The sequence below is a fragment of the Mytilus californianus genome, unplaced genomic scaffold, assembly GCF_021869535.1.
Source record: "Mytilus californianus isolate M0D057914Y unplaced genomic scaffold, xbMytCali1.0.p SCAF_25, whole genome shotgun sequence".
NCBI classification, from domain to species: domain Eukaryota; kingdom Metazoa; phylum Mollusca; class Bivalvia; order Mytilida; family Mytilidae; genus Mytilus; species Mytilus californianus.
This window is the reverse complement of record NW_026262674.1, coordinates 1,657,887-1,794,121: the sequence shown is the minus strand read 5'-3', so window position 1 is coordinate 1,794,121 and position 136,235 is coordinate 1,657,887. Positions and strand designations below refer to the sequence as shown.

At 33.4% G+C, this 136,235-nt stretch overlaps 3 protein-coding genes across 7 annotated transcripts; 1 reads left to right on the top strand and 2 right to left on the bottom strand.

The window, feature by feature from the left end:
* Positions 1-18,825: 18,825 nt before the first annotated feature.
* On the bottom strand, positions 18,826-99,308 carry LOC127732499 (aminopeptidase N-like). Of its 5 annotated transcripts, XM_052241532.1 has the most exons (25): positions 99,216-99,308; positions 98,494-98,553; positions 67,121-67,220; positions 66,063-66,137; positions 63,657-63,692; positions 62,244-62,736; positions 60,530-60,685; positions 56,463-56,580; positions 52,995-53,115; positions 49,982-50,136; positions 48,711-48,824; positions 46,892-47,026; positions 45,085-45,150; positions 43,341-43,406; positions 37,360-37,547; positions 36,213-36,313; positions 34,023-34,153; positions 31,288-31,343; positions 30,667-30,814; positions 27,707-27,783; positions 26,263-26,376; positions 23,669-23,836; positions 22,264-22,401; positions 20,615-20,684; positions 18,826-19,019 (listed from the first exon to the last, which is right to left on the bottom strand). In XM_052241532.1, exons 3-25 carry the CDS (start codon positions 67,170-67,172, stop codon positions 18,876-18,878), a joined length of 2,922 nt encoding a protein of 973 aa, XP_052097492.1. In that variant the 5' UTR covers positions 67,173-67,220; positions 98,494-98,553; positions 99,216-99,308; the 3' UTR covers positions 18,826-18,875. The 5 variants fall into 5 exon arrangements, with proteins under 5 accessions (XP_052097492.1, XP_052097494.1, XP_052097493.1 ...); XM_052241534.1 differs by lacking the exon at positions 99,216-99,308 and having other exon boundaries at positions 98,494-98,574; XM_052241533.1 differs by lacking the exons at positions 98,494-98,553; positions 99,216-99,308 and adding an exon at positions 90,437-90,569.
* A 21,638-nt stretch (positions 99,309-120,946) lies between these two features.
* Positions 120,947-122,636, bottom strand: LOC127732506 (zinc finger protein OZF-like). Its single transcript, XM_052241543.1, has one exon. It carries the CDS (start codon positions 122,617-122,619, stop codon positions 121,279-121,281), a length of 1,341 nt encoding a protein of 446 aa, XP_052097503.1. The 5' UTR covers positions 122,620-122,636; the 3' UTR covers positions 120,947-121,278.
* A 4,269-nt stretch (positions 122,637-126,905) lies between these two features.
* On the top strand, positions 126,906-136,173 carry LOC127732504 (zinc finger protein 62 homolog). The gene is made up of 2 exons (XM_052241541.1): positions 126,906-126,986; positions 131,947-136,173. The coding sequence occupies exon 2, from the start codon at positions 132,390-132,392 to the stop codon at positions 133,926-133,928; it is 1,539 nt and encodes a 512-aa protein (XP_052097501.1). The 5' UTR covers positions 126,906-126,986; positions 131,947-132,389; the 3' UTR covers positions 133,929-136,173.
* Positions 136,174-136,235: the final 62 nt, after the last annotated feature.

The following is a 136,235-nucleotide window of genomic DNA, read 5'->3' as shown; positions in this document are numbered from 1 at the left end:
TTGTTCGTAAGCTTGATCAATCTTATTGGTTGGTCACTAGCTTGAGTCTGATCCGTACCGTATGCATATCGATTATACAGATATGGCATCAACAAAAATCGACACCACAAAAAGTCCAATACCCTATTGGTCAATTGGTCAACAATGAATATATGAGAAGTCGGACCAAACGACAAGTCGGACCAATTTTAAGAAACCTCGGATCAATTCTTTATCACATACTTATGTTGTAAAGTTGGGCTGCATGGACTAAAATTTAATTTTTAATACAGACACCGGTCCTGGAAAATCTTAAAAATTGTTGGGAAAATGACGTTAAGTATTGGCTCCATGTAAGAAGATCGCAATAGTTTGGGAAGCTTTTATATCATTTGGCACATAACGCAGCTGGGGGATAAAAACAGAAATGACAATACTATCTACCTGAATAATAAGAAACTTAAGTTGTAGATCATATAGGTTTAAATTGTAAAATTCTCATATCCGTCTGTCCTGATTTATTTTATTTCTCATTTATCACATGTTATCAAATGTTTGTCTCCGTCAACACATACACAAGGGAAAACAAATGCCTGTCTTCTTTAATACATATACAAGGAAAAACAAATGTTTGTTGCCGTTAACATATACACAAGGAAAAACAAAAGTTTGACGTATATCAGATTGTGCAAATTATTAGGTACGCTACCAAAATTACTACGAATAATTGCTGATGTATTTACCTGCTTTACCTGATGTGCCACCTGCAACAAAAATAAGAAACCCAACAGGTATGGAAGATGTCCTATGACTAATTACCACGCTGGTTCCCCTATGGCAACAGGTATGGAAGATGTCCTATGACTAATTACCACGCTGGTTCCCCTATGGCAACAGGTATGGAAGATGTCCTATGACTAATTACCACGCTAGTTCCCCTATGGCAACGGGTATGGAAGATGTCCTATGACTAATTACCACGCTGGTTCCCCTATGGAAAGGGTACATTTGGACTTTATGGGACCACTACCCAAAACAAAGAATGGATACGAGAGCATCTTGATGCTGGTTGACCAATTTACAAAATGGACGGAGTGTATACCTTTGCCTTTCCAAACAGCAGAAGTTACAGCACAGGCAGCTATCAACGAATTTTTCTCAATATTTGGATATTCGTTTGAAATTTTCTCAGACCAAAGTCAAAATTTTCCTATTTAAAGCAGTTTGTGACCTCCTACAACTACATAAAGCCAGGACCAACCCTTATAGACCCTCAGCTAATGGTCAGGTAGAACGACAAAACCGTAGCTTAATGGATGCTGTGAGTTGTGGATCAACAACAGGAGACCTGGGATAAACACTTAGCACAGTTAGCAGGGTCGTCGAGATCTAGTGTTAACAGGAGTACGGGTTACACCCCGAACAAGTTAATGTTGGGCCGGAAGATTAATCAACCTGCAGATTTAATGTTTGGTAATACAGAGGAACCCAAGTATACTGGGACTGAGGAGTACATTATTGGCCCTGAGAAAGCTCTCAAGGGTGCTCATGAAATAGCCAGAAATACCTTGAAAACCAGCCAACCTAAGAAGAAGAAGGATTATGACCTTCGGGTATTGGAACGGTAATACGCGGCCGGTGACTTCGTGCATGTTTTGGATACAGCCTAGGTAAAGGGTAAGAGCAAAATATTGAGTTCTCCTTGGAAGGGGCTTGATATGATAATAGGTAAAAATTACCCCCTATGTGTACAAGGTCAAACTTTAGAGAGTTGTGTTCAACACAAATCATGACAGGCTGAAGTTATGCAAAGACAGGAATATCCCTACATGGCTGCAGACCTGCTATGAGCAGTTTACCCAAGGTATAGATGTTTTGCCCCAAAGGTAAAAAATAAGGCAGAGCAATATTGTTTGTGCAGTGGCCCTGATACAGGTGAAACAATTGTGCAATGTGACCAATGTAAAGAATGGTTTCACCATACCTATGTATGATTATCTGTTCAGAAGGCAGAACAAATAGAACAGTACATCTGTCCAAATTGCAAACTTATTAATAGGCCATTTCCTCCCACAGTTAGTGGGAGAGGTAAACGTACAATAGACCAACCACTAATAACCTTCTCCTTTTATCTTTTAAGTATGTCTGACAGAAAAAAACCTACTGATACAGAGTCTGACTCTGACCAGGCCAGAAGGTGGCCCATAGAAGGAGAGGGAATAAAAGTAATGGTGGACACCAATGACAACAAGAGGAGGGTAGTCCTGGACCAACCCATGCTGGGTAGAGGTATATAGAGGTATCACTCTGGAAAGAGGAGCAGATACTTATTGTTACCAGTCAGGAATCGGACTGGAATCCGGATTTGTCCTAGTGTCCTACTTGGAGAAAGAGCAGGTGATGAGGAAGTTCCTCAGTCAGACCCACAGGATAAGGCAATAGTACCTCCTGAAGCCAAGCCGGCAGAAATACCTTCACTTGATGTCAAATTAACAGAACATGAAGCCACAGAGACAAAGAAAGTCTCACCCCAATCTGGGGAGGGAGCCAAGCCATCTTGTTACATCCGTCCAAGGAGCCGTACTCCAGAGCGAACATGGCTTACAAGTCAAAGAGACCAGCACTGTCCCGCGAGGGGGTGCCCAGTGGTGGCACGCAATGTGCGTCGTCACGTGTTCGGTGAACACCTCACCTTCATGTCCGAAGCCAGGCAGGAAGGGAATCTGAAGAGGCATCGGGGTTTTCATCAATAAAGAGCCCAAATGGTAATAGTATTGGCACAGTGTCTAACTCGCTGAGAAGACGCCACCTATGAAGACTTGCTCCATCTACTAAGGAGGTAGGCTAGAGTCCCGAGTGGATATCCCCAAGCTAGGGAAGACATGTCAGTTTTTAGAACCCTCTGCAGGGAGATGGCCTACAGCAGCCTGGTTCTGGATACAGCCTGTGGCTAGCATCACCAGCCCAGTCTGTATTTTGCATTGGAGGGTGATGGCATTTTTAATATATCTGTTGCCACCATCGCAACAAGACCTGCTTGCCACTGAAAAGTATAATCAAAATGGCAGAGGCGTAGATGTGGAGGACCTGAATGCCATGAACAAGAGGTTTTACCAGCCCCCTAGCACAGTGTTAAACAGATTAATCCCAGCAGCAGCGGAAGGCGGGAGCTGTGGTCCTCAACAGAAAGTCAATAAAACAGAAGAACCCTGTTCAGCAGTCTTGGCAGAAAAGGAGGTTGGCCTGCTACAGGAGGAACTTAACAGCTCCATGTTCTCGTGTCAGGAAGTGCCACTAGAGGAAAGGCACATCGTAATCTTCCAGAGTGGGGAAGAGCGACGAATGATCCTTACTCACTCATTACGGGAGCTCCGTATGGATGCTGAAGAGCGATTCCTTGGCCGAGGAGAGGCCATCCTATATTATCAGGGTATGGTACTTGACCCCTTAATAACCTTGAAAGATATAGTTTGGATGGATCCCAGACCAACCACTGAGGTCTTTTTTTGTAGAATCCACTCACCTCTGAGCAATAACAAGAACAGTTCTGTGAGAAGATTAGATACCTAGTATGGGTTTGCTTTAAAGATATAGTATGTTTCGAAATAAAATCATTTACAATGTACCAAAAAGATTTAGCATTCGTAATTTAGACCAATTTGTAGGAAAATGTTTCTTCTTTATATTATTCATCATACTTCCGACCGAATCAGACATGGATTATCGCTCCACGGAAGTCCCGATTGATCTCGAACCGCGTTCCCATTCCTTTTAAATATATAAATCCTTTGCTATTAACGTTCAAATACTTGCTATTAATTAACTATTTTTACCGAAGGCTAACTGCCGTTATGTAATAAAAGCTATGTGTATTTGAAAACACTAAAAGAAATTTCGGTTTACTTTGTTTATGTTTTATCATGTTTTAAGTTACTCTCCTTAAAATAATGTAAATTGATAAAAGAACATAAATGAAATACAAATTGATCAAAGAATCATATAAGGATGGTAATTTAACGATTTTAAATGTCTTAGGACAAATAAGAAAATAATATTTTGAAAATTATTTTAGAGAACTATACTTCTTCATGTTCTTTTCAAAGCTTAAGTTGAAATTTATAACTTATGTAATTGATTTTTAACAATGTTTCAGATGTGAGTGTTAATGCAAATCTGGCTAAATCAACATATGCTAGAAAATGGAACAACTCTTTAAATTACATCAACTATTAGTGGATTTTGGAACTGAGGCACACTAAGATAGATGACAAAGATCAGTAAAGGAAAATATTCACATACAAGTAGTATAGCTTAGTGTTGACATATGTTTCACATGGTAACAATACAAAGAGAATACATTAATAGTAATACTGTTATCTTAAAAAGGGGAAATATGTAGCTTTATCATCAAAATGAAATCTGAAAACGTCGATGAATATGTCGATAAAAAATCTCCAGTTATGAGGCCCAAACTCCAGCTGAAAATGTTCAAATCTCCAGTTGTGACTTGACAACTCTGTCACATGTATGAAATTTGAGCTATCACTTTTATTTCGAAATATGTTATCTGTTCACTCTGTTGACCCTGTCCATTTTTATTTGATAGTCTATGTTAAACTACATGAGTTTGGACACCGGCTTGTAGATTGTTAGTCTATGTTAAACTACATGAGTTTGGTCACCGGCTTGTTGATTGATTCATAGATATAACATTGTTGACGATATTGGGGCTGAAATGAATAAATATCAAACTGCCATTATTTATTTTTATTTACATTTTTAACATTTTTTTTGTTATGAAAACTGCTGAAAAACCTTTCAAAATACTTTCAGCATTTTACTTCAGGTATATGTTTATTCATAGATGTGATGTACCAACTTTGGTGACCGTTACTATGGAAACGAATCTGAAGAGATGATGTTTTCAACTCAAACTTTTCAAGCGGCCATTGCGTACTATATATATATGTTACAGGCATTTTCTTAATTTAGGCATTTTGTAAAATGCCTGAAAACTTTAGACATTTTCTAAAATGCCTGTAAGATACTATAAGATTTAAACAATTTATATTTTGACTATTTTTTTCAGGAATTTTACATAAAATTGAAAGGCATTTAACAAACTGAAAAATTGTCCTATCGACCCTTTCTTAACATATAACATCACCTGTTAATATAACCCTTCCTATAGGCACCAAAGAAAGTGTCGCTATCGACCATTTCTTTACTTAAAACATCATCTGCTGATATGACCTCTCCCAATAGGCCACATAGAAAGTGTCTTTTCTTATAACATCACCTGCTGATATGACCCCTCACCATAGGCACCAAATAAAATGTCGCTATCGACCCTTTCTTTGTACATAATATCACCTGCTGATATAACCCTTTCTATAGGCACCATAGAAAGTGTCTCTATCGACCTTTTTTAAACTGATAACATACCCTGCTGATATAACCCCTCCCTATAGGCACCAAAGAAAATGTCGCTATCGACCCTTTCTTTACTTATAACATCACCTGCTGATATGACCCCTCCCATTAGGCACCATATAAAATGTCTCTATCGACCCTTTCTTTACTTATAACATCACCTGTTGATATGACCCCTCCCATTAGGCACCATATAAAATGTCTCTATCGACCCTTTCTTTACTTATAACAACACCTGCTGATATGACCCCTCCGTATAGGCACCATAGAAAATGTCTCTATCGACCCTATCCTTACTTATAACATCTCCTGCTGTTATGACCCCTACCTATACGCACCAAACAAATTGTCTCTATTGACCCTTTCTTTACTTATAACATCACCTGCTGATATGACCCCTCCGTATAGGCACCATAGAAAGTGTCTTTATTGACCCTTTCCTTACTTATAACATCACCTGCTGATATGACCCTTCCCTATAGGCACCATAGAAAGTGTCTCTATTGACCATTTCTTTACTTATAATATCACCTGCTGATATGACCCTTCCCTAAAGGCAGCAAAGAAAGTGTTGCTATCGACCATTTCTATACTTATAGCATCACCTTGTTCTGATATTGTAACTATCATATTTATTCAGTTGGCCTAATTTGTTTTGTGTGGCCTAAGCATGTTTACATGATATATATTTACATTGTGTACACAATAGTATTCATTGTATTACAACTATGCAGTTTAGAAATCACTGGAACAATCATTGATACTCATGGAATGATTAAAACTTTCTATTTTACTTACATAACGTTTCCAGAATGATCATAACAAAAGATGCGCAGTTTAAACATCTCCAGTTATCTAGAACTTTACGTTACAAGTATTTAAATGCAGACCCTTAAGTTGGACACAGACATAGATATAGACTTAGACATCGATAGACATCAACATTCTCAGCAGTTGGATTGACACTTTTTATTTACAAACTACATCATACTAGATTGTGACCTATTGGAAGTAATATTCTGTAGATTCACGAGAAGATTTCTGGATAAAGAAAAGATAAAAGATTGGACTCATATTTTGACAGTTAAGTTGACATTACTATTTGTGTAGTACTTCTTGTAAACTTGTGTATAATAAATCTTGTTAAATCTTATTATTGATTTGTGTCTTTTATTGGCTACAATTAAATGTCGATTTTTCTGTTCGTAACAGAAATTGGGGGCTCGTGTTCGGGATAACGTAAATAAATTGTTCAGTATTTTTATTAGAACTAGCCAACAAAATTCTACAAAATGGCATTTGATGCCGGTAAATTTTTTAAAACGTTAAACCTGGAGGGGTTTGATAGTTTAAAGAAATAAGAATTAGTGTTGCTTGCTAAACATCTGAAATTAGATTTTAGAGTATCTATGAGAAAATAAATTATAAAAAATTTGGTAATAGACAAAAATGTTGACGAAGAAATTTTAGGTGAAAAGGCTCATGAACTTAAGGTCGAAACTGTTGATGCTATCAAGTTAAAACAGCTTGAATAAGAACAGGAATTTAAATTAAAACAATTGAAAAAATAATTAGAAAACGAAGTTAAATTAAAACAATTGGAAAAAGAAGAAAGACAGGCAGAACTTGAAATGAAGGAAAGGTGAGAGATGGAGAAAATAAAAGAAAAAGAAGATGAATTTAAATTAAAACAGGCAGAATTTGAAATGAGGGAAAGGTTAGAGATGAAGAAAATGAAAATTGAAATGGTCAAAGAAGAAAGCAACACTAAACTCCAGTCGAAATCAGAACAGCAAAAAATATACTTTTGGTTCCCAGATTTTGTACAAAAACAGTCGATAAATATTTTCCACAGTCTGAGAAAATTGCTCATAATTTGAAATGGCCAAAGCCTTATTGGACTACGATGCTGCAAAGTGTTTTTGAGGGCAATGCCGCTGAAATTTACTCAGCACTTTCATCCGAACGAAGTTCTGATTATGACACGGTAAAACAGGAAGTTTAGAAAAGCTTATGAGCTAGTACCAGAAGCATATAGACAGAAATTTAAATCTTATAAAAAGTTTGATTCACAAACCTATGTTGAATTTGCTAGGGAAAAATGAACTATTTGATAAATGGCTTACATCAAAGAAAACAGATAACAATTTTTATAACTTAAGACAACTTATGTTATTAGAAGAGTTCAAACAATGTGTTCATTTAGACAGTGCTTGTAAGACACTCCGTGTTACCAATACGTTGGAATGTCCTGCGAGTCAGGCTTTTAAGTCCAGTTTTTGTGATTACATGGAGGATTATAAACCTTTTATGTCTGATGGGTTTGTTTCTATTGTTGATAATACTACTCCTCAGCCTATTAAGATTTTACGGGACACTGGAGCGTCTCAGACTTTATTGTTAGAAGGTGTGTTGCCTTTGTCCGAGGAAACTTCTGTTGGTGCCTCCGTTTTGTTACAAGGTGTGGAGTTAGGTTGTATAGATGTTCCCCTCCATCGTATTTATCTGAAGTCAGTAACTGACTTGATAACTGGACCAGTTGTGTGGGTGTTCGTCCTAATCTCCCTGTTGAGGGTGTTTCATTATTGAATGAATAGGGAATGATCTAGCTAGGAACAAAGTGGTTGCTGAACCAATTGTTACCAGTGAACCGGTGGTGGATGTTAAATCACCTGAAGATGATGCCTAACTGTATGCAGCTTGTGTTGTTACTAGGGCTATGTAACAACAAAATGAGGATTTGTAAGAAGACCAGTTTGATAACATGGACCTTTCGGACACTTTCCTAGCCGACATTGAAGGTCCTGGTAGCTCAGAAAAGGCCCCAATAAAACCACCTAGTATTAATACGAATGTTATTATGCCATGGCCAGACGTAACCAGCCATTCATTAGATCGAAGGAAATATGTCGAAGAACAAAATAAAGACCCTGATGAGGGCTCAACCACAGGAGGAAGCAGACAAAGTGGCCGAATGCTATTACCATCAAGACGGCATTTTAATGAGGAAGATGCCCCCCTGATGCTACCCCAGAGATGGAATTGAGAGTGGTATACCATATGGTGGTGCCTAATGTTTATAGGCAAGAAATTATTAGTATTGCCCATGACACCCCTTGGCTGGACACTTAGGTATAAATAAGACTTGCCTTAAGATTTTGCAGCATTTCTACTGGCCAAAACTTAGAAATGATGTCGCAGAATACTGTAAATCATGCCATATATGCCGGGTTGTTGGTAAGCCTAACCATAAAATACCACCAGCACCACTTCTGTCTATTCCAGCCTTTGAAGAACCTTTCAGCAAAGTACTTATTGACTGCCTTGGACCTTTACCAAAGACCAAGACTGGAAATGCGTATTTATTGACGATCATGTGTACATCCACTCGCTTTCCTGAGGCTATTCCGCTAAGGAATATCAAGACACCGACTATTGCCAAAGCTCTTATCAATTTTTTCACGTTAGTAGGACTTCCTAAGTCTATACAGTCCGACCAGGGTTCAAACTTCATGTCAGGTTTATCTCAGCTAGTCGTGTACCAGTTAGGGATTGCTCAGTATAGATCAAGTGCTTATCATCCAGAATCTCAAGGTGCCTTAGAACGTTTTCATCAAACATTGAAGAACATGATTAGAACTTTTTGTCTTCAATTTGACAGAGACTGGGATGATGGAGTTCACTTTCCACTTTTTGCGGTCCGAGAGGCTGTTCGAGAATCTCTTGGTTTTAATCTCTTTGAGTTGATATTTGGCCATACCGTAAGGGGACCGCTAAAATTGATTAAGGAAAAGTGGCTTGCTGAACACACTGACTTGAATCTTTTAGACTATGTATCTAGATTTAAAGAAAAATTGTATATTGCTTGTAAAATTGCTCAGAAAAACTTAAACATGTACAGAACAAGATGAAATTATGGTATGATAAAGATGCCAGGAACAGATTTTTTGAACCGGTTGATAACGTACTTGTATTTTCGCCAGTCCCTGGACATCCTTTACAGGCTAAATATTGTGGTCCTTATACAATAAAGAGAAAAATCAATGATTTGAATTATATTGTAAAAACTCTAGGTCGGCGCAAACAAAATAGAGTGTGTCATATTAATATGTTAAAACCATATTTTGAGCGTACTAAAATGAGAGTAAACCAGTTGCCACTTTAGCTATGGTCAAATTGGAGAACAATCATGACAAACCAGATGTAATTGAACCACCTTTTAGTTCTAATCTATGGAAGAGACAGTTAGATTGAACAATTCAGAAATTTTGTCAAATTTAGATTCAAAACTTGCACATCTGTCTTTTGATCGTAGAGAAAAAATAAAAGTTTGGTATTTTCTTTTAAAAATCTTTTTCCAGATGTGCCAAACAATACCACTGCTGTTTGTCATGATGTTGATGTAGGCGATGCTTCTCCGATAAAGCAACATCCTTACTGGCTCAATCCGCTCAAAATTGAATTTATGAGACAAGAAATTAAATATATGCTTGACAATGATATTATTGAGCCGAGGAACAGTGATTGGAGCTCTCCTTGTCTCCTTGTGCCCAAACCAGATAAAACCTTTCGTTTCGTAACTGAATTCAGAAAAGTAAATTCAGTTTCACAATCTGATTCCTATCCGATTCCAAGGATAGACGATTGTAACGACAACATTGTGAGCAAATTTGATTTATTGAAAGGTTACTGGCAAGTACCATTGACACAGAGAGCTCGTGAAATATCAGCTGTTGTAACACCAAATGGCTTATTTCAGTATACTGTCATGCCTTGGTTTGAAAAGTGCTCCAGCTACATTTCAAAGAATGATCAATAATGTTATAAAAGATTTAGACTGTTTTTATGCTTATATTGATGATCTCATTGTATGTAGTGATAGCTGGGAACAGCATTTAACACATTTATATGATACTTTTGATAGATTGTCACAATCAAATTGGACCGTTAATCGTGGTAAAAGTGAATTTTGTCAGGCCACAGTTGGCCAAGGTCAGGTGAAACCTATTACGGCTAAAGTGGATGCAATTACCAAATTTCCTCCTCCTACAAATAAAAAACAACTTATTAGATATTTAGGCATGATTGGATTTTACAGGAAATTCTGTTCAAATTTTGCTACTGTTGTTTAACCATTAACTCATCTTTTACGGAAAGATTCTAAATTTATCTGGAGTGAAAATTGTCAAATCGCTTTTGAAAATAGCAAATCAATTTTAATTAATAATGTTAATAGTCCAGTTCTGATCACTCCAGACTTTAAACAACAATTCAAACTTGCCGTTGACGCAGGTGATGTAGGAGTTGAAGCTGTTTTATATCAAGAAACAGATGATAATGTTGAGAAACCTATATCATATTTTTCTAAGAAATTAGATAAACATCAGAAAAATTATTCAACTATTGAAAAAGAGTGTTTTGCACTGTTGTCTGCACTTCAACATTTTGATGTATATTCAAATCCCACTATGCATCCTATTCTTGTATATACTGATTATAATCCTCTTACCTTCATACATGAAAATGAGAAATAAGAACCAGAGGTTGACTAGGTGGAGTTTATTGATACGGGAATATGATGTTATTGTAAAACATATTAAAGGTAAAAATAATGTAATAGCAGATGCTTTATCTAGATCTTATTAAAACACTGTATACATAATTATGTATTATATATTTTTGTATAAATTTTTCATGAAAGTTCTCGTTACACTCAAACTTTTTTTAAGGGGGAGGTGTTATGATATTGTAACTATCATGTTTTAATTAGTCGGCCTAATTTGTTTTGTGTGGCCTTATAGTTGTTTACAAAATAATATTGTAACTGTGCAGTTTAGAAGTCACTGGAACAATCATAGAGACTGATGGAATGATTAAAACTTTCTATTTGATTTACATAACGATTCCAGAATGATCATAATACAAAAATGCGTAATTTAAACTTCTTATATTGTTCTAGAAGTTTCAGTTCTACAGTTTTCTAGGAGTTTCCTTTCAACAATGTTCTAGAAGATTCCGTGACAACTATATATACAGATATCAAAATTACAGATCAGACATTATTATACGAATATCAAAAATATTCACACATTTATTTAAATAGGAATCAAGGGACATTTTGTCAGATTTCTCCCGTTTACACCACTTTTTACAATAGGATAAAAAAGCATCTTTAATAACCTGACGACTCTCTTCCAAATTATTTTCGACGGTGGACGATATTTTGGTCCTTTTTTCAGAAAGTTTACCCCTCGGTATTGAACGATGTTGAGGTCCCCTGTAAGTACGTGGCCATAGGGATCATAGCTAAACTTCGATGTTTCACAGTCTCATATCGAAGGAGCATTATTTTCTATACTGACGTCCTGGTTGTTTCAGGATGATTTGAAGTGGTTGGAATTTTATAAATTTAATATTGCGTTAACTTTGTGTTTTTCCAAATGTTGGTAATCTTAACTTTTTAATTCCTTCTGAGGTCTGCGGAAGCGGTATAGATGTTCTTGTGTTCGTTTGAAAATTCACGTCCAGTTTGCTCTACATATTGAATACTACATTTCTTAATGTTACAAGATATATGAGGTTTTGGGTGTTTCAAGTAATGTCACATGAAGAGGAGAGAGAAAAAGTTCTTCCGTTCACTGATGGCTGAACAGTATTATATGAAGATAATCTGGAGCAGGTGTGTCATTTTGTGGCATTGCACGGGAATATTTGTTGATATCCACGTGCGTTTTTGTTGAACAATCTAGCTGCAGAGACGTCCATCCGTCTTTCCGTCCTTCTGTCCGTCCGTCCCATTATGGGTATATAGCTATTCCACATAACTTCTCCTACAGTTTGAATGCTAGGAAGTTTTCACTTTGCCGGCTGTTTGTACATGTATTGAAGGTGTGCATGTGGTCAGGGTTTTGATTTTTATTGATATTTGCTCTTTTTGGAGATAGTTGAACTTTGTCATTTTTGGAGTATATATTTGCATAAGAGGTGCATAGCGTTTCCGGATAACTCCTCCTACAGTGAACCATAGACTTGTGTACTCCCATGCTCAACTTTGTGTGTCTTAAAATAGCAGTATGCATCTGCGGGGTCATCATTTGTGTCTCCTAGACACAATAATATCTCAAAGAAAGTCCTACATTGACTTTGTTATGATACAGTTACTTCAGAGTGGAGTGCAGGGCATCACTTTTTCTAGTTTATTTTTATTCTATTTTCTTAAAATCATGATATAATATAGTTTAAAAGTAGATAAGTAAAAGAGGCTGAAAGTCAAAGCTTTGAATTTGGATCACAATTACGGGATGAGTAGTAGGTATTGCAGTCGAAAAATTCTACAAAAAATATTGGAGTTAACTGGCGCAAGACCACAGTTATTTCGTTTTGCATTTTAGCACCCCAGTTTTTTTCTATTCTTTAAATTTTAGCATCCCATTATTCTCAATTTTTATCATATTATTTTCTATTCATTTTTTTTTTGTCCATTCCGTAGTCTTTGTTCATTATTCTCTGTTATATCAACACACCATCCAGACCTTCATTCATGTATATGGCATGGCAGGCATCAGTATTTGTCTAGTTATATAAAAATATTTAGAACGAAATATACATTTTAGTCTTTTAGCTTGTAGTTTACATAATATTCTTTATTTTTATCCTATTATTTTTATTCCTTTTTTGTGTCCAGTCTGTAGTCTTCATCCATTATTCTCTTTCATATAAACACCCCATCCAGACCTTCATTCATGCATATGGCATGGAAGGCATAATTATTTGTCTAGTTATATAAAAATATTTAGAACGAAATTTACATTTTATTCTTTTAGCTTATAGTTTACATAGTATTTAAATCTAAAAGAGATACTACAAAACCAATGAAAAATGCTTACTTTTTCAAAATATTAATTCAAATAAATCCTGACAAAAATTTAAACTAGGTTAATGACGAGAAGAGAAGAGTTGTATACTAGATCTTTTTGTGAAAAATACATTGGTGGATGTATGTGTAATTTAAAAATGGTTGTTGAAGCGCACATCTCAATGTTTCTTTTTAGCAATCCCATATTTTAATTTTTCTCTGAAAACTGAAGATTCTGTGCAAAGGGAGGCAAATCAAATTTACCAAAAAGGTGCCACATCGCCAGCTGATGGTGCTATATAAGCAGGTGTTCTATCAGCAGGTGAGTGATCTAGACCTAACTGGGCAATTTGTTGAAATCTGTTTAAAAATTCCAAAATGACTAGGTATTTTTAGTCATTTTATATAATGCCCGCCAAGGTTAGGCATTTTGTCAAGTGCCTGAAAATTCAGTCATTTTACCAAATGCCTAAATTAAGAAAATGCCTGTAACATATACAAATTTTAAGAAAAATTCAATGGTGAAAAAAGTTGCTATATCAGTAGAGATCCACCTTAATATCGTAAAAACAATCATATACAGAGAGAAACTTTATTCAGCAAAAATTATCAGCAAGACAAGTTCTACAAATAAGTCAGCATGGTTGAAATCGTCAGATGATCTTGACCCAATCTAATACTTCATGGATAGGACCAGGCGTATTACAATCCACGTGAACAAATATCAGCTGCGCTGAACAAGACTGAATTAATGTGCAAGTGCGTGTTCTATAAAGTTATGAGACATGTTGATGGCATGGCAACGTTAACATCTTTCCGTTTTACGAACAGATAGATAAGATTGCGTCTTTAAAAATCTGTATTTTAGCATATTTATTAGTTAAAAACTAGCTTTGAGTACATGTTAGTATTTTTAGAACTGCTCTTTGTGTTTTTTGTCTTATGTCAGCTTGTTCTTTTATATTACTTTGTGCTGATCGTATCGGACAAGCCCCTTTCAGCTGATGTTTACAGTTTTGTCTTGCGTTGTGCTGTTTCAGTATTGTCCACTGTAAGGTGAAGTCGAGCGCTAACAAGCAATTAAATTCTATACAGCTGTCCATTATCAAAAGCCTTCAATGAAGTGATTGTCGTTGGTTGCTATCTACAAATGTTTTTTGTTTATGTGAGTAAGGTGATTTTGTGTTATTAATTGGTACACTTTTTTCATTTCTGAAAGGAGCTTCTAATGAAAAAAAATTAAAAAGCAGGTATTTACCCTAACTTGTAATGTAAAATGAATTTTAGTCTATAACGGCATTTTTTTTCCTAACTTTAGCCGACAAGTCAAAAATTAAAAACGTCTCGTTGATTGTTTACGTTATTTTTTGTTATTTTTGTTATTGTAAATGCAGTACTGTTCAAAAATAGTAAAAAAAAAAAAAAAATACCGAACTCCAAGGAAAATTCAAAACGGAAAGTCCTTTACCAAATCGAACAATGTTCTTGCAGTCAAATTAAGAATACCAAAATAATTGAAAACTAAGAAACACAAACTTAGATATGTTCCTCAGGACGTAACCACATGATTTAAATCGAGTAACACGAGTAACGCGACTGGTGTAATTAGTCATGTCAGTAGAACAGTAACTGCCTACCCGATTTAATTGGAAAGCAAGTCCTTGGAAACGTCCGTTGTCGTCAAGCTCTATCAGCAACAATAGCAGGGGGAATTAATTAGGTGGCGCTACAGTCGTTGTTGACGTTAAAAAGTCCACGAAATCTACGGTTGTTAATGCTCAATCTTTAGTGTTCTTTGAAGTGTTCTGTTGACTTTTGTCTTAGGTTGGTCCCCTTCCTTGACAACATACGGGTATCTCAGATACCTTTGTTGTTATATCTGTCAGAGCCAAATAGGTAAAGGAAGGGGAACCAGTCTAGCTTTGGTCTGTCATTTCATCGTTTTCCCTTTAGACCAAGGTGTTTTATGTTCGTATTGGACTTAAAACTTTTTTTTTCTTCTTGATTTTTTTTCTCTCAATTTTGTGTGTGTAAAAGTGCATTATGGTGACGAATAACTTCTTATCAAGGGAGGTGAATAGCTACATGTTATTACATGTCTTCAATATAAAGATATGAGCCAAGGTCTGACTTCCAAACAGTATTTGAATCATCTTGTTAATAATCAAGGATGAAGGTACCAAAGAGTCAATTCGAGTATATATCTCCCAATTGATACGATATTACAGGGCTTGTATTTCCTATCATGATTTCCTTGATAGAGGATTGCTGCTCACAAGGAAGCTATTAAACCAAGAGTTCCAAATGGTGAAGTTGAAATCATCCTTTTGTAAATTTTACGGACGCCATTACGAGTTGGTTGACCGTTATGGAATAACCGTTTCACAGATGATATCGGATATGTTCCTTATGTCGTAACTACAATCCCGTTCCTTTTGACGAATGTGACCTACCGAATTAGACTATTTACCGGATTTGTAATAACATAAGCAACACGACGGGTGCCACATGTAAAGCAGGATCTGCTTACCCTTCCGGAGCACCTGAGATCACCTCCAGTTTTTGGTGGGGTTCGTGTTGCTTAGTCTTTAGTTTTCTATGTTGTGTCATCTGTACTATTATTTGTCTATTTGTCTTTTAATTTTTAGCCATGGCGTTGTCAGTTTGTTTTCGATCTGTGAGTTTGATTGTCCCTCTGGTATCTTTCGTCCCTCTTTCAAAATCAGAAGCGAAGACCAACAGAAAATACTACACACAAGAAGAAAAACAACAAAAACACAATCAACAATCTAAAAACACTAAAATGGAAATTGATGACTGAGCAACACTAACGCAACAAAACCAGGAATTGTAAGTGCTTCGGGACAGTAAGCAGAATCAGCTCCATTAGTCGTGGTGAATTTTATGTAAGTCATGTTTAACAAAGTTTATTATATAATTCTAATACCTATTTATATTTTTAAAGTACGTTTTGGATTTTCAATTATTTTGGCCTCGAGCATCACAAAAGAGACATTATTTGTCAAAATGTGCATCTTGTGCAGAAACATTGATACCCTTAATGTTATTACTACCACTAGTTCGATACGTCTGCTGGTGGACTGTTAGTCCTCGAGGGTATCACTAGTCCAGTAGCCAGTGTTTCAGTACTGGCACGAAAGTACAGATGTTGTGTTATTAAAATTTGCTGTTACAAATTTTGGAAATCATTTTGAATTAAGGAATATATCTCCCTAATGCAAAGCTATAATTCCTTGCCCGGCTGTCGCTATACGTTTGTCCTTTTTTGGTGTGTAAGCTCTTCAGTTTATGCCCCCGCCGGCACCGGAGGTGGCATTCAGTGTTACCCTTGTTCGTCCGTTCTTTTGTTTGTCCGTCCATACGTGAGTTACAAATCAAGTCTGAGTTTTACACTGTGGCTGGTAGGGGACCTTTTAATGTGGCTATTGCCTAAAAATACACTCAGAATGCTTATCATAAATGAAATATTTTGTTCAACGAATATTTGACAATACATATGTATTTGATTGTTTATGTCCATGAACCCTTTACAGGTAGTAAAACAGCCGGGAAGGTTTCATATCCTAAAAACAGCACAACACTCAGCAAATGAACCAACCAGTGCACGTGACAGTCAAAATGTAAACTTTTCTGTTGTCCCGATCTTTCCTGTAACAAAACTTTTGCTAGAGCAACACATCTGGAAAAGCATATTCTAGTTGGAAATCATTCATATAGAAAAAAAAATCTGGATTAGATACTGCAGTTGAAGTATATGCTTGTATGTCTGTTTCTGTTCAGGATACACAAATAAATTTGATTCAAACAGTGAGTGCAGCTTCGCAGTCAGATACAAGAAGTAATATAAAGAATAAGGGATAGGCTCTAAAAGGCAAAAGCACAAATATTCGCTTTTCACCAAAAGTTAAAACATATTAAGATGAAATATGTTTAATTGTGAGAAAACTGGGAAACGCCCAAATTATTTTTGCGCTGTCAGATGAACTGAGAAAATCATGCGATGAAAATGGAGAAAGAATGTTTAAGATGGAGGAATGGCTGAATCCTACTCAAATTAAAAGTTACTTCGCACCACTAGTGACTAGACTAAAATCAGGATCTATAAGTTCAAATTCTATTACTGATAATAGTGCTGGTGTTCCGTCTATTGAATTGAGAGGAATTGAAGAAAATGTGGAACAAGATGAAAAACTTTATGAAGCTGTTGCAATTATAGAAGCAAATGTATATAATGTCACATAGGTTTTAACTTCATCTGACTAAAAGCAATATAAAGTTATCATTATAATATAGTCACTTTATAATACCTTACACAAGAATTTGAATGGGTAAAAAGTTTTTGACCCGTTCGTCCGTCAGTCTGTCTGTCAGTCCTGTTCTTGTTATCACAATTCCTCTGACAACACACAACAGAACTTCATAGATGATAGTACACACTACAAGTTATTATGATTCAATGTTTTTTCTAGGAGTTATGCCCCTTTGAACTTAGAAATTTGGCCATTATACACTACTGCAACATTTTATCAGCGCAACTCCTGTGAAACCACACAACAGAATTTCATTTAACTTTGTAGATAATTAGATAATAAGGACATATACAATGTAGATATGCATATTGATAGGAAATTAGGATTAAAATTTTTTTGCTTGGAGTTGCCCTTTTAAATTTATGGCCATGATATACTACTGCAACAGTTTGACATCGTGACAGAATTTCATGAAATTTTTGAGAACATATTATGAAGATGTGCATACCCACACCAATATGTTATTTGTTGTCTTTTGTAGGAGTTATCAGTCTTTTAACTTCGGAATTTGGTCAGATTTTGTTTGCCCCGTGACAAATTGACAATGTGGGGGCGTGGGGGTATTTGAGCTTGAGTAAAAATTTGTCAGTTTCTATTATAATATCAATTTCAATGCTATATAAACTACATGTATATACACAGGAAAATAAACTTGTTAGATTAATTATAGATCCTTTAATATGTGAGAAATAACTACGATAGAGTAAGTTGTCACAAAATACCGCATACAAAATATTTTTGTAATTTTGGTGTTTTGAGTAAAGCTTGTTAACAGTACACCATTTCTTTGATTTAAGCATTATATTAAGGTCCCTTTTTATTAAATTATCCTTTTTTTAAAAAGACTTTCATACATTTCAGTACCATTATGTGACGTCTTACATTTTAAAGACGAGACTCTCCCTTTCTTTGTATATTTTTTTTCATGGACACATTCTCCATTTATTTTTAATAAGTTGTGGATTTTCAAATATTTTGGCCTCGAGCATCACTGAAGAGACTTTCACATATGTCGAAATGCGCATCTTGTGCAGAAACATTGGTACCATTAATGCTATTATACTTTACTTTCCTATTGTCAAATTCCCATTTCTCAGCAATATTATACCATCTTACCACACATATGGTGTTTACGTATCTCATTTCATATGTTACGCTCGTTCACTATTGTTTTTCATTTAAAATATTCAAAATAAATGAAGAATTTAAAGAAAAAATCAAATAACAAATATTGACAGTGAATTTAATTGAAAAATGCAACTACATTGTTTTTCCAACTATTTTAGACTCTGTAACCAATCCTTTATAATTTGGAAGTTACTCTCCATCCACTTGATGTTAGCTCTTGTTGTTTCAATTGCTCTATCGAATGCTGCTGCTGCATTGCCTAAATTTGGCAGACTATCCTTAAAGGTCTGAATCTGTCAAAAGATTGATACGGGTATGTTAAATGTAGGTGGAAAATTATGACAGGAAATGTATTTCTTGGAATATTGTATCAAATGAGAAACATATACTCAAAATGCAGGTTCTGTTGGAATGTTTGTTAGTTTGTTACCATGGTAAACATTGAAATAACGTTGAAAATAAACTGTTGCTGCAATTCATTTAATTTTTCAAAAAGTAAATACATAATTTCTTGTATGTCTATTTTCGTCACTCATAAAAAGTTTAGTTCTAGACAAAACTGAATACAAAGAGTGCCATCTGGCATATTTTAACAAAATGCAGTCTCTAGACGATTGCGTTTTTAAAATGAGAAAATTCACAAAAGTTTAAAAATTTACCTTAAAATTTTATGTTTTTGTTTTAAATCTCCCGGAAGTATGTCACATTTTACATATAAATTTATGTGGTTGTGAAATTACTATAAATACAAAATAAGTATTTTTGACACATTATAAATAAGTTATCAACCTTTAATCATGCAATATTTGTGATGTTAAGTCTGTTTGAGTAAAATGCTTCCTTATCTATATTTTTATTAGCACACTTCACTTTGGATGCATCCTCTGAATCTGAAAATAGCTGTGTGCAGATAATCAATATTTACTTTTCAGATCATTTTGGATCGTAGGTTGAAGTCAACGAGTTCTCCGAAAAATGCACCAAATAATCGTGTTTTGACAAACATTTCTAAAATATGCTGACTTTAGAGAATGTACTGTTATGAAACGACTTTTTCATTTAGCACTAACTAAATGTGTTTGAAATAGATCCATTTAAGAACAAAAATGTTGCCTTTTTGTATTCTATGATAAAGTTAATACTAGTATTCAATGCCACATTTTGACAAAAGTGAATCTCATCCTTTTACAGAGTCCAAGATCTGCTATTATCACCGAATTCCCTAGATGGCAAGTAATTACGGAATTAGTTGTCATGAAATAACAACCACACAAATTATAAACCATATTTCATATTTGGATATAATCTGTATTTTACCATGTCGAAAGAATGAACAATACATTAATTTGCGGTTGCATGTATGTCTTGTTCGATATTTAAATTCTTTGATCTTTGATTTTTAACATATTATTAAATAAAAATAGAAAATTGAAGGACCAATGTTTTTTCTACCCTTTTGATAAAACTAGCTGAGTTAAAGTATGGCTATAGACTTGGGAGATTTAAGCAGATCCAATACTTCCCGGTCTTAATTTTGCTTTAAAGATGTTTCACAGGATAACCTGTTTGTTTTCTACGCTTCAATTTTTTTGTCATAATGTGAATGGATATTTTTTCCATTTTTAGACCAAAATATGCTGATTTATTTTTTGCTAGTGTTACTGAAAATATTAACTTTGAAGAGCATTAAATCTAAAACGAAAGCAGTTTTTGAAAACCTGAGCCTCAACTTAAAACTAAGCTTATTTTGCATCCTGCGTGTAAGAAATATCATATCGCAAGTATCACTATGATGAAATATAATGTTCCACTACAAGCGGCCGAGACAAAAAAAGATATGTACAATTTATATGTATTAATGCACATTTTTCCCCCTATATCATCTTACCGACTGTAGATCAAATTCAGTATTAAACTTGGCTGTAACCCCTCCTAAGAGAAATGAAGCTGATCCAAAACTGAAAGGAAACAAATGACATTTTGAAAATAACAAAATTGCACCTCTCAGCTGCTAACATTTACATTTATGGAAATCCAGATGCCATTGTTTAGTTAAAAAAAATATTATGTACTGCAAGCGCAAACTCAATGCACTCTGACCAAGCCACCATGTTTATATACTCGGACAACACATGTATCTGTCAAGCGACAAATCCCTAGGATCCTGGACAAGTCGGATGAACGTATCTGATGATTACCGACCAACTTTTATCTCCATTCGACACAATTATCTGTTTAGCGCCCAACAGTAATGAAACAACATTTTCATAGTTTCAAATAAACGTTCTCCCGCTGACAATGTTAAATGAAATTATTGCAGAATTGAAACATCTGAGACATTTTAAATCTTTCTCTCGATTTGTTGCCCTTAGGGTGATTAATAAAAAAAAATTTAAACAATTCCTGAAGTTTTTATTCAATATAAACTTTTCCCGCTCGAAACGTTGTTGTTTTGATATAATGACATTAAAGATAATGATCAGCAGAGGGATAAAAAAAACATAAGTCAAATTAAAAAAGAACAGCATGGCAAAAAAAAATGAGGGAAAAAAACAACAAATTACTACAAAAAAAAACAGTACTAACACAAACCCCACCACAAACCGGAATTACACTCCGCAAGAGCAAGCAGTTCCTACTCTAATAATGACATATTTTCCATTGCAAGTATACATTCGGAATGCTTTAATCAAGGAAACAAAGGACGAGATTGGGGTTGTAGCTAAGAGATTTTGAACTGGTACCGGTAATCTGTTGCCCAGATGTCTAGTAACAGCCAACCAAATAATCAGGACTTCAAGTCAAAATTTTAGAGGTTACTTTAAAGTACACGCTACAAAAAAAAGGTGAAATCATATGGGATGAAGACAACGGAAATTTGTTTCTCTATTTACTGACGACTTTACCTGCCTGAAAGACAACCAGAACACTTTAAAAAGTACAATTATGTGTGAAGTAAGAAATCAATGTTATTTTTAATTTGGAATGCCGTGCTTAGAAAAAAAATTGTTTATATTGAATGAGAAATGCGATGGCCAACATTTTCAGTGTGAAGAAATCCAAGGTCCAACATGACAAGATTAATTGATTGATTTTTGGTGTTTAACGTCACTCTTAGCACTATTGGATTTATCATGGCGGTCAATTTTCATAATTGGAGGAAGCCATGTTCCCCGGAGAGAACCACCGACCTTCGGCAGGAAAACTGGGAGTCCTAGTCAATTAAGATTGATGTCGAACTAACTGCCACGTGCGGGGTTCGAACTCACAAACTAAGTGTTGATATGCTTATAACATTATACGGTAGATAAACTACTTGAACCACTCGACCATCAAGGCCCAAAGAGAATTCTATAGCCAAAATAATAATGACAATGTATCAATTTGCAATTTCTCAGTCATTTTTTTTTAAATACATATTTTATTGAAAAAGTGGCAATACCGAGATCACACACAAGCCTATCTGCACTTGAGACGAGGACAATGTATATGACGTCACAAAGGTCAAACACTAGGTAACTGAATATTTTTACTTACCGATTTGATATATCATTCCAATTTCCTCTTAAGAAATCCCACACTAGAGATCTACCAATTGGATTTCTTGCAATAAGACGAAAGGCATTGAAACCATCCTGTCTTCGAATGTCGTCTGTTAAGGTATATTGTAGGAACCTATAAAGGAAGAACAGTTTTATTATTGTTCTGTGTATTTTCATGGTTAAAATATTGTCAAATCCATATCATGTTCATATCAACAAAAACTGAAGTCAGAATACGTTGATCTCCGACTAGGTATATCCTCCAAGTGGATCAAAAACTGCTTCTGCAGCATCGGAGTTTCCCCCTCTCCTATTTGCTGGGTTCGTGTCGCTCAATCTTTGTGTGGACTTACTTGTATTTTTGTCGTTATTTTTTTGCAGTGGTATGTCTGTTTTCTATCGACCTAATACGGTTTAGTTATTACACATTTGGTAATTCTCCTTTTCCTAATACTGTTTATTAACGTCCTTTACTATCTAAATAAGGTTTTACACAGACAGATAGCGGTCTTTAGGCTATTTTTTGTGTTCCTTTGTCGATGTCCTTTACGTTTAGTGACCATGTTGATGTACTCCACTAGAAAGAATCGATGATAAATCGAAGGTAACTAATGGAAGCCGGGAATAACCATTTGTTTAACAACCTGGATACAGAGCCCTCCGATTTCTTAGTTAAAGAGTGCATGCACATGCGACCAGCGCAAAACAACAACTAGGATGTTACTGTGCGGTCTTGAATGTTGTAATCACATGCAAGCACGTGATCACATGTTTAGATAACCAGAAGACATCTAATAGGAGGCTGATAATCTAGATCTGTTCAATTGTAAGGACTGAGACTTGACTGGATCATATCTATATGTTTTACACCCATTATAATAACATCCGCAAGTTTTTATTATTTGACTTTTATTTTAGTTGTCGTATAGTAACCAACAAGCATAATATTTCAAATAGTAATCAACCTTTTTGTCGTCAAGTATTCAACTTAATTCTGCGTAAAGCAAGGAACTGTCGTGGAGGTTATTGTTACCATTATACTGTAGAGTGACGGGGTAGCTTTGTTAGTTGTAGAAAACTTATATAGCAATCAGAATCAAAAATGATCAAGTATTCCTATTCCTTTATATATCGTCTTATCATATTTTGACATGCAAGTACATACCCGATGGTCTAATTCGGTAGGTCACATTCAAGGAAATAATTTAAAACAACCTTCGATTTTTATTTTGTCAAGAAGTGGCATAAAGGCCCCATACGTCTTTCACTTTATCAAATAGCACTTTGAATAACGTCAGAAAAATGTTCTTCTTATTTTGGTTTTGATGTACATACCATCTTGAATAACATCGGGGATTTTCGCGACTATACTGTTAAACAAAAGATCATTTATTACAAACCTGCTTAAAATCCAGACTTCTCTGCTATGAGACAAGGCAACTAACGATGTCAGCTTTTCCGATGCAACATTAGATGTTTTGTATCTGTTATAAACAAAGTCCCACTCCTTCACACCTCCATATTTTATTGCTGTATCGTACACGTTTTGTCTCGAATCAACATCAATTCTGAAAAAAAACACTATTCTATTAATACATTGTGTACGATGATTCAAGACAAATGCTTTGTGGAATGTGTTCTTGTGTTAAAACACCACTGTCCCAGATAGGTGGAGGATTGAGCGCTCACATAAAAGTTTAACTTCACTGCATCCTACATGTACCTGACATGAGCCTGTAATTTTGTGGTGTCGTTGGTTGCTTATGTCACATTTATTTTTTGTTTATTGTTTAAGCACAGATAAGGCCATTTGAATTCTTGATTGAATTGGTTGACATTTTGAATTCTCGTTTGAATTGGTTGACATTTTGTAATGTCGTAGACTTTTAAAGCTGAACAAACATTATGTGTTTTACTCATTGCCGCACGGTGTCTATAGTTTCTAATATCCACGTCATTTGAATTCTGGTGAATAGTTTTCTCATTGACAATCATTCCACATCTCAATATTTTTTATGTAAAATTTTCATACTGAATATCACCGGTATTTGCAAGCACAGGAGCACTACACACTTACCTTTTCTGTTGTGTACACTGGCGTCGCCTACTCTTTAGAACAAAGATGATTAGGCACTGACAGAGATACATTACGTTTCTAGTTCAAGAATTCAACAATTAGTAACCTTACCATATAATAGACAGCAACTTGCAACAATGCTTGGCACTAGTCAGAATTGTGTGTCATGGTTGGCAACATGTTAACTTTTGAACTAGCACGATAAAATTCGACTCAGCGAATCGGCCGAGTACAAAGGAGGGTTCATAGTTATACCGAATTAACATATTCTCTTCCTTGTATGCATGTAAATTTACCACTAGACGTTATACACCTAATCATCATGATCATCATAATGCGACGGGTAGGACTAATTGGAAGAACAATTCTAGATTGAGCTTGAATATTGAATATGAACATATGTATAATACACTTTTCATTGATTAATCATTGCCTCTGGTAAATATTGACTCAGTTAAAATATCTGTCCATAATATGCGACTGTCATACAACTGAGAGGTTGAGCTAGCTATAAACCAGGTTAAATTCACAATATTTTACATAAGGAAATGCCTGTACCAAGTCAGGAATACGACAGTTGTTTTCCATTCGTTTGAGGTGTTTGAGCTTTTGATTTTGCCATTTGTTAAGGGACTTTCCGTTTCCTTTTGAATTTTCCTTAGAGTTCGGTACTTTTGTTATTTTACTTTTTACTGCAAACAGTTTGAATGTTTTGTACACATTGATACGACATAATATCCAAAATAATAGCAGTAAAAAGAGGAACTGACGTGATATATCAAATTATAATGTATTTCGATTAAATAGAAACTGATTGCTTGCCAAAATATTTGATTTACACAGCGTCAGGCCTTCAGTATAAATTCTGTTAAAGTTTACCATATATTCTTTTATCACTAATGTTAAAATTGCTGTTCTGGATCAATTGATACAATTTTGAAATATCATTCATGAACTATTTTTGTTACCACGTTTAAATGATATATTCACATTTGGTAAGACGATTAAACATTTTAACCGGTCTTTTTTTATTTGTAATTTGGAATAAACTAATAAGATCTGTACTTTTAAAACATGGTGGGAAATATAATAAATTGAATCATTGCAACTCGTAACAACCAATGTTCTCAAGAATCATGATATGGTGCACACATTTTCATGAGACAACGTCTGCCGTCAATTACACGGTTAAACATTGGTGTCATTTACAACACTACTGTGATATTGCACAGGGTATTTTAAGGATATTTAAATGTTTTATTTTGAACATTTTCACAAGTATTGCATTAGATGAGAAATACCACTACTGTATATGCAGAATTGGTACGGTCATTTGATGATTTTTCAATGAACATTCTTCAAAACAAGTACTCTTATTCCTTAGATATCAAAATAAACTTTTTATGATAGAAAACATGTATAAGTTATAACATATTTATTTTTCGTCTATTGTTTTGTACAGTTTGTTCTTGTATTGTTATGTTGGGCACCGCTAACATGTTTAACCCAGGCACATTCTGTATATGCCTGTCCAAAGTCAGGATCCTGTAATCAAGTATGATGTTTGTTGCTAGTATATATCAAATTTGTTTTTTCGTTTTTGTTTGTATTCTATCCCGATTGTTAGTTTTTTGAATGAATTTGTTTTACATTTGTCATTTCGTGGCCTTTTATAGCTTGCAATGTGGTATTTATTTATTGTGTTTGTTTATTGTTGAAGGCCGTACAATGACCTATAGCTGTTAAGTTTAAGTCACTTGGTCTCTTGTGGAGAGCTGTCTGATTGGCAATCATACCACATCTTCATATATTCAAATACATTTTGGACTTTTCTTGTAACACTTGCACTCATTGTTTGCAAGGAATGATATTCGTTTGATGTGCTGACCTTGTAATGAGTTCTATTTTTAAACTTACGGATTGATGGGACCAGTACCCTGCATCAGATTTTGGAACGAATTGATGGCATTATTTATACAATCTTCATTTCCATAATCGCATGCCCCTTCTACAACTAATCTTCTTAACAATCTACAGTATATTAACATTATCTTCTGATTAAATTATAACTAAAATAACAATATTCAGTTTAAGAATTTCTTTTTACCATTAAATATCCTGTTAATGTGTTCAGTGAAAAGGGATCATTATAGTTATGAAAGGAAACTTCTGCCTTCCAAATGTATCAAAAATGATTATAAGAAGCCACTTGCAATGTGAGTTAAATGTTTATCCTATCTGAAAGAAATAAGTTAGCGTTAACAATTTATATAATGTATTAGTCAATACCCCAATTCACAATATAATATCATTGAAAATCTGGATATTTATCAATATAAATAAATATGTAACTTAATTCTAGAATTTGTTGAAAGATTAAAATATCTTGCTTAAATGTGTTACTATTCAATTTGAGTATTGAGTCCAATCTATGTTTACATATTATTGTCTTAAGCAATAGATACATGGAATGATATGTTGTCCATTCTGAAGTGCAGAAATATATACTTAAGCGTCTCTCTTACCGGTATAGTCTTTTTTCGCTGAAGTGACGTAAGTCGTCAATTCTCAATCAACAAATGTACATCATATCAAACTCGCTTCATCACCACGGTCGGTATTTACCGTTAGTCAAGTTAAAATTTCGTAAAAAAGATTCGATGTAATATTTACATGACCAATCACTTTTATTAATATGATGCGAAAGATACTAAAGGGACATTCAAACTCATAAATAGAAAATAAACTGACAACACCATGGCTAGAAAATAAACTGACAACACCATGGCTAGAAAATAAACTGACAACACCATGGCTAGAAAATAAACTGACAACACCATGGCTAGAAAATAAACTGACAACACCATGGCTAGAAAATAAACTGACAACATCATGGCTAGAAAATAAACTGACAACGCCATGGCTAGAAAATAAACTGACAACGCCATGGCTAGAAAATAAACTGACAACACCATGGCTAGAAAATAAACTGACAACACCATGGCTAGAAAATAAACTGACAACACCATGGCTAGAAAATAAACTGACAACACCATGGCTAGAAAATAAACTGACAACACCATGGCTAGAAAATAAACTGACAACACCATGGCTAGAAAATAAACTGACAACGCCATGGCTAGAAAATAAACTGACAACACCATGGCTAGAAAATAAACTGACAACACCATGGCTAGAAAATAAACTGACAACACCATGGCTAGAAAGAAACATACACAAAACAGAATATACAAAACTAAAGACTGAGCAACATGAACCCCACCAAAAACTGGGGGTGATCTCAGGTGCAACGGAAGGATAAGGAGTTTTTGAATTACGAGATGATAAAGTTGTTTCTTACATTTCTAAATGTCCAGATCCAGTATTGTTGTAACCAAGCTCATTCAGTGGTATTGAAAATGCTTTCTTCATGAATGCCTGCAGAAAAAAGCAAAACAGATATTAGACACATGTTACAAGAAATGCAAATATTTCATTTATTCATAGTGACAAGAGAAAATGTTTGTCAGTTAAAAGATAAACAATTAATCAAGAAATAAAATAAAGCAATGCACCAAGTCAGGAATATGACAGTTGTTTTCCATTCGTTTTATGTGTTTAAGCTTTTGATTTTGCCATTTGAAAAAGGACTTTCCCGTTTTGAATTTTCCCTGGAGTTCGGTATTTTTGCTATTTTACTTTTTTTTTCAATAGTTAAACATTAGTGTCCCTTTTTATGTTAAGTAACCATCTGATAATAACATGCATTTGATAACATAAACAAAGAAAGGATGATGGAACAATTCTGCAATAATCATTAGGCAACATATTCAATAAGGAATTAACATTTTGTAGGTTTTGTGCCTCCGAAGCGCTCTTCTGGATTTACAAGCATGAAGCATGATCAAGCGTAACAATATGAAATCCATGGAGATATAGAAAGTATAAACATATGGAGCTGTATGACCAAAAGATGTATTAAGCGTAGCATGCTCTAGCGTAACAATATGAAGTCCATGGAGATATAGAAAGTATAAACATAAGGAGATTTATGACCAAAAAATGTATTAAGCGTAGCATGCTCAAGCGTAACAATATGAAATCCATGGAGATATAAAAAGTATAAACACAAGGAGCTTTATGACCAAAAGATGTATTAAGCGTAGCCAATTCATCGTAGGTAAACTTTGCCTGCGGGAATTATAGTTTAAAGATTATTGCGTCCGTCAATTTTTCGACAAGGTCGCCTAAAATGTTGCAAAGGCATTATGAATCTTCGATGGTACAAGAGGATTTCCGTTTAGGGTTTCCACTGGAGTTCGGTATTTTTGTTATTTTACTTTTTCTTGGGAAAATTTTTCAATCATTTTTATTTTTGTTTTTTTCTTAATTCTGAAATTGTTGCGAATGGCGACTAAGTATTTTTTTTAAATTCTGAAATTGTCTCGAATGACTACGAATATGTTCCAGTTACAATAGACACATTCCCTTACCTTTTCCTCCACTGTGACATCACTGAATACCACGTATTGTCATGCAATCTTAGCAAAACGACGGTAACAGCTGTTATAACAGGAACCGCTTACGTTTCAGAGCACCAGTTTCAGATTGTTTAGGAGGTTTGTGTTTTATCACTTTCAAGGTTTTATGTAGAGTTATGTGAACTGATGTTTGTATTGTCTGATTTCTTCGACAACTGGTTTTTATTTCTATCTTCTCCCTTTGTTTGAAACACTGTTTTATATGATACGTGTGTGAATGTGCCAAATTCAACAGGACAATGCGACTGACTTCTCCTTCTTAAAAACAGATCTTCATAAAAATGCTAATTAACTATTTTGAAACATGTTGTGTTGCAAAAAAATGAAATAATGGGTGTCGTCGCGAAAGTCATGAAAGTTAGCCTCAACATTAACATTATTTTTGTAAACTGCTTTGATCCTTTCTGTACCTGAAATTTTCAGTAATTGTTGATTATGTTAAAGCTGTATAAATGTAATATAAAATGTATTTCCTTGTATATGTATTCATATAACATTTTTAGACTTATCGTTAAAATGTTTCTCGTGTATTAAATATAACCATGAGTTGTAACTACAAATTCAAAAGCATTTAAGCATTTAAAAAGTAGACCCTTAATAAAGGAAACAGTTACTAAAAAAAAGGTCAAATTTGATCCATATATAGAAAATTTTCAGAGACATTAATAATCATATTTCACACAGTAATTTAAAATTGTATGAATACGAAGAATGCATATAATTGCTTGAATAGAAAATTCAAAAACGTTGCAAAACTATTTAAAGTTACTTAATATCAAGATAATTAATTAGAGCTTGATATACATGAATGATAATAAAAATTAGATTTCGCTTAAAAGTGATGATTTTTGTTTTGTTAATTTCCCATTGTAGCATAGTTTTATATCTGTTGACCTATATGAAACGAAAATGATACAAATGCCAAATATAAAATTTATTTAAAAAAAAACATTTTGATGTGTCGCCAATTTCAGACATATTTGCTCTATCATGGCGACCAATTTGTTTTTGTAGGAGAAATCCATAGTACTGAAAGAAGAAGAAAACACCGACCTTCGGCAGGTAGACTGGCATGCCTTGTCAATTAAATTGCAGTGGACCGCATCTATTCACGAGCGGGATTAGAACTATTGACAGGTCAATGATCCCTATAGATGAACTACGTAGACTCGGCCACCGACATGATAGATACCTCTAGTTGCAGTGGACCGCACCTAGCCACGATCAGGATTAACTATTGACAGGTAAATGATCCCTGTAGATGAACTACGTAGACTTGGCCACCGACATGATAGATTGAGTATAACTTATGTTGTTATAGACAATATGGTTAAGGTACCGAACATTCATATTTGTTTTATGTTTTAGGGAATGGTTTTTCATCATTATTCTTAATTTCTTGAACAAAATAGCTAGTTTCTCTTTAAAATTTGGGGGAAAATAAATACACTTTTGAGTATAAAAAAAAAATGTTCTGTAAATCTATATTATTGAAAAAATATGTTTTGATTAACAAAAATGTGTTTGTCCCAAGAAAAAACCCATGCCCGCCACATACAAAAAAATTAATGGTAGGTGAAAAAAGCAGAACAAGAAAATTGTCAAGGACAAACACGAAAAGTTATAAAAATCAGAAACAGACGAAAATACAAGAACTAAGGTTCAAAGAATTTACAACCTACAACTAAAAAACAAATGAATAACGAACTATCTGTTTTATTGTAAGATAAATAATTTTTCTTTAAACAAACAGCACCAATAAAAGAATAGAAAGTCTTACCGAAAAATCACCATATAGCTCAGTTCTTTCTAGCATGTTTCCGACATATACAAGTTCATTATTGGCAGCAAAAAAAGGAAAATAGCTGTCTTCTCTTGACAAATATTCAACTGTTTTCAGGGCTGTATTCATGCTAAGGTCACCAGATCTAAAGAGGAAAATACTGTTGTAGTTACATAGTGATACATCACGTGACGAGAGTAGTGAACATCAGAGTGATACATCACGTGACGAGAGTAGTGAACATCTACCAACTATTGTTGTTATTTATTTTTCCAGTTTCATGTAATGATCCAACTGCTAGTTGACGTTTTGTCCCGAAGGATATCATTAGCCCAGCAGTCAGCAATCCTCAGGAAATATCATTGATACAGGTAATTGTGTAAATTTACAGTTCATCAAACTAAAAGTATCATTCGAAACCTTAAAGATTTATCTACCCCCCAGTCCTCAATTGTTTTGTCTTCCAACCGATTTCTTTCAAGCGATAATGATGAATCTTGTAAATCTGAATCTTGAGTCTGGCATACTTAATTAAATGCCTGATATCTTTAATGATTTGTTATATGAATATTGAAGTATGTGTTTACGATACAGGTAAGTGGTTTATTGTTTACTTACTTTGCTAAGTTCCATGCATCATTAATTATCTGAGCCCTATTTACAGGATGAATCATCTATAATAGAAAGAAATATGAGTTTTTCAAGAAAGACATGTGTTACCGGTCCTTTCCAAATAAAATAGGCACATTGATGATTTTTAGGTTTTGGTATTACAATCCGCTATTATGACTCGTATCATGAAATAGCAATTGCAAATTCGTCAGTCCTGCAGATGATTCTGTGTGGTACTATTCGTATGAGCCGTCATGCAAGGATTGTTGCGGAGAAACTTCTATTTTAAAAGTTTTCAATTTGTTCCAATGAAACCTTTAGTATTACTAGTATTATATTTCCGAGTTTTACCATTTTCCTTATTTACTTCATTTTTTTTTCAGAATAGTTATATGAGTTTTTAAAGAAAGCACAAATTATACTTTGTAATCAAAAGTATACAAAATTGGAATAGGATAAAAAAATAGAAAATGAAAGGATATGGAGTAAATGTACATGGGACAAAATCGGACACAATACATAGAAAAAATAAAAAAATATCAATGAACAGGGCTTTTATTCCTGTTCTTCATCTTGACAGCTGATGTAGGGTCTTCAACAATGAACGATTCAACTTAATAAGTCTGCTGTTGTATCAAATACATTTTAGTAATAATATCAATTTAACAATAAACAATGAAAATAATAGTTTTAGATATATAATGTTGACCGGGTATCTCCGACGTAAAGGTTTAATCACTCGTTCTCATGAGGGACTTCGAAGGAAGTTTATTAAGTATCAAATACACAAACCATTCTTTCGAAGGGAAGCAAATGAATCCATTTGGTTTCGAGTGTGCCACGCTCATTTAACGAACACACTTTATTGAACTTGTTCGATGAGGAATTCAATTGAGGCGATTGCGTGTGCCAATTTTCATACATTAACAACTCTATATTTTATTTGGCAATCACAATGTCTCCCCTTTGTGTGTTCTGATTCATGTTCATTACCTCAATAACAGGTTTGTTTTTATATAGCGCGAACATAGCCAAATAATGATCAACCAAATGTATTTTCAAGTGTTCAGAGGACAAGATGCGTTATAACATGAAGCACGGGGTGTAATGAGTCTATGAAAAATTAATGATGAACAATTTATTAATGTGTTGTAGTATATAAAAAATTGAAAGCAATACGTTAAATAGTATCATGCGTCCGAAGCGCTTTTATAAACGTGAATCTTACCAAATTGGTAGCTTTTTAGACTTGTTTTCAAATTAATTATACAGAAATCATTGGACGAGCAAAATGTGAATACGTTTATTTATTTTCATTTTAATAGATATTTTAATCCTCACTTTCAATTTCTTATTTTATTTTACCTTTTTAACTTTTATTATTCAAGGGTAAAAAAAGAGGGGCGAAAGACACCAGAGGGACAGTCAAACTTATAGATCGAAAATAAACTGACAACGCCATGGCCAAAAATAAAAAGACAAACAGACAAATAATAGTACACAAGATACAACATAGAAAACTAAAGACTAAGCAACACAAACCCCACAAAAAACTGGGGGTGATCTCAGGTGTTCCGGAAGGGTAAGCAGATCCTGCTCCACATGTGGCACCCGTCGTGTTGCTCATGTTATTACAAATCCGGTAAATCGTCTAATTCGGTAGGTCATATTCGTGGTGAAAAAGGAAGTGGATTGTAATTACGGCATAAGGAACATATCCGATATCATCTGTGAAACGGTTATTCCATAACGGTCAAACAACTCGTGATGGCGTCCGTAAAATTTATGAAGGGCTGATTTCAACTTCACCATTTGGAACTCTTGGTTAAATAGCTTCCTTGTGAGCAGCAATCTTCTATCAAGGAAATCATGATAGGAAATACAAGCCCGGGAATATCTTATCAATTAACTGATAAGTCGTTTGTAGACGAAACGCGCGTCTTGCATACACAATTCTAATCCTTGTATCTATGACGAGTTTAATGAACTATATTTAAAGCCATGCATTCATTGTTTTTAAGACCCCACTGGTTGACTTTGATTTAGAATATTGTCAAATTTATATCAGCAATTAACCAAGATGGGTTTTCGTTGTTTTCGTGTTAGCCATTATTGACTGCATATTTTTATTAGCCCTTTGGTATATTCTCTCTCTTTTCTTTAAAGAGAAGGAAAGGTATTAAGAAGTAAAATTATAAAAAATACAGAACTCCAAGGAAAATTCAAAATTGAAAGTCCCTTAACAAATGGCAATATCAAAAGTTCAAACTCATCAAACGAACGGAAAACAACTGTCATATTCCTAACTTCATGAGCTTGATACATGCATTTCCTTATGTAGGAAATGGTGGATTAAACCTGGTTTTATAGCTAGCTTAATCTCTCACTTGTATGACAGTCGCATAAAATTCCATTATACTGACAACAATGTGTGAGCAAAACAAACAGACATAATAAGTAAAAAAGTAAAAATTGGGTTCCAGCAGTAAACATTGTGTTGTAATCTTTATCACTACAAAAACAAACAACTATGCCAACAAAGAAAAACAAAATGGCATGTAGACACTATATAGACAAAGCACATATTAAGCAAAAATGAAAGTCAAGAATACAAAAAATGACCATAGCACAGTAACACAATGGCGGGGTGAATAAATACCGAGCCACGCCAAAAAAATATTAGTATACCTTGTGAACTACAATATTGTTTAAAAAAGGTTAAACAAAAGACAGATAATTACCGTATGATCCATCTTTAGTTGATCTATAAGTTTTTCCCAATTGTCTTTTGGGTAATTTACTCTATAGAATCCATACTGTTTTATATTACCTATAAACCAGTCATTACCACTTATGTTTCCTGATAGTAAAACTGAAAGTAAAATTATTTGATCAATCGATAAACACGATTTTTATCTACCTCAAATTTACAAAAGAAAGGACTTTCTCTAATTTTCATGATTTTTTTTTACATTTCTCGATCGGTGTGAGTAAAATATTTCTCATCTCTAGAGAAAATTTTGTTCTCGGCAAATGATTGGTCGAAATTTAATTATGACGTAAAATTTTCTTGGTTTCTTCTGAATTTCCTATTGTGACGTCATGAAAAATGGCGACCATGCCTGATGACGATACATAAAAACAATAAACTGTCTGCAAATCTTTGAAAAGGCAGGATAAACTTTGTTTAGATATCGTCTGAAAATCATTAGAGAAACAGATTCCAGCACTATAACTCTTGTATAACGATATTTCTCCACTCTTAACAGTTAAATTTTAATTATTTCAAAAACTCGGCAAACCTCACGCTTTAAACATTAAAATTTAACTGTCTCCAGTTGAGAAATATCGTAACACACCTGATGTTGTGGTGGAATCTATATTTATCGTTAACTTTCAAACATAAATATGGAGCTAACACATTGACAACACAGCTAACAAGTACATCAAAATATCATATATCTAGGGATCACATACGGTATACCATTATTGGATCACATACGGTATACCCTTATTGGATCACATACGGTATACCATTATTGGATCACATACGGTATACCATTATTGCAAAACACAGTTAACATAGACATCTACGGATCACACACGGTATACCATTATTGGAAAACACAGTAAATATAGACATCTACGGATCACACACGGTATACAATTATTGGAAAACACAGTTAACATAGACATAACGGATCACACACGATATCCCATAATTGGAAAACACAGTTAACAAAGACATCTAGGAATCACATAGTATACCATTATTGGATCACATACGGTATACCATTATTGGAAAATCAAATTAGATGATGTTTGATATTGTAAAATTTAGAATGGAAATGGGGAATGTGTCAAAGAGACAACAACTCGATCAAAGAGCAGAAAACAGCCCAAGGCCACCAGTGGGTCTTCAACACAGTGAGAAAATCCCGCACTCGGAAGCGGTCTTCAGCTGGCCCCTAACATTAATGTATACTAGTTCAGCGAAAATGGACGTCACACTTGACTCCGAGACATGAACCAAAAGTTGAAAAAAACATACAAGACTAACAATGGCCAGAGGTTCCTGACTTGGGACAGGCACAAAAATCCGGCGGGGTTAAACATTTTTTGTGAGATCTCAATCCTCCCCCTATAATTCTAGCAAATCTGTAATAGACAAACACACAGCAATATGCACCATAAAACTCAGTTTAAAAGAAGTCCGAGTCCGCTGTTAGAAAAGGTAACAGAAGTAACTAAGCAAAATGACAATGATCAACATAAATAAAGGAAATATTGTTATTGATTGATTGATTGATTGATTGGTGTTTATCGCCACTTTCCACACTTTTGTGCTATTGTGCTATTTTGTGGCGGTCAGTTTTTATTTGTGGAAGAAGTAGGAGTATTTAGAGAGAACTACCGACCTTCGTTAGGAGAACTGACGATCCTAGTCAATTACGGTTGGAGTCGACTGCACCTGCCACGTGCGGGATTCGAACTCACAACTTCAATGTTGATAAGCTAGTGATACAATAGTTCGACTACTTAGAACACTCGGCCACCGATGCCCCGGATGTATTTTTAGAAAGTGTCAATGACAGATATGTAATATTATAGAGACAAATCCAGAGGTCATCACACGGTCGAATAATTCTTTCTATAAATAAAAAAACTATTCGTCTTTACAGATTTTCAAATGCAATTTGTGATAGACTACTTATCATTGTCTTAGGTAAATCTGTTCATTGAACACAGAAATACAAAAGCCAATTAAATATTTGTCATTTTATGTGCTTTGATCTTAGAGGATTTGTTGAATCCACATTACATGAAAAGACACCATCTATGGTATTTATGACAAGAATAACTTAGACTATTGATATATGATTTTGAATTTCGTTTCTGACGTAATATGCAAATACATCTGTTATACTTACTGTCTGTTCCTTCTTTTCCCATCCAGATTATGTCAGCATCGTTCTGGTTAAAATCTTTATTAGTTTGGGTTGTAAATGTGAAAGGTATTTCCCATTTATATCTGGAAAAGTATTATACCGATATATTTTAAAATTATTGTGGTTGACATAAAGCAGGAATTAGTAGAAGGAAAAGTGGAGTCAATATCAATTGAGTCTTAACTCAACTGTTACATTACAAGTTAACAGAAATATAATTCAAAAACATAGAAAATTAATCTAGATGAAACCGATTTGGAAAGGTACCCGCATTATGGATGACAAGATTAACTGTAAAACCATTTTTATTGCCATTTGAAAACAAGGAAATATATAAAAAAAATATAGGGTTACAGTTGACCACCTTCATCCTTCGGAGAAGTTGCAGCTCGTGTAGACAAAAATACTTGCAATCGGGATTGATAAAAAAACAGTATTTTACTGCGTATTCATCCAACCTTAGAATGTACAAGGACGTTCCTCTGTCGAATGGTTGTCATCCGCATATCTATATGTCCGTTGCAAGAAAATGTTGTAGCTTATTGATAAGAAATACTAACGTTCATAGACATATAAATGTTTATCAGATTAAACACTAAATAAGTCCCGTTCTCTTTTCCTCGAATGTGACTTTATCGAGTTTGTACTTACATGAGCATCAAAACGGGTAAAACACGTGGCGCAGTATCAACTTTCCCCTCTGGAACACCTGCGACTAATCCCGCTCTTGTTGGTGTTCGTTTTGCTCAGTCATTACTTTTTCTTTTCGTCAGTTTTCGTTATTTGACATGGCGTTGAAAAAATTGTCTTCCACTCATGATTTTGAGCGTGCCTTTGGTATCTTCTACCTCTCGGCTAGTTGTTATGTATTGTATTGTATTTTGTTTTTATTTCTTGTTTATTGTTTTGTACACAAAATGACGGTTGGTTTCCGTGTTTGAATTAACTTTAAGTTAGATGTTGGAACCCTTTTATCTTATTATACGATATGGGTTTTTCTCTTTGTTGAATGGCATACGTTGACCTATAGTTGCTACCATCTACGTCATTAAGTCTTTGATTGTTAAATGTCTAATTGACAGCCATACCACATCTTCTAATTTTTCATTACTAAATAAATGAAACTTACCCGAAAGATGAGTTATATGTTCCAGGATCAGTAGCATTTTTATCCCGAAGATATCTTGATTGACTCAGTTTTATGTCATTTCCCATTCTTTCCATGAAAACTGTTGGGTAGTTCATTTGCAACGTCCAGGTGTCCATTATTCTTTTAACATCATGAACCTTTTGTGGCTTACCATCTATTATACTTTGCTAAATGGAAATATAAACCTATTTGTTATTAGCTCTTCATCTACATGTATATATTAAATGCTAATTCAAATCAAAAGAATTTAGAATATTTTGTTTGCAGTTTTGATTTTGTAAATTCGATAGAGTGATTTCCGGACCGACGTTGATATTTCGATAGATTGATTGTCGGATCGACGTTGGTCTTTCCGATAGATTGATTGTCGGACCAAACGATACCTGCTGTACTTCAAATGATACCACTTTTTAGACAGAATCAAATGATACTACAAGCATTACAAGCAGAATCAAATGATACCACAACCATTACAAACAGAATTAAATGATACCACAAGCATTAAAAATAGAATCAATGTTAACTGATTCTAAACTTGACCCTTTGTTGACATAGGTACCAACTGTGCTTCAAATGATATCAGCTGTACTTCAAATGATACCACTTTCTTAAAAGAATCAAATGATACCACAACCATTACAAACAGAATCAAATGATACCACAAGCATTACAAACACAATCAAATGATTCCAAAGGCATTACAAACAGAATCAAATGATACCACAAGCATTACAAACAGAATTAAAGGATACCACAGGCATTACAAACAGAATCAAATGATTCCACAAGCATTACAAACAGAGTCAAATGATACCACAAGCATAACAAGCAGAATCAAATGATACAACAAGCATTACACTCAGAATCAAATGATACCACAACCATTATAAACAGAGTCAGATGATACCACAACCATTACAAACAGAATTAAATGATACCACAAGCATTACAAACAGAATCAAATGATACAACAAGCATTACAAACAGAGTCAAATGATACCACAAGCATTACAAACAGAATCAAATGATACCACAAGCATTACAAACAGAATCAAATTATACCACAGGCATTACACTCAAAATCAAATGATACCACAACCATTACAAACAGAGTCAGATGATACCACAAGCATTACAAGCAGAATCAAATGATACCACAAGCATTACAAACAGAGTCAAATGATACCACAAGCATAACAAGCAGAATCAAATGATACAACAAGCATTACACTCAGAATCAAATGATACCACAACCATTATAAACAGAGTCAGATGATGCCACAACCATTACAAACAGAATTAAATGATACCACAAGCATTACAAACAGAATCAAATGATACAACAAGCATTACAAACAGAATCAAATTATACCACAGGCATTACACTCAAAATCAAATGATACCACAACCATTACAAACAGAGTCAGATGATACCACAAGCATAACAAGCAGAATCAAATGATACAACAAGCATTACACTCAGAATCAAATGATACCACAACCATTATAAACAGAGTCAGATGATACCACAACCATTACAAACAGAATTAAATGATACCACAAGCATTACAAACAGAATCAAATGATACAACAAGCATTACAAACAGAGTCAAATGATACCACAAGCATTACAAACAGAATTAAATGATACCACTAGCATTACAAAGAGAATCAAATGATACCACAAGCATTACACTCAGAATCAAATGATACCACAACCATTATAAACAGAGTCAAATGATACCACAAGCATAACAAGCAGAATCAAATGATACAACAAGCATTACACTCAGAATCAAATGATACCACAACCATTATAAACAGAGTCAGATGATACCACAACCATTACAAACAGAATTAAATGATACCACAAGCATTACAAACAGAATCAAATGATACAACAAGCATTACAAACAGAGTCAAATGATACCACAAGCATAACAAGCAGAATCAAATGATACAACAAGCATTACACTCAGAATCAAATGATACCACAACCATTATAAACAGAGTCAGATGATACCACAACCATTACAAACAGAATTAAATGATACCACAAGCATTACAAACAGAATCAAATGATACAACAAGCATTACAAACAGAGTCAAATGATACCACAAGCATTACAAACAGAATTAAATGATACCACAAGCATTACAAACAGAATTAAATGATACCACTAGCATTACAAAGAGAATCAAATGATACCACAAGCATTACAAACACAATCAAACGATACCACAAACATTACAAATAGAATCAAATGAGACCACAAGCATTAAATATAGAATCAATGTAAACTAATTCTAAACTTGACATAGGTACCAATTGTGCTTCAAATGATACAAATTTCTTAAAAGAATCAAATGATACCACAAGCATTACAAACAAAATCAAATGATACCACAAGCATTACAAACAGAATCAAATTATACCACAGGCATTACACTCAAAATCAAATGATACCACAACCATTACAAACAGAGTCAGATGATACCACAAGCATTACAAGCAGAATCAAATGATACCACAAGCATTACAAACAGAGTCAAATGATACCACAAGCATAACAAGCAGAATCAAATGATACAACAAGCATTACACTCAGAATCAAATGATACCACAACCATTATAAACAGAGTCAGATGATGCCACAACCATTACAAACAGAATTAAATGATACCACAAGCATTACAAACAGAATCAAATGATACAACAAGCATTACAAACAGAGTCAAATGATACCACAAGCATTACAAACAGAATCAAATGATACCACAAGCATTACAAACAGAATCAAATGATACCACAACCATTACAAACAGAATTAAATGATACCACAACCATTACAAACAGAATCAAATGAGACCACAAGCATAACAAGCAGAATTAAATGATACCACAAGCATTACAAACAGGGTCAAATAATACCACAGGCATTACAAGCAGAATCAAATGATACCACAAGCATTACAAACAGGGTCAAATAATACCACAGGCATTACAAACAGAATCAAATGATACCACAAGCATTACAAACAGAATCAAATGATACCACAAGCATTACAAACAGAATCAAATGATTCCACAGGCATTACAAGCAGAATCAAATGATACCACAAGCATTACAAACAGAGTCAAATTATACCACAAGCATTACAAACAGAATCAAATCATACCACAAGCATTACAAGCAGAATCAAATGATACCACAACCATTACAAACAGAGTCAAATTATACCACAAGCATTACAAACAGAGTCAAATAATACCACAAGCATAACAAGCAGAATCAAATGATACCAGAAGCATTACAAGCAGAATCAAATGATACCACAGGCATAACAAACAGAATCAAATGATACCACAAGCATTACAAACAGAATCAAATGATACCACAAGCATTACAAACAGAATCAAATGATACCACAACCATTACAAATAGAAGCTTATGATACCACAACCATTACAAACAGAATCAAATGATACCACAACCATTACAAACAGAATTAAATGATACCACAACCATTACAAATAGAAGCTTATGATACCACAACCATTACAAACAGAATCAAATGATGCCACAACCATTACAAAAAGAAGCTTATGATACCACAACCATTATAAACAGAATCAAATGATACCACAAGCATTACAAGCAGAATCAAATGATACCACAAGCATTACAAATAGAAGCTTATGATACCACAACCATTACAAACAGAATCAAATGATGCCACAACCATTACAAAAAGAAGCTTATGATACCACAACCATTACAAACAGATTCAAATGATACCACAACCATTACAAAAAGAAGCTTATGATACCACAACCATTACAAACAGAATTAAATGATGCCACAACCATTACAAACAGAATCAAATGATTCCACAGGCATTACAAAAAGAAGCTTATGATACCACAATCATTACAAACAGAATTAAATGATACCACATCCATTACAAATAGAAGCTTATGATACCACAACCATTACAAACAGAATCAAATGATACCACAGGCATTACAAATAGAAGCTTATAATACCACAACCATTACAAACAGAATCAAATGATACCACAGGCATTACAAACAGAATCAAATGATACCACAACCATTATAAACAGAATCAAATGATACCACAACCATTACAAGCAGAATTAAATGATACCTTGATCATTACAAACAGAGTCAAATTATACCACAACCATTACAAACAGAATCAAAGGATACCACAACCATTACAAACAGAATCAAATGATACCACAGGCATTACAAGCAGAATCAAATGATACCAGAAGCATTACAAGCAGAATTAAATGATATCACAACCATTACAAACAGAATTAAATGATACCACAGGCATTACAAGCAGAATCAAATGATACCACTAGCATTACAATGAGAATCAAATGATACCACAAGCATTACAAGCAGAATCAAATGATACCAGAAGCATTACAAGCAGAATCAAATGATATCACAACCATTACAAACAGAATTAAATGATACCACAGGCATTACAAGCAGAATCAAATGATACCACAACCATTACACACAGAATCAAATGATACCACATCCATTACAAATAGAAGCTTATGATACCACAACCATTACAAACAGAATCAAATGATACCACAGGCATTACAAATAGAAGCTTATAATACCACAACCATTACAAACAGAATCAAATGATACCACAGGCATTACAAACAGAATCAAATGATACCACAACCATTATAAACAGAATCAAATGATACCACAACCATTACAAGCAGAATTAAATGATACCTTGATCATTACAAACAGAGTCAAATTATACCACAACCATTACAAACAGAATCAAAGGATACCACAACCATTACAAATAGAATCAAATGATACCACAGGCATTACAAGCAGAATCAAATGATACCAGAAGCATTACAAGCAGAATTAAATGATATCACAACCATTACAAACAGAATTAAATGATACCACAGGCATTACAAGCAGAATCAAATGATACCACTAGCATTACAACGAGAATCAAATGATACCACAAGCATTACAAGCAGAATCAAATGATACCAGAAGCATTACAAGCAGAATCAAATGATATCACAACCATTACAAACAGAATTAAATGATACCACAGGCATTACAAGCAGAATCAAATGATACCACAACCATTACACACAGAATCAAATGATACCACAACCATTACAAACAGAATCAAATGATACAACAAGCATTACATGCAGAGTCAAATGATAGCACAACCATTACAAACAGAATCAAATGATACCACAACCATTACAAACAGAGTCAAATGATACCACAACCATTACAAAAAGAATTAAATGATACCACAACCATTACAAACAGAATCAAATGATACCACAACCATTACAAACAGAATCAAATGATACCACAACCATTACAAACAGAGTCAAATGATACCACAGACATTACAAACAGAATCAAATGATACAACAAGCATTACATGCAGAGTCAAATGATACCACAAGCATTACAAGCAGAATCAAATGATACCACAACCATTACAAACAGAGTCAAATGATACCTCGATCATAACAAACAGAATCAAATGATAACTGATTCTTAGTTTGACCCTTTGTTCTCATAACACTGACTTAACCGACTAGTAATGAAGGTAGAGCAGCATATGCTGCCTTTCCATATCACTTGTGATCCTGGGACTTAGTTGTGCCTTTATTTGCCCCATTACATCCCACCTCTTTACCGACCTTTTTGGTATGCCTCATCATGAATTGTTATCGGCGACATAATGTATAACTTGGCATTCTCTATTATATGTGTAATGATATCGACTGCTGATGTTTGGGCTAATAGATAATAATTGAATGTTTTTAAGTAAGATGAAAGTATTCTAACGATGTTTTGAAGTATCGTGAACAGTGAATGGATGTTTTTCGTAAGCAAAGTTATCACTTACTCTTCCTAAAGCATCCCACAGATCATCACGTGATGCTACACCGTATGCTCTTTCTGTAATATATAGCTAAAAAGGAAAACCAAACACATGTGTTATGCACATTGAATTATGGGATGGTTGGAGGGGAATCTCCTACAGACATGACATTTATCTGTGAGACTTTTCAGTTAGTACAAAAATGTGTTCTATATAAATATTTTATGGAAACATTCTTTTTGACAATAAAAGAAAACATGTTTTCATGGATTCAGTTTAAAAAAAATATATATCAGGAAGGATAACTGAAATAATCAAGGTTTATAAAGGACATGAAATTTATCTACTGAGTTAAAAAATAAATTTTCTGAAAGCACATTATGCTATCTTCGCATACATAGTTTTAAATTCCATCATTTAGTGTTCTTTCTTTTCACATATCAGTGCTTTTCCTATGTTTACTTCCTAACAAATCTGACGGTTTTGAACAACCTGTAGATTAAAGAAAGCTTGTTCATGTCGTTGACCCATACAAATTAATAACGCTTTTGAAAATAGCACGATTGCATGCATTGCATTTTTACAAAGTATGAAAACAATTTTATCGTTCTTAATTTGAACCAGCAAACCTCATCTATCTTTAAGTTTTGATATGCTAACTACTATTTATATGTTTATTTGTTAGATTTAATTCAATGAAAGATAGAAGATTCTATTTAATTAATAAAATGGGTTTTTAAATATACAGATTTAACACCTACTGTAATCATTTTTTTATACTGTATATTGCTTTTGTTCTCTAATGAGAATTATCCATCAGAAACAACTAAATATTTATACTGTAAGAACCAAGTCCAATGACTCTGCAACAGTCATAAAACAAAATAACGATATACATAAATAAACTGCACAAAGTGACGATTTGTCCTATAAAGAAGATAAGGTTTTGGACAACCGTTGTAAATATGTGTTACGGACAGACTGACGAAGACTGACTCTTTAATCTCCATTGTGTCCGAAGCGCTTCGTGGAAATATCGTCATCAAGAAATCTCTAACCTGAACATGTGAAATTTGGGGATGCACAATTCGCATGTAATTCATCCTTTAATTGTTTCGTTTTACAAAATCTATGGTAATTAGATAACAACAAACAAAGTTAATATTTCGAAAATGATTTGAAAAATAACTTTACATCGATAAGTTTGAAATGTTGTTTTGTTTGATTATATACAAGGTAAGAAGATTGTAAGAACTTGATTAAGAACACATGCCACGCCTACTGAACTCGATATCATTATCTTACTACTACTTTAAAAGAGAGGCGAAAGATACCAGAGGGACATTCAAACTCATAAGGCGAAAATAAACTGACAACGCCATGGCTAAAAAAGAAAAATACCAACAGACAAACAATTGTACACAAAACACAACATAGAAAATTAAAGACTGAGCAACACGAACCCCACCAAAAACTGTTGGTTTAAGCTGGTTCTCTAGTCATTTTCATAAATCTTTCTAAATGCATTTCTGTGGAATTAGAATAAAACTGAGGTTTTAATTAAACCAAAGCTGTTTCGGTTCAAATGCGATCAAATTATTAATGAAGAAGGCTTGCAGATAATTTGTCCCCAGCGTACATGATTGACATTATTTCGTTAACATATATCGTGCAATCGGCATACCTCGGATGAATCAGGTGCCATCTTTCTACCGTATCGACCGAAGCACTGAAATCGATGTTTACATTAGAGATTAATTATGCTCACCTGTAGACCTCTTTTGAATGTTTCGTCTCCCAAAAAAAATTGCATCATTCTTATAACAGATCCACCCTAAAAAGCCATTTATTAATATAATTCGTCTCAAACAAGAAATTATGATATTATATTGTATTATTTATTTTTATATTGCATATATATAAACCAAAAAAAGTAAATGTACTTAAAGTCTGAAAAAGACATTACAGATAGGTTTTAGATTTGTATATCCCACTTTGACTTAAAATCATTTCATAACAAATAAAATTTTTAATGCAACTAATTTGTATCGATTAATCTGATTGCACAACGGACCAGTGTAGAATTTTCAAAATAGCACCTGTCTGGAACTGAGAAACGCCAACATTTTGAATTCTTGAATTTATCAATATTTAATTTCTTTTATTGTTAAACAAATTTCGTTTGCAATTTAAACATCTTCGTTCATTTTGGAACTCTTATTCGTGTAAGGTTGAGTTTTCGAAATAAATTGTCATTTACTTTACCTAACTTTTGTCATTGAAGAGTAATTCAATCGTTTCTAAACAATTTAGGAGGTTTTATTCCTTCCGCATTAACTACTCCAGTAAACGAGAGGCAATAGATGATGATGATGGATGGCTGTTTAACGTCCAGCGGAACAAAATGCATATACAGGACGAGAACATGTAAATGTAATATGAATATTTACCCTGCTTTGTACTAGACCGACACGCCGAGCTACATTTTAAACGTGCAAGTTCAGAAGGTAACAGTCTGCGGGAAGAAACTTCAACCTACCCGGAAAAAACTATTCTGACTTCGAGCCGACCAGTCTTTACTCTTACTCCTTAATGCCGCGTTCTAAGCGTAGAAGCAATCACCAATTTTAAAGACTTTAGTTGGCCTCGGACAGGGTTCTAACCAACGAAACTTCCGCAATCGGGACGAACCCGCTACCACGAGACCACTGAGGCGGTTAAGAGGCGAAAGATACCAAAGGTACATTCAAACTCATTAATCAAAAATTGAAAACTGACAATGCCATGGCAAAGGACGAAATACAACCGAAAGACAAACACCAACAACAACCGCTTTTTATGTTTTCTGCAGTATATGTACAGATTTTGTGTCATGAATGGATACCCCATATCCTTTCTTTTCTACTAAACAACAGTATTCACGAACCTCACCAAAATGCAGGGGTGATCTAAGGTGCTCTTGAAGATTATGCAGATCCCGCAAGGATCAGAAAAGAAACGAAAACGTCACTTCAAAAGTTGTTCGGTTGTCAACCTAAATCAATTCGGATTCTCAGCCGACTTGTCTGTAGTTCATTTACAGTGATTACTAGCTTGTCAAGATTGTGTAGGTTGTGAGTTCGAACCCTACTGGTCGAAGGTGTCTTCGACTCTGATATTAATTGACTAGGATTGCCAGTTTCCTGCCGATTGTTGTATCTGGCTTCTTCCAACAATGAAAAACTGGCCGCTTTATGAAACAATAAAAAGTGACGAAAATTGCATTAAACACTGTCAATCAATCAATTGAACTTAATCGATTGATCGTTTCAAAGTCTCAGTTTCTAATCAAGGGATTGTGTAACTGTGCCATTGAAAAATTATTACCAAATATATCAATATGACATTGATGATGGTTTTTGCCATGTTCCCGATTTTAACTATTACAATTACATGTGACTTTTGAATAGAATTACGGTTGATGAACGGATATCAAAACATACGTATACATATCATTAGTATAAAACCTTTATATCCCAAAATAGTGAAGTATCTTTAATCTCAGAGATGGTTACATTTATATTTTTTATACGTACCTTTTCGTAGGAAATACTGTCAAATAGTTGGAAAATTTCATCTGTATTAGAAACAGGAACATATATAGGATGTGAGGAAATTACTCCATCAAAGCTTAAAGCATTATGAACACTTGAGACCACAAAATTGTCGAGCTACAAAATAGATATATAGATATACTTAAACCGATTCTGATTTTCAATTAATCCAAATATTCAATCTGTGATTTAACCAAATTGTTAAAACAACTTTTACACATTGCAAAAGTCATATTTCGAAAAAATATGGACGAAAACCTGATTTTAAACTTTAAATATTTTGTTGTCTGTAAAAAATGCCTTTTATTAATCATTAACATATTAAGGGGTCTATATTATTTTTTGATTGAAATATGTATTATATGTTTGAGACGTTCATTCGAATGGAAACAAATATTGCTTTATCTTTTGGTACATCATTTTTTACATAAAAATTTCTAACATCGATTTCACATCTTCAAACTTTGTATTTCAAGGGGTGATATCTCACTTTTTTTATACAGGCAATAACGGTTAGTTTTTGTGTTTGTTGTGCAGGAAGACGTCGAATCCAATTTTTCATTTTATTCTTTTCTGAAAGCACGTGTTACGAGCTATTTTCTTATATTCATTTTTTTTTATTTATGTATTATCCTTACAAAATCTGACAACTTTGCATAACGTACGGCTTGAAAAAAGTTCTGTGACCCATATTTTTAATTATGTTTTTGAAAACAACATGATATAAACTACATTTTCGCAAAAAATGAATAAATTTAGATGGTATTTAATGAAACCTTTGAGATCTGCCTTAAGCTAAGGACCCTTCATTTTCAAAGTTTCTACGAACGTAAAGTGCTATTTTCTTTTCTAGCAATTGATTATTAATACAGTTGATTGTATCCTCTCAAGACCAATTAAGTTAAAGATTGTCAGGTTAACGATCGATACTCATAAGAGCCTCTTAAACTATATTCTCATCGTTACTTTTTAATACGAAGTAATAGAAAAATAAAATATTATGTCATGAAATAATATTTACAAAGCAAAACCGACTTTGCTGAATTAACTTTCATAACAGACGAATTTGGAATGCCATAGAAAAGTCTTTTTAAGACGTAAGAAGTAATCAAACAATTAAAGCAAACAAGGACCAAAAATAAAAGGGGATTATGAACATTGTCATTAGTTGTCCTTAGCTTTATCGGAATGTTACTACACTCTTTGGTGGCAGTTCTCTGGAACTTGTCTTCATTCGGACTGATCTGTATCTTTACATATGAGATAGACATCTGTCCATTAATTGATGATGTCTGCAAGCTAGACTTAAGTCATTCTTTTTTTTTCATTTTTCGTTGACGCTTACTCGGTTATTTTATTCACTTGTGGCAACTAATGAAATTATTAAATTTGAAGTCTCTATTAAAAGCCATCCAAACTTACACTAACAACATACAACAATAACACCCAAAAACAAGAAAAGACTTGAAATATGATATAGAAACCTGTCTATGTTGAAGTCGAAAATGTGTCCTCTAAATGTCTGTCGGGCTTCTGTGTACTTGCTGAAGTAGTAGCTAGTCGTGGATTGAATTATGTATTGTGTTCAAATAAAAATAACATTTTAATATTCCACGAGTTTTTCTTTGGTCATTTTCAACTACAAAATCCAAAACAGTTCACAAATCGTACAATTCTGCAACAAATTAACTTTGTTTTCGACGTAACCTACATATACTACATATGTACCTACTACATATGTACCTGCATATGTGATAGTAATGATATCATTTGTAATATTACGTTGAAATGTAATATTTACCACCAGCCAGTCTTTTTGTATGAAATCCATTCCAACAAATGCTATATAGTTGGCAAATCCTTCATTTAGCCATATATCGTCCCACCATGAGGGTGTCACTAAGTTCCCAAACCACTACAAAATAAAAATCTAAGTTGTGAATATATGAACAAAAAAAAATGTGGATATTCAGTGGATCGTACAATCAATGAGTGGTTACATATGATTAAACTAAAAACCTGTACGAATGCATGTTTAAAAAAGGAATATGCATATCATTATACATGCAATATTGATGTTTTTATTTAAGATAGCATTATTCGTGTCATTTGTTTATTGTAAGTCCAATGATACAAATCCTATTTCATTATAAGTCAAGTGAGACAAATACTATTTCATTGTAAGTCCAATCAGACAAATACTATGTCATTAAAAGTCAAATGAGACAAATCTTATTTCATTGTAAGTTCAATGAGACAAATCCTATTTCATTGTAAGAAAACATAGGTTATTTGGAAACATTATTTTATTTTTTTTCTGTGTATTAATCATTTGCTAATGGATTATATAGAACACATTAGGATATATTTGTTTTATCAAATCGGTGCAAAACGGTGGTTTTTAATTAAGGGGTCAGTAGTTTACCGATGTTCAAATCAGATGTTCAAATTTCGTAGATCGATTAAAAAGATATAAAGTAAAAATAATGTACAAAAACGGAGGGAATTTCATGCACTCAAAAAGGAGCGAGTCCGGGTGAGTTGGGTTATAATATAAACATGTGGAATAGTTTAACAAGTGTTATAAGATCTCAAAATTAAAAACATTAAATGTGAAAACTAGTTCATTCATTCATAAATTTATGTATTCAAACAAATAAAACAAATCTTAAATGTAGACTTCAACGATAGACGTATCCTTTCGAAACATTTCGAGAAATGAATATAATATGTGATTTATATTGAAAATGATATGAATTGACGGTAGACAACAAAACGAGAGTTAAAAAAAACATGCTTAATTAATTAAATAAAGTGCCTGTCCCAAGTCATGTGTTATCATGAGTTTTAACATTAGTTTTAAGTTTTATCATGATGTATTTGTCCTTTGGCAAATTAGTGCTGATAATAAAAAAAAAATCGAAATTCAAAATAACCGTTAAACAATACACGTTAAATGATGACCAGTTGGAAAATTAAGCTCCTTAGTGTGAAAGCAGACAACGATTGGAATAAGAGATGGTTTGCCATGTTTTAAAAAAGAAAGAATATCAAGATTTATTTTTTACTGACATTGTGTGCCAATTCATGCGAGGTAACCATTGTAACAAACTGTTTAAAATTCTCTGCTGTATCTAGAGGATCGTACAACATGAACGTCTCTCTATAGACTATCAGTCCCCAGTTTTCCATTGCACCAAAAGCAAATGCTGGAACTGCTATCATATCTTGAAAAGAAAAAATCTTAAATAGCAAACACTTATGCAAACGATATAAAACACGTGCCAAAAAAGGTTTCGTTTGAGAAGGGGCAGTAGATTTGCAAACATGAATCCCGTTGCTTACATGTAATATACGTTACTTATTAGAAATACAAAATAAATATCAATTAGTAAAGTTGAATGAAAGTGATATTTTCATGTGTTACATTTCATAATTTTGCAAATAAATTGATAGAAGAAACTGTGTCTCTCCATAATTTGATAAGTTATTTATTATGTTGTATTGTTTTGTTAAAGTATCTACACACATTTCTTTTTGTTTCATTTTGATTGCTAAGCACCCTACAGTATAAACGTTATCCAATTTCACTGAAAAAAAAGTAATATATTATGTACCACAGTTTTTACTAGACGCTATTTTCTAGGGTCAAGGTCTACAAGAAATCCAGTCTACGAGACACAAAAGTTTGTTTTTTAGTCGACCCTTTCTCATGCTCCTAAATGCTTTTTGCTTAGCAAACAAGCAACAAATATTAATTAAAGAATGGAAAAATATATCAGACCATACGTATTACAACAATGGTAAGTGTATTACATTAATATATGTCTAACATATCCTGATCTCAATTCTAATTTTAAAAAAATAAACAAAAGTATTCCAAAGTTTGTAGAATTAGAACTAATGTTTAATGAACTAAATGTGTGTAAGTGTTTCGTTTGGTATTATAGTATGTTGATTAATTAACATGAACGGATATGCATATGTACCTAACCTTATTTAGGAAGCGGACATGGATTCGTATACATATACCTCTTACCTTATTTAGGAAGCGGACATGGATTCGTATACATATACCTCTTACCTTATTTAGGAAGCGGACATGGATTCGTATACATATACCTCTTACCTTATTTAGGAAGCGAAAATGGATTCGTATACATATACCTCTTACCTTATTTAGGAAGCGGACATGGATTCGTATACATATACCTCTTACCTTATTTAGGAAGCGAAAATGGATTCGTATACATGTACCTCTTACCTTATTTAGGAAGCGGACATGGATTCGTATACATATACCTCTTACCTTATTTAGGAAGCGGACATGGATTCGTATACATATACCTCTTACCTTATTTAGGAAGCGGACATGGATTCGTATACATATACCTCTTACCTTATTTAGGAAGCGGACATGGATTCGTATACATATACCTCTTACCTTATTTAGGAAGCGAAAATGGATTCGTATACATATACCTCTTACCTTATTTAGGAAGCGAAAATGGATTCGTATACATATACCTCTTACCTTATTTAGGAAGCGGACATGGATTCGTATACATATACCTCTTACCTTATTTAGGAAGCGGACATGGATTCGTATACATATACCTCTTACCTTATTTAGGAAGCGAAAATGGATTCGTATACATATACCTCTTACCTTATTTAGGAAGCGGACATGGATTCGTATACATATACCTCTTACCTTATTTAGGAAGCGGACATGGATTCGTATACATATACCTCTTACCTTATTTAGGAAGCGGACATGGATTCGTATACATATACCTCTTACCTTATTTAGGAAGCGGACATGGATTCGTATACATATACCTCTTACCTTATTTAGGAAGCGAAAATGGATTCGTATACATATACCTCTTACCTTATTTAGGAAGCGAAAATGGATTCGTATACATATACCTCTTACCTTATTTAGGAAGCGGACATGGATTCGTATACATATACCTCTTACCTTATTTAGGAAGCGGACATGGATTCGTATACATATACCTCTTACCTTATTTAGGAAGCGAAAATGGATTCGTATACATGTACCTCTTACCTTATTTAGGAAGCGGACATGGATTCGTATACATATACCTCTTACCTTATTTAGGAAGCGGACATGGATTCGTATACATATACCTCTTACCTTATTTAGGAAGCGGACATGGATTCGTATACATATACCTCTTACCTTATTTAGGAAGCGGACATGGATTCGTATACATATACCTCTTACCTTATTTAGGAAGCGAAAATGGATTCGTATACATATACCTCTTACCTTATTTAGGAAGCGGACATGGATTCGTATACATATACCTCTTACCTTATTTAGGAAGCGAAAATGGATTCGTATACATATACCTCTTACCTTATTTAGGAAGCGGACATGGATTCGTATACATATACCTCTTACCTTATTTAGGAAGCGAAAATGGATTCGTATACATATACCTCTTACCTTATTTAGGAAGCGGACATGGATTCGTATACATATACCTCTTACCTTATTTAGGAAGCGAAAATGGATTCGTATACATATACCTCTTACCTTATTTAGGAAGCGAAAATGGATTCGTATACATATACCTCTTACCTTATTTAGGAAGCGAAAATGGATTCGTATACATATACCTCTTACCTTGTTTAGGAAGCGAAAATGGATTCGTATACAAATACTAGTTACCTTGTTTAGGAAGCGGACATGGATTCGTATACATTGCCTCTTACCTTATTTAGGAAGCGGTATACCTCTTACCTTGTTTAGGAAGCGAAAATGGATTCGTATACAAATACTAGTTACCTTGTTTAGGAAGCGGACATGGATTCGTATACATATACCTCTTACCTTGTTTAGGAAGCGGTATACCTCTTACCTTATTTAGGAAGCGGTATACCTCTTACCTTGTTTAGGAAGCGGTATACCTCTTACCTTGTTGAAGAAGCGTAAATGGATTCATATACATATACCTCTTACCTTATTTACGAAGCGAAAATTGATTCGTATAAATACACCTCTTACCTTGTTAAGGAAGCGGAAATGGATTTTTATACATATACCTCTTACCTTGTTTCGGAAGCGGAAATGGTGTAGCAAAGTATTCCTCAAAGAAAGTCAGAATTCTGACACCAACGTCTAAAGCGTATGTTGTTTGATCGATTGCTTCTGGACGAGTCCACGCTTTGTACTGATAAAAAAAGACAATTCGATTTGAATGTCATGTGCTATATATAAATAAGATATGTGTATGATTGTCAGTGAGACATCTATCAACCAAGAAAAAAGATTTTACGAACTACATTCCGCATATTATTCATTATATATGCAAAATAAGATACAATTCGAAAGGGACAACTAAGACACTGCTTCAAAAGGGAGTTGAAAGATAGCAAAGGGATATTTAAACTCATAAGTCAAAAACTGACAATGCCATGGCAAAAAAAAAAACGAAAAACGATCAAAAGACAAACAAGAGTATAAAAACACAACAAAGAAATCAAAAGTCTTAGTAACATGAACCGAACCAAATACCGGGGGTGATATCTGGTTTTCCTGAAGTGTAGACAGATCCTGTTCCACATCAAAGCTATAAATAGCACACTAAAAAACCATTCAAACCAACTGCGATAATTGCTCTTATGTCATCATGCAATATAGAACGTATGATCTTGATGATGAGGAATTATATCTATTTTAGTATCTATATTTTCATATATGTCCTACATATTTGCCAACGGTCTTCAAATTTCTTGCATTTAATTCAAAATTGCAAAAAATAACAAAAACCGTATCATCATGAGTTTTAATCACGTATATTGAGATATAAGTAAAAGCTTTACCCAAAAATGGTTTTTGCACAAAATGTCTCAAAACATATATTTGGTATTGATGACTATAGATTGCTGTTCAACGTCTAATGCAAATCAATTGTTTCGTCAGGCCGACAACAAGCTAATGTATATTGCTATTTGAATATGAACCCTGCTAATCGCTTACAATGGGAAATCTAGTGAAAAAGAAAAAAAAATGACCTCTTCTTATGATAAAGTTGAGAAAATCAATAATAAAACAATGCCGGTGACGACACTGATCAAAAGTTATTTCTAAATAACAATTGTACATTTTAAATAAATATTTGTTAAACTGTGTTATTAGAAATATACATGCAAATACACGATGTTTTAAGTTCAGTATTTCTCGATATAATTGCATTGTGAAACTGTAATCTAAAAAATGACAATCTTTGCTGCATATTGATAAAAAAAAAATTAGAAAAAGTCATGTACCTACAAAATCTAAAGATCTTTCGGGTCACCAATTTTTTGAGTGTTTCACAAAGTCCTCAGCATGTTACAATTTCCCAAAATATACTTATTTTTCACATTCTAAGTTTTCGAGAACACCGGTCTGTTCATGTTGCATAAAAATTCAATATAGAAATATTGTCTTTTCATGAATATAACAATATAAAAGTCTGTTTGTGCAGGTTAAAAAAATTAAAGATAAATATTCTTATAAAGAAGCCATCTTATTACTATTTTTTATATAATTTTAAGAAAAGGTCGTCTCGATTTTCGTACATGCATTTGCCATCTTCTCGATCTATTCACATTCAATGTTTACATCGGGATAAGGTCAAAAGTGCCAATCTTTGCTGCATATCAATCCATTCCTTTGGAATTTTTTCCCTGACTTTCTCTGATCTAGCTGCATATATATACGGATAATTAGCATGTTCAAGAGAGGTATACATCCAGTAGAAAAATGAATTGAAGTTGGTACTCCAGGAATTTATTCGCATAGCAACATTTTAAACCAATTTTACACCAAACTCCTTTAGTCTGCTGTACTCGTCGTTTTCTATTTAAGGAGGGAAATGATAACATTAAATGGAAGTTTTGTTTTTATTTCAGCTTATTTCTATTTTTATTATTTACCAGAACGTTTTCCCGTGAATTTTATAATTGATAGCGTCCATGCTAAATTGGGAGAAACATTGAAAAGATCTAGTTTTCAGTGTTTACAGGGGAGGTAATATTTTGTCACTATATTTCCCACACAATTCTAAAAGTGCTATTTTCATTTACTAGCATAACCCGAATAATTCAGTCGTTATATTCCACTGCTCTACGTTGGCTACATAAACGCCTGAAGGCCTTGTCAATAAACAATCGTCAAATAATCATTCGGAACTAGCTCGGGATTTACCCATCTCGATAACATTGAGCTATTAGCTGATTGGCTCTCTCTCACAGAGAGCACCAATCAAAATCCTGGATTCGTGACGCGTTTTTATTGTATAAAGAATTCAGGCCCTCGCGAGTGGGAGAGTCGATCACGGGGAGGGACTGAATTATTCGGGTTATTACTAGCACTAAAATGATACCACCGCTTAGGGATTGTTAGACCCCGAGCGCACATGTATCATTTGCTCAGTATTAAGTGCTTTGAACTCGGTAATGACATGACATCATTTATAACATACGAACATTCATCTTTCGTATATTTAAAATTATTACTAATGTTTAAACATGAGCAGAAATTCAGAAATAAGCATTAGATTTCGCATATTAAATACGGAAATAGATATTGAACAAAAATACGCAGTTCAAAAGTCATTTATGGTTTAAGAACGTTAGATCTTTATCGGACATGGTGTAACTCTCAAATCACAAAAATGTGAGAAGGGACAACGCTAACGAAATCTATCTGAAGATTCCACACCGTTTCTACTTCTATTTCGCTCCGGTTTTTTTTTGCATTTTATGCAGTGTTATGTAGTGGTTTATTTTTTAGAACAGGATCTTCTTACCCTTCCGGAGAACCTGATATCACCCTCGGGTTTAGTTGAGGTTTATATTGCTCAGTCTAAAGATTTATATGTAGTCTTTTGTAGACTGTTGTTTGTGATATATTGATTTTTCGTTTGTTGACATAATTTTGTTGTTCTCTTTTTGACTTAAAAGTTTTAATTTTCCCTTGGATATCTCTGCTTCTTAAAAAAACACATTTAGCAACCTTTAGAGCTAATGTTAAATCAAATCCATCTATCTGTTATATCAACGTTTTCATTTGAATATGTCCACATATAAAATACAATACTTTTTATATATTCAAATTAATGGTTTATTATATATGTCTGTATCTTGGATAAGTTTTGTATAATTTGTTGAAAACAGCTGTTATTAAAACTGAATAATTAAACAAAAATGTCATTTCATGTATTGTTTTTTATATTTCCACTAAACGATGACCGTAAAGCTCAATCTGAGTAGCATTGTCGTAAAATATAACATTTCAATCCATTTTGTAGAGAACATAGCCGTTTACTTGTCGTCTTATAATGTATACACTTTTTTGTTGAAAATCATGGACTAAAGTTCTGGAATTGTTAAAGATAAAGTTAAGCGGATCGAAAACTACCTTAAGTTGTTCCATACATTCTAATTAACCTATTCTCGCAGTTATTTAGTACCATTCGCACTAACAAACGGAAGAACGAATTGATTATTGAACTTTTACAGATATACTTACTAATACATTATTGTCAGTTGTTTCTTCTTTGAATGTAAAATCACAAACAACGAAAGCTAATAAGTAAGTTGACATCAACGGTGTAACTGCATAATGATCTGCCACCCAGTTGTTGTCTCTAAAATAAAAACAGAGCGGATTTGATAAAAAAAAATGTTTTAAACTTATTTATTAAAATATATCAGAATTATTTCTTTAGATCATAGTTATGCCAAGTATGTGTTTTCTTTCATTCCTTTCCAGCTTTTTTTTTCATTGTCGTGTCTTTCCTGTTCCATAAATGTAATATTAAGAATATTTTTAACACGGACAGCCACTTTTAGTTATAATTACTATGATTTTGATACATAGTTCCATAACTCATAATTACTTTGCCTAAAATGTTATATCTTTCAAAATCATTCCTATTTGAAAAATAAAGAAATGTAAACGATATGTGAAAAAAAAAATGTAAACGAAGCTTTTAATAATCTTATCATAATTACCAGGACTGAAATATTGTACGCCAGTCGTGCATTTCGTCTTCAAAGGACTTATCAGTGACGCACGAGTAAAAAAGTGAAAAAGGCCAAATAAAGTACGAAGTTAAAAAACACTGAGGACTCATCAATGATACACAAACTGCATTATAAAAACATAAAAAATATTAAAACAAATACTAAAGAGAGGTAAAAGATACCAAAGGCATATTCAAACAAATACTAAAGAGAGGCGGAAGATACCAAAGGCATATTCGAACACATAGTACTGAAGAGAGGCGGAAGATACCAAAGGCATATTCAAACAAATAGTACTAAAGAGAGGCGGAAGATACCAAAGGCATATTCAAACAAATAATAAAGAGAGGCGGAAGATACCAAAGGCATATTTAAAAAATACAAAAGAGAGGCGGCATAAACCAGAGGGATATTCAAACAAATAATAAAAAGAGGCGGAAGATACCAAAGGGATAGTCAAACAAATACGAAAGAGAGGTTGAAGATACCAAAGGGCTACTCCAACAAATACTAAAGAGAGGCGGAAAATATCAAAGGGATACTCCAACAAATACTAAAGAGAGGAGGAAGATACCAAAGGGTTACTCCAACAAATACTAAAGAGAGGCGGAAGATACCAAAGGGATACTCCAACAAATACTAAAGAGAGGCGGAAGATACCAGAGGGATATTCAAACAAATACGAAAGAGAGGCGGAAGATACCAAAGGGATATTAAAACAAATACTAAAGAGAGGCGGAAGATACCAAAGGGTTACTCCAACAAATACTAAAGAGAGGCGGAAGATACCAAAGGGTTACTCCAACAAATACTAAAGAGAGGCGGAAGATACCAAAGGGATACTCCAACAAATACTAAAGAGAGGCGGTAGACACCAAAGAGATTCAAACTCACAAAAAAAACCGAAAAAGACTAAAAGATACACAACAATTTGCAAAACACAACATAGAATACTAATGAATTAGCAACACGAACCCTTAAAACCCGGCAGGTGATATCAGGTGCTCCGGAAGGGTACGCAGATCCTGCTCCACATGCCCCCCTCCCGCCATTTTGCTCATGTGAGTACGACTTCGGTTATGAGTCTACTTCGGTGATGTCAAATTCAAGTTAAAAGAGGACGGTATTGTGGTTACGACAATTATAAGATATCCGTCGTAATCTGTTAAACAGATATTCAATAACGGCAAACCAACTCGTGATGGCGTCCGTAAATTTTTCAAAGGGATGACTCCAACTTCACCACTTGAAACTTTTGGTTATGTAGCTTCCATGTATGCAGCAACCCACTATCACGGATATCATATAGGAAATGCAAGTTGTTCAATATTTCTCTGAAATTACAGAGCCAGCTGCGACTTAAAGATGTTGATAACGAGAACTTCACAAGACATTAAAATAGCCAGTAAAGCCACGGACCTACTTCTTACATTTTATTCAGCTTTCAGACAGGTTATATTATGTGAATTTCAATCCTGAATTACACTCATATTACGAATAACCCCTGCATTCATGTATTTTCAGTACCAGATACTTGTTGAACAATCACCATGCAGTACAGATTTTTTAGCCTTTTTTCTGTAGTTTTTCTCTCTTATTTTACATGTTTTTTTTATTTATATTTTTTTCGCCTTTTTTAATGACTAATGTCTATTAAGAGCTTGAACTATTGTTGCAAAATCAAGTAAACGTAGTTTAGTCTTACACGTCCATTTTGATCTTAACAGTATCTGAAAAGTCTGAACAATAAATTATCAAATTATGTGCAGTCTTTCAGTCAATTTTCAGACTTATCCCCTGCGATAATTTAGACATTCGCGTGAAGTCAATACAATTCGGTCTTGATGTGCACAGGTAAATAACAACTGCTGAATAGTCTGAACATAGACTGAACAGATCTGAATTGACTGAAGGCAAACTGTCTAAACAGTACTGAATTAACCGACGTTGAGTCTGAAATTAACTGATAGACTGAACACTTTATTGTTCAGTATTTAAAGAGCTATCCTTATTAGAACATGTAGAATGACCGTTTCAGTTCAAAATTGGTTTAGAAGTGTAAGCGAATAAATTCAACGATTGCCTATCCGATTTCTCATTTCTGCCATCCGACTTGCAGTTACATAAAAGGGCAGTTGCTGATGACCTGTAGACATTCCTTCAGGTCCATTTAAAGAGATGGACGATATATTGATAGTTACTTTTAAAACTTGATATCCTCTAGATCTAAGATGGACGATATATTGATAGTTACTTTTAAAACGTGATATCCTCTAGGTCTAAGATGGACGATATATTGATAGTTACTTTTAAAACTTGATATCCTCTAGGTCTAAGATGGACGATATATTGATAGTTACTTTTAAAACTTGATATCCTCTAGGTCTAAGATGAACGATATATTGATAGTTACTTTTAAAACTTGATATCCTCTAGGTCTTAGATGGACGATATATTGATAGTTACTTTTAAAACTTGATATCCTCTAGATCTAAGATGGACGATATATTGATAGTTACTTTTAAAACTTGATATCCTCTAGGTCTAAGATGAACGGTATATTGATAGTTACTTTTAAAACTTGATATCCTCTAGGTCTAAGATGGACGATATATTGATAGTTACTTTTAAAACTTGATATCCTCTAGATCTTAGATGGACGATATATTGATAGTTACTTTTAAAACTTGATATCCTCTAGGTCTAAGATGAACGATATATTGATAGTTACTTTTAAAACTTGATATCCTCTAGGTCTAAGATGGACGATATATTGATAGTTACTTTTAAAACTTGATTTCCTTTGGGAAAAGCTTACGAATGCAAAAAAGTTCAGAAATAAATTTCCATTCGTAAAGAGAAAATGATCTGTTTCATAAAAACAAAAAAAGGCGGAAGATACCTGAAAGAGTCAAAACTAAGAAGTTGAATACAAACGGAGGAAGAGACCAAGCATACATTCAAACGTCTATAAGACACTCCATACATAACACAACCAAATGACTGAGCAACACGAACCCCACCAAAAACTGAGGTCGATTAATCTATCGTATATGTATCACGTGATATATATGAATCGACATTATCTATATTTAGAGGTTAAAAATGTTCGCTACTTTGTTTCAAAATAATAAGCTTTTTCAATAACTGTTATAAACTGATAGTATATAAATAAAGGAACTAAAAAAGCAGAAAAAAATAAAGGGTCCGTGTGCTTGTTTTCGAGATATAAGCCATTGAAAAATTGGCGGGAAATGATTATCTCCTGATTTTTTTATACTTTTAACGTTGGCACCTTTTTTCTTTCAAAAACAATGAAAAAATAACAAGGATTCTATAAGATTTTCAAATATAGTTTTTTAAACTATGTAATGAAATTATGAAAAGAAAAGTACGGGTTAGTGGACAAAATTATGTAATGGCCAAACATCGATAAAACCAGAGGATTCCGAAAATCTGGCAAAAATTCAAAAACAAGAGGAGCGAACATCCTTAACAATGCTGTTGTTCGGCTACATTGAAGATTATTATACCTCTTTCTTTTAAAAATATAAAGAAATCAAATCTTACAAGATCTTGGATCGGATTTGGTTCATATTCGACAAGGAAATCAAGTGTTTTTTTCTGATAAGAGTCACACTAAATCTCGCTTTTACAGCTGGTTCATCGAAACACGGGAATGCTTTTCTTGCATCGGTTGGCGCCATCTGTGTTGAGGCAATATAACTGTTGAATACATAATGAACAAATATATAATTATTGACAATACAAGAACATTATTATTTTGATTGGTTCACAGCATACATATAAACCTTTAAACAGACTTATTCAGAAAAGATATAGTTACGATACTGTTGTCAGGTCATTAAAGATGGCATATTTTGGTATTAATATTGATTCACTCATAGGGTCTTTGCATCGGAAACAAAACACATTTCTTCTAAAACCAGTTGTTGATATGATACGGGTTATGTTCTTCTCATATATTTTATGATGGTATGATACTAAACCCCTAACGGGAGGGATTGTACTTGATTTTCATATGATGAAGACATAATCTTTCAATCAGTTTAATTGAGCTCAGGAGTTGGCATGTCAGTAACTGCTAGTAGTCCCTTGTTAATTTATGTATCATTGTCATTTTGCTTAGTTTCTTTTGTTATCTATTCTGACATCGGACTCGGACTTCTTTTAAACTGAGTTTTACTGTGCGTTTTGCTGTGTGTTTGTGTATTCTACATTGGCTAGAGGTATAGGGGGAGGGTTGAGATCTCACAAAACATGTTTAACCCCGCCACATGTATGCGCCTGTCCCAAGTCAGGAGCCTCTGGCCTTTGTTAATCGTGTATGTTTTTTTTAAATTTTAGTTCATTTATATGTTTTGGAGTTTAGTGTGACTTTTACATATAAACTGTACATTTGTAAAAATGTATATCAACTGTATATCTGTAAAGATGTATATACACAGTTAAAATATATCTTTAAAGATGAACATAGTATACTCTTATTCACAGATCCACCGTTTGTTTAAATGCATCTTAACAGATACGCATTTTATATGCTTCTCAAGAGATGTACAATCTACATGCATCTCAAAATATGTACAGGGTATAGAGAATAGTGAATGGAAACGGGGAATCTGTCAAAGAGACAACAGTCCGACCAAAGAGCAGAAAACAGCTGAAAGCCACCATGGGTCTTTATTGCAGCAAAAAAATCACTCATCCGGAGTTGTGCTTCAGCCGGCCGCTGAACAATAATGCCTATTAGTTCAACACACTAACCCCTGAAACAAATGAACCAAAATTTTAAAACCAAACAAGATTAACAAAGGCTAGGGGTACCTGAATTGGGACAGGCGCAAAAATGCGACATAGTTAAACGTGTTTTTCGGGACTCAACCCTTTCCCTTTACTTGTGGAATATACAACCACACAGCAAAACGTACAGTGAAACTCGGTTTAAAAGAAGTCCGAGTCAGATGTTAGAATAGGTAACAGACGAAACTAAACAAAAAGACAATGACCAACATAAATAAACAAAGGACTACAAGCAGTTACTGATGTGCCAGCTCCAGACTTCAATCATACTGATTGAACGATTATGTCTCCATCATATGAAAATCACGCACAAACCCTCCCGTAAGGGGTTAAGTATCATGCCATCATAAATTGTAAGAGAAGAACATATTAGAAGGGTATATGAATCTTTACAGATAAACAAAAAAGATTGCTTGTACTGATGTAGCTGTGTATACTGTTCAAACTTCTAAGTTTTACTTACATTGTATCATTTCCACGTTGGTATGAACTTTGATAAAACCCAGGCGGTCTAGAAAGTAAAGGTCCACGAAACTCAATGTAAACAGAATAGTTCGATCCGCTCACTAACTGTGTATTTGTTTTCAAAATCAGGAAGTGATTGACAGTATCAAATTCTATTGTAGGAATAATTGGATTTTGTCCAGGTGCCATTGGTTCTATTCTGACAGAACTTGTCGTAATGTTAAGCTGATTGCTGTGTAGAACGATTTCGTTTGTTGACTGTCTGCATTCCATTTCAATCGTAACTTTTCCAATAAAATAGAAGTCTGTTGGATTTGTTTCATATATAAAAGGTTGTAGTTCAAGTTCGTATAAAACTGGATACAGATTGAGCGGCAAACGAACATCTCTGCCACCAGGTGGCGTTGTAATTACAGGTGGAGTTGTAGTTGTAGATGGCGGCAGAGTAGGTTTCCTTGGTCCGTACCTATAGTATTGTGTCGGTTTGCTACCTGAAAGTAATTCTATGCTTAGCGATATTATATGTACATATGTTAAATATTTGAAATTGACGAATTGATTAAACATTTGACATGTTGTTTGGACTTGTTTGTCTTTTTGTTGTTTTTTTCTTACTCTTTGCTATGGTATTTTTTATTTATTTTCAAATTATTAGCTTTAAATATCCCCTTGGTAACTTCCGCCTCTTTTTTAAATATATGATATTGTAAATTTTAAAATGTTGAAAGCAGAATAAAATTCGAAAAGAATTTTCAATGACGAAAAGTTAATAAAAAAAACATAAGAATTGCTTAATTTATCGAATAACAAAATTCTTATGTTGTTCTCCAACAAACAACATTTAGACCTGAATACATTTTATTTTAATATAAAAACTGGCTTGTTATTAATATGAAATTTTGGTCGGAGTACAACAAAACCTCTATAGCAATGTTCTTATGGTTCCGAAAGCTGAATCCTACTTGTTAACCATATAGAACTAAAGTATCTGACGATTTATGTTTTTCTTAATTCAAGTTAATCCTTCAAATATAAAGTGAACATGGATGGAGACCCCATATCCTTTGTTTTTCTATTATTGATATTTTTCTGTCGATTCAATAATAAGCACGTAAACACATACATCCGTACTGAGATAACAGTAAGCAAACGCCGCAAAATAAGAAACAAAATGTCCCGATAATAGAGAAATGAAAAGAAATGGCAAAAAAAAAAAAAAAACAATAAAGAGGGACGGCATCCAACTAAAACAGTGGACAATCTCACAGACACAAAAACATGTTTGTGAAAGTCCCCTTTACCTGAGCATGCTGGGTTTGGGCGGCTTTGTAATTGCTCGTATGATAACTAGAGCGTCATATCTCTTTATTTTATCCATATAGTGTTAAAACAAATCATTGCTGTCCCTTACCTCTGTATCGATTTGAATGCCTCCAAGATCGTACTCCTGAAATGTAATAAGGCCTATGACAGTCAGGAATATGACAGTTGTTTTTCCATTCGTTTGATGTGTTAAATCTTTTGATTTTTTCATTAAAAAGGGACTTTCAGTTTTGAATTTTCCTTGGAGTTCGGTATTTTTGTTTTGTTCTTTTACATTTTTTTTATATATAGTACTGAAATAAGTGTAAAAAACTTAAACAATTTGTGAGTGAAGCAATGGTTAATTTATCATTTAAAATGGTCAAACATCAGCTTTCTGTTAAGAAAAATCTTAATTATAGTGATAAAAGAGATGCGAAATATACCAAAGGAATAACCATGGCAATGTCATGGCAACTAAATGAAAAACGATCAAATGACAAACAATAGTATTCAAAACACAACATAGAAAACTAAATACTGTAAACAGGGAAATTTTCACGGCAGTTTTATTTTTGCTATTTTCGAGGTAAGAGTTAAAGCGAGAAAATAAAACGACCACGAATATTTCAAAGAAAACCGAACACAAAGATGAAGACCATACATGACCTTGTATCAATAGGATATGTAGTTGACCAATTTAAAACATTTTTTACTGACTACAAAACATAACTGTATTTCTTAATGAAGGTCAATGTTAGAGATCAAAACTTTAATACATTATAGTCTAATCAACATGGATGACATCTCAAGCAAGTGAACACAACGGATATTGCTAAATAAACAACTATCGTTACTGTTATGTAAATGACACCTGTCAATAAGGTTTAAAATGATTACCTCATTGTATCTGCTACACAGATCGATCAGATTATAAGATTTATTAATTAGCAGTTATACTGTCAACATTTAGTTCAGTCTTAATCATGTCATTCCTCTATGTTTCATTTGATTGTGTTTTTACAAGCAAACATGAATTATAGCTTTAAATATATACCAACAAAGGAATTCTGATCTATTTTATCACTTAATTAAAAAAAAACATGTAAAACTGTACAGTTTGCAAATTTTTTATGAAAAACTTGTAAAGGACATCGGGACATCGCGAATTCAAAACGGCGCGAATTTAGATCTTGTTGGTAAATCGCGAAAAGAAGACAGCGCGACAATTTACCGGTTTACAGTACAGAATACCACCCAAAACCGGGTGATATCAGTTGCTCTTGGAGGGTAATCAGATCCTGCACCACATTGGCTACATCTCAGTGAGCAGAGCAACGTTTTTCTTTTACAGATCTAGGAATATAAAGGATATACGTTTCTATTCCAAATTTTACTGATCAAGTATTAATACAGCTTATATCTGGTTGAAGAGAGGCAAGATTTTCAAATTGTCTGGGAATTAGATCTTAAAGGGGTAAATCTGTAATGTGAGAGATAACTTTTACAAATGATTGTAATTATATCTTAATGACCTCTTAAAGGGGGTATATCTGTAATGTGATAGTAGTATACCGCTGAAAAAAACGTAACAACAGAAACACTGAACTACAACAAAAGCAAACGCCAACATACATAGAAACGAACTGTAGATAACAACTGCCATATTTCTGAATTGTACAGGACATTTTAAGACAAAATGGTGGATTGAAACTGGTTTAAAGGTTAGCCAAACCTCTCGCTTATATGTCAATGTTAAAAATACCGCTAAAATGACAACACTACGTGCCAGGAATACAGTACAAACAAAGGCAGGAACATCAGCACAAAGAAATACATAAATAAATAATATAATAGTACATTACAACATTTAAACCGCAGATAAACACATATTATTCACATTTAATTGTCAGAATTGTTCAACAGCAGGAGGGACAATTGATAAGTTGTGGTATGAGTGCCAATGAGACAACTCTCCATCCAAGTCAAAATTTATAAAAGTAAACCATTATAGGTCACAGTACGGTCTTCAACACGGAGCCTTGGCTCACACCGAACAGTAAGCTGAACATGTTTGTGAGTGCTATTTGTCCCTGTGAAATTAAATAACACCTTGGTAGATCATTAATGGCCTCTTACCATTCCATGGTATATAGGAATAGATGGAGTTGTGGGGTCAGTAAAAGGTCAACTAGACAATAAGCCAACGACAAACATAACTACAGAAAACACGTCAAATGTGTATATGTAATATCCCAATATCTTATCCATAATACATAATATATCTCTACAGTATAAAAATAACGAGATGTGGTATAACCGCCAATGAGACAACTATCCACCAGAGTTCAAATCAAGTAGATGTAAGCATAAGGTTTTAGACTTTCATTTCTGTTGGCCTCAAGCATCAATAAAGAGACATAATTTGTCGAAATGAGCATTTTGTAAAGTAAAATTAGTGCCATTGATGTTATTTTACTAAATTCAAGAAACAAAACATTGATGCATGTCTTACCATTGTGCCGGTTATGGTGACGTTTTTGTCGGTTATGGTGACCTTTGTGTCGGTAATACTGACGTCCATGACGTCCTTGAAAAGAGAAAGCAATAACAAAATATTATGACGATATCTTAAATAAGGTAAATGGTATGTATTACAATAGTTCGATCAGATGACATATTCCCGATTTCAACAAATTGTCCGGAGCTACATGAATTAATTTTTTGAGCAAACTGGTTTTTTTTTAATCATGCACTCAAGATCATTTTCTTATCCGGATGACTTACATCTAGAAACTGATAATGATGGTCGGCTGAAAACAAAACTTTACGACTGTCACAAAAGATTTCAGCTTCCCAATTGTGAATTTCCATTTCTATGAAGCAACATTCCAGCAGCGCCTGCATACGGAGTATATATCTCCTAATTGATACGATATTCCAGGGCTTGTATTTCCTATCATGATTTTCTTGATAGAGGATTGCTGTTCACAAGGAAGCTTTTAACCAAGAGTTCCAAGTGGTGAAGTTAAAATCGTCCCTTCGTAACTTTTACTGACGTCATCACGAGTTGGTTAACCGTTATGGAATATCTGTTTCACAGATGACAACGGATATGTTTCAATTGCCGTAACTACAATCCCCCCCCCCTTTTCCCCGAAAGTGACTTACTGAATAAGACTTATCAGCGGGTATCTACTAACATGAGCAACATGACGGATACCACATGTAAAGCAGGATCTGCTTTCCCTTCCGGAGCAACTGAGATCACCCCCAGTTTTTAGTGGGGTTCGTCTTTGGTTTTTAATGTTGTGTTTTGTGTACTGTTGTTTGTCTGTTTGTCTGTTTCTTTTTTAGCTATGGCGTTGTCAGTTTATGAGTTTAAATGCACCTTTGGTATGTACTTCGCCTCTCTTTTAATGGTAGAATAGAATTTTCCTATCGAATGTCGGGTACTTTAAATTCCTCCACCAAATAAAAACAATTTGCTTCCATGGTAAAGAAAAGGTCAGTAAAAAAAAACAGAAAAAAAAAAACAATTATTGCAACAAAAATATCAGTACAGAGATATACCTTGTAGAGTATATTCCAACAGAACTAATAAAAGTAGAATTTTCAACAGCATAATGTGTAAACCGATTGTCGCCTTGATGTTCGAAAGTCTCCAGTACGGCTGAAAAAATTAATAATTATAAAATAATAAATCATGATATAGCCATTTAGTCTTCTCATTTGAATTATAAAATGAATATTATCATTCATTAGTAGCAAGATTTCAGTCTGAAACGGTCATTTTGGTCTGATCAAGTCTTAATCGACTGAATATACCGCAAGAGAAAAACGTTAAGACTTTTTCAGACACTCAGACGCTGTTCCGATATACCTTGTTCAGTCCGTTCAGTCATGTCAAGATAAACAAGACAGATTTTTCTAGCGTTCGATTAAGACTTGATCAGACCACGTTCAGATCAAATCAGACCAAAGGTAAAAATGCTGTTTAGATTTTGTAAGATCGTGTTCAGTCGTGTTAAGATTTTAAATATTCGGATGCAAAACGGGCAACACTTTCTCTATATTTATCAGGGGTTGCTCCCCCTTTATGAATAAAATCGGCAAAGCTTGGAGGATATTCTTTTGTGGTCTTTTAATGTAATATTGTATGTCTATTTCATTAAATAACGTATGCAAACTTATAATTCATTTTTTTTCGAATAATTTTTAACATTTAATTGGTTATATAAGGAATGCATAATTGTTGTAACCGGAAAAGTGTGCAAGTCATAAAAACTTTGAAGTCGTGCTTTCTGGCATTAAGTAATCCTGTATTTATTCATTCCATCTGTAAAGATACAATGATTAGCAATATATCTCAAAATTGTTCTTAAACAAATTTCCGTCTGTAATGTAAAATAATTTTTCTTAGCCTTATAAAATTTGCCAGGGAAAATAAATTCTGAGAACTTCCATCTGATTTACTTTAATCATTTTAATTTTTGACAGATGACAGACGTTTGGTGAAAGTTATTTACATTTAAAAAAAATGGCTGTTTTATCCATGAAAGTAAAATGAAATATATTTCCATGTTTTATCATATATAAGGATAAACAGGGTAAAATTATAAAACATTATTTTTTCAAAATAAATGCAACAAGAATACAAGCATATTTTAATCGTTTAGTTTACAGTTTATATTTACCATTAGGTACCTATAAAGCCCGGTTTTGATACTTCCCTGACATTTTTTCCATCAAGTTTTTTTTTTAGCGAGGACTAATAAAGAATAAATTATATTATAGACAAATATAAAATGGCACAAGTTAAGAAACGATTGATAAAAAGAAAATGTACATAATTATAAATCTAGTGTACGGTATATATTTCTGTTTCGTAGCAGATTTGTCTTTTTTTTTTTTATAGCAGCAGTGTTTTAAACTTCTCATTCTAAAAACAATGAGACGCTTACTTGATTTTTCGCAATTGACATAAAAGCTATGAAATAACGTACGTAACGAACTGACGTGTACTAATAACCGGTAGCAGTTTATAACATTTTCATTTCGATAAAAAAATATACAAATTAAGTAAATGAGTACCATATTGTTACATTCAAAAGTCTAACTAAAGTAAATGATTGATAGAAATGCATTGATTGTATTGTATCGATCGTAAAATTAATGTGCAGTGTTAAGTATTTCACATCGATAACCACTTAGATGTTCAACTGATTCAACAGAACATTAAAGCTAGGTTAGGTTCAAATGCAGTTCATTACGCTACAATTGTAACCATTATTTATATTTTTTAAACATTTATGTCGAGGAAAAGACACAGGTGACATTGTGGAAAATTATCTAAAAAAATGAATTGTGACTTTTAGTCCTGTGACTTTTTGTCCATGACTTTATGTCTGTGACTTTTTTCCTATGACTTTCTGTCCTACATTCCGTTCAACAACCCAACATACTCATTCGAGATTGATATTTACTTCTTTTCCACAAGCACGCATTATGTATGAATAAAGTTGAAACGAATGTAGAACAGAAGGTCACAGGACAAAAAGTCACGGACAAAACGTCACAGGACAAAAAGTCACAATTCAGTTTTTGAGATTATTTTCTTTGAATAAAAAAATACTTATTTAAAAAAAAAGTGGCTTCGTACCTAAACGGCTTCATGGTGTTAAAAAATATATCCTTTTGCATGATTAAAATTTAATAAATCTTTAATTATCAAGGCTAATGAACAATTTCCTAAACTGTAAAAAATTATATATGTAATAAAAAGTAATTATTTCAAGATCTTTCTCTTATATATTCAAACATTTGTCAACAAATTATTTGTGACTTTTTGTCCTATCAAATTTGTGACTTTCTATCATGTGACTTTTTAGTCCTGTGACTTTCTGTCCGTTTGCCGTTAAAAAAGGACCTCCCGCACTCAGGGAGATTGATTGATTGTTGGTTGCTTAACGGCCAGTGTCAAATATTTCATGCATGTTCAGGACGAGAACAAATTAACAATAAAAACAATAGGTAGGTCCGGTAATAGAGGTCAACTGGGTTGCAGGTCGGGAAAATTTAGACTGCCACGGGAAAATTTGAACTGCCACTTGAAAATGAGGGTATACTGGATAGAGACAAATTTAGCCTTGCAACAGGCCACCTAAGAACCCCTCAAAGAGTTGTTGCAAGGGTTCTTAACGTGCAGAGAGCGTGACACTCTCTCGACACGAGGCATCGGATTTAACGTCCCCATTCTGACCGGACGTGGCTGCGTACTTGATACATCCCGCACAGCCAAACGGACGCCCTACTTTGGCAAGGGTTTTACTGCCGATAGGAAGAAGACCTGTAGTGACCATATTTCTATTCCCCAGTAACTCTTTGGGATCACTCAGGGAGAGAAAGCTGCCGCCACTACCAACGCTAATTGTTAGATAGAATAATAAGTACATCAGTCATTCTCAATTTTAAATTTATATAATCAAAATATGCATGCTGGTGCTTTAAAAAACTGTTTTAAATGTTGAATTTAAGGAATGTTCTGATTTTAAAAAATTTAATCTTTCTTTTTTGCTATCGATTGATATCATTCTGCATATCATGTAATATTGTTCGCTGAACATTCAACGAGCATAGCAAAGCATGTGCACTTCGGAATGCAGTCTATAGAAAAAATAAATAAACCTGTTTTAGATTATGTACATTTGAAATCATGAGTCGTGTGTAGTGTTCGACCGATAATCTTTTAATCTATAAAATAGTCGTAGATTACCATTAATATAATTATTCTTTCGCATCTACGTAACTCTATATGCGTATTTTTGCCACTTTACTTAGAAAGATGTGCATGTAATTTAATTATTTTTTTTCAACAAAATGTCCTTATTCAATTTGCTACTTGTCTACAAAAAGAAGCATTTATCTCAGGTAAAATATCAAAAATGAATCCAGAGTTTTGCATGTACATGGACGGCTGTGAATTAAGGATTAGTTACTTTATGGAAAACTCATTTCCCTGGATGGTAGTACACATGCACTTACGGGAAGGATTGTGCCTGATATTCATATGATGAAGACATAATCTTTCAATCAGTTTAATTGAAGTCTGGAGCTGGCATGTCAGTTAACTGCTAGTAGTCTGTTGTTATTTATGTATTATTGTCATTTTGTTTATTTTCTTTGGTTACATCTTCTGACATCAGACTCGGACTTCTCTTGAAAATTTTAATGTGCGTATTGTTATGCGTTTACTTTTCTACATTGGCTAGAGGTATAGGGGGAGGGTTGAGATCTCATAAACATGTTTAACCCCGCCGCATTTTTGCGCCTGTCCCAAGTCAGGAGCCTCTAGCCTTTGTTAGTCTTGTATTATTTTTAATTTTAGTTTCTTGTGTACAATTTGGAGTTTAGTATGGCGTTCATTATCACTGAACTAGTATATATATTTGTTTAGGGGCCAGCTGAAGGACGCCTGCGGGTGCGGGAATTTCTCGCTGCATTGAAGACCTGTTGGTGACCTTCTGCTGTTGTCTGTCCTATGGTCGGGTTGTTGTCTCTTTGACACATTCCCCATTTCCATTCTCAATTTTACTTGTATTTTATCGTTAGTCTGTCTTTCAATAATTTACAGTTTCAAGGAGCACTCTTCATCTTTTGCAAATAGATAAAGAATAAAATGAAAATTTGTTTTCGATTGCATTCAGGCAGAGAGAAACATATTTTTGTTTGTTTCAAATAATTGCAGAAGATTTTTAGTACGGATATAAAACTTTTCTTAATCTTTTCCAATTTGCCAATATGATTTGGTGGTTATTTTTCTGCACACGGTAGATGAACATTGTATGATCTAACTTTTTTCAGAGGTTGGCAAATCTTGAAAATATGATGTTCCCGGGAGTCAGACGTTGCTATATAGAATTCTTGTAAAATTCAGAAACTTACAGTACGGTCATATTTATATATTTCTCCGTTTAAAAAGAAAGTGTAAAAATTTGAAGGCGAAGACCGAAAAAGGGGGAGGGTTGTTACTCGACACTTTCTTCGCAATTTAATGTTGAATGAATAGAAACTATCTACAGAGACGTATTATATGTTTCTGCTATCTAACATCTTTTTTTTCAAATATCGAATACACAATCAAATCTCTAACTTAACCATGTTTGCAGTAATTTTTTTATTGACAAGTTTCTGAAGGCCTTTGATTGGACACCAGTTTAATGTAGCTGTGGCAATCTATCACTTTTATCCAATCAGCTGTCTTATAAAACAAACCTGTATGCGATGATGCTTGAACACAGTCAACATAGTTTTTTTTACAAAAGTTATACAAGATAAAAAAAAATAATTGTAATTTCGGCAAAAAAAAAAAAAAAAAAAAAAAAACAACGTATTTTAGAATCACCAAATAATTGAAATCGGATTTGGATTAGTTTTGTGCTCAATGGAATTTATTAAGACTTTTTTTAATATTTATTCCTTTATAGTGACTATTTTGAGATCGAATTTAATGAGGTTAATATTAAGTATGTGCCAAAACAGGAAACAATATAAGTTGCAAATCAACCAGACTTCGTTTGGATGTGACATGTCTTTAAATTTAATACAGTTGAAATATTGTGGGAGGAGGGGAGAAGTCAAAGACTGAAAAGTGAAACTTTTTTCTGTTAACTATGTGCTATAAATTTAGGTACATCTCTCAACGATTAATCTTCCTCTGTGTATATTCATGGCTTGAGGGAAAGAAAAGCAATAAATCAATACTCAATAACCCTTTCAGTTATGATTTGTCATAAACTGATTTAAGAGCAATCAAACGGAACTCAAACTGTAGGAGATGTGGGTTATGCGTCAATATGACAGCAATCAAACGACAAAAACAACATAAGAACATCATGAGGGCAACATATAGTCTTCAAGAAGAAACGGGTGTCTACACAATATGTCAAGTTCTAAATCGTCACGAGTTTATATAAAAATTGTGAATACATTGAACAAAAACAATTAAAGATCTGCCATTAAAACGCGATTTTTCAAATAATGTAACAATTTAGGTGAAAGCCTGAATATAAAAATAAAAAAATAATTTAAATGGTACCAATCTTTTACTACTTAAAGGCATAATTTTCCCTTTCTTTAACCTATAAGAGAAGTTTACCAGGGGCCTGCTTTTCGAAAGTATCTTATGACTAAGACATGCCTTACGATGGTCTTATGACATGTCATAGTCGTAAGATATGTTTTCGAACGTGTCCCAAGTTGCGATATGTCATAACTGTTGTCGTAAACTTAAGATACCTCGAAACATGACTTATGATGGTCTTATGATTATCATAAAAGTTACGACATCTCTTTGACGGATCTAAAGTGACCAGTGTAATTTACTGCATTTATCTTTGCACATGTAGCCTCCCATACTCTCATTTTGTTTGTGTTACTCAGTCTGCTAAATAGTAAAGACTTATTCTTCTCTATTTCGTCGATTAAAATTTGAATCTCCTGCGACCTAAAATGTGGACTCCTTTTCTTACTCACGATTATGTATAATAAATATATATATTGTTTCTTTCCTTATATAGTAGTTAATTAACGTATTTGCACGGACATTTCGTTAAACGAGTACTCGATGTACCAAATCTTAAAAGTATTCACAATTAAATAACACTTCATGTATAATAATACATGAACGGGCGAAGTCCTGAAATTTTATATATACAAACTAAATGTAAACAAATTATCAACTCAGATGTGTTTTCCTTTTCCTTATAGCTTAATGTTCATTATGATGAAAACAATAAAATATTCGTAAATAATAAGAATGGTAATAATAATTATCTTCAAACTTATTATTTTTATAAATATTTTTATCATTTTTCACTCATTATTTAAAATAAAAGAAAATATTTTCACTCATGACAGTCATAACTATATATATAAATAGGTATGACTATTTTACATTTACATTTACATTCTAGGACATATCATATGATAGTCATAAGATGGTCATAAAATTTGTCCTAAGATATATCTTAGGACATATCTTAGGATACTTTCGAAAACCAGGCCCCAGGAGTCATTGATTGAATATCGTCCGCATATTTCCCAAACGGTCATGTAAATTGATGGCGTCATGTGTTAAAACAGATGAAGGGCACCCGAGCCATGTAGATTAAATGGCATACACCGATTTGCTTGTTCAATAACTATAACTTATTAAACAAAGTCCTGCGGACAGAATATTGAAAATCGAAATTTAAAGTGAAAATCTTTGAAAAACTGCCTAATTACGTATACTATTCCTTACGATAATAAGTATCGATGACTAAAAGCCTAAAAGGTGTCATGTGTTTATTTGCAGACGAAAATAATTTGCATTTACTGAAAGAGTTTAACTTGTCAGACATTAAACTCTTATTTAGAAAACTTTTATTATTAATATTAGATTGCATGAAATTTTCTAAGTATATCATTTTTTTCATATGTTTTTAGGATGCGAGCGTATTTACCTGTTGAATGATTTTTTTGACAGAATGTTTTAATTTTTAAAATTCGCTCTTCTCTATTGCCTTCAAGCTAAATGTCATCGTCATATGTATATTTTTCTGCGTTTCGTAGTATAGTAGAAAAATAATGTATTGTACGGTTCATCAAGACTAAGTGTAGTCACGTGTTTAGAATGACCAATGGTCAAGTTTCTTATGGTTTGGCGCCAAGTGTATTGTCTTGTGTTAAGGTCTTCATTCTAGCCGTGGACGTTCGATAGTAAACAACAAAATGGACGAGCCGGCGATTAAACAGTTAATAGCAAACGAGGTTCATAATGCTGTACAGACTTCTCAGAATTCCATGCTTTCCAGAATCGACACTCTGATGAGCAATAAGCTAGGTTCTTTTGAAAGTTCCATGAAAGAATCCCAAAGACAGCTCTCCGATAGCCAAATTGCAAAAATCGAAGAACTAACAACAGACAATTACGAGTTCAAACGGAAGGGCAATAAAGAACAACATAAAATCAACACCAAAATCATCAAGAAGATGAAAGAAGCCCAATCTAACTTACAAGACAGTCCAATGCAGAATGAACAGATAAACTCAGCAACCCAACGAATTGGTGAAGGTATTGATTTGCTAACACATAGGCAAAAACTTGTGAAGATGGCTGATCAGTCAGAAAGCGGGTGGAAGACGGTAGAGGAATACCAGACGAATAGTTTAGCGGATAATTCCGAAGACGAGAAAAGAATACGCAGAGCTGATGTAAGAGCTGCACAGAAAATGAAGGCAGAGAGAAAGACAAAGAAGAGTAGATTTACCCCCATTTCGCACCCCACATCAACCAGATCGAGTGCACCCATACCTGTTCAGATATCATTACCTGTACACAGACCAGGGAAATGCTACGAGTGCGGAAAACCAGGTCATTGGCGTAAAGATCATGCTGCAATGTCAATGAAGCAGAACTTTGATAAGATAAGTATTGATTTTGAATATTTATCAGAATTTCAAGATTTTGAAGAATTCGGTATTTCCGATTCTGAAAATATAACGTATGATTTTTTAAACAAGTCTAGTTTTCATAACGAAAACAACATATCGAAAAGTAAACAAGTAGATAATAGATCGCCAATAGGCATGCTAAAAAGGGCTTTTAATCATTGGACGAAATCAGGTGCTAATGAACAAGTATTAGATATTATCAAGAACGGGTATAAACTACCATTTTACACTGTACCTAGCAATTGTTCACTAAAAAACAACAGATCGGCATTAGATAATCCTGAATTTGTACAGAGTGAGATAGACCAATTAATAAGTTTAGGTTGTGTGTCAAAAGTAGATGTCATACCAAAAGTAGTAAATCCTTTGACAGTAGCTAAAAATAAAAATAAGTTGAGATTAGTTTTAGATGCTAGGCATATAAATCCGCACTTGCATAAATTTAGATTTAAATATGAAGATGCAAGTGATGCATCAAATTTGTTTAACAAGCAAGATTATCTGTTTTCATATGATTTGAAGTCTGCATATCACCATATTGAAATATTTTCTGAACATAAAACATATCTTGGATTTGCATGGGAAATTTCAGGTAAAATTTCCTATTATGTTTTTAATGTATTGCCATTTGGTATTTCAACAGCCGGTTACATTTTCACTAAAGTTACTAGACCGGTAGTACAGTATTTAAGACAAAAGGGTATGAAAATCATTATGTATTTAGATGATGGCATAGGTGGAGCGGAAAATTATGAGAAAGCATTAGAGATAAGTAATCAAGTGCACACAGAATTGCAAATGTTTGGATTTCTTATAGCAGAACAAAAATGCAACTGGCAACCTTCTCAGACAGTTACATGGTTAGGTTTAATATGGGACATGTGTGTTGGTAAGATTTATGCGTCTCCTGAACGTTTAGATAAACTGAGAAATTTTTTAAAACACTTTATCGAGAAAATACCTTCAGGAAACTGTTTATTTAAAGCGAGGTTAGTGGCTTCATTAGTAGGTCAGATAATTTCTATGCAAGCGGCTATGGGTAGTTTGGTTAGGTTGAGAACTAGGAGTCTTTATGAATGCATAATGCAAAAAGCTAGTTGGGATTCGCCAGTTTTCATTAAAGAAATGGCATTTGATGAAGTCGTTTTCTGGAAGGAAAACGTAGAGTTCCTCAATGGAAAGGAACTGTTGGAGGAAAAAATCTGCACCAGTGTGGTGTACACCGATGCCTCTGGTACAGGCTTCGGTGGATATATAGTAGATTATGAAAAAAGCGAAGTAATAGGTTCATGGAAACCTGAGGAACAAGTAAAAAGTTCAACATGGCGTGAACTTGAGGCAGTTTATAGAATGCTTATGTCGAAATTGACCTATTTGAAAGGTCAAAAAGTTCTATGGAGAACTGACAATCAGAACGTCGTACACATATTGTATAAAGGCAGTGTTAAGTCAGATCTACAAAGAATCGCAATAAATATTGCAGACATATGTACTAGGGAAGAAATTCAGTTAAGTCCACAATGGATACCCAGAACTGATAATGTAAAGGCTGATTTATTCAGTAAAAAATCAGATTGTGATGACTGGGAGATCAAAGAATTTATTTTTAACCATCTTAATAAAAAGTGGGGTAGATATTCGATTGACAGATTTGCGTCAGATTACAATAAAAAATGCATGCGTTTTAATTCAAAACATTGGTGCACAGGTACCGAAGGAATTGATGCGTTTAATTACGCATGGGCAGGAGAGAACAATTGGATTGTTCCACCTCCTAGTTTGATTGCAAAATGTATTTTAAAGATACAACAAGAACATGTTACATGTACATTAGTAATTCCCAAATGGACCTCAGCAGCCTTTTGGCCATTGTTAGTGACTGAGGGGGGAAAACTGAAAACTTTTATTGTAGAGTCGGAAAGTTTTTCCTCAAATCATATTTTACGAGGAAGAGGAAAAAACGGTATTTTTGGAATGTACAAATCTGTATTTGACATGATCGCATTAAAAATTTGTTTTTAATTTATTAAAAGCACATGTGCATAGGACATAACGACTGAAACAAATTAAAATACTTACAACAAAAATTATTTTATGAATCGAAATAGATATTTATTGATTTAATTTATTTTGACAGGGATTCAACTAGGACAAACAATAGAAGACGATATTTTAGCAGCTGGTGTGACGTCAGATAACTTTTCAACTTTAGCCAATCGAATGGTACATTTTCTATTACATTCTAGAAGTGACAATACAACTAAATTATATCATGGTGCTTTTCGGAGATTCGAGAAATTCATCGTTTCTGAAGGAGGAGTGGCAATTCCAGCAGAACCTATTCACGTGTCATTATATCTAACCAAACTTTTAGACAATGGTTCTTCGCACAGTGTTTTACAAACTGCTTTTTACGCTATTAAATGGGCGCATAATATAAACAATTTAGATGATCCAACAGATAATAATTTCGCAAAAAATTTGTTAGAATCCTCAAAAAGACAAGAGCATAGTCCAAAAGTTAAGAAAGATATTATTGACTCAGCTGATATAGTTAAGCTATGTGAAAAATATACTAATAGTGAGGACATAGGTGTAATAAGAGATTTAGTCATGATAGTGCTTGGTTACTCTGGTTTTTTACGATTTAGTGAAATCAGTAATATAAAATACAAAGATGTTAAATTTTGTGAATCACATATAAATATTACTATAGAAAAGAGTAAAACCGATCAATACAGATTAGGTGACTCTGTAGTTATTGCTAAAGGTCAATCCGCAGCATGTCCTTTTCTTTTACTTCAAAAGTATTTGAATTTAGCTAATATCAGTTTGTCAAATGAATTCATATTTAGACCTCTTTTTAGATCAGGCAGATATTATAGTTTGATATATAAAAATAAACCACTTAGTTACACTAGGGCTAGAGAATGTATTGTCAATCGTTTGAAGGAAGTTTGTAAAAATTTGAATATTGGGTTGCATTCACTGAGAGCTAGTGGTGCTACAAAAGCAGCGAATTCAAATGTAAGCGACAGGTGTTGGAAACGTCATGGTCGTTGGAAGAGCGACTCGGCCAAGAACGGATATGTCGCTGATTCATTAGAACATAGATTAGAAGTGACCAAACATTTAGGTATTTGACATTTTTAGGGGGAAACGTTTTTCAAGTATTTATTGTTCTAACTATTCTGCGCCCGTTCTTTGTGGATTTCTATAGTTCGTCCGCACGGCAAATGCAAAATATATTGAGTTATTTTTTAGATTTATATAGTTTTGAAGTATAGTCCAATTTGTATTTGGTATACTGGTCAGTCAACATTTTGAGTATGTTTGGTATGTCTAGTATGGTATAGTAAATACGTATATTTTTCTGCGTTTCGTAGTATAGTAGAAAAATAATGTATTGTACGGTTCATCAAGACTAAGTGTAGTCACGTGTTTAGAATGACCAATGGTCAAGTTTCTTATGGTTTGGCGCCAAGTGTATTGTCTTGTGTTAAGGTCTTCATTCTAGCCGTGGACGTTCGATAGTAAACCACAAATTACAAGTGTATATATTTATATATAAGTATGTTATAAACAGTGGCTGTTTATTTTTGTATTTGGTTTTTTTTTTGAGCGCTGGACTTGACGCTTTCTCTGGAAGTGGTGTCGGCATTACCTCGAGTTACAGGTTTCCATGAAATTATTTTTTATGGTTTTTCCTGGGTGGCATTCATCACTAATGACGGAGATAAAGATTCAAGGAATAGAATCTTTTATATTGTTTCAAAAATATAGACTAAGATGGACAAATCTGTTAGTCTAATTTATCATTTTCAATTGATGTATTGTATAAATATGTATCGTCACATAATGTCAGATTATATCATATTAAATGCCGGCTAGTTCGTCCGCACGGCAAATGCAAAATATATTGAGTTATTTTTTAGATTTATATAGTTTTGAAGTATAGTCCAATTTGTATTTGGTATACTGGTCAGTCAACATTTTGAGTATGTTTGGTATGTCTAGTATGGTATAGTAAATACGTATAATGAACGACAATAATCAATTTGTTATGCATATACCATCTGCTGTTAATTCTTACCTAGGTACAAATTTAAAAAGTAGTCGTATTACGTAATTACTACGAATGTAAAATTATCGATTAGATAACTTCAGTAAAACATGCACTGTATCTCTTCACTGGCGTGTTTTAAACAGATATTTTTATCTGAAAATAAGATTACATTTGTTTGTTGAAGATTTATTCGTGATGTTGATAATTTCTCTTTATTCTTGTATCGAATTTTTTTTGATTTTTCATTAAACTGTACCGATAAAGAATTTGATAGACACATTCAAGGATATTTAATTGTCATTATTTTTTTGATATAGTTGAAAATAATCTTAAAACTGAACTGTGATTTTTTTGTCATGTGACTTTCTGTCCTACATTCCAATAAAAACAAACAAATGCGATGCACAATAAATCCACTCTAATTAATGGAATTTCTTATTCTTTGAAATTTACGTTGCGAGGAAATCAAATTAAAAAAAGATATATATAATTGAAGAACCACGTCTCTTTTACGTCAAAGCATAGATATAATTGCCATATATATGGCTATTATATCTATGTTCAAAGCATATACAAATGTAGGGAGAGGACTTCAGTAATGTTGTTATACTGACTTCAATCCAATTTGCTACTTTTGCAAATAAAATATGTTTAAACAAAAACAAAAACAAGGTATAAACGAAAACAAGTCACTACTGGTAAAGTAACTAAATAGTTGACCAACATATAATCTATGTTCCCGCTTTTATACCTATTTTTTTTTTTATCGTCCATTGCAGTTATCATTTTTTTTTAATCATTAATTGTTTTTAATTATGCGACTCTAGAAAATGTGAATGGATCTGAATCAAATTAATCTTACATTGTTTTACTACAGGTCCGTTAATTGTATCTAATATACAAATATTTTACCTGTAAAGACATGTAGTTTCAAAAGCACGGGAGATGAAATTGATTTCACATCTGGGTGTCCAAGATACACGATGCGATGGATCCGTTTATTGTAGTAAACCCTTATTTTATACATGTAAAAACAGCATGCGAGAAGAATTTTGATTTCACAGCTGGGTGCCTAAGATACACGGAGGCTCCGTTTATTGTAGTAAACCCTACACACTAAATGGTTATAAAAATGCCATCTGAATTTGTATTTGATTTTTCTTTGTTTTTTTATCAATGATTGTTTCAATATAAACAGATCTTTAAAAATACAGGATTCAATGATTTCCAATATCGCTTTCGTATTTAAATATTTAGTACATACCCCAAAAAAGAAAGATTAGAAGTGTATAAGATTTGGTAATTATGCAAGAAGCTGAAAGTTATAGAAATGTGACCAAAATTGAATCTAAAATTTTCCCTACGTGATTTTAATTTGTTAACCAATTCTTTCTGAGTCTTCCGTTTGACCCCCCCCCCCCCCCCTTCTTATTTGTGTTCTCTTTTATTCCAGTCTATACTTATTCTGTTAATGAAAATGGGAAGGTTTTTCCCCTAATTAAATTCTTCAGTTTCTGGTTTCCTTGGTCATTGAAGAACAACGCACAGCCTAAGCAAGATAAAAGAAATTTTTTCTAAATAATCGTTTTTTTTTTTTTTTTCATTCCCTTCTCAGAATATATGAGCGTCTAGATGGGGGTTTACAGAATAGAGAACAATGAGCTAAAAATATAAAGAATGGAGAAAAATGGACCAAAAACATAGAGAATAGTGGGGAGCTAAAATATAAAGAATAGAGAATAAAGGGCAAACATTATAAAGAATAGAGAAAATTGACCAAAAAAATTAAAGAATACAGAAATGAAGGACCCCCATCCATTCCCTCAGATATGTATGCCCATGATATACTCATGGACAAAAAACATGTCACATTAAACATAAAGTGCAAAGTTTGTTTCTCATATGAAGTATAAAGATACTATTCTGTTTTGCTCAAATCTTGTGTTTAATGATCACATTTAAACGAAATGCTTAAAAAAGAGTTATTGCCTCAAACTAAAGCAACCTTTGCATGCTTTGAGTCATAAAATCAATTTTGAGATCCACTTTTTCAACTTGTTCAATTAAAAAGTCCGTTGGAGAAGAATTATCAAAATTTCAATATCAAGCCAGTTTTCTTACTATACAAATCCTTGGTTTTATATAAGCTCACTGCGGAACAGAAACCCACTCCTTTTAAAAAGTCGGCATGTTCGACTGTCTGACCTCATAACCTCGTCATCCGTTGGGTTCTGCTCATATTCCTGGTCTTCAGGTTTCATAGTCGCCATTTTCTAACTATTCTTCTTTTTACTTATCTGAATTTCGAAAGTTTAATCTTAATAATGTCAGAACCGAAAAGATGTTTTCGCGAAATGTGTATACGCCAGTAATTTAATGTTTCATCGACACGTGCCACACTCTATTGTCACGTAAGTGTAATCGATTGAAATTCATTTTCATTCAACCAGGATCCGTTTATTACGCACGTGTATACAGGTTGAACATGAATATATAATTTCAGCATGTTCTAGTGTTTTTGATTTATGGGTCTTGTATTTTGTATAAATGTGTGGTATTTTTACGCACCGGTAAGGTTTTTTTCAACATTTTTTCATCTATTTTCCAATAAGTTCCAAAATAGAAAACATTTTAAATGATTTTTTAAAAGTAAATCTTATTATAAAAGAAAGTACAAATTCAAAGTAAAACATTATTCAACAATAACTTAAAAATTTATTATTATGACTTTATTTTCTGTGACTTTTCCTCCTACATTCGTCAATTAGAAGGTAGGACAGAAGGTCACAAGAAAAAAATGAAGGACAACAAGTCACAAATTAGTTTTTAGATAATTTTTTGGCAAAGATCTAAAACAAAAAAAAACTTTTTACACTCATTCATATTGAATACATTTGTAGTAAAACATCAATAATTATACCATTGTTGTTAGGAAAACAAAATATCAATAGGACTTATTGAATAATTTCATGGCACCAAGAAAAATATATCCTTTTTATTCAAAAAAACTAATGTAAAAAATAAGAAGATGTGGTATGACTGCCAATGAAACAACTATCTACCAGAGTTCAAATGACAAAGATATATCAACTATATGTCACCGTAGGCCTTGTACAACGAAACAATCCCATAACGTAAAGTCAGCTATAACAAAAGGCCCGACAAGAAACATGTGAAACAATTCAAACGAGAATACTAACGAACTAATATATATACAATAATATTTACGAAAAACAAATATTGCAGACACAAACGAACGACAAACAAACAATAAACGTCATCTTCAAAGATCTGGGTGGTGTTTATAGAATAGAGAATATTGTGTCAATAGTACAGAAAAATAGAGAAACAAATAAACAAAAGAGAAAACTGGGACAAAAATATAGAGGATAGAGATAAATGACCAGAAAATTCAAAGAATACAGAAATGAAGAACCCCACATCAATACCATCATATACATGCAGTTTTCAACAACAAAAAGCGCATGTCTTTACAACATGTATACAAGAAGACAGTCTTAGAAATTTTAACTATGTTTTTAAATGTCATAAAGTATAAGTAGACGTGGGGCCTGTTTATCGAAGCGCTCTCAGGACTAGGACATGTCCTTAGATCATTTCAGGACGTATCTTAGTCCTAAGTTGGTTTATCAAACATATCGTAGCTTAGGAAAAGTCATAGGAATCGTCCTAACTTTAGAACACCTATTACGGTGTCTTAAGATGGTCTTAAGATGGTCCTAATTTTAGGATATATTCTATTAGGGTTAATTTGTAAATAAATAAGACCGCCACTTATATATGTTTATTTATAGGGAGCAGAATAAATAATTTTTGTAGCCATAGACCACTTAGAGACTATAATAACCCCGCTTTTGTATATGTGTCTTATATTATCGATCGGTCGCAGTGAGAGTGTGTCATTTATTACAAGCACGTCATGATGTGAACCACAGATGGGGTTATATTTTGCACCGGGCACACTCAAATAAAAAACATTTAAACAGGGATGTTTCAATAGTAGAAAAAAATAAATGACTGTAGCTGTAATAATTATATTTCTATTTGTTTTTAATTGTGTGGCTCTTTAATGACCATTTATGAAACCTGCATTCTCATCCTTCATTCTTCCGTACGTCTAGAATTTTACAGAAGTCAAACTATTATATGAATAAAGGAGTTTTCGGTTTTACGTCAATGATACAGCAAGCAAACCACAAAAAACAACTAATAGACATCAACAACTATGGATTTTTTCGACTCGCAGTATAAACTTTAATTATAAGTATTAAATATAGTATTTGTAAGATACTAGGACAAATAATTCGAAACATAAAAAAACATCTAAAACATAAAGACAGAAAAGAGAAAAGAACAAATAAGTCAATGCGTCAAGCTCCTTTCGTTTTACAATACAATTATAAGTCGCCAATTACCGCATGATTTTAGATAACTATATCACGTCAAAAGTTCTCTCGTTCATTTCATGCCATAGTAGAGACAATAACTTACTTTCATTTGACCTTTTAAGAGGCAGGATTAGTTAATGCAGATTTTGAAAGTTATGATAAACCATGGAAAAACCATATAGCAAAATAAAATATTCCTTAAAGACGAATTTAAACAGAAATCACAGTTTATTAGTGTGGGTGTAACAACCTGTTTGGGAAGTTGTCTGAAATACAAAATTATGTATTAGATACACATTGAGGGCGTTAGCCCGAATAAGTGTATCTAATTTACACCAAGCTATTATTGTCAATGCAGAATGATAGAATTCAATGCAGGGTACAGTGGCGGACTAACCGGGGGGACAGAGGGGAAGTACCTCCCCCCCTTCCCCCCAGTCCAGGTCACCAAAAAATTTCCTAACATAATTTTATTGCTACTTAATCTGCTTATCTAGAGTGAAAATTAATCACAGCTTGATTTAACTTCTCAAACCGGTCGATAATTAACCCCAGCTTCAACATGCGTGATTTATGACAAAAGCTTTTATGTAAACTACATGTACATATTGATTAGAATAGTACGAATATTTTTATTGGTTTTTAATACAATATTACAGATTAAGATCGATTACCAGGTAAACTCTTCTGATCAGGAAAGAAATTACTAACTAAAAACTGTTTTTTTTAAGAATAGGTACAAATAGAATGTTAGTGTCAAGAATGTTGGTACCGATATATGGGATATGTCTTCATAACAAAATACTTACATTACCGTTTCTTGTGAATGTATTTTTGTTCGAAACTGTCTTTTTTGTTACTTTATTCAACAACAAACTAGTTTCTTTTTAATATCAGACGAGATTTTTTTAAAACTGAAAGTCATATTACTTTTCCCTGTTATTTTCAAAGGAAACCAACAATTTGTTTTAAAAAAAACTTGTCCCCCCAAATTCCAATAATTAAAAATGAATTGTCATTTTCTAATTTAAATCATTAATAAATTGCTATTGTATTTTTATAAATAAGACCTACTTTATAACATAATCTGGGACTAATACATTTATCTGATAGCCCAAGCATACAGTAATATATGTATATTTTTCTTGTTTCAATTACCATGTACACATGTATGAGGCTATGAATGGGGTTTACAGATATGAGAATAATGGGCAAAAAAGTTAGATAAGGAGCGGGACAAAATAATATAGATTACAGAATATAAAGAGGTAATGAAATATAAAGCAAAAAAATGATTGATTGTTGGTTGTTTAAAGACCGGACTGGGGGTATAAATAGAATCCAATGAGAAATATTATGGCTTCTTATGTTTTCTTTGCAGCTTTGAAGTGTAAGGAACATTTTTTCAGATATCTCAACTAATAACTTTTTGTTTCCTTTAGGAATGGTCAACCAAGTAGGAACATAAATTATCTGCATTTTGACAAATTAATGTTGAAAAAAATCCATAAATATAAGAAATATTGACTGTTTAAAAACTCAAGTGGTCAGATTTTCAAAATTGAATTTCCCAGACTGACAGATAAGGCGGAGCTTGCATCAGGTGTTTTCTGTTTTTGTTTACATAAATACCACATGCACGTGCTGATAAGTGAAAAATTCTTACCTTGCATGTGTACAGCTTTAATCTAATCTTTATTCCATTTCACAGTAATGACTTTTAAGAAATTCCATTGATTCATAATAACTTGTGCAGGTTAAATTATTAATATGCAATTGGGTAATTTACTTTTAGTGAAAATCATTTAGATTATGTAGAAACGTCCATTGTATACTAGAATAGTGAAGATATGTAATAATCATAACACTAATTCCATTTGTGACCCATATATTCTTGACATGATGGATTTGGAAACCATTTCCTAACCAATTCCAGGACACATTTTGGTATTAAATCTCTCCTGTGATACGTATATTTTCTCCTTGGTCTGTCCTTTTTAAGTGCGTCTCTCTTTCTCCTTAAATATCTTGGGTCATTACACACCCCTCTATGAAAAAGGTTTGTCCAAAAACGTATGGATTTATCTTTTCTTAAGAAAGAATTTCTTTCATGAGGTGCACAATTTTCATTTTCCCACCACAATTGTCTATTTTGTTCATCTGTTATACATGGGCGACATAAACAATATGGACATTCAGGTGACTCTTGGTCCTGTTCAATGTGATAATTTTTTGAATGTTCATTACTTTCAGAATTGTTCATTTTATTCTTGTCAGAATTAGCCTCTTTAAAATCCCAATCATTATGAGCAAAAAAGTGATATATTGCATCTCTCTGCTCTTGTGTAACTTCAAGTGATACATTGTGTAACACAGAAGTGAAATTACTACATTCATTGTTTCCCTCCATGTTTTATAAGATGAAAATGAACTTCCAAAATCTAGAATGTGTAATCTGCAACCCAAGACACAATGAAGATTTCGGTTTGAACAGATTTAATAAAAGTACTTGGAAATGTTGATATACATTCTTTTTGGTAAAATAACAATCAACAATTAAAAAAAAAATATCAGATATATTTGTGGGAAACAAATCTTTAATTTTTAATTTTCTTTATCGCTAGTAAGACCTCAAAAATGCCCTATGACAGTGATATTTTACACATGTTGTTTGCATATCATTGATATTTGGCGGGAATGGACATATCTGCAAGTACTAAATCTGTAACTGATACATTAGTATAGGGGTGTGAGAAATTTTTTAAGAATGATAAAGATTAATATTAAAAACAAAACAGCAAAATTCTTTATCATAAATTGTTTTTCAAAGCTCATAAAGGTTTATCTCCTAAATTTATCAAAAATAATTAACAAAATATATTACATATATATTTGACTTGAGGACTTATATACCTTTCTTAAACTAAATAGATTGATCCATATTTCAGATAAAATAACCATCAGTCTTTCTTATAGTATTTCGTTTAGTAATTGTTGTAAATGGTCTTTGTTGAAAATGTCAGAAAGTGAGAAAAAAAAATAGAAAAAGAACTCCGTGTTTTCGGATTGAAGTGTCAGGTACTGAGGAAAAGAAGGATGAAATGTTTGGAAAATTTGCTTCAATTAGACAAGAATTGACTAAAACAAACAACAAACCTATGGGAAACCTGCAGGTTATTGAAGCTTTACTTCAAAAATTGAATGAAGAGAATGATACCAGTAACACCCAGTCAAAAGAGTTTCAAGAGGAACCCTGTCCATCCACATATATCAGATCAAAGAAAGTAGACACAAACCAACATATTTGTCTGACTGCAGAAGATTCATTTAAGAGGCTTATATCGGTTGCTGATTGGCATGCAAGATGTTGTAAAGAAAAACTTTAACCCACAAAATGTTGAAATAAGGACATGTTTGCAAAACAAGCCTAAAATGTAACGATAAAGAGACACCTCATGTATATTCTTGGCCCTCCTCTCCTTATTTGCCCACAAAGGATTACTTAGTGAACAGTAGAGTGAATCATGGGATTACATGTAGGGAATATTGCCTGCAGTCTACAAGAGATTTGCAAAAGGATCAGGAATTGGGGTTATAAGTGATGAAAATCGTACATCATTTTTCACATTCACAGTCAGCACATACAAGAGAAGTATAAATATTCAGCTGACATAGCACTTTTACAAGAGATAGCATCTTATGCAGAACTTGACAGCAAGATAGACATTATGTCAGATGCAAGACATGGCTGGCGAAAGAATGCAAAAGATACAAGTGTTGTTTGCATTGGAGAAAAACACATAAAGTTATTAGTTGTGAACATGTTACGAAATTAATGGACCCTGTATCTCAAAGACATGAAAGACTTGGGACAGAGAAGATCTTCAACTATTTACATGAAAACGGTGTAACAGTGAATGTTTATTGCCATGACAGTAATTTGTCAATAAACAAATATGTAAGGGAAAATACAGAAGCAATCAATCAGAACGATGTTTGGCATTGTGTTAAGTCTGTAAAATCAGCATTAAAGAAGGTGTCAACTGGATCTAAAACTTCTGAGGGAAAAACATGGTCATTCCAGTTATCAGGCAAGGTTGAACCTGTGGCTACCCACATGCATTGGGCTATCCAGAACTGCAACCAAGATGAAAAGAAACTGCAGAAGAGTTTATTAAATATCCTAGATCACTTTAAGAATATTCACACTGACTGCCATGAGAGTGCCCGGTGTAAGGTTGATGCCAAATATGAACCGTCACGAATTGTAATAACCTCTCCAGTTGCTGAAAAACTTCTTTTAAGTGTTATACTTAATGCAACTGTATACAAATATGCAAAGGTTTATGTTCTTGGAAGGGATACATTTTATGTTGGAAGTTTTAACAATGTGACAAATATTTATCAAAACAAAAGAATTGCGTTCCGTGATAGCCAATACAATGCCCGAGCCAACCTTAGTGTACTTCACTGGAATGAAAATGTTGATAGAGACTTTACTTCAGTGTCAATTAAACAAAATCACAGGATGCCAAGGAGTAAAAAAGGGAAGAAGAACTACAAAAGAGCTACATACAAATTTAGAGACAATATTTGGCCAAGATTTATGAAAAGTATTTACTCAAAAAGAAATCGTAGACAGTAGAACAAAAAAAGTGTTTTAAATGTGATATTTCAAATAAAATTCATTTTCTGCAGTTTTCAAGACATTTGTTTTTGTAATTCATTGGAAATAATCACTGCACAAGAAATTTAATGCTGTGCAATAGTTTCTGTAATTTTTGTATTTCTATTTTTTTATTATTATTTAGGTATTTACTGTAAATTGTTCATACATTTTAATTTTCATCATTCAGTGGAATTTTAATTATACTTACAAATGTACACTTCTGTTACAAAGATACATAAAATTTATCATTCAGACACAGCCATGTGTTATTATTGTAAACAGATGATGTGTATATTTATAAATAGGATGTTGATAAGAACAAGCTCCTCCCATCCCCATATAGGTTTTATTGCTTACCACCTGGTAATTTTTACAGAAGGTCAAGTCAGGTCTTTAACGTCCAGTGGCAAATATTTCATGCATGTTTAGGACGAATACAATAGAGATCAATAAAGTGAAATGGTAAAACATTAAAAGACATAGAAATATAGAAACGATGATCTGAACCCCCCTCCCCCCGAACCCAATCTCGCATATATACATCTCTTAGATCCGGATCAAGTTATATTGTTTTAATGAAAAGTCCTTTGAGGGTCTGGATTTAGGGGGGGGGTCCTTCATTTCTGTATTCTTTGTTTATACTTTTTGTCTATTATTCTCAATTCTTTATATTCAAGCACCTTATTATTTTCTCTATTCTTTATTTTTTTCGTCCATGTTTCTCTATTTTTTATATTTTTTGACCATCATTCTCTATTCTGTAAACCCCTATTCACATCTTTCTCTATCCGATGGTATGTTATTTATAGTTTTAACACTGTCCCGTCGTGGTCTACGTGCAGTTTCAGAAGATTAGTGCACTCAGAGACATGTCTCTGGTGCCCTGATGCGGCCTTGGTGTTCAGACGCACCACTCTACGAGGTAAAAGCTAAAAAAATAGACGCTTGTCCAAGTTAAAAAAAATAACTTACACGGCAATGATTATTAAATGCCACGAAGTAATTATTAAGTTTAAGAGAAAAGTATCGAAATATAACGAAATTAACAAAATGAATTATCTGTCATAAAACATACTTGTATTCGGCGTTGATCGTTCCAGGTGAAGTTAAATCCAGAAAGTGCTTCGGACGCATGCAATTTATAATAAGTTGTTATCACTTTTTTGTTGTTGTTACGTTTATAATTTGCAATTACTTCTTTTCAAAGACGAAAAACTATTGCTGTACACATTTTATTCAGGATAAGAATTATATTTTTACCGGGTTAACGCCATTTTGAATTTAAGTGTATAACAGATTCCTCAAAGATTCCTCACGTCTACACACTATCCGTTTATTGTAAATCTGTTATAAACGGTAACTTTCACAACCCTTAGTTAACCTTACAGTCGTCAACAAATTATCTGTGAAATTAAAAAAAAAATGCAATATATAATAATAAGTAGATAGATACATAAATTAACATAAATTAGAAAAATAAAACCAGAAATAGTTATAGACGAATAATTTATTTCCTCGACAAAAGAAGTTAACGAAACGTTTAGATATATTAATTCCGTAATCTCTTAAAAAAACCCAATAGAAACAAAAACTCAACCAATTATTGTATGTTTAATTATTCAAAAGTTACGTTCTTAATTCTAGCATTTATATTTCATCAACATGAAGGGGCGTAACTCCTAGTACCATACTGACACACTGAACGGATCTTAACCCGATCTGAAAAATTTGAACGTTACTTTTGATGTTTGGTCTGAATTCGTCCAAAACCGTCTTAACAGATCTTAATCGAACGCTAGAGCCTTCCGTCTTGTTTATCTTCACATGACTGAACGGACTGAACTTGATATATCGGAACAGCGTCTGAAAGTCTGAAAAAGTCTTAACGTTTTCCCTTGCGGTAAATTCAGTCGATTAAGACTTGATCAGACCAAAATGACCGTTTCAGACTGAAATCTTGCTACTAGTGATATATCACTATATTAACCAAAATTCTTTATAGATCTTTATGTATTTATTCTGACAGATAATACGATCATATTCTAAATATTGTATTACATAGTTTATAAAAAATACTTATATGTACTCAAACTTTTTTTTGTATTCCAAGAAAACAAAATATTTTAAAATAAAGACGTTGCAGTGTTTTACAGTTCGGTTAAAAAATCAGATGACTCGTGTAAAAATATTACATTGATGCTTACTCACTGTTTCAATGAATCGTGTAAAAATATTACGTTGATGCTTACTCACTGTTTCAATAACATAAACGGTACCAATTTTTCTGCACCAGACGGTCTAGTCGAGTTGTTTCATTGGCAATCATACGTCTTTCTATTTTTATAGTAGAAATGCACTGGTGACTTCCAAATATTTGCACCATCTGTGTTTGCTATTGATTGACTATTACAAATTTAGAAACAGCTGGCTTTAATATTAACACATAATGTAACATTTTTATTAAAATTATGACTTTATGAAATGTTTCAATAATAATTTACATATCTATATTTAGGAAATCATGTAAAATTGCGTAACTAGAACAAGTTTGTACTTTTGTGGAAATTTTGTTATTGAATATGCACAATTAAACATTATTCAAGTATGTTTTTATCATTGAGTTGTTGTGTAGGACGTTTATGTACGTTTTCAGTACAAATAAGTTAGTACAGCATTTTATTTGTATTTTAAATCTGGATTACCAAAATGTGTACTGTTATTGTATCGTACTATTAAGGTATAATAACTATTTGGTACTTATTCAATACTACTTTATTGTACTTTGGCATTCACTTAATCATATGTTAATCTTAACTGCTGTAAATTCCAAGTACTATTATTTACTCTGAGTTTAAATTACATATTCTGTAACTTCATCTCAATAAATTTATTGTATGCTGTGTAAGGTTTAAGGAGACTCTCACTGCTACTTACCTTACAAGACTACAATATACTCACTGAAAAAAATCTAAACTGTATTTAGTATATTTGATTCTGCAGTCTCAATTATCACCGGAGTATCTTAGATTTAAGAATGACTGATGAATGTAACTTTCAAAAAAGGCTTAGTATACATTCGGGGTTATCCACAGGAAATAGCTCCTTCATTTGTGTTCTTTACATTGGTGAAACGTCTCCTTTGAACTGAGTGTTCACATCTTTCAACAGAGCCGAAAGATACCAAAGGAACATCCAAACTCATAAGTCGAGAATAAACTGACAACGCCATGGCTAAAAAAAAAAAGAGACTAACAGACAAACAATAGTTTCAAGAAGGTAAATGGTTCAAAGAATGAAGCTTGCTCTTTGGAAGTGTTAATGTTGATGGTGTACAGAAAATTAAATGAAACATATTGTAGTCATCATACGGTCTTTAACACTATATAAAAATAATAGAATATATGATACGTCAATGTTAAAGCATTGAATCCCCTCAACCACCTGCTTCCAAAATAAACCACAAAAAATAAACAGGTGCACAACTTCATGTTCTGATAAAGTTCTGTACAAGATGGTTGTATTATGGCTAAGCGTTTTAATTTGATTTCAAAGACGGGCTAAACCGAAATACATCAGTAGTTATTCGTAGAAATTTTTGTAGCGTACTCTACATAATAGACCAAGCCATTTGAGATACTATTATAGATTGATAGTATATAAATAACGTAACTTAAAAAGCAGAAAAAAAAATGAAGAACCATGTCTTTGTCTGCAAGATATAAACCATTGAAAATTTGCCTGGAACTGGTGCTCTCTAGACTTTTCATGCATTTAACATTGGCACATTTTTTCTTTCAAAATCTATGAAAAATAACAAGGATTTTTCAAGATTTTCAAAACTGACTTCAATCTACATGTATATGTAATACAATTATGAAAATAAAAGTAGGGGTTAGCGATACTACATGGATAAAACTAGAAAATTCCGAATACCTGACAAAAAGTCAAAAGCATGAGTAGCGAACATCCTTAATACAATAGATCAATAATTACTATAGATTCTGAAATGAGATCTGCAACATTGATTCATTTTCATTTATATTAAAGGTCTTACATACAACTTACATGTTTAAGAAAAATATATAAATCAATATGATAACAAATAACATACGATCATTTTGATCAAAACTATCCTATTTACACAGCCTAATGTCAGCTATCGGGTACGAGAAATGAAAATCTTTGACACAAATCCGACGAATGCTTTTCGGAATGACAGGTAGATAAATCCATTCGCATTCTCTCCTGTTTATAGTATTTTTGCGGCAATAATGTTTGTTTCACGTAATTCTTATACAATATATATCATATCATGTGATTTTTTTTCAAAAGTAAGTTAAGGACTTCACTAATTAACAAAATCAATGAATTAATTATGAATGTACTATAATTGTTTGTCTGTTGGTCTTTTTCATTTTTTTAGCTATGGCGTTGTCAGTTTATTTTCTACTTATGAGTATGAATGTCCCTCTGGTATCTTTCGCTTCTCCTTTAAGTTGTGTGATCACTCGTTTAATGTTGTTTAATTTGTTTGCCACGTCTGCTGTATATGTGTACACGATTGCTGTATATGTGTACACGATTGCTGTATATGTGTACACGATATATAAAAAAATGTGTATAAAAAAAATTCAATCATCTATACAACAGTGATTATACCACTAAAGTGGTTCGTCTTTGGTAGGAGGGTCGTGATGAGCCTTTTGATGAAGAAATTAGCGTCTGACATACAAAATGTTAATCCGGGTATCTTGGATATGATGAGGAATTCCTAACGTCAAATTATCAATACGTGAACCAAACAAACAAATTTATTATCATGGAAGAGCTTTAATTAAAAGAAAATGCGAATAGATTAAACTAAAAGCCATTCTGAAAAAAAGATATGTTGGATCTGTTTTACTGATTGCATCTGCCGTTTTGGTAGCTGGTTATATAAAGAAATGCCTGTACCAAGTCAGGAATATGACAGTTGTTTTCCATTTGTTTGATGTGTTTGAGCTTTTGATTTTGCCATTTGATAAAAGACTTTCCATTTAAAATTTTCCTTGGAGTTCGGTATTTTGTTATTTTCATAGGAATAGTTACATTTTGATTGAATATACATATTGATATAAATCAATCTGGTCAGGTAGAACTAGGGTAAACAACTTCAGCAAACGAATCTACAACTCGAGATAATGTTTTTGACCAGCACTTTCAAACAATTTAAGCCTTGGTTTATGGACCGCCATTTGGTTTCTGTAAGAAACACAAATATACTTATAACAAAAGATGTTGATACTCTGGATTCCGATGGGTTAAAGTTGACTGTTAGCAACACGACGGTTGCCACATGTGGAGCAGGATCTGCTTACCCTTCCGGAGCAGATGAGATCACACCGATTTTTTGGTGGGGCTCTCGTTGATCAGTCCTTAGTTTTCTATGCTGTGTTTTGTGTACTATTTTTTGTCAGTTGGCCTTTTTCTTTTTTAGCCATGGCGTTGTCAGTTTATTTTCGACTCATGAGTTTGCATAAACCTCTGGTATCTTTCGCCTCTCTTTTAGATCTTTAAGTGACGCACTGACCTGCAATGCTCGGATCCAGTAGATGGCACTTCCGAAGTAATTGTTACTTTCTCTTTCAATGATTCATACAGTTCCACACGAACTCAGATGTCTTAATATATAGATATAAGAAGATGTGGTAGGAGTGCCAATGAGTCAACTCTCCATGCAAGTCACAATTTGTAAAAGTAAACCATTATAGATCAAAGTCCACATTTTGGTTTTATTTCCAGAAATAAAGATGGATTGCAATTTTGCATGGAAGAATGGACACATTTAATTGTATTGAAATAAATTGTTTTAATATAATGCATTGCTCTATCTTTTGATTAATTCCCACTATATACTGATTAAATATGGTACCAAATACCTTGTCTAAAACTAATTTAGCTCGTTTAATTTTCATAAAATTTTGACAAAATATTAACTTTGACTCCTTAATAAAAATATAAAAATTCAAAAAAAAAATAGAACCACACACTTTATCGGAAAATGTTCATTGTTGGATATATATAGCAGTTTGACAAACACTAATTTTGTTCATTGAGAAGCTTAATATTTCATTAACAGTAGAAAGTGATTAAAACTTCAGATGATTTTTACAGAGTTATCTCCCTGTAGTGGTATGTACCACCTTATTTATAAATATATTAACATGAATTGTTTTGCTCCAAAGACTACACATAAGATAAAATATAATGTTTGAATTTTGCCACTATAACGGCGGAATATTGTATGCTTTATCAATAACATTATCAAGGTGGTACAAAATGTGGGTCTAAAATGATACCGTTTTATTGGTATCTGCAAAACAATTCTCCTGCCTGTTAAGTTTTACGGACACCATCACAAGTTGGTTGACCGTTATGGAATATCTGTTTTACTGATGACGAAGGATGTGTTCAATAATCGTAATGACAATCCCGACCTCTTTCTTCGAATGTGACCTACCGAATTAAAATTTCTGCGGATTACATTTTCTTAGGTTAACAAACATGACGAAATTCTTTCAGTTTCTCATTGCAAATTTTTGTAAAAGAAATAAGTATTTACCAAATCTGTCAGAATAGTATATTAACGGTACTAATTTTTGCTTCATCAATAAAAGTCTCTTCAGTGATGCTCGAGGCCAAATTTTGAAAAAAAAAGCTCTAATACAAACGTTGAAGAACTGATAAAACAAAAACGGGGAAAAGTAAATGAAAACCCAGACACGGAATCATTGCTGAAATACAGAGGAAAAGCATTAATTCATTTTAGGGAGCTACCATTTAATTTTTTATTGGGGGGGCTAGGATGAAAAATTTTGTCCTGCCTTTTTTATTTTCCCTCTATTCGGTCCTGCCTTTTTATTTTTCACTCTATTTGGTCCTGCCTTAATTGTCATCCTGCCTTTTCTTTTTGCAAATAATCTCATCCTGCCTTTTTTTTTACACAAAACTCCTGTCCTGCCTATTTTTGTCAAATTTCATCCTAGCCCCCCCCCCCCCCCCCCCATAAAAATCAAATGGTGGCTCCCTTAACAGTACATAGGTTTGTCCTCAATATATCTGTCTAGAGTATGTTGTTTATTTTTTAAACATTTCGGAGTCATTCAGGAATTAATCAAATATCACTATCAGTTTTTAAAAAATGCAAGAAATTGCTCATTATTGAAGGTTGTACAGTGACCCATAACTGCTGAAATCCACGTCATTTAATTTGGACTCTGTTAGATAGTTGTCTACTTGGAAAACCTTCGAAATTTCTTTATTTTATAGGAAGATTAAAAAGAACCAAGTTCTTCTGACAATGCTGAGCAATGTTGACACCAAATACTTGCACAGTGTACAATGTATATTCTATGTATTTAGGTAGCAAGGACTGAATTACACAGGTAATTTCACCTCAAACAAGCTTCTACGTGAAACTCACATGAACTGATTTCCTGTGAGTTTCACGTGAATCTCATGTGACACTCGCATGAATTTCTTCATGTGAAAATAACATGAATTTCTTCAAGTGAAATTCACTTGAATTTTCAAAATAAATCATTCAAATAACATCTGATTTTTTTTCATATTAGATTCTAGAGAAATTCACGGGAGGCGAATTTGCCTGTGTTTGTCACTTAAATTTCGATAAATTTATAGTACATGTTCATGTTGAGTGTCATTAAATTGATGAAAGAGCATTTCCAAGGGCTTAAAATTCCTACAGCCCAAAACCCGAGACTCGTCTATAATAGATTTACCAAGGGGAAAAACTCCCACATTAAAGATTTATCTGAGTGGATTTGAAACCAGTTAGAGATGTTGCTAATGTAAGCCTTTAAATAAAATCAGATGTGAACTGTAGACGTGACAATGCTTACCATTGTTTGATTGATTGGTGTTTAACATCACTTTCAGCACTAAAGGCTATTTCATGGCGGTCAGTTTTTCTTGGTGGAGGAAGACTACCTGGAGAGAACTACAGACCTTCTGCAGGAAAACTGACAATCCTTATCAAATAAGATTGGAGTAGAACCCACCTGCCACATGCAGGGTTCGAACTCAAGATTTCAAAGTTGACAGGCTAGTGATACAGTAGTTCAACTACTTAGACAACACAGTCACTGAGTTCCCACAATTTTTGATAGACTGATGGACAACCATCAGCATTTCTATTATTCCATTCTAGGCATTTATGGGACAATATAAAAATAAGGAGATGTGGTATGATTGCCAATGAGACAACTATCCACCAAAGTTCAAATGAAGTGGATTTAAGCAATTATAGGTAACCATACGGCCTTAAACAATGAGAAAAACTCATACTGCATAGTCGGTAATAAAAGGCCCAGACATGTAAAAGTCTAGTTCAAATGTTTTCAAATGACGTTTGCTAAAGAGTTTTGAACTACAGTTTTAATTGTTTTACAAAATTATAAGGTTACAGTTGTCTTTCTGAACCTCTGGTCCATTTGCTAGTTTGTGATCATTTCTGTCAAACAGTAGACACCTTGTAAATCATGTTTGACTGAACCAAAACTTGCTTGAAATGTCCAACAGTCATACAGATTCTAAAGCTTGTGAAATGATAGACAATCTGAATCTAAGACTCGATTTATTTCATTATTACAACGTGATCTAGGTATAAAGAGATGATTACATCTATGAAAGTTGTTAAAAATAGCATGAAAAATCCCCCTATTGTGACTGAAATGACAGTTAGTATTGTAGCATAAACTGTTATGCTAAATCTTGTCATGACTTCAAATAGCAATTATAGATTAACTAAGTTGAAAGCACTCTTGAGCTGTTATTAGCAACAGAATGTTAGAAGTCTGTACATAAATAGCAGAGTTAAATATATAGCACAGAAACGTGTCTTTTATGTTGCCTTCTGTCTATATTTGTATTATTGATATCAAATTGAAAGGGAGTAATTTGCGTTTTTAGCTCAACTTGGTAATTTTGTATTCAAATGCCATTGAAATGGTTTTAACAGTGTCATCTTGTGTAATTTATCTCCTAGGCACCAACAATTTAGTGTTCTCCTTTGGGTCAGGTGTGATAAAAATAAGGAGATGAGGTATGGTTGCCAATGAGACAACTAATCACCAGTGGTATGATTGCCAATGAAACAACTTTCCACCAAAGTCCAAAATATGTGGATGTAAGTAACTATAGATTGCAGTACAGCCTTCAACAATGAGTAAAACTCCTACTATATAGTCAGCTAAAAGAGACCTTACATGTTACTTGTTATTTGTTTTTTCACAAAATGATGATTTTAAGGTCAAACTTTGGCCCTATTTAAAAATTGTCCCCAAAACTAAATAGTTGAGATAAATCATATATAAATAGCTTTCAAGTGTATGATTCAAACTATTTGTTGCACATCATGATTTTTTTACATTCACATGGACAAACTTAGCACATCCTGTATCTCCTAAGTTGAAAATATAAAAATAAGAAGATGTGGTGTGATTGCCAATGAAACAACTCTACACCAAAGACCAAATGATGTACACGTTTAAAACTGTAGGTCACTGTAGGCCTTCAACAATGAGTAAAACCCATACTCCATATCAAGCTTTTAAAGTTTATTTTCAACACCATTTTGAACAAAAAAAATTACCAGTACTGTAAATTTAGAAATTATTGGGTGCATTTATTATTGCTGTTTTTGAAGATTGAACAAAATTGCGAGATAAAGTTATTGCGATTTCAGGGAAAGCTTCATACAGATAAATGAAGCAGATATCAGAACGCGATTTCTTTTTATTGTGTGTCTCACCCAGTTGGCATAAATAAGTTCTGAATTTACAGTATTCATATTCTATTTTCCACAAAATCATGTAGAAATCAACCTGCACGTATGTCATTTATTATTTATTCATCCCATTGTCATTACTGTGCATATTGTTTACATGCCAAACAGGCAACATCTTTTGACTTATTGATCCTGAATACATGATTGTGATGTATCAAAATGCCTTTGATCTCACAATAATTAGTTTTCAAAACAGATTTATTTAAAACCATTAGCTTTATTGTGTCGCTCTAGGGAAAATACCGATTTTTATATTTTTGAGATATTTGAGTACATAAAATATTAGTATGTCAGTGAAATGTTTATTATTTTTCAAAGTAATCTAAGATTCTAAAAATAAAATTTTGAAGACTGTGGATTATTTGCTCAGCCAATTGCATTTTTACTGGCCTTTAAAGTCAATAACTTGTAATCTTTAAAAGAAAAATAAGTGAAGTGTCCAGAAGATTAGGTACTTACTTGGTCATAACAGGAACTGTCCACACTAACATTGCCTTTTCACATAATCAAACCCTGGTACTGTCAAGTACAAAGAGCCTTATTTATTTATAAAAACGTAAATATTTAAACTTCACAACAATGAGAAACACAAGTTATTCTTGATAAAATTTTGGTATTCTGTTGGTTTTTCACAAAATATCTTATAAAAATCCATTTTATTGATTTCAAATTGGTTTAGACTCTTTTTTCATTGACACATAAAACATTTATGACATCTTTGTCAAAATACAAAGACAACCTATCTCAAATTTCAATCACCTGCTATCGACGTATGTCATTTATTATTTATTCATCCCATTGTCATTACTGTGCATATTGTTTACATGCCAAACAGGCAACATCTTTTGACTTATTGATCCTGAATACATGATTGTGATATATCAAAATGCCTTTGATCTCACAATAATTAGTTTTCAAAACAGATTTATTTAAAACCATTAGCTTTATTCTCTAGGGAAAATACCGATTTTTATATTTTTGAGATATTTGAGTACATAAAATATTAGTATGTCAGTGAAATGTTTATTATTTTTCAAAGTAATCTAAGATTCTAAAAATAAAATTTTGAAGACTGTGGATTATTTGGTCAGCCAATTGCATTTATACAGGGCCTTTAAAGTCAATAACTTGTAATCTTTAAAAGAAAAATAAGTGAAGTGTCCAGAAGATTAGGTACTTACTTGGTCATAACAGGAACTGTCCACACTAACATTGCCTTTTCACATAATCAAACCCTGGTACTGTCAAGTACAAAGAGCCTTATTTATTTATAAAAACGTAAATATTTAAACTTCACAACAATGAGAAACACAAGTTATTCTTGATAAAATTTTGGTATTCTGTTGGTTTTTCACAAAATATCTTATAAAAATCCATTTTATTGATTTCAAATTGGTTTAAACTCTTTTTTCATTGACACATAAAACATTTATGACATCTTTGTCAAAATACAAAGACAACCTATCTCAAATTTCAATCACCTGCTATCGAATTAATTGACAAATATATTGACTTGTTCATCAAAATTTTGAGAATGATTTATCAAAACTGACATATAACTCAAATAGAACAGGGATCAATGGTTAAAATAACAATTTTATTTCTTCTACACAAAATTTCTTTTTATTTTCCTGAACATATATTGACATTGGCAATTTTAATTACCAGTTACAAAGTTAACACTGCCTGTACTTATGTATTTCTTCTGTAAGTTTTTTGGTTTCGGTATTAAAAAAAAAACTATTTTGTTGACATATTGGTTTTCATACCAACCTTCATAGCATTAATTATAATAATTTTAATTTACAACTGGTAATTTCTGAAGATCAACACTCACCAAGAAAGTAATAAAAGATCGAAAAAGATCATATTTCAAACGGCTTAATATAATGTTGTTAATTGGTGTGTCTTAATTACGTTATTTAAGTTTTCATAAATTCTAACCAGAAAATTAGCAGGCTCTTAATGAAATGTTACTTGCCATTTCAATTCCTTGCCAACTAGTTTCTATGGCTAACAGGTTTGATTGATAATGAACAAAAAAGTAGAACTGGGGAATATATCAATGAGACAAATATTCAACATGCCAACAAGTCAGTGGTTTAAATTCATATCTTCTATGTTTTTTCTTTTTTGTTATTTGCAGAAGGCTGTATGTTGCCCTCTAAATGTCTTTTAGTTAGTTTTGTGGTTGGTTTGCTGTCTCACTTTATTCAATATAAACAATACATCTTTAACTTAGTATTTATATCGGACCGTCAAGGCAATACGAGCACCCTGGGTGCTAAGCTTTGGCGAGTAGGAGGGCCACCGCGGTGTGCGTCGAAGTCTGGGGTGTGAGCCTGGATGGAGCGGCCGCGGGTGCAGATCTTGGTGGTAGTAGCAAATATTCAAACGAGAAATTTGAAGACTGAGACAAAAACGCCAGCTTGACTACGAATGACCCCGTCAGTCCCTCTTAATCATTACCTCGAGCTCCGAAAACCAGCGAAATAGAACCAAGGTCATATTCCATTATTCCATGCACCATTATTCAGGCGATATTGCCTGCTTTGAACACTCTAATTTTTTCAAAGTAAACGTTGCGGCCACCCGAGACACTCAGTCAAGAACACCAATGGAGAAAAACCGGGAGGTAGGTCAGGACGAGCAGTAACCGACAGGCGTCGGACCGCAAGCCTGGACCCAAAATCCAACTACGAGCTTTTTAACTGCAACAACTTTAATATACGCTATTGGATCTGGAATTACCGCGGCTGCTGACACCAGACTTGCCCTCCAATAGATCCTCGTTAAAGGGTTTAAAGAGTACTCATTCCAATTACGGGGCCTCGAAAGAGCTAGTCCCGTATTGTTATTTTTCGTCACTACCTCCCCGTGCCAGGAGTGGGTAATTTGCGCGCCTGCTGCCTTCCTTGGATGTGGTAGCCGTTTCTCATACTCCCTCTCCGGAATCGAACCCTGATTCTCCGTTACCCATTACAACCATGGTAGGCATATCACGTACCATCGAAAGTTGATAGGGCAGACATTTGAAAGATACGTCGCCGGCGCGAGGCCGTGCGATCAGCACAAAGTTAGCCAGTCTCACCAATCCGACGGGCCCTTGCGAACCCGACTGGTTTTGATCTAATAAACGCGCTCTTTCCGCGAAGTTAGAGCCGTGCTTCATGTATTAGCTCTAGAATTACCACAGTTATCCAAGTAGGATTGTACGATCTAGGGAACCATAACTGATTTAATGAGCCATTCGCGGTTTCACTATGTAAAAGTATGTACTTAGACATGCATGGCTTAATCTTTGAGACAAGCATATAACTACTGGCAGAATCATCCAGATAAGTACCCGCAACCAATGTTTTTTTTTTATTTCTTCTTTGTCCCGTATCGGTATCTGCCAAAAGCCAAGGTGCCGTGGCACATTATTGGTCAAGGTGGTTGGGGAAAAGTCGGGCCGCGCGACACCTTCCGCTCCCCCTCACTCTTGCCGTTTTGTTTCCTCCGCCACCAACTCTAATAATACAAACGTTGAAGAACTGATAAAACAAAAACGGGGAAAAGTAAATAAAAACCCAGACACGGAATCATTTCTGAGATACAGAAGAAAAGTATAAATTCATTTTACAATACATAGGTTTGTCCTCAATATATATGTCTATAGTATGTTGTTTATTTTTTAAACATTTCGGAGTCATTCAGGTATTCATCAAATATTACTATCAGTTTTTAACAAAAAGTGCAAGAAATTGCTCATTGTTGAAGGTTGTACAGTGACCTATAACTGCTGAAATCCACGTCATTTAATTTGGACTCTGTAATCATTCGAAATCTCTTTATTTTATAGGAAGATTAAAAAAAAATCAAGTTCTTCTGACAATGCTGAGCAATTTTATGTGACACCAAATACTTGTACAGTGTACAATGTATATATTCTATGCATTTAGGTAGCAAGAAAATTATTCACAGTAAAATACAACAGTTTATCATGTTAAATATTCCTCTACAGTTTATCATGTAAAATATTCCTCTACAGTTTATCATGTTAAATATTCCTCTACAGTTTATCATGTAAAATATTCCTCTACAGTTTATCATGTTAAATATTCCTCTACAGTTTATCATGTTGAATATTCCTCTACAGTTTATCATGTTAAATATTCCTCTACAGTTTATCATGTTAAATATTCCTCTACAGTTTATCATGTTAAATATTCCTCTACAGTTTATCATGTTAAATATCCCTCTACAGATAATCATGTTAAATATCCGTCTACAAGTGATTCTTTTAAGATCTGAGTAAACTCTTTATAACATAAATCACATTCCATAAATGTGGAATAAATTACTTTTGGAGTGTCAAAAATTCTTTGGAAGTACTTGATAAATTGCATGCTTATATTGGTGATTTCGAATTTGTTCAAAATTTTGATTTTTCTACCCTATATACCACTTTGCCTCATAATCTTATTAAGAAAAAATTCACACTCCTAATTAAATGGGCATTTAAAAAGTCAGAATGTGAATATATATGTTCAAACTCTTTTAGGTCATTTTTTTTGTAACAACAATCAATACGATACTGTTGTCAGGTCATTGAAGATGGCATATTTTGGTATTAATATTGATTCACTCATAGGGTCTTTGTATCGGAAATAAACACAATTTTGTTCTAATACCAGTTGTTGGCAGGATACCGGTTATGTTTTTCTCATATATTTTATGATGGTATGATACTAAACCCCTAACGGGACGGATTGTGCTTGATTTTCATATGATGAAGACATAATCTTTCAATCAGTTCAATTGAAGTCTGGAGTTGGCATGTCAGTAACTGCTAGTAGTCCTTTGTTAATTTATGTATCATTAAAATTGAGAATGGAAATGGGGAATGTGTCAAAGAGACAACAACCCGACCATAGAGAAGACAACAGCCGAAGGCCACCAATGGGTCTTCAATGCAGCGAGGAACTCCCGCACCCGGAGGCGTCCTTCAGCTGGCCCCTAAACAAATATGTATACTAGTTCAGTGATAATGGACGTCATACTAAACTCCAAATTATACACAAGAAACTAAAACTAAAAATGATACAAGACTAACAAAGGCAAGAGGCTCGTGACTTGGGACAGGCGCAAAAATGCGGCGGGGTTAAACATGTTTTTTGAGATCTCAACCCCCCCCCCCCCTATACCTCTAGCCAATGTAGAAAAAACAAACGCACAACAGTACGTACAGTAAAACTCAGTATAAGAGAAGTCCGAGTCCGATGTCAGAATAGGAAACAAAAGAAAATAAACAAAATGACAATAATACATAAATAACAACAGACTACTAGCAGTTACTGACATGCCAGCTCCAGACCTCAATTAAACTGATTGAAAGATTATGTCTTCATCATATGAAAATCAAGTGCAATCCCTCCCGTTAGGGGTTTAGTATCATACCATCATAAAATATATGAGAAGAACATAACCCGTATCATGCCAACAACTGGTTTTAGAATAAATGTGTTTAATTCTGATGCAAAGACCCTATAAGTGAATCAATATCAAAGCCAAAGTATGCAATCTTTAATGACCTGACAACAGTATCGTAACTATATCCCTTCTTAATAAGTCTGTTTAAAGGTTTTGTTAGCCTTTGGGGTGAATACTGACATTTTTGTGCTTTGTAAAGAATATAACCATAAAAGATTGGATGTGAAATATCCGAACGTATAAGATGTCTGCATGTTGAGTTATATTTACGAATGATGTCCTTATACCGATGATAAAATTTAGTAAATGTTTTGACTAGTTTATGATATCGAAAACCCTGGTGTAATAATTTTTCAGTAATACATAAATTTCTCTCGCTAAAATCTAATACGTTGTTACATACACGAGCGAATCGTACAAGTTGACATATATAAACACCATAAGATGGTGACAAGGGAACGTCACCATCTAAAAATGGATAATTAACGATAGGAAATGAAAAATCATCTCTTTTATCATAAATTTTTGTATTAAGCTTCCCGTTAATGATATAGATATCAAGATCGAGGAAAGGACAGTGGTCATTGTTAGTATTAGCTTTATTTAAAGTAAGTTCAACAGGATAAATTTCTTTAGTATACATATTGAAGTCGTCATTATTGAGAGCCAATATATCATCCAAATATCTAAAAGTATTGTTAAAGTTTTGTATCAGATGTTGTTTCGATGGATCTTTGCGGATTTTAGTCATAAATTGTAACTCATAACAATACAAAAACAGGTCCGCAATAAGTGGTGCACAGTTAGTCCCCATTGGAATTCCGATAACTTGACTATATACGGAATCTCCAAAGCGAACAAAAATGTTATCAAGTAAAAATTCAAGGGCAGATATAGTATCAAAGCATGTCCAATTGACATAGCTCTTTTGTTTATTGCTACTAAAATATGACCTGAAAGAGTTTGAACCTATGTATTCGCATTCCGACTTTTTAAATGCCCATTTAATTAGGTGTGTGATTTTTTTCTTAATAAGAATATGAGGCAAAGTGGTATATAGGGTAGAAAAATCAAAACTTTGAACAGATTCAAAATCACCAATATATGCATGCAATTTATCAAGTACTTAGCTTCCAACAAGTTTTTGACACTCCAAAAGTAGTTAATTCCACTATTTTCAAATGCCTTATTTGAACAATTTATTATTTTGCCATTTTGCTTAGTTTCTTTTGTTACCTATTCTGACAGCGGACTCGGACTTCTTTTATACTGAGTTTTACTGTGCGTATTGCTGTGTGTTTGTTTATTCTATATTGGCTAGAGGTATAGGGAAGGATTGAGATCTCACAAAACATGTTTATCCCCGCCGAATTTTTGCGCCTGTCCCAAGTCAGGAGCCTCTGGCTTTTGTTAGTCTTGTATGTTTTTTTTTAACTTTAGTTCATTTATATGTTTTTTGAGTTTAGTATGACGTCCATTTTCACTGAACTAGTACACATTTTTAAGGGGTTAGCTGAAGCCCGCCTCCAGGTGCGGATTTTCTCGGTGTGTTGAAGACCCATTGGTGGCCTTCGGCTGTTTTCTGCTCCTTGGTCGGTTTGTTGTCTCTTTGACATATTCCCCATTTCCATTCTCAATTTTATCATTAATAGATGTATCGCCGGAATGAATTCTCAAGTGACTCTTTATGATCTGAGTAAACTCTTTATAACATAAATCACATTCCATTAATAGATATATCGCCGGAATGAATTCTCAAGTCACTCTTTAAGATCTGAGTAAACTCTCTATAACATAAATCACATTCCATTAATAGATGTATCGCCGGAATTAATTCTCAAGTGACTCTTTATGATCTGAGTAAACTCTTTATAACATAAATCACATTCGATTAATAGATATATCGCCGGAATGAATTCTCAAGTCACACTTTAAGATCTGAGTAAACTCTCTATAACATAAATCACATTCCATCAATAGATGTATCGCCGGAATGAATTCTCAAATGACTCTTTAAGATCTGAATAAACTCTCTATGACATAAATCACATTCCATCAATACATGTATCGCCGGAATGAATTCTCAAGTGACTCTTTAAGATCTGAGTAAACTCTTTATAACATAAATCACATTCCATCAATAGATGCATCGCCGGAATGAATTCTCAAGTGACTCTTTAAGATCTGAGTAAACTCTCTATAACATAAATCACATTCCATTAATAGATGTATCGCCGGAATGAATTCTCAAGTGACTCTTTAAGATCTGAGTAAACTCTCTATAACATAAATCACATTCCATTAATAGATGTATCGCCGGAATGAATTCTCAAGTGACTCTTTAAGATCTGAGTAAACTATCTATGACATAAATTACATTCCATTAATAGATGTATCGCCGGAATGAATTCTCAAGTGACTCTTTAAGATCTGAGTAAACTCTCTATAACATAAATCACATTCCATCAATAGATGTATCGCCGGAATGAATTCTCAAGTCACTCTTTAAGATCTGAGTAAACTCTTTATCGCCGGAATGAATTCTCAAGTGACTCTTTAAGATCTGAGTAAACTCTTTATAACATAAATCACATTCCATTAATAGATGTATCGCCGGAATGAATTCTCAAGTGACTCTTTAAGATCTGAGTAAACTCTCTATAACATAAATCAAATTCCATTAATAGATGTATCGCCGGAATGAATTCTCAAGTGACTCTTTAAGATCTGAGTAAACTCTCTATAACATAAATCAAATTCCAATAATAGATGTATCGCCGGAATGAATTCTCAAGTGACTCTTTAAGATCTGAGTAAACTCTCTATGACATAAATCACATTCCAATAATAGATGTATCGCCGGAATGAATTCTCAAGTGACTCTTTAAGATCTGAGTAAACTCTCTATGACATAAATCACATTCCAATAATAGATGTATCGCCGGAATGAATTCTCAAGTGACTCTTTAAGATCTGAGTAAACTCTCTATGACATAAATCACATTCCAATAATAGATGTATCACCGGAATGAATTCTCAAGTGACTCTTTAAGATCTGAGTAAACTCTCTATGACATAAATCAAATTCCAATAATAGATGTATCGCCGGAATGAATTCTCAAGTGACTCTTTAAGATCTGAGTAAACTCTCTATGACATAAATCAAATTCCAATAATAGATGTATCGCCGGAATGAATTCTCAAGTGACTCTTTAAGATCTGAGTAAACTCTCTATGACATAAATCAAATTCCAATAATAGATGTATCGCCGGAATGAATTCTCAAGTGACTCTTTAAGATCTGAGTAAACTCTCTATGACATAAATCACATTCCAATAATAGATGTATCGCCGGAATGAATTCTCAAGTGACTCTTTAAGATCTGAGTAAACTCTCTATGACATAAATCACATTCCAATAATAGATGTATCGCCGGAATGAATTCTCAAGTGACTCTTTAAGATCTGAGTAAACTCTCTATGACATAAATCACATTCCAATAATAGATGTATCGCCGGAATGAATTCTCAAGTGACTCTTTAAGATCTGAGTAAACTCTCTATGACATAAATCACATTCCAATAATAGATGTATCGCCGGAATGAATTCTCAAGTGACTCTTTAAGATCTGAGTAAACTCTCTATGACATAAATCACATTCCAATAATAGATGTATCGCCGGAATGAATTCTCAAGTAACTCTTTAAGATCTGAGTAAACTCTCTATGACATAAATCAAATTCCAATAATAGATGTATCGCCGGAATGAATTCTCAAGTGACTCTTTAAGATCTGAGTAAACTCTCTATGACATAAATCAAATTCCAATAATAGATGTATCGCCGGAATGAATTCTCAAGTGACTCTTTAAGAGATGAGTAAACTCTCTATGACATAAATCAAATTCCAATAATAGATGTATCGCCGGAATGAATTCTCAAGTGACTCTTTAAGATCTGAGTAAACTCTCTATAACATAAATCACATTCCATTAATAGATGTTTCGCCGGAATGAATTCTCAAGTGACTCTTTAAGATCTGAGTAAACTCTCTATAACATAAATCACTTTCCATTAATAGATGTATCGCCGGAATGAATTCTCAAGTGACTCTTTAAGATCTGAGTAATCTCTCTATGACATAAATCACATTCCATTAATAGATGTATCGCCGGAATGAATTCTCAAGTGACTCTTTAAGATCTGAGTAAACTCTCTATGACATAAATCACATTCCAATAATAGATGTATCGCCGGAATGAATTCTCAAGTGACTCTTTAAGATCTGAGTAAACTCTCTATGACATAAATCAAATTCCAATAATAGATGTATCGCCGGAATGAATTCTCAAGTGACTCTTTAAGATCTGAGTAAACTCTCTATGACATAAATCACATTCCAATAATAGATGTATCGCCGGAATGAATTCTCAAGTGACTCTTTAAGATCTGAGTAAACTCTCTATGACATAAATCAAATTCCAATAATAGATGTATCGCCGGAATGAATTCTCAAGTGACTCTTTAAGATCTGAGTAAACTCTCTATGACATAAATCACATTCCAATAATAGATGTATCGCCGGAATGAATTCTCTAGTGACTCTTTAAGATTTGAGTAAACTCTCTATGACATAAATCAAATTCCAATAATAGATGTATCGCCGGAATGAATTCTCAAGTGACTCTTTAAGATCTGAGTAAACTCTCTATGACATTAATCAAATTCCAATAATAGATGTATCGCCGGAATGAATTCTCAAGTGACTCTTTAAGATCTGAGTAAACTCTCTATGACATAAATCAAATTCCAATAATAGATGTATCGCCGGAATGAATTCTCAAGTGACTCTTTAAGATCTGAGTAAACTCTCTATGACATAAATCACATTCCAATAATAGATGTATCGCCGGAATGAATTCTCAAGTGACTCTTTAAGATCTGAGTAAACTCTCTATGACATAAATCACATTCCAATAATAGATGTATCGCCGGAATTTGTATCGCCGGAATGAATTCTCAAGTGACTCTTTAAGATCTGAGTAAACTCTCTATGACATAAATCAAATTCCAATAATAGATGTATCGCCGGAATGAATTCTCAAGTGACTCTTTAAGATCTGAGTGAACTCTCTATGACATAAATCAAATTCCAATAATAGATGTATCGCCGGAATGAATTCTCAAGTGACTCTTTAAGATCTGAGTAAACTCTCTATGACATAAATCACTTTCCATTAATAGATGTATCGCCGGAATGAATTCTCAAGTGACTCTTTAAGATCTGAGTAAACTCTCTATGACATAAATCACATTCCAATAATAGATGTATCGCCGGAATGAATTCTCAAGTGACTCTTTAAGATCTGAGTAAACTCTCTATGACATAAATCACATTCCAATAATAGATGTATCGCCGGAATGAATTCTCAAGTGACTCTTTAAGATCTGAGTAAACTCTCTATGACATAAATCACATTCCAATAATAGATGTATCGCCGGAATGAATTCTCAAGTGACTCTTTAAGATCTGAGTAAACTCTCTATGACATAAATCACATTCCAATAATAGATGTATCGCCGGAATGAATTCTCAAGTGACTCTTTAAGATCTGAGTAAACTCTCTATGATATAAATCACATTCCAATAATAGATGTATCGCCGGAATGAATTCTCAAGTGACTCTTTAAGATCTGAGTAAACTCTCTATGACATAAATCACATTCCAATAATAGATGTATCGCCGGAATGAATTCTCAAGTGACTCTTTAAGATCTGAGTAAACTCGCTATGACATAAATCAAATTCCAATAATAGATGTATCGCCGGAATGAATTCTCAAGTGACTCTTTAAGATCTGAGTAAACTCGCTATGACATAAATCAAATTCCAATAATAGATGTATCGCCGGAATGAATTCTCAAGTGACTCTTTAAGATCTGAGTAAACTCTCTATGACATAAATCAAATTCCAATAATAGATGTATCGCCGGAATGAATTCTCAAGTGACTCTTTAAGATCTGAGTAAACTCTCTATGACATAAATCAAATTCCAATAATAGATGTATCGCCGGAATGAATTCTCAAGTGACTCTTTAAGATCTGAGTAAACTCTCTATGACATAAATCAAATTCCAATAATAGATGTATCGCCGGAATGAATTCTCAAGTGACTCTTTAAGATCTGAGTAAACTCTCTATAACATAAATCAAATTCCAATAATAGAAGTATCGCCGGAATGAATTCTCAAGTGACTCTTTAAGATCTGACTAAACTCTCTATAACATAAATCAAATTCCAATAATAGATGTATCGCCGGAATGAATTCTCAAGTGACTCTTTAAGATCTGACTAAACTCTCTATAACATAAATCAAATTCCAATAATAGATGTATCGCCGGAATGAATTCTCAAGTGACTCTTTAAGATCTGACTAAACTCTCTATAACATAAATCAAATTCCAATAATAGATGTATCGCCGGAATGAATTCTCAAGTGACTCTTTAAGATCTGAGTAAACTCTTTATAACATAAATCAAATTCCAATAATAGATGTATCGCCGGAATGAATTCTCAAGTGACTCTTTAAGATCTGAGTAAACTCTTTATAACATAAATCAAATTCCAATAATAGATGTATCGCCGGAATGAATTCTCAAGTGACTCTTTAAGATCTGAGTAAACTCTCTATAACATAAATCACATTCCATCAATAGATGTATCGCCGGAATGAATTCTCAAGTGACTCTTTAAGATCTGAGTAAACTCTCTATGACATAAATCACATTCCATCAATCGATGTATCGCCGGAATGAATTCTCAAGTGACTCTTTAAGATCTGAGTAAACTCTCTATGACATAAATCACATTCCATTAATAGATGTATCGCCGGAATGAATTCTCAAGTGACTCTTTAAGATCTGAGTAAACTCTCTATGACATAAATCACATTCCAATAATAGATGTATCGCCGGAATGAATTCTCAAGTGACTCTTTAAGATCTGAGTAAACTCTCTTTGACATAAATCAAATTCCAATAATAGATGTATCGCCGGAATGAATTCTCAAGTGACTCTTTAAGATCTGAGTAAACTCTCTATAACATAAATCAAATTCCAATAATAGATGTATCGCCGGAATGAACTCTCTAGTGACTCTTTGAGATCTGAGTAAACTCTCTATGACATAAATCAAATTCCAATAATAGATGTATCGCCGGAATGAACTCTCAAGTGACTCTTTAAGATCTGAGTAAACTCTCTATGACATAAATCAAATTCCAATAATAGATGTATCGCCGGAATGAACTCTCAAGTGACTCTTTAAGATCTGAGTAAACTCTCTATGACATAAATCAAATTCCAATAATAGATTTATCGCCGGAATGAATTCTCAAGTGACTCTTTAAGTTATGATTCTGTGTAAACTCTTTACCACATACATCACATACATATGTGTTCATGTGTGCATCTTTAATGAAAAATACTGACTAAACCTTTTACCACATACATCACATTTATAAGGTTGGTCCCCAGTGTGTGTTCGTTTGTGTATCTCTAACATTTGACTCCGCCTGAATCCTTTATCAAATACATCACACAAATGGGGCTTTTCTCCAGTGTGCACTTTCATGTGGTTTAGCAAGACACAACTCGTCTCAAACGTTTTGTCACATATATCACATACATGAGGTTTATAACCAGTGTGTGTTCCCATATGTCTCTTCAAGTTAGATTTCCTACTGAATCCTTTTCCGCACACATCACATAAATGTAGTTGTATATTACCCGTATGTATTCTCATGAATGTCTGTAAGGATAACCCCGACTAAACACTTTATCACGTACATCACATTTGTGGAATTTACCTTCAGTATGTATTCTCATGTGTGTCTGTAAGCTATGACGCTCACTAAACCCTGCACCACACATACCACCTGTATACGGTTTGTCTCCTATATGTGTTCTCATGTGTGTTTTGAAGTCATTTCCATGACTAAAATCTGTACCACATAAACCACATTTATAAGGTTGATCACCAGTATGTGTTCTCATGTGTGTATTGAAGTCACTACTTTGACTAAATCCTTTACCACATACATCACAGTCATGAGATTTACTATCTGTATGTGTTCTCATGTGTCTCCGTAATTTATTAAGGTGGCTAAAGCCTTTACCACATACATCACAGTCATGAGAGATATCTCCAGTATGTGTTATCGTGTCTGTCTGTAAACTCGACTCCTTCTGACTGAACCCACTACTATATGCATAACATTTAAATGGTTTTGTAACACTATGTCTTCTTCTCATATGTTTCGTCAAGTCCCCTCTATGACTAAAATCTTTACCACAAATACTACATTGATAAGGTTTTCACCAGTATGTATTCACATGTGCTCTCCTAATTTATAATTATGTATAAAACCTTTACCACACACATCACATTTATAATTTTTATCCCCAGCAGTTTCCGTATGTCTTCTTTTCATATGTTTATTCATGTCCCCTCTATGACTAAAATCTTTACCACAGATACCACATAGATAAGGTTCATCACCAATATTTATCCTCTCGTGTCTTTGTAAGGTATCCATCTGATTAAAACTTGAATCACATACGTCACATTTATATGGTTTATGACATGTTTGATTTTTAATGTGTCTCTGTAAGTGAAAATTTCGACTAATAACCCTAAACCACACGACTCACATTTATAAGGTTTATTACCATTATGATCTCGTATATGTCTCTGTAATGTATTATTATTTGTGCTAAACCACATATACCACATTAAAATGGTTTCTCACCATCATGTGTACTCATGTGTGTCTTTAAGATTTTAATTTGATCAAATCTATCACAACACACACCACATTTATGATGTTTGTCTCCAGTATCTGACGTCTGTTCCATATCTTCTCTAGTATCTGACGTCTGTTCAATATTTTCTCTAGTATCTGACGTCTGTTCCATATCTTCTCTAGTATCTGACGTCTGTTCCATATCTTCTCTAGTATCAGACGTCTGTTCAATATTTTCTCTAGTATCTGACGTCTGCTCCATATCTTCTCTAGTATCTGACTTCTGTTCAATATTTTCTCTAGTATCTGACGTCTGTCCATTTCTTCTCTAGTATCTGACGTCTGTTCCATATTTTCTCTAGTATCTGACGTCTGTTCCATATCTTTTCTAGTAGCTGACGTCTGTTCAATATTTTCTCTAGTAGCTGACGGCTGCTCAATAATTTCTCTAGTATCATCGAAAACTGATATAATGTGGTGACTCTTAAATGTATGTTTTGTTCAACACTTTACAGTATCAAAAAACTTTATCATATGCATTTCAATTAAACTGTATGGCTGTTGTTGTTACCTCCTATTGTATAATTTTTTGGTGGGTTTTGTTTCGCGAGACTTAGGCATACTGTTTTGTCGTTGGCGGCATCAACAATGTTTTAGTTTGTGATGAGGTCAGTCTAAGGGTTATCACTAGTGGTAGGTCATTGCTATATGGTGTGCAGTTGTATTCGCATTGGCACATTCGATTTCCATTGAGATTATCTGAATCCGCCCTCTCTGTTATGGTCTAGTGACTTTGAATGTTTCGCATAGTTTAAATGTTAACGTTTGTGATTAGATCAGTTTAAGATACTCATGTTAAGTCAAATGTATTTGGTATGCAGTTGTATTAGCATTTGCATGTCTCATTTTAATGGAGATTATATATGCGGTCCTCTCCCCTCATCATGGTTCTTTGACTTTGAATCTTTTGCCTAGTTTAAAAGTTACATTTGTGTTTAGGTAAGTTAAAAGGGAACCACTATAGATGGGTCAATGCTATTTATATTCAATGAAAGTCATCTCGCCCTGCACAAAATTAGATAAAAGCCAGACATAATTTTATCTGTGTACACATTTTATCATATCGTCTATAAAAATAAAAATATGTGGTATGATTGCCAATGGAACAACTCTCCACCAGAGACTAAATGACATAGAAGTTGTCAACTATAGGTCGCATAGGCATACGGCCTTCAACAATGATCAAAGCCCATACCGCAAAGACAATGGACCCTCTTCAACATGTTCAACAATTCCGCTAGAATGCTTGTTGATCTTGTATTGCTTATCATTTTTTGTGTTTACTGTAACGTAACAGTATCTCTCTATTTAGGTTTTGACCAAACATTAGAAAAGGGTAAAACAATCGTCTTTAAAGAGCAACCACTCCTATCAAGGGTCTACCAAAGATTGTGACAAAATCGAACTTATTTGTAGATCTTGTCTTGCTCAATATTTTTGTTATTTACAATGTCTATCTATCTTATATATAGTTTCCAAGACAATAAACAAATACGCCAAAAATTGGGAAAAAAATGTCATTAAATAGCAAGAACTAGAATAAGGTTTTCAACTGACCATTTCGGCCATGTTAATTTATTTGTCGATCTTATCTTGCTGATCATTAATTTTGTTCTATTTAAAGTGTCTTTCTATCATGTCTATCTATTATAGGTTTTATGATGATCTACTATGAATATTTATTACAGCACATTTATATTAATAATTTTTTAGATATATGAAGTATATTTTAGGTGTAAACAAAAAGTCTTCTTACTTAGCTGTGCTAGGAGAGCTTGATAGATTCCCTTTATATTTTTCAGTTGTATTATCAATGTTGAAATATTGGTTTAGAATAAAAAAAATATGAAGGATGGTTTACTGTATGATACCTATAAGTGTAACAAAAACATGTTTACTAATAATATTGAATGCTGGTATTCATCAATACATTACATTTTTTAAAAGCTGAATATTCATAATTTGGAGGTAAAGCTAAATTTTTTTATCTAGTCAGTTAAGCAAAAACTTTGTAATAGTTTTGTAAAATTTTGGAACACAAAAAGAACAGATACAAAAAGTAGAAAATTAGATACTTATTTCAAACTAAAAACTTGTTTTTCTAAAGAAATTTATCTATCTTTATTCAATTTTCAATTGAGAAGTGCCGTATGTAAAATCAGAATCAGTGCCCATGATCTCAAAAAAGAAAGAGACAGGTATAAAACTTTATATATAGATATAAGAGATCAAAGGCTTCTTAATTTGGTTGAAGATGAACAACATTTTATTACTAGTTGTCCAGCATACAAAGATGATAGGGAGATATTTTTCAAGGAGATAAACAGTGTTTGTCCTAATTTTTCATATCTCTCAAATGAGACAAAATTTGTTTGGTTATTTACTAATGAAAATTTGTCTGTCCTAAAATATTTAGCAAACTATATTATTAAATGTCTAGATGTTAGACGAAATGTAAATTAATATACGTAAAGACAATGATTATTGTAATGAATGTATGGTTCTGGTCCTGCCTGGAATTAAATGTACATGTCCTAAGTCAGGAATCTGATGTTCAGTAGTTGTCGTTTGTTGATGTGGTTCATAAGTGTTTCTCGTTTCTCGTTTTTCTCGCTTTTATATAGATTAGACCGTTGGTTTTCCAGTTTGAATGGTTTTACACTAGTTATTTTTGGGGCCCTTTATAGCTTGCTGTTCGGTGTGAGCCAAGGCTCCGTGTTGAAGACCGTACTTTGACCTATACTGGTTTACTTTTATAAATTTTGACTTGGATGGAGAGTTGTCTCATTGGCACTCATACCACATCTACTTATATCTATGACGTATAGGAAATGAAGAAATATACGTAGCTCTATCATAATAACATCTATCTGAACTTTTAATATTTCATTTCAATGTAAAAAAATGTTTTCTGTTACAATTCACAATGTATTGTTTTGTATGTACATGTATACATGTCATGCTGCCCATCAAGGGCCCTTAATTGGAATAATAAATATTCTTATTCTTATTCTTATACTTTCCCCTAAAAACTCACATCGGGTCAAAATTATCATTCAAGGGCAATATACGTTAACTAATATATAAAATGAACAGAATACTAACGATTTGTTCGTTTTTTAAATCTTGTCCTGTAGATCACATAGTCCTAAAATCAGAATCAATGTTTCTAATCATCGCCGGAAAGGACGACGGGAGGTCTTGTTTTCTTAGATATAATTACGAATGAAAGGAGTAATACTTTTTGCCTGACTTGCCTATTTCATACAAATTATTGATACACTTTTAACACTTACCACTAATTTAAAAAAAAAAGAGGTGTAAGACAAACAAACAAAAAATGAATCATACCGTCTTTTACATAGATGTCTGTTTCCGTTCGATTCCGTTAAATACCAATTCCTCAGAGTAATTAGTACTTTACAGAACGGAACGGAACGGAATAATATATTTAAAAGTTAAAATCAGAATCATTGTTTCTTATCATCGTCGGAAAGGACGACGGGAGGTCTTGTCTTCTTAGATATAATCACGAATGAAAGGAGTAATACTTTTTGTCTGACTTGCCTATTTCATATAAATTATTGATCCGGTTATTGAATGCTTGTTTATCTAAAACACTTACCGCTTATTTAAAAAAAGAGGTGTAAGACCAAAAAAATGAATCATACCGTCTTTTACATAGATGTCTGTTTCCGTTCGATTCCGTTAAATACCAATTCCTCAGGTACTTTGCGGAACGGAACGGACAGGATTAACAAATTTAAAAAGTTAAAATCAGAATCAATGTTTCTAATCATCGTCAGAAAGGACGACGGGAGGTCTGTCTTCTTATATATATCATAATGAATGAAAGGAGTTCTTTTCTCGGCTTTTTCTCTGACCTGCCAATATCAAATTCATGATAATTTATCAGGACATGAATGTACATCTACAGGATATTTCACGATGTTAAACAATATTACACATTTGACATGTGAAGATGAGATTTAGTATACAATTGTGTTATTGTATATTGAAAACCTTAAACAGAGAAATTTAAAGTTTGTTTTGTTTTAAAGATTTTTTTGAAATTTTGATAGATGCCCCATATCGATACATTTAATGAAATTCTGTTCCGTTCCGTTCCGTTCCGTAAAGTACCAATAGCCCTTGGATAGTTAAAATCAATTCAATATAAGATGATTCATTTTGTAAGTTCCAATTCAATGTTAGTGTGCTGGTCACTACACGAAAAAATAAACAAAGTTTGAAATATATTACAGTAACTTTAATTAAGTTTTCGTTTCGGTGCATCTTTGCATGCACATGCAGTGTCAGGCTTAGGGTTGGGGGGAAACATCCTTTCTGAAACCGGACTGGTTATTATCATGGCTAGATATTTACAAACTAATCTTTTTGGTGTTTTTATTCATATTTATGTAATTAGATAAACGTATGGAACGCTTGGATGACATTTTTAACAATGTCTATATTTGGGGCGTATTACAGTCATAGACTCAGACAAACCAATTTTATTTAGCAGGTACTCATACATTACACATAACATAAGCTCTGTATGGCTTTAAACACACATGTTAGCCTCCGGCCGTCGGGATGATCTTACATTGACACACCGCGTCCTCATGAGATAACTATATCTTGCATCCCAGCTTCTTTGTTCTACCTGATCACCCCTGCCAGATCACCCCAGCTTGAGTTTCTTTGTCCTACCTGATCACCCTAGCTTGAGTTTCTTTGTTCTACCTGATCACCCCTACCAGATCACACTAGCTTGAGTTTCTTTGTTCTACCAGATCACCCTAGCTTGAGTTTCTTTGTTTTGCATGCTTTTCTTTGTTTGGTAACATTTTGGCGGGAATGTCAAGTCTACAATAAAACTTAGAATTATTTAATATACGGAAAAGACTAACTATCAAAACTTATGTAGAAAAAAATCCAATGTCTATGCTGGGATTCGAACTCAAGACCTTTAGCATATAGACCCACGATCCATGCCCCTACACCAGGACGACTGGATATAAACTCACTGTTAATTTAACATATTTAAACATTGTGTCCGGTGCTCATAAAGGGTATATAGAACAGGTGGGATGTAAAAAAAGTTATCCCATTCGGACTTGGTGTGTCAGCGTAAAATCATCCTCTGGACTCCGGCCATCGGGATGATTTTACACTGACACACCGCGTCCTCATGGGATAACTATTACTTTCATAAGAAAATAATGTTCGAGAATACTTGGATCATAGCCACTTAATTATATATTAGATTAAATAAATAAGATTTCAGAAATTAGTTCACGAGATTTAATCAAACGGTACAAAACTAAAAGATAATTAGTTGGACTTGGCATTCATATTTCCAAAACTAGAGGCTCCTGCACTCATCAGTTATCTCGTAAAGAAGGGAAAGCGAGTATTTTATGTTCCTAATATGCATTAAAAAAATGTTGGCACATATCGTATGATATAAAGTCTGCTATCATTGCGAAGGGTCAATAACAGTCCACAAATGGGGCTTTATAAAAAAAACATACAGACTATAATGATAGCCTATAAGACAACTATCCATAAAACGGTTAAAATGAAGTGGATGTAGGCAATTATAAGCCATCGTACGGTTCTTTAGAACCTTAAGTTTATATATGTCAGGCCCTTTTATAGCCAACTATACGGTATTGGTTTTTCTCATTGTTGAAGGCCGTACGATGACATGTAATTAATTGCTTATATCCACTTATTTAAACGCATGTGGATAGTTGTCTCATGGACAATCATAGCACACTGACCGTTACTTATATTTATACTGTTTATGTCTGAGCTATTACTTACGTTGATTGTTCGTAAAAATAAAACTATATTTAATAAAGTGCAACTACACAGCTATATAGTTTAGTAAAATTATTGTTCATGCATCGTTTGTAAATAATTTAACGGATTATTTGTAAATGATAACGTATTTGCATGCAGGATTCTTTTAATGCATCTTATAAAAACACAAAATAAGAAACAAAATATTGTCCATGTGTGACATGTGTAATAATAAAAACTGACACTAGTAGTTATGGTAACATTAAGTAGCAAATACGAGTAAATATGGAACAGGGACCCAATTATTTCCCCCATTACTTCAATGCAATTTTATCCAAATTGAGGGGCAGATTTTTTTAATCCCTATATTAGACTGCAAAATTTCAATTTCTTTCTCATACAAGTAGCCCCCTTCATGGTTTCTGGGAGAATTATTGAAAGGTCATGACCGGCATTTAAGAGAGCAATACTTTTTTGAGTATTAACAGGGTCATTTTGTTAAAATCGAAAATTAAATTTGGACCATTTACTCAGACAATCATCCACCCTATACATTTCAGAATCAGAATTAAAATTTAATAGAAGTTGAAAGTTTAATGAATACCCTTTAAACATAAAACAAATTTGAACATCTTTACATAATTTTCATTTCGGGACATTTAAAAGATGGTAAATTTATTAAGTGACTTCATTCGTGGGTACTCAGTCTGGACTGGTATCCTGTAACTGGGATCCTATTCCATATATATATATAAAGATATAAAAAAAAAATGTTAACATAAAAAAAACAAATATCGGATCATCCGAGTTCTAATTTGTATGGCTGCACAACTCTTTAATCTTCAAAAATAATAATAATCATAACAATGATAGTAACAATACAATAGCTGGTCTTTTAGTTTTTTATTTGAACTTTTTTTTGTTTTTTTTGTTATTTAGTAACATTATTTCAATTTATACATAATTGTAGGTATTTTAGTTATTCGTGAAAGTAACCATGGTAACTGCATGGTCAAACTTGTTCACAATTCAATGCACATACTACATGTATACGCAGACTTTCAAATTTTTTTTCCTGTGAAAAACCATTATAAAGAAGATAATGTTCATAAGATGTAAATATATATACTATGATCCACAGGGGCGGATCCAGCCATTTTTAAAAGGGGATTCCAACCCAGGATAAAGGGGGAGGGGGGTTACAACCATATGTCCTCATTCAAAATCATTGATCGAACCCACGCCCCCCCCCCCCCTGGGATCCGCCACAGTGACTGATCCATTGGGCACATGTTGGAACGTAGGAAAATAAATATGATCAGAACACATGTGTCAATATGCCTATAGCTGAACACATTGTTTCAATTGATGATGTGTATTGCTGAAGAATACATAGAATTTAATAAACAGCTGCGCCATGAGCGTATGATACGCCCGTCGTCTTGTGTGTGAATTTTTATGCAATAATCATAAATAGTTTCTGACATACGGCCTGACATGCGAAAACCCCCTTTTTTCACAGAAAACTCAATATCTCTAAAATAAAATTTTTGAATCAAAACCAAAAATTATACAGATCTTTAGATTAATATAACTAAGAAGTGTGTAAAATTTTAATCAATAATCATAAATAGTTTTTGAGATACGGCGCGACATGTAAAAACCCCCCCTTTTTTTTTAGAAAAAAATCAATATCTCAAAAATAAAAAATTGAATCAAAACCAAAAAGTATACAGATCTTTAGATTAATATAACTAAGAAGTGTGTAAAATTTTAAGCAATAATCATAAATCGTTTTTGAGATACGGAACGACATGTGAAAAACCCCTCCCCCCTTTTTTTTACAAAATACCCAATAACTCAAAAATGAAATTTTGAATCATCACCAAAAAGTATACAGATCTTAAGATTAATATAACTAAGAAGTGTGTAAAGTTTTAAGCAATAATCATAAACTGTTTTTGAGATACAGCGCGACATGTGAAAAACCCCTCCCCCTTTTTTTAACAAAATACTCAATATCTCTAAATTAAAATTTTGAATCATCACCAAAAAATATACAGATCTTGAGATTAATATAACTAAGAAGTGTGTAAAGTTTTAACCAATAATCATAAATTGTTTTTGAGATACGGCGCGACATGTGAAAAAAAAAAACACACACCTGTTTTAGTTACTAAGTCCCGTAACTCAAAAAGTATTAATCTTATTTTCACCAAAAAGTATACAGATCGTTTGACCATCATAAGAAACAACTATGTTAGGTTTCATGAAATTTGGATAAGTCGTTCTCAAGTTACGGTGCGACATGTTTACGCCGGACAGACAGACGGACAGGCGGAAAGACGGACAGACAGACAGACGGACAGACGGATAGACGAACAGACGGACAGACGACAAAATGGAGGAAGACTCCCGAGCCATCTTAAGGAGTTATTGCCCTTTTAAGACAATTTTACACAGTCATCAAAGTTTTTTAAAAAGAGTTATGCCCCTTGGAAATATCAAATATGTGCAACATGGGGGACATTGAAACACTGTTCTTTTGTTAAAATTTTGACGGGCGTATAAAAATCCAACAGCTATCATGGCCAATAAAGAAGAATCCAGCCATTTTTAAAAGGGGTTCCAACCCAGGATAACAGGGGGGGGGTTCCAACCATATGTCCAAATTCAAAAGATTTGATCGTAAAAAAAGGGGTTCCAACCCCTGTTACCTCCCCCCCCCCCCCCCCCCCCCCCCCCCCCCTTCCCCCGATTAGCCATTGATCCATTGGGCACATGGCATTTTAAAGAATCCAAATGCTACTCATGGCCACGAAAGAACCACTTATATCACATTCGTAAAACATGCAAAAGGTTATCACAAGTACGAATTATCTTCTGTTTCTGAAAGTCATTTCTACTTAATTAACTACACATAGCAAACTATACAGTAGTTTATTGTCAGTGCGCATGTCAGCAGAGTCGAATTCTGATCCTATTCTACATGCATCACATGTATATGGTTTAATTATCATAAGTGTTTTTTTTTTTAATGTGTGTCTTTAAATTTGTATTCTGTCTAAAACATTTATAACATGTATAATATTAATCACATTTAAAAGGTTTATCACCAGTATGTAATCTCATGTGTGTTTGTAAGTGACCTTTTTGACTAAATCCTTTACCACATACATCACATTTATACGGTTTATCACCAGTATGTATTCTCATGTGTTTCTGTAAGTCGCAATTCTGAATGAAACCTTTACCACATATATCACAGTTGAAAGGTCTTTCACCAGTGTGTGTTGTTGTGTGTCTCTTCAGGCACGAACTGGTAGTAAACCTTCTCCCACATACATCACATTTATACGGTTTATCACCAGTATGTGTTCTCATGTGAGTTGTTAAATGCTGTTTCTTACTATACCTTTTCTCACATAAATCACATTTATACAGTTTATCGTCGTGACCAGAATGTATTCTCATATGTCTAATTATATCGCAATTTTTTCTAAACCCATTATTACATACATCACATTTGAAAGGTCTTTCACCAGTGTGTGTTGCTGTGTGGTTCTTCAGGTACCATTTGGTAGTAAACCCTTTACCACATACATCACAATTATACGGTTTTTCGCCAGTATGTATTCTCATGTGTTTTTGTAAGTCACAATTCCGAATAAACCCATTACCACATATTTCACATTTGAAAGGTCTTTCACCAGTGTGTGTTTTTGTGTGTCTCTTCAAGCAGCATTTGTTAGTAAACCCTTTACCACATACATCACATTTATAAGATTTATCACCTGTATGTGTTCTCATGTGCCTCTGTATACTACTAAGCTGGCTACAACTTTTTCCACATACATCACATACATATGGTTTTTCACCAGTATGTGTTCTCATATGATTTTGCTTGTAATTACTACAAGCAAATCTTCTACCACATACATCACATTTATAAGGGTTATCTCCAGTATGTGTTCTCATGTGGGTCTGTAGATACCTATATTGACTAAACCCTTTTTCACATACATCACACGTAAAAACATTAGGTTTATCTTCAGAGTGACTTTTCAAGTGTGTCTTTAAGTCATCATCCTTACGAAAACCTATACCGCATTTATCACATATATAACACCTAGCGTGTGTCTTTAAATGCATCTGTAGCACACTATATGCACGAAACTCTTTATTACACTTTTTACATTTGAAAGCTTGTTCTTCGGTATGAGTTATTTTATGTTCCTCTAGATCTGCATTGCTATTACACTCCTTACCACACACTTTACATATATAACTAATTCCTATGCCATGACATCTAACTAAGCGATCCTCCATTAATGGACCGGAAGTCCGATCAAGGGAGACAATCACAGAAGTAGCTGATGTTCCGTTGCAAGATATTTCATTTGTTTCTGTGCAGACGTCTTCACTTTTCATTTTTGTAAGTTTCTTGGAGTCTGACAAAAAGAAAATAATCATGAGAACAATTTCAACAACTGAAAAATAAGCTTATTCAAAGATGAATTATTACAAATTGCATTTTATGTCCAATTAAAAGATCTATCTTTTTGACTATGGTATCTTTTTTCTAAATTTTTTTTTTGCCGCTTCCCAGAAAACGGGAAAATACCCCCAAAACACGAAGAAATCATGTGAAGTCCCATTGTACAAATCTAATAAAAACAATGGTTCCAATAACTACAGATCAGTCTCTTTGTTATCTTGCAAAATAATCTTGATGCAACTCTAAATGAAAGACTTACTAAAATTGTGGATGACCAATTAGGTCAAAGACTTGCTAAAATTAGTAATTTTATAGGATTGTAAACGCGTTGACCGTGCGCTTCATACAAAATGTACTTCGGTCAACGCTTTTACACCCAATTAAATTTACTTTAAGAAGCATTCAATTCTTAATTTATATTGCCCATATATAATGCATTACGTTCGGTCTATTCGTTATCTATTTTGCCCATTATTCTATATTCTATAATTGTTTACTATTTGTGCCTATATTTATCTACAATTATGTCTATTCATTGTTTGTCCTTTATCATGTTTGTTCTGCACATTTTGCTCATTATTTTCAATTCCTTAAACTTAATCCATCCTCTCATTCGAATAATTGTGTGGTCCCTATCTAGTGTAAAACGAGAGAAAAAAACAAAACAACAGGACGAACGAAACTAAAGGAAAAGTAATAAAACGAAATATGACGAAACAAAACGAAAAATGAAGCACAAAACGAAAGGATTTTTACAATATAAAACAAGAGGCTCGGTTGCTTGATCTACAGCAGGGAACTAAAGGGGAAATAAATTTCTTTGAATAGTGAAATTAATTTTGTTAGGCCTGATTGTGACACATGTTGATTATATAAATAAATCTGGTACGGATACAGGATTCTGAAAAGGGCCCCCAGGTAAATCAACCTTTATGTGATATTTTCCTAAAAAGTCAATGTATTGATCATATATGTTCACAGCTCCATAAGGGAGCCCGGGCCCCTTGTCCCTCGCCCTAAATCCGCCTCTATCAAAATGTACTACTATCTAAAAAAATGTACCATGCATAAATTATATACTTATCGACTTTTTGTTTACTGCTCTTACTGTTGTCATCGATAGTATATATATGTATGTATATTTGACTTATAGATGAATCTACGACACGTCTTTCTGATAACTGCTCGAATTGTTGTCATCGATAGTAATTAGTATATACGTGTATATTTGACTTATAGATAAATCTTCGACACGATATAGAGTATAATAGCAAATAAAAGGGTAGGGGCACTGACCACTCGCTTTTTGTATTAAGGGATCATATATAGTTCAGTATTTCACTGTTATTTGAACTTTTATGACTAATCGTACGTTATATATAATTTTATGTTCCGGACCATATGAGTATTTTGACCATACGCGTATGGTCATGACCATATTGGTATATACTCATATGGTCCGACCATATGCATATGGTCCGACCGTACGCGTATGGTCGGGGTAATTAACATGTTTACTTAAATACTTTTAAACTCTTCATAAGGAATAGCCCATCTGGTTGTCACTTCATTAAAAATGTCATTTTATTATATTTCAATAATAAAAAAGATTAACTAAATAAAAATAAGCAGTTTCACACAGTTAATTTTACTCACTATTTGTAAGTACAATAAGAAGATGACAAAACCAAATGCACATATTGTAAAAGGAAATTTTGTTACTTTACGTATACCGGTGATTGACATGGCGTCTGGTGATTTACCACGTTTATTTTGTAAAGTAGATGACATCACCGGCAAGGACCATAGCTATTTAAGTTGTCTTGTGAATATGGTTTACTGCAGTCATGTTACGAAATTGGAGAAATAGAGATTCTTAAAAACACCGTATAGACACATCGGAATGGCCTAAGACCTCGGTATCACTGTACACAGCTGTAAAGAATGCTAGCTTTTCCCTCGCAAGCAAAAGGTGTAACTGAGACGTGCAAATGCAGAAAAGCTATTGTTCCGTGTGGAAGTTAATGTCACCCTAAGCATACATGCAAGAATACAATTACCGACGAAAACTTAAGATCAACTGACTGTGGCATCTATATTTAATGTTTCTGTAGCCTTTGAATTATAAAATAATACATTTCTATGTAACCATCATTGTTTTTTTTTTATGATAAAGTTTATTGTATTATGAAACGTTTCTAATGCATATTTGAAAAAATACCTATATGGTCCAAATATTCATATGGTCCGGCTCGTGAATAACTAAACGAGTATTATAAGTTACATAGTGTGCTAGTGACCTAATACGGTATATATGGGGTGAGAGCGAAGCTCGAATCCCCATATGGTATTTACTGACCCCATATATACCGTATTACGTCACTAGCACACTATGTAACGAATTTATCTTACCAACTATCTTAACATGTGGTATTTAGACTAGTGACCTATCAAAGTGAGCATAGTCTTCAATACCGTTAGCATTAAGAAACTACTTCCATTGGTCATACAAAAAAACAAATGCCAACAATAACAACTTGTTAGCTTTAAATGTGTTTTATGAATTTATTTCAATCTTTCATCATCAATTTGTTCGTCTGTTGAAACCTTTAAGATTTTTTCTCAGTTCCGTTTTGTTTTTATAAAGGGACGTAACACCACTACTAACCGTGTATTGAAATAAGCCCCGCCTACTAACCTAATATGGAATATACATGGTCTCCGAGCGGTTGCTTTTAACCAATCATATTCCTAGAAATGTATAGGAGGTAAGATAAATACTCATATGGTCCGACCATACCCCTACGGTCTTACCATACGCGTATGGTCGGATCATATGAGTATACGCATATAGTCATGACCATACGCGTATGGTCCAAATATTCATATGGTCCGGAACATATACATGCAACTCTGATCAAAACTGTGAATAAATGAGCTAGTAACACAACACGATACAATAGAAACGAAAGGCCTTATTTATACTGAACTGAACAATAAATCTGAGACTAATATTGTTATAGTAGTCTCAGTATAAATGGAAAAAATAAATAACTATGACAAAAAGGAAATTAAACGTTGGGACGAAAGTGTAAGAAACAAATGAACACAATACATGACAATAATGAAATGGGTGTAAACCGTCGACTCGAATTTTCTTTGGACATTTGCCATGTTTGCCAACAAATTCGAATTTTTGCTGTAACTTATTTACCAATTATAAAAATAATCCACGATGCTCTTAATGAATAGTCTGAAACAATAAGCTTTTAACTTTAAAAAAAACAATTGTTATTTTATATAAATATCTTTAATGCAGCTTTAATTAGGTTTATAAGTCATTTGTAAGTTGTGTTTATTTTACAATAGATGCAAAATTTCAGGATTCTTAACTTCATGTGATGATCGATTTGTGAAAGAAAATTAAACCAATGAAAATCTTTAAGTGAATATAAATATAAATAAGAATAAAACAAGAACGTGTCCATAGTACACGGATGCCCCATCCGCACTATCATTTTCTATATTCAGTAGACCGTGAAAATGGGGGAAAAATTCCAATTTGGCATTAAAATTAGAAAGATCATATCATAGTGAACATGTATACTAAGTTTCAAGTTGATTAGACTTAATTTAACTTCATCAAAAACTACCTCGACCAAAAACTTTAACCTGAAGCGGGACAGACGGACGAACGAACGGACGGACGAATGAACGAACGGACGAACGAACGAACGAACGGACGAACGAACGAACGAACGGACGAACGGACGCACAGACCAGAAAACATAATGCCCATTAATTGGGCATAAAAATAATTTCAAAAATCAACAATCATCAGTATTCTCGTGTTTTTTGCAAATAATTCTTACTGAAAAAAACCCGGTATTTTTGCTGTATATTTATTCAATTTCAAACAAAATAATGATTTTATTGAAATAGTACAAATCAAATGCAGGCACTTAATAATTGCATAGTTGTTTCTGCTTGTGGTACAGATGTAAAATCTTCCAACTACGGATTCAGAGAGGGTTCGTCAGTGTTCGTAAAGGCCTCGCTTTGATAGGAAAATATATCTTTTTGGCAAGAAATTGTCCACATTTTTTTTATAACATATAATTTACTTTCGAGTGAAATCCACCTCTGCAAAGAATTAACTGTTACCTGATTTATTTCTCAGACGTTCCATAGGTATTAATTTGTGGTTATCGGCCTTTGATATCATTAGTTGCAAAAGTTCTGGACTCGTTCGAAAAATTGCTTATTTTGAGGGTTGATTAATCTCTACATCAAGTAACTCGTAAGTCAATAATGTTATCTTAAAGGTATTATTTAAATCGATGTCAATATTGACATCTAGGATAAGATTATAGTAATAATCATGATAATACTAAATAAATATGCGTGTTACCTTGGATGTATCGTGTCTATTTATATATATGTATGGAACGCAAGGGCGGCAAAATAAAAGTAAACATAAAATACATGCAATACTGGGTCCATCCTGACCTATCCGGTCAATCAGTTCTTAATCATTGAATATATATATGCAAGTATTTCAGTCAATTTTAGCAGTTATTATGTTTTTCATGTTCCCTTTTTTACTTGACCATATTAACAAGAGTCACAAGTGGAAGTTTGACCATTTGTAGATCGTCTGGAATTAAACGACAGAAAGCTCCAGTACTTGACATAAAATAACTTGCCATCATGTGTAGTTGCCAATGTTGACACTATATAATAGTATACCGTCATTTGGAGCAGACGATCAAACAAATACAATGCTATTTTTTTTTTCATCCGTAGTAAAAATTAAATTTGCTTTAAAAAAAGGTTGTTTTTGTTGAGAAAATAAAAACAATTAACTTGTTTAGTAAAACCACTTTTACGTGTATGAAACGTTGTGATAGTGTTTGGTTGTATGAATGAAGTCGCGTGAATTGTCATTGAAAAATTGAAGCGGGTGGATACGAACACGTGACAATATGACGTACATTGCTGCAGTGTTTAGTGACATCACAATCTAATTAAAATATAGATCTCTGATTTCGTTATACACTCATATATACACTGTGTCTAAACTACCCCGGCAAAAAATGTTTGGACTCGATAGTATCTAATGTCCGGTACGGTGACGGACAATCAACAGACAGAGAAAAGGTAGAATTTCTGTTTATTTGTTTTTTAATGACATTGAAGAATAAACATACACATATAAATATTTTCGATTGTGTGATGTAATATTTTCTACAACCGTTCTAGATTAATGGAGAAATAAGTAAAAAAGCACACGAAAATGGTGAATTGAGTGAACCTTGCTACGAATTTGTTTAATTTCTCTTTAAATTGTGCACATTGTACGGAAAGAAAAGTACGGAAAGAAAGATATTAACACAGAGATTGCATGGCTAGTCACTATGAGCACCTCAATATTTGCATTTTTTGTGCATGGAACGAAATAAATGGGTCATGTCAAAATGGAAGGACCCTGTTTCGTCAATGTTGTTTATTACACAAGGACCCTGTTTTGTCTCAGTATAGGACCCGGTTTTGTTTTGTTTTGAAACCACAAATTTATGAAAAGCTACGTTAGCACGGATCTGGACATTGCCCATCGGAAGAAATTAAATATTTGAGTCAAAAAGATGTTATAAAGATGTTATTGCAATACAAACATGTGTTAAAATATATTTCAAACGGGAACTTTTCGAAATGGGGAGTAGACATTTTTTAATGCTATACGTATACCTTATTGATCTTATCTTCGAACTAAGTTTAAATGGAAATAAATACTTTATATCATGTACTTACATTAATTCCTTATGATAGAAAAAAGAAGATGTGGTGTGATTGCCAATGAGACAGCTCGTCACAAGAGATCAAATGACACAGAAATTAACAACTATAGGTCGCCGTATGGCCTTCAACAATGAACAAAGCTCATACAACATAGTCAGCAATAAAGGCACCCAAATGACAAGTGTAAAACAATTCAAACGAGGAAACTAACGGCCTAATTTATGTACAAAAAAATGAACGAAAAACAAATATGTAACACAGCAACAAACGACAACCACTGAAATACAGGCTCCTGGCTTGGGACAGGTAAATATATACAGAATGGGGCGGGGTTAAACATCTTAGCGGGATCCCAACCCTCCCCCTAACCTAGGAAATTGGTGTAACAGTACAACATAAGAATTACGAACTATAAAAATCAGTTGAAAAAGGCTTAAGTCATCAGATGGATACAAACAGAAATACATCTCAAAAATGTTTGTTTGTTTTCTATACTACTGTAATGATGTAAAAATAAGAAGATGTGGAATAATTGTGTTACCATATCAATTTATCAGAAGAGTAAGGATAGTATGCTTTACTACACTATACGCTATGTTTACAATATATTTACTCATTCGTTCATCCATTGACGGACAGTGAGAGAAAAAGCTCCTTTTTGAAGGCCGTACTTTGACCTATAATGGTTTACTTTTACAAATTGTGACTTGGATGGAGCGTTGTCTCATTGGCACTCATACCACATCTTCTTATATCTATTAGAACGTTTTGGATATCTCAATCAAAATGGTTGCCTTTCGAACGTGCATTTTATGTCCGCTTCGAAATACACAAGTTCTAAACTTCCCCATTAGAAACAAAATAATTCTATCATGCCATGCTCTACGCTCATTTTAACATAGGTATGCATTATATTTGTCAATATTTTATACCTGGCTAACGCTTGGTTTAAAAATTTTAACAAATATAATGCCTTCCTATGTTAAAATGAGAATTGAGCATGGCATGAAAGTATTATTTCTTTTTATAAATAAAAGTTGGTTTGCAACATTATAACGTCCAATATCTTCGTCTTCGTCTTCGTAGAACAACCTAATAGGCAATTTAGCCCGTGAAAAATGACAATGAGACAACTTTCCATCAGAGGTAAAATGACGTATAAGTTAACAAATATAGAACACCGTATGGCATCCAACAATGAGAAACGTCCATACGGCATAGCAAGCTAAAAAAGGCCCCGAAATGAAAACTGTAAAAAAAAAAACTAATGTGGAAACTAATGACCTAGATTTATGTACAAAATAAAAAACGAAAAACAAATACATGTATGATATATAGCAACAAAAGACAACAACCGATTTACAGGCTCCTGAATTCGGTACTGGTACATACAGAATGGCGAGGTTGAACGTGTAAGACCCCCCCCCCCCCTTACGATCCCCCTCAAAAAAAAAAGTGGTATAACAGCACAACATATGAACAAATTTTATAATTCAGTGAGTTGAAAAAGGCTTAACTCATTTGATTATAGATCCCCTATAGTAAATATGGGATTGGCGGCTGTCTCTGTTTTTTCGTCTTTTATTAAATTTTATGATGGTATACGATATAGTTACATTATATCAGTGGCGGATCCAGGGGAGTAGAGGGAGTGCGCCGACCCCCCCCCCCCCCTTTTTTTTTTGGTGGCTAGAAATAATTATTTTATGTTTTTTACGATTTATATAGGATTTTTTATTTAGCATAAAATCGTTAAAAAAAGTTCCCCTTGCTATGCTCGGCGGTATAAAATCCGTTTCTGAATACGTCCCTTTCAAAAATCATGGCCTAGGTCCGCCCTTGCATATTGACAATTTTAAACTTGACCAAATTGCTTAAATTGTAGAACATTTGTCAATGTACGATAATCATTATACAATGAAGAGATAAACCTAATATATATAATAGTTGTACTATATAGGGCAGTTGTTAACAACTTCATACTACTGCATTAAAGAATTTGTTAATGTTAAAAAAAAAGAAAAAAAAAGAAAAAAAAAGAGAGATAAAACATCGTTTATTTATATAAATTACTAATCAAATAATCATTATTGAAATTTCCGGATGGCCAAAGACTTTTATACTAATTTCTACTTAGTATTATTATAACAATGAGGGGTAAACAGATTTTTGACGCACTATTATTGTGATCCTTTGCGCCGCATGGAAATTCCTTTTTTTGGGGCGATTCTGCATGCACATACATTTGTCTTATTCTCTTGCTTTATAATGAACGTTTAGTTTCAGAATATTTATTTTCAAACGATTATACTGTCTTCCCTTTATGTAGAGCGGAACACTAAGATAACCATCTTATTGTCCCAAAAAATCTCATATCAAATGTGCGTCCTTAAATTTTCAAGGCCGTACACTAATTAAGTTTGAACACTTTAATTTACATAGATGATATAAAAAAATCTAATTCTGTTTCAAAATCTCATTTCTTTTTAATTTTTCCTTTTTTTTTATATACAAAACAAAATTGAAATTTGCTTTGTTCTAATATAGCAGGAATTCAAGTGTTTGCGGATTCAAAAAGGTTATAAGTTATCCTCTGAAAGAAAATGTTTTTCAACGATCCCTCAAACTGCTGTTGAACGCCATATTTTAATTTTCGTCATGCGATTATGCATTATTTTCTATGACAAAACCGGGTCTGCTTTGTGAAATTTAAGGACAAAACCGGGTCGTACACATTGACAAAACCGGGTGCTTCAATTTTGACATGACCCACTTCTTTCATTCCATGCACAGACATGCAAATATTGAGGTGATCATAGTGAAAAGTCTTGAAATCTCCGTGTTAATATCTTTCTTTCCGTACCTTTCTTTCCGTACAATGTGCTCAATTTAAAGAGAAATTAAACAAATTCGAGGCAGGGTTCACTCAATTCACCATTTTGATGTGCTTTTTTACTTATTTCTCCATAAATCTAGAACGGTGGTAGAAAATATTACATCACACTATCGAAGATAGTTATATGTGTATGTATATTCATCAATATCATAAAAACAACAAATAAATTAACAGAATTTCTACATTTCTCTGTCTATTTATTGCCCGTCACCGTACCGGACATTAGATACTATTGAGTCCAAACAGTTTTCGCCGGGGTAGTTTAATTACAGTGATATATGTAGTATAACGAAATCAGAGATCTATATTTTAATTAGATTGGTGACATCATTGACTAATATTTTCAAGTATCAGTTCCTGTCCATGATATAGATGAAACATATTACATGTATTAGGCAGTACGATTAAAGTAAAAATGTACAAATTGCCGATAAAACAGATTAACGATATCGGCAACACCAGTCTTTTCTATTATTTAATATGTGTGCATATATTTGTAAACACGTGATTCCTGTTTATTTGTTTAGTTGTCTGCAATTAAAATGATATTTTTTCATATTTTCAGATATCTACATGTATGTGATACATGACCAGACTGTAAGACACGTCAATTTGAAAAAAAAATGCAAAATACAGACCTTCTAATGCAGGCAACAATTAAATGCCTGTCTCGACGAAGACCATGTTATGCAGGCCAACAATCAAATGTCAGTCTTGAAGCAAACCAGCTGACATGTCTAACAACAATTAGATGACAGTAGAACTTAGAACTCAATTATAAGATAATAAATCTAAGTAATGTCCCATATGTGTCATCAGGTTTTGTCAATTTCCAGTGGACCCTAAGGAGACGAATGAGAAACATGTCATACTGATAAAATAAACCGTTAAATGAGACTTCGGCTGACAGCAATGCTTTGGTATTCATAGCTTTATCTTAAAAACTCACAGGAGAAAACATAATATCGGTTAGAACCTGTTAAAGTTATATGTGATTCACTCTTCAGAATGGATTCGGGTGAAAAAACATACATATGTGATGTATGTGGTAAAAGGTTTAGTGACTTCAGATCGCATACGATACACACAAGAACTCATACTGCTGACAAACCTTACATATGTGATGTATGTGTTAAGGGATTTAGTGACAAAAGAGGCTTCCTTAAACACATGAGTATTCATAATGTTGATAAACAGGATAAACCTTACAAATGTGGTATGTGTGATAAAAGTTTTAGGTTCTCTGGAACCTTAACGAAACACACACGAACTCATACTGGTAAAAAGCGTTACACATGTGATGTATGTGGTCAAGGGTTTACTAACTCCAGAAACTGTACGAAACATAAAAGAAATCATACTGATGAAAAACGTTGCACAACATGTGATTTATGTGGTCAAGGGTTTAGTCACAAAAGTAACTTTCTCAGACACATGAGAATTCACACAGGTGATACGCGTGAAAAACCCTACACATGTGATTTATGTGGTAAAGGGTTTGGTTACTATAAATCATATAAGAAACATACAAGAACTCATACTGGTGGAAAGCCTTACACATGTGATGTATGTGGTAAAGGGTTTAATGACTGCAGTTCCTTAACGGCACACACAAGAATGCATACCGGTGAAAAACCTTACACATGTGATGTCTGTGGTAAAAAGTTCGGCAGAAAAAGTGACTGCAATAAACACTTGAGAATTCATACTGGTTATAAATATCATAAACGTTACACGTGTGATGTATGTGGTAAAGAGTTTGACAACAACAGTTATTTTCACAAACAAATGAGAACTCATACTGGTGACGAATTTTACAAATGTGACGTATGTGGTAAAGGGTTTAGTGACATCAGTTCCTATAATAGACACATGAAAACTCATACTGGTGAAAACCCATATAACAGACAAGCATGTGATAAAGGATTAAACTACAAAGGTAACTTTGATAGACACACGAACATTCATACTTGTAATACACTTTACAAATGCGATGTGTGTATTAAAGAGTTTGGCAACAACAGTTCTTGTCTGAGACACATGAGAACTCATACTGGAGATAAACTTTACAAATGCGATGTGTGTGATAAAGAGTTTGGCAACACCAGTTCTTGTCTTGAACACATGAGAACTCATACTGGAGAGCAATACAAACCTTACATTTGTGATGTATGTGGTAAAGGGTTTAAGTCAAATCAGGAATTAATCACACACATTAGATTACATACAGGTGAAAAACCTTACACATGCGCTGTATGTGGTAAAGGTTTTAGGAGCAACAGATCCCTTCATATACACATGAGAACTCATATTGATGAAAAACCTTACACATGTGATGTCTGTGGTAAAGGGTTTAGGGACAAGAGCAGCGTCCATAGACACATGAGAACTCAAAGCTGTACTCGTAATACTGTAACACATGATGGACTTTACAAATGTAATGTTTGTGGGAAAAAGTTTAGCCTCAATAGTACCTGTCTTTTACACATGAAACTGACTCATGCTGGTGAATATCTTACCAATGCTATGTATGTGGTAAACAGTTAATTGACACAAGACACTATGATAGACACATGAGAACTCATACTGGTGAAAACCTCGCACATGTGATGTATGTGGTTAACAGTTTAGTGACACCAGACACTATGATAGACACATGCGAACTTATACTAGTGAAAACCTCGCACATGTGATGTATGTGGTTAACAGTTTAGTGACACCAGACACTATGATAGACACATGAGAACTTATACTAGTGAAAACCTCGCACATGTGATGTATGTGGTTAACAGTTTAGTGACACCAGACACTATGATAGACACATGAGAACTTATACTAGTGAAAACCTCGTACATGTGTTGTATGTGGTGAATAGTTTGGTGACACCAGACACTATAATAGACACATGAGAACTTATACTAGTGAAAACCTCGCACATGTGTTGTATGTGGTAAACAGTTTAGTGACACCAGACACTATGATAGACACATGAGAACTTATACTAGTGAAAGCCTCGCACATGTGTTGTATGTGGTGAATAGTTTAGTGACACCAGACACTATGATAGACACATGAGAACTTATACTAGTGAAAACCTCGCACATGTGTTGTATGTGGTAAACAGTTTAGTGAAACCAGACACAATGATAGACACATGAGAACTTATACTAGTGAAAACCTCGTACATGTGTTGTATGTGGTGAATAGTTTGGTGACACCAGACACTATGATAGACACATGAGAACTTATACTAGTGAAAACCTTGCACATGTGTTGTATGTGGTGAATAGTTTGGTGACATGTGAAGTATTATATCTTGTCAAGGATTTAGTGACAAACGTAACTTTTATAAACACAATAGTAATATTTGTGATTAATATGATTAATATGGTTTAACAGTCTTCATATGCGCGCCACAGAGAGTCATATAGTTAACAAACATATCATAACCATATCACAGCTTAAGGCTTCTTCTGAACATTTGAAGGTTCCTACTATGTATTGGTTACCTAAACTACACAAAAAACCAGTATAATATCGTTTCATCTCGGCCTCTAGTAAGTGTTCTACAACTAATCTTTCAGTGTTTTTAACAAGTTCCTTAACTACTATCAAAGAGCTTATCATAAACTATAAAATATATGAAAATAGTGGAATTAACTATTTTTGGAGTGTAAAAAAATCTTTGGATGTTTTAGATAAATTACGTGCTTTTGATGGTCCTTTTGATTCTGTTGACAGTTTTGACTTTTCTACTCTTATCACTACACTTCCACACAATCTTATTAAACAAAAATTTGACTATTTAATTAAATGTTCGTTTGGTAAATCTGAATGCAAATATATTCGCTGCAACTCATTTAAAGCCTTCTTCTTTAATGAGAAAGGTAAATATGCTAGACATACTTACTGGAGGTGTGATGAGATGATTGAAGCTGTTAATTTTCTCCATGATAATATTTATGTACGTTTCGGCAGCAAAGTTTGTCGACAGGTTGTAGGTATTCCTATGGGCACTAATTGCGCCCCTTTAATAGCAGACTTGTTTTTGTACTGTTATGAATCATAGTTTATGACCAAACTCAGTAAAGACACGTCTAATTCGCATTTAATTGATAAATTCAACAACACTTACCGTTATCTTGATGACATTTTTTCGTTAAATAATCAAGAATTTTCTCAATATACTGCCGAAATTCACCCAAAGGAACTTACTTTAAATAAATCAAATTTAAACAATAACAACTGTCCTTTCCTAGATTTAGATATTTCGGTTTTACACGGGAAACTCCACACTAAAATGTACGACAAAAGGGACGATATTTTGTTCCCTATTGTTAATTTTCCCTTTTTGGATGGTGATGTTCCTTTGGCACCATCTTACGGTGTTTATATTTCACAACTCGTTCGCTCTGCCAGTGTCTGTTGTGACGTTTTTTATTTTAACGAACGTAATCTATGTATTACTGGTAAATTATTAAGCCAGGGATTTCGTTACCACAAATTACTTAAAACCTTTACTAAATTCTTCCACAGATATAAAGATTTGGTCTTGAAGTTTGGTTGTACCTGTAGAAAACTTATTTCAAACGGGATTGCACATCCTCATTTTTACGGCAATATTGTTTACCGTGCCGGGAAATTTAGAAATGATCCTGATAAACTTATCGATCCTTTAAATAAACTTATTCTAAAAGGTTACCAATTCAACACTGTAATTAGATCAATTAATATTGTTTTTATTGGTACTGATATTGATTTTGTTATCAGTAAATTAAAAGCAAACTAGATATTATTGTTATATACATATACACATTCATGGATCTACAATCTGTCGATACCTGTATCTTGGCA

Bases quoted from the DNA above. Each gene is read 5' to 3' on its own strand.
- LOC127732499 (XM_052241532.1), bottom strand. From the start codon at position 67,172: ATGCTGTTGAAAATTCTACTTTTATTAGTTCTGTTGGAATATACTCTA. The intron at 66,138-67,120 runs GTATATCTCTGT...TCTCTTTTCAAG, and splicing joins GTTGGAATATACTCTACAAG to GACGTCATGGACGTCAGTAT. The intron at 34,154-36,212 runs GTAAGTATAACA...TTTTACTTTCAG, and splicing joins GGGAAAAGAAGGAACAGACA to TTTTACTATCAGGAAACATA.
- LOC127732506 (XM_052241543.1), bottom strand. From the start codon at position 122,619: ATGAAAAGTGAAGACGTCTGCACAGAAACAAATGAAATATCTTGCAAC.
- LOC127732504 (XM_052241541.1), top strand. From the start codon at position 132,390: ATGGATTCGGGTGAAAAAACATACATATGTGATGTATGTGGTAAAAGG.